This window comes from Capricornis sumatraensis, chromosome 7 (assembly GCF_032405125.1).
Source record: "Capricornis sumatraensis isolate serow.1 chromosome 7, serow.2, whole genome shotgun sequence".
Classification (NCBI taxonomy): domain Eukaryota; kingdom Metazoa; phylum Chordata; class Mammalia; order Artiodactyla; family Bovidae; genus Capricornis; species Capricornis sumatraensis.
Genome location: NC_091075.1, coordinates 24,044,754 through 24,188,932, shown reverse-complemented (window position 1 = coordinate 24,188,932; position 144,179 = coordinate 24,044,754). Strand labels below are relative to the sequence as shown.

Genomic DNA, 144,179 nt, shown 5'->3' with positions numbered 1-144,179 from the left:
AGACTAAGGCACAAAATCAAGCCATTCCCATGCTTAAACCCTTTACTCAAAGAAAACAAGCTTTTATTGCAATTTTCTTCAAATTCTCCATTTTCATTTGAGTTTTCAAATCATCTTATTTTTGCTGTGGTGCTGCTTTTCCCTGCTCTCTCTGGCTAATTCCTTATTTGAAGGCAGAACCCAAGCTAAGGTTCATGGTGAAGCCGTAGCTCCTCTGCAGAATGACAATATGCTGATTCATCTTGTGATCTAACTTTGATTTCCACTTGGTGAGATTAAGATTCCATGTAGTATTGAGCACATTAAAGCCAGCCACTACCTGTATGTAGAATTCATGAAAAAATACCACCCCCAAGACAGTCTTCAGCCCTTCGTCCTTTGCTGAGTAGCAGCAACTTCAAGTTGTAAGAAAACAAACAAACAAAACAACAACAAAAGGAAACGTTGGGCAGTAGGATCTATGTCCTTCCTACTTTCAAGCATTGATGAAAGATATGGGTATTTAGTTTTAAACAGCTTTCTATAATTAGACTCATTATATTTCATAAATACCTTTATTGTATCCATGAATATCTATGGTTAGTCTGGAAAAGCTGCTGACTAGAAATGAGATAGTATTTAAATCTTTATTCCAAATTCAGGTTTACCATGGGTACCTTGGCTGCCTGACTTTTATCTCTCCTAAAGGCTGTTGGTAAACTACAGCTTTCCTTCAATCTCTTTATTTACACTGCGTTAAAAATGACAAAATGCTCTTTTCCCTAGCAATTATCTTCTTATCTCAAAATTACAAATTTTACAGAATGAAATTATCTAAGGAAGCAATTGTAATGTGTATCAGCTCAGATCAGTATGAAAGCTTTAGCAACTTTACTAAAAGTTTTAATTTCTTAAATTAAAGTACAACTTTTATATTTCTGTGAAGAAATTAATTATTGCGATAAGTTGTTAAATGCAAAGAAATAGTTGTGTCTGCAGTTACTAAAATTTTAATTTTGAAATGTTAATCTCCATGTAGTGAAACTATTATTGATTGGATCTGCTTAAAAGGCTGTCATATAATTATTTTTGATAGAAATTGCTTTAGTATAACTTTAGTATAATACTAGTCAGAGAAAAATGCAATAAATTAGCCTACAAAGATTATAAAACCTTAATTCAGTTTGGGGGCATCCTCAGTTAGATGACTTTGTTTAATTAGTATCAGTTCATTGGAGATAGGAGCTCTGGAATTTAATGCTTTGAATTTTACATGCCAATAATTTTGTGGTTTTTGAAATATCTATTTTCTTTGAAGCTACTTACTCTTTTATTTTAGATGTTTTTCTGTAGGATAAATTAATAGATATGTTTATAACCTTTGAAAATTATTTTCTCCAATAAGTGGTTCCTCTGCACTAAAACTGAGACTGATATTATCATTTTTCCTATTTTAGACATAGATATCTATCAGAATTTTCAAAATTTAATGCCCAAATCTCTCAGAAAAGAAAACCAGTCATGGTTGTACATAAGTCAGTTATGATGCATTTAGCATAAGGATCATTTTAAGTCTGTTTAATCAGAAGCTCATACCTAGATGGTCCTGAGGTTGGTTCATGGGTGTATTTGTCTTTCTCAGTCAGACTTATTATCCCTAAACATAATATCTACTGGGCTTCCCATGTGGCCCTAGTGGTAAAGAACCCACCTGCCAATGCAGGAGACATAAGAGACACGGGTTCAGTCCCTGGGTTGGGAAGATCTCCTGGAGGAGGACATGGTAATTCACTCCAGTACTCCTGCCTGGAGAAGCCCTTTGACAGAGGAGCCTGGTGGGCTACATACAGTCCATGGGGTGGCAAAGAGTCGGACACAACTGAAATGACTTAGCACGCATGCATAATACCCTCTAGGTCCATCCACATTGTTACAAAAAGCTGAATTTCATTCTTTTTAAATGACTAATAATTCATTGTATGCATATACACCACATCTTCTTTATATACTTATCTGCTGATAGGCATTTAGGTTGCTTCCATGTCTTGGGTACTGTAAATAGTGCTGCTGTGAATATTTGGGCACATATATTTTTCTGAATACGTATTTTCTTTTTCTTTGGATATATTTCCAGCAGTGGAATTACTGGATCATATGTAGTTCTATTTTTAGTTTTTGAAGAGCCTTCATACTATTTTCTGTAACAGCTGTACCACTTTATATCTGCACCAACAGTGTAGGAGGGTTCCCTTCTCTCTACATTTGTTATTTGTGTTTTTCTTGATGATAGCCATTCTAATAGGTAATCACAATCTCACTGTGATTTTGATTTGCATTTCTCTGATAATCAGTGAAGCTGAGCATCTTTTCATGTGCCTGTTAGCCATCTGTAAGTCTTTTTCAAAAAATGTCTGTTCAGGTCTTCTGACCATTTTTAAAATAATTTGTTTTTTGATATTGAGGTGTATGAGTTTTTTACATATTTTGGAATATTAACTCCTTATCAGTCATATTATTTGTGAGATTTTCTCCCATTCTGTTTATTTTTTTTCATATTGTCCATGGTTTCCTTTGATATGCAAACTTTTAAGTTTAATTAAGTTTCACCTGTTTAGTTTTGCTTTCATTTCCTTTGTCTTAGGTTGTTGCTATTGTTCACTTGCTAAGTCATGTCCGACTCTTTTCGACCCCATGGACTGCAGCATGCCAGGCTTTCCTGTCCTCGGCTATCTCCTGGAGTTTGCTCAGATTCATGTCCATTGAGTCGTGATGCCATCCAACCATCTCATCCTCTGTTGCCCTCTTCTCCTTCTGTCTTCAATCTTTCCCAGCATCAGGGTCTTTTCCAATGAGTTAGCTCTTCGCATCAGGTGGCCAAAGTATTGGAGCTGCAGCTTCAGTCTCAGTTCTTCCAATGAATATTCAGGGTTGATTTCCTTTAGGACTGACTGGTTTGATCTTCTTACTGTCCAGTGGACTCTCAGGAATCTTTTCCAGCACCACAATGTGAAAGCATCAATTATTCGGCTCTCAGCCTTCTTTATTGTTCACCTCTAACATCTGTACGTGACTACTGGAAAAACCATAGCTTTGACTATATGGACCTTTGTCAGCAGTGATAGCTCTGCTTTTTAATACACTGTCTATGTTTGTCATAACTTTTCTTCCAAGGAGCAAGCATCTTTTAATTTCATAGCTGCAATCACCATCTGCAGTAATTTTGGAGCCCAAGGAAAAAAAAAATGTGTCACTGCTTCCACTTTCTCCCCTTCTATTTGCCATGAAGTAATGGGACCAAGATCTGTCTTAGGTGGTGGTGTTTTGGTCGCTAAGTTCTGTCCAACTCTTGCAACCCCATGGACTGTAACCTGCCAGACTCCTCTGTCCATGAGGTTTCCCAGGAAGGAATACTGGAGTTGGTTGCCATTTACTTCTCCAGGGGATTTTTCAAACCCAGGGATAAAACCTGGATCTCCTGCATTACAGTTGGATTCTTTACTGATTGAGCTACAAGGGAAGTCCCTCTGTCTTAGGAGACAGATGCAAACAAACAAACAAACAAACAAACAAACTATGTTGATTTATGTGTGTCCTGCCTGTGTTTTCCTCTATAGGTTTTGAGCAAAAGACTCAAGCCAGCACTTACAAGAATAATAGATCTATACAACCAATATGTTTTTAAAAGGGTACTCAGCTTCATTGTGTGGTAGTTTGAGCATTCTTTGGCATTGCCTTTCTTTGGGATTGGAATGAAAACTGACCTTTTCCAGTCCTGTGACCACTGCTGAGTTTTCCAAATTTGCTGGCATATTGAGTGCAGCCCTTTCACAGCATCATCTTTCAGGATTTGAAATAGTTCAACTGGAATTCCATCACCTCCACTAGCTTTGTTCATAGTGATGCTTTCTAAGGCCCACTTGACTTCACATTCCAGTATGTCTGCCTCTAGATGAGTGATCAAATTGCCAACATCTGCTGGATCATGGGAAAAGCAAGAGAGTTCCAGAAAACATCTATTTCTGCTTTATTGACTATGCTAAAGCCTTTGACTGTGTGGATCACAGTAAACTGTGGAAAATTGTGAAAGAGATGGGAATACCAGACCACCTGACCTGCCTCTTGAGAAACCTGTATGCAGGTCAGGAAGCAACAGTTAGAACTGGACATGGAACAACAGACTGGTTCCAAATAGGAAAAGGAGTACGTCAGGGCTGTATATTGTCACCCTTCTTGTTTAACTTATATGCAAAGTACATCATCAGAAACTCTGGGCTGGAAGAAACACAAGCTGGAATCAAGATTGCCGGGAGAAATATCAATAACCTCAGATATGCAGATGACACCACCCTTATGGCAGAAAGTGAAGAGGAACTAAAAAGCTTCTTGATGAAAGTGAAAGTGGAGAGTGAAAAAGTTGGCTTAAAGCTCAACATTCAGAAAACGAAGATCATGGCATCTAGTCCCATCACTTCATGGGAAATAGATGGGGAAACAGTGGAAACAGTGTCAGACTTTATTTTTCTGGGCTCCAAAATCACTGCAGATGGTGATTGCAGCCATGAAATTAAAAAAGACACTTACTCCTTGGAAGAAAAGTTATGGCCAATCTAGATAGCATATTCAAGACATATTCAGAGACATTACTTTGCCAGCTAAGGTCCGTCTAGTCAAGGCTATGGTTTTTCCTGTGGTCATGTATGGATGTGAGAGTTGGACTGTGAAGAAAGCTGAGTGCTGAAGAATTGATGCTTTTGAACTGTGGTGTTGGAGAAGACTCTTGAGAGTCCCTTGGACTACAAGGAGATCCAACCAGTCCATTCTGAAGGAGATCAGTCCTGGGTGTTCTTTGGAAGGAATGATGCTAAAGCTGAAACTCCAGTACTTTGGCCACCTCATGCGAAGAGTTGACTCATTGGAAAAGAGTCTGATGCTGGGAGGGATTGGGGGCAGGAGGAGAAGGGGACGACAGAGGATGAGATGGCTGGATGGCATCACTGACTTGATGGACGTGAGTCTGAGTGAACTCCGGGAGTTGGTGATGGACAGGGAGGCCTGGCGTGCTGCGATTCATGGGATCGCAAAGAGTCGGACACGACTGAGCGACTGAACTGAAGTGAACAGCTTCATTGGTCATCACTGAAACACAAATTAAAACAATAAAGGATAGGACAGCTAAAGTGAGAAACAGTCTCAAAGTGGTTGAAGACATGCAGTAAATGGAATATTTGCAGACTGCCCATGAGAGTATCAATTACTGCAACCACTTTTGACAGTACCTACTAAACTGAAGTTGCATATGCCCTAAAACTTATGACTAAGGCACCTAGAGACAAATATAAGAATGTTTCATAGCATCACTCTTTGTAATCTCCCAACACTGGAAATATCCAGTGTTCAAACATAGAACAAGGGAGTACTATACAGAATTAACAAATTTCAAATCCCATGCAGTCAAAGAAGGTCAGTAGTTGCTTTCAAATGTTACTTAAATCTTTAGTTCACTGTTGGGTTTTATTTTTGGTAGTGACCTATTGGATTTGACATAGCCCTGTAACCTAAAATAGAACTAAAATAGAACTTCCTATCATCAAATAGTACATTATATGTTATATGTTGGAGATGGTGTGAAGCAGAATAATTTGGGGGAAAATGCTCAACATCTCTTTCTAACAAATGTTCAGTGTTAGTATTATACATAAATCAGTAAAGAAAATCATGTTTCATGATAAAATTGATTTCTTCTTGTTAACAAATTTTGTTAAATACATATTCTGAACCATTGCTCAATACTGTGAAGTATATAGTATTCATAGTTCAAAAGAGTGAGGCAAGTTAAACTGTGTTTCAGCTTTTTAAAACTGCATATTTAAGTTGTTTCACTCTTGTGATCACAAGCATCTATATAAATTTTCAGTGTGGTGCTACAGCACTATAACTTTTGTATATTTCTATACAATTGTACTGAGGCTTAACCAGAGTTTGGGAGACAAGACTTAAAAATAAACAAGATTAGAGCTCAGTCTAATAATGTATAAAGGGCAAACTGTCTCTCTTACATGTTTATTTACAGCTTATTTTTCTATAATTTTAAGAACGGATTTTGACTAGATGCTCACAAGGAAGTTATATGAGTTCTATTCAATCCTCTTTAAAACTGTCTAACAGTTGAGAAATCTGAGTAAATTAGAATTTCATAATTCTAATTTTACTTCCTTCTGTGTGCTGTCTCAAAAGTTATTAGAGGCTGACTGCAGTTGACCTTGTCTGTTTAATAATGGTTTTTATTATTATGTAGGTACTGCATTTTAGAAATTGTTTAGAAACATGAAACTCGTGATATGAGTTTCACAGGAAACTCCTGTGAAACAGTTATTTTCCCCATTCTACAGAAGAAAATTAAGATTCAGAAAGATCACAAAGCCAGCGGGATTGGAACATTGGCCTGTATTAATCCAAACTTTATGCTTTAACAGCTGCATTCCTTTGCTTCATTTATTAATTCAAACTTTATGCTTTAACAGCTCCATTCCTTTACTTCATTCATTTGTTCTTTTAACCATTTTATATTAATTTTCCTTATATGTCAGACATGGCCCTGAATACTGAGATTCTCTTGGTACATAAGCCGGTCAAGGTACAGCTCCCAGTCTGATATGGGAGATAGTTATCAAGTAAATAAGGAAATAAATAAACAAGAAAGGTATCAGATCAAAAAGTGTATGAGGTGATAAGGTGGAGACTGAGAGATCAGGAAATATATCTAAGAATAAATATTTTAACTGAGATCTGATTTACAATAATTAATTAGCCATGACAAGATCAGAAGGAAGGTATTGCTTGGCAGAAAGAAGCCAATTTAAAAGCCCAAAGGCAAGAATTCTAGGGAGAGAAGAAGAATTTAGTTCTGTTGTTGAAACAGAGTGGATGATGTGAAGCCAGATGAATCAAGGAGGCAAGCAGAATCAAATCATGTAAGACTTTGTAAGTCGGGAGAAGAATTTATATTTTGTTTTACGTAGGATGGAAAACTACTAGAATTTTTAAACTGGCTATTGCGTGAATAATGAATTTTTCATAGGAAGGGTTAAGGCTAAGAGTCCTGATAGGGGATCACTGTGTTGATATAGGTGAGAGATGCTGTGCTGTTCTGTGCTTAGTTGCTCACAGTTGACAGATGAGAGCAACATCTTAGTTGTTCAGTCATGTCTGGCTCTTTATGACTCCATGGACTGTAGCCCACCAGGCTCCTCGGTCCACAGGGATTCTCCCAGTAAGAATACTGGAGTGGATTGCCACGCCCTCCTGCAGGGGATCTTCCTAGCCCAGGGACTGAACCCAGGTCTCCTTCACTGCAGGTGGATTCTTTACCATTTGAGCCACCAAGGAAGCCCTAGGTGAGAGATGATGCTAGCTAAATATGAGAGGCAATGCAGGTGGAAAGAAACAGATAGTTTTGGATTACATTTCTGAGGCAAAGTTGATAGGACTTGCAAACAGATTAAATGGAAGAGGGAAAGAAGATTGTAGAAGATAGCTTATTGACTTAAGCAACTTGTTGGTTGGATGGTAGCACTATATATTAAAATGCAGATCAGAAGGAATTCATTTTGGGGATGTTATGATCATGTCCTATTCATTCCATGGCTGAAGGAGAGCTCCTATGTTCCAAATCATAGAAGATGGTCAAATAACAACACCTGACACTAGACAGATGAGATCAACAACTTATTAGTCATGTACAACAACTTATTAGTCATGTATTCTCACAGCCCAGGGGAAGAGGATACCATGTGCCATGCCAGGTCTAACAGGTGTTGCACTCTGGGCCACAGTGAACCAGAAGGGGCCGTGGAAGTAGGTCATATAGTAACAAGAGGGTGACTTGCCTATGGTTCCTGCCCTCTGGTTCCTGCAGTAGGATATGATTAGCTTGCTTAAATGATTTCATAAGTTGGTAGGCAGGTGATTTTGTTAGCTTGAGGACCAGGTGGGGGCAGCTGGTTCAGCTGATAGGGAACTAGTAAGATGGGAAACATTTTCTATTGGGTAGGAGCATTTCTGGCAAGAGCAGGGAACTCACAGCTAGAACTTTGGGACCCTGTGAAGCCCAAAGATGTCATGGCATCACTTGAAATATTAGATCTTATAATACAGCAGGAAAATCAAGTTCTCTTTGGTCATATTATGTTTGAGATGCTTGTGTGAAGATTCTATTCAAGTAGAGCTGTCAAACTGGAAGCAATGATTTAGGAGATAGGAATATTTAAAATGATGAATCTGGATGGGAGAATATATTGATAGGGAAGAGAAAGGGGCCTAAGACTTAACTTTGGATACATTTTCAAAGGTATCAAAATGTACACTGAGAGAAGGAGTGTCAAGCAGACTAGGAAGTGTAGATGGTGAGATTGGAAGGAAACCAAATGGCTGAAGTTTCTTGATCCAAAAGAAGCATTCCAAGAAGGAAGGGATGATATATGACAAACGCTCCTGAGTTGTCTTGTAAGCTAAGTAGTCATTAGAATTAAAACACGATAACCACGAGAGTCTCTGTGGAGTTGTGGGAAATGGAGAGGATATTGGAGATTCTTTGTTGATCCTCATTTACAGTTCATCTCTCTTTCAGAGACTGATGTAAGAATTTGTGAGCTGGGTTTTATAGGGTAAGTACTTATCACCCAAGAAGTCACAAAGGCAGAGGTAGAGCAGCCAGCTCATGGTGCTGCCTTCGCCTCATGTCATACTCCCTCAGTATTTACCTCTGGAGCCTTGATAACCTTCTTTTAGCTTCACAAGCAAGACAAGTTCCTGCTTCAGAGCATTTGTATACACTTTTTTTCTCTGCCTGGAAAAAGAAACTCCCATTTTCTTAAGGATAATCTAAATCTGGATCAGCTTAGGTTTCTGTTTAAATGTCTCTTTTTCAGGAATCCTCCCCTTGCTTTCAAATGAGGTTATGTTTCTCCAATTGCATTCTCACTGTGAATTCTTCCTTCACAACTCTTCCATGGTGATCATTAAATGCATATCCATGTAATTATTTGAGTATTGTCCCCTTCACTTGACTATAAATTCTATGATGGCTCAGACTCTATTTTGTTCTTAATGGTATTTCATGTGCTCAACACAAGTGCTGGTATAATGAGAATGAACAATAAATATTTCGATTATTGTCTTCCCAGTCATAAGTGAAAATGGAAGAGCTTCATTCAAGAGGAAGAATAAGGACAGACCCCATTTTAAAATTTTTTTTATTTTTTATCTTATGTTTAGGATAGCTTTTTTAAAAATTGAAGTATAGTTAGTTTACAGTGATGTGTTCGTTTCAAGTATACAGCAAAGCAATTCAGATATACATATATATCTGTTCTTTTCAGATTCTCTTCTAGTTATTACAAGATATTGAATATAGTTCTGTGTGCCATAAGAAGGTCCTTCTTTTTTATCTTTTTTATAAGTGTGTATATGTTAATTCCAAACTCCTAATTTTAGGATAGCTTATTGGAATAATTTTATTGAAAATATTAGTATGTGGTGTGGAATTTCCATGCTGAACTTCATCCTTTAAAAATCTATTCAAAGTTTTAACTGTAATATTGAATTAAAAAATAATTCCAAGGAAGACTACCCTAGTTAATATAGTTCTTTACCAAGTTATTTTATCTATCTTTGTAGCTACTTTTATATTGCATATATCTGTTAAATATTAGTAAATGACAAATGTGGGAAAATTTTGTTGGTGTTGGAATAGTGCCTTGGAATTATTATTATTTTTTATTATCTCATGGACATAAGTATTAGTAATCTACTCAGGAGTAGTAGAAAAGGTTCTGAGGAAGGGCACTCTGACATGGATTCATTCCCTTTACTTCATAGGGTGGTCTTCACCTCATTCTGAACTTGATGTCATTACATTCTTGATCTCCGTATCTTTCTTCCCCCCTCCACCTGAAGTCCTTGATCTCTTTACTCATACCTGACTTTCATCTCTTCCTTCATTTCATCCCTAATCTTAAGAAATTAGTCTCAGACATGCAGTAAGTTCATCTGTTTTACATTAAAGTCTTCCTGAAGCAAAAATGAGTTTATTAATGTTGCTAGGTTAAAATAAAATGTTATGTATCCAGTAGCTCCAATAGCTTGTACAAATAGTGTAAAATAATTAAAAAATCTTTTTTGGAGCTTAGTGAGGCCTTGCAGGGCAGGCAGGCCCAGCCAGCGTGTGGCTACAGCTGGGGAGACTGAAGCTGGGGCATCGCGCACGCAGGCGCTACCCAGCTGGGCTGTGAGCTGGCTGCAACATTCGCAGCGAGGCCTCCAGAATGCCAGCTGGAGCTCTGCAGGGCAAAGCAGAGGCTGCGCCCTGGTCGCAGGCAGGGGTAGAAGGCCAGCAGGTCTGCTCTGCCAGGCACAGTGGATGCGGATGCGGCAGCGGCGATGGATGCCCTAGAGGCAGAGAGCTTCGCTCTGCCCTTCTCTTACGCCTCTGATGCAGAATTTGATGCTATGGTTGGATATTTAGAGGACATTATCATGGATGACGAGTTCCAGTTATTACAGAGGAATTTCATGGACAAGTACTACCAGGAGTTTGAAGACATAGAAGAAAATAAGCTAACCTACACGCCTTTTTAAAATAAATACATTTCTTTGGTAGAGAAGTATATAGAAGAACAGCTGTAGGAGCGGATTCCTGGATCTAACATGGCGGCTTTCACTACAACTTTACAGCGCCATAAGGATGAAGTGGCTGGTGACCTTTGCGATATGCTGCTCACATTTACGGATTTCCTGGCTTTTAAAGAAATGCTTCTGGACTACCGAGCAGAAAAAGAGGGCCGGGCCCTGGACTTGAACAGCAGTTTAGTGGTGACTTCACTGTGCAAATCATCTTCTGTGCCAGCCTCCCAGAACAGTCTGCAGCCCTAGGCCCCACCTCTAGGCGGTGGGCTCTTCCTGGAGGTCGGCAACTCAATAGAGTGGGAGAGGCTTTGGCTAATGATGTCAGAAGAATACATACTAACTCTGTTCTGCAGCTCATTAATGTTAAGTATTGATGGGTCAGAAGAAAATTACTTGACCTTCCTGGGACAAGACGTTCTTGTTTTTGGTAACCGTAGTACTCCTCCCTGAGTAGACCCCTCTCTCAGACTTCGGAGTCTGGCTCTTGCAGCAAACCCAAATCCAGCATTCCACCTGGGATTCCCGCCCCCAGCATTCATGTCGGGGTGTCTGTGTTGGGAAAATCCACCATCACCAACTCTCTTGGCCGAGCTGGCCTTACATATCCACTCAGGCTTTTCGTGTACTCTCAGCTCTTTATATGGATCACAGCCCTGCAGCCTCAGTGGGCGTTTTGACTGGGAGTAATTACCTAGGGGTTAACTCAAGTTAGCTGCCCATCTCAAGATTTCTGAAAATCCTACCATCACAGCTAGTAGGAATCAACTTACAGAGATTTCCTTTACCTAAAAGCTAATGTGAAAATGAATTCCTAGTCTTGCATGTGCAGTCTTTGTATCACTGTCTTCTACAGGTCCAGATGTTGTCCCATTGTTTCTATAACCCTCATTTACATGTTTTTGAAAAAATATTTTCGGAGGTGAATACTCAGGCTAACCTAGTGGATACAGTCTTGGAACTTCCATGATTACCCACTTCAAGATCAAAGTATTATATACTGTGTGTTTTTTAGCTGTTAGTGTTGTGAAAGCTAAACAGTCTTGGAACTTCCATGATTACCCACTTCAAGATCCAAGTATTATATGCTGTGTGCTTTTTAGCTGTTATCCATTTTACTGGGTGCCAGTGAATGTATGCTGGAAGTAGTCTAAAAGATATCCTTTTCTTAGACCATGTCCGTGTTTGTGCAGCTTTGCTTAATACCCTTTCTGTGTAAATCAGCTCCTTAGGTTTGGGGTAGGGGCTCTGTTCTTCCTTCTTGGCTGTCAAATTCCATGGTCTAGCTTAGCATGAATAGGAGATAGCAAACGGCTTTACTGGTCATCTGCTTAGATTCAGTACATTGTCTTATTACAGTGTTTGATAAAACGTTACTGGCCAGAAAACATGGGTGAAAGAAAAAATATAGTAGTTCAATTCCCAATGTATTTTTTTTTTTGTTTTTATTTTTCAAGTAAAAATTAGAATCTCTTAAAAAATTTCTTTTTAATTGCCTTTACTGACTTAGGAAACACACTGGACTCTGAGTTTGATCTGAAAGTTACAGAGGAGAAAGGCCTTGATCATTTGTAATCAGATTATTATCCGTTCTTATGATGTTGATGCATGGTTGGGAGAACCTAAGGAGAATGTGAAGAGGTCATTTTGTGTGAATCTAAATTGATGTTATAAAAGGTAACTGGCTCTGCCTAGTGGAAGTGATTTATTATTTGGCATAGTCAAGCCTCAAGATAATTTTAGGGTTGCCTAATGATGTACTGTTAGCTTTCTTTACTTTTAACTTTAAAAGTAATTTAAAAGTTAGTGGGGGAAAATGTAGATTATTTAGGCCTCCTTGGCCCTGTGCTTCACTTTTTCTTTTCCTTGGAGAAGAAATTTATCCTTGAGGATTCAGCTTAAGAATCACCTCTCCTGTGAAAAATTTTCAATATACATCTCCTTTTTTTCTTCCCAATTTTCCCACGCAGACAGAGGTGCTCTTTCAAGGCACCTTATAAATATATTCTTTAATCCTTTGCTATATTGTAGTGAAATTATTTGTTGAGAAATGAAACTGGGACATAGCATTTTAAGGATTCAACAAGAGAGATTCAAAAGAACAGATGTTATATCTGTCAACAGTGTCTTAGTCATAGTTAAAGAATTGTCCAAGGAAAAACATACAGAGAAAACTCATAAAAGAAAATGACTATAACTCTTGTTCTGATTCCATTCTCAATAAATTTCCTGAATAATTATTTTTCCATGTAGGAAGCTAATATGCTAGTTAGCTAGTATTCTGATATCTTCTCCAGTTGCTTGTGAGATTTGCTAATATTACTCAACTACTGAATTTGGAGTTAACTCTGGGATGCTGCAGGCTTAGACTAAGAACCAGGACTGACATTTATTTACTGGGTAACCAGACCTCATAAGATGTTTCAGCATCTAACTGGTCAGAATCTTCTCTGAAAATTCTATGTGTTTTGAAATGTTTGATGGTAGCAGTTCCTCTACTTCAAAACCACCAAATGCAATATATACTATCCATTCTTTAAAGATTACAATATCAGAATGTGTCAGGATTCTTTGCTTCCTAAGATTATTAGCAGAGTCAGAGACAGACATACATAACCTTTATTTCATTTTATGTAGCTGGATCTCACAAGTTACTAGCCAAAGGTATAGGTAGCTTCTGGAGTCAAATACTCTGGATTCAGAGCTTTATTTTCACCAAAAGCAAGCTGCATAATTTGGGCAAGATGCTTAAAATATTTGTGTTTTCATTTATTTACTAAATTAGTAAATAAATACAGGTATAATATTTTACCTTATAAAGCTGTATAAAAATTAATGAGCTATACATGATTTAAAAATATAGTATAAGTGCTTCAATTGGTAACAAAGAGGGTGAAGCTGATTGAAGATGAATTTTATTTGCTGAAATAAATATGTGAACTTTAAAAATATTTTACTAAATTGGGCATGATTTTCTCTTGCCTTCACATAAGTGTTTTTTGTTGAAAACAGACAAAATAAACTGAGCAATCTCCACATCTACATGGCAAGAAATCCTTATGTCCTTGGCATAATATTATGGATTATTGTGAATGTTCTGTGCCTCATAGTCTGTATATATGTTTCTGAGGATGAGCATAATGATACATTTAAAAATTACGGTTGTCTCAACCCTGTACTGAACAATGAAATTTTGTATGATCACTGAGGAGAATTAGTACCAAAGCAATTATACAATGTTTAAATAATGTTTAGCTGTTCTCACCTTTGTCCATACGTGGCTATCCTTAATAGTCTCCTCTTCTGTTACTATGTGAGGTAAGTAGACTACATTTTAAACTTGACCCTGAGCTTCATGGACTCTGATGGGAAAAAAAAGGAATGATTGATTCATGTCTGCTGGAGGTCCTTTGATTCCTGAGAGAAATTAGGAGGTGAAATCTAAGAGAAGTTAAGCCATCGGGAGGAGGCAGTCATCTCTTTGAACTTGAGATAGTTGGTGTGATAGGTTTTTCAGCTTGAGGAAAACAGCTAGCTAGCATGAGTACTGTAACTGTCATATCAGGGTCAAAAGAACTTTCAAAGCAGTTGCTTAATTTTGGTTTACTATGAATTTGGAGCTCCAAGTCTGAAAGAAGGTTTCCAATAATCCAAGAACAAAAAGGAAAACTGCCTAAAAAATTCCTTCCTATATTCATCCTTATAAAACCTAAAAACACAATTTTCTGAAGTATTTAAATCTTCTATATTAAAAGTTTTATTTTCAACACTTAGGTAGAATGTTAAAATATATGTTAATAACCTAAGAAGATACAGTACGTTTCAGTATGCTAACATAAGCAATTGAATTGCCAAGCAGAAAATAAGTATAATTATTTATTTTGTATGCTTATAATCTTAAGAGGTATTTTTACTTATCTTGTGTCTTAACGACCATAGTCAATAGTAAAGGGAGCTGATAACATCTCATTTTTACATTTGATTCTATACATGTATTTGTGAAGCATGTATTTTTAGATATGACAGTCATTAAAATCAGCTACTAAAATACTCCACTGCCAGGTAGACACAATACTTTTCCTCTAGAATTTTATCATTGCTAAAACCAGTGCCTGCTGTTTACTTCTATTTTTTCCCTTTTTTGAATTTAAGTTTGTAGTTAGTTATATTTGTTCTGTTCCTTTCCCACCACTGTACATTGGATGTGGGGTGGGACAGATGCTTGTCTTTTAGACTAGATTGCCGGGCCAGGAGTAACTCCAATCAGGTAGATGGAGAGGGCTGCACACAACCTGGATATCCTAATCTTTGTATTGGATGAAGTAACTGGGTGTCACTTTGTGATGTCTATAATGGGGTGTGTGGGGAGTCTATTTGAGCACAAATGGTGCTCATAGACATTTAGTGGTCAGATGGATCATCTGTGGCAGAGGCTAAATTTCCATGAAAGAGTTATGCTGTCCTCCCATAGTGCAAAGTTGTTGCTGGGGATTGGCTGCCTAGCCAAGGTCGATATTTCTTTGGCTTCTTGCATTTAGGTGGTGCCATGTAGATTAGGAATCAGACATACCTAAACTCATTTCCCTCATGCTTTGATTCAAGATAATGCACTCACTTTGGAAGCTGGGTTTTGAAAATACTGATGCTGCAGAGGGAAAGAGCTAAGTTCATTCACTCAGCTTGGAGGAGACCCACATCTTCCTTCTCAAAGACAGAAATTCTATCTTTGAACTTTGTGTGAAAAATAAACTGTTTAATATATTTAATGATTATTTTATAATATGCATTTTTTTGTTTCACGCACTTAATTGATCATTACTTGTACTAATGCCGATATGTGTTTGATATTTAGAAGTCAAATTCTTCAAATAATACAATATTTTGTGACTTTAAATTGGCTATGCTTGTGAGGACTATTTTTAGTTTTTGTTTCTCAAGGAATGCACATCTGATTTCTGAAACTATTGTTCATTTTTAATTTGAGGTGTTTAAGCTATCAACTTATCAATGCATCACAAGTCTGTGTTTTCCATAATATCACCTTGTTCTTTACATTTTAGAGGACTAACAGTCTTTCTAAAGTTTTTGAGTTTACAGACAGCTATCTCTTTGCCATTTCCACTATTGGTATTGCAAACCCAACCTTGGGATAATGTAAAAGTAGGATAAAAGCAGAGCACTGACTTGCCCAGTGGTGGTACAGGATGGCTGAGTTGAGGAGATGCAACATAAAAGGATAAGGTAAGATGAAATGGAATTCTTGTGTAGCAGCAGGGTCTTCGGTGAGTTGGGAGGTAAATTGCACAAGTTTTTTGAGCATATTAGCCTAGATGACTATTCTTGAGTAAACAAACTGTTATTCTGTACCTGTACTTGCAGGGCTTTGGAATGAAAAGGTAAAGAATATTGGCCAGGGATATATGTTCTTCTTTTCATACCTTTATTGTGTATGCAGAAAAAGTTTAATTTCAGTCAGATCCCTCATTCTTTAGTAATTAGACATATTTGTCAAGATTTGCATTTTAGCATTAATTCTTTGAATATATAAACTATTTTTAAGCATGCAACATTGTCTTTGAGATGCCTGTAATCCTTACCTTTGTGTGTGTTAGTCACTCAGTCATGTTTGACTCTTTGTGACCCCATGAACTGTAGCCTGCCAGGCTCCTCTGTCCATAGGATTCTCTAAGCAAGAATACTGAAGTGGGTTGCCATTCCCTTCTTCACGAGATCTTCCTGACCCAGGGATCAAACCCGCGTCTCCTACATTTCAGGCAGATTCTTTACCATCTGAGCCACCAAGGGAAGCCCTGTTTCTCTTACTTAAAACCCTCATACACCTCTTCACTGATCCAAGGTCCCCACTGGACTCCCCCTTGATCTGTTGCACTTGGTTCAAACTTGCCTAATTCAGGTTCTTGGTGGCTTCTTGAGTGCTAAGAATTTGTTGCTATCATCAGTGCATATTAATCAGTTCATTCATCCATGCATCTTGCAAACTCTCTCTACCCACTATACTTGCGTATTTAAGTATTAATGGCGCTCTGCCAAATGAAGAGTCTTGTACTTTGAAGCTCTGCCTAAATTTTAGGAACACAAAGCTGAGGCTTTACATGTTTAGTGCTTCTTTAGTCTATTGCATAAACATATGTTCAGTGGTTAAATTCATTTATCCTCTCAGGCTAACTAGGACTTCCCACCCAAATTGACTCAGGGTATTTGGAGGTTGGAGGAAGATGGATTCTAACAATTCTAACAATATCTATAACCTCTGGTATAGATAATGATTCTGATTTAGAATGTAGGACAAAATTCTGATGCCTTTTATTTTATTTTTTTCAAAATGTTTTGTTTTATTTTTTTAATATAAATTTATTTATTTTAATTGGAGGCTAATTACTTTACAATATTGTATTGGTTTTGCCATACATCAGCATGAATCCTCCACGGGTGTACACATGTTCCCCAAATTGGAGTTAGTTGCTTTACAATGTTATGCTAGTTTCTGCTGTAAAATGAAGTCATTCAGCTATTTGTATTCATATATCCCTTTCTTCTTGGACTTCGCTCCCACCCCTCCCACATCCATCTCACCCCTCTAGGTCATGAAAGGGCACTGAGCTGGGCTCCCTGTGCTATACAGCAGGTTCCCACTGGCTATCTATTTTGCACATGATAGTGTATACATGTCAATCCCAATCTCCCAATTCATCCCACTCTTCCTTCCCCCCGCTCCATGCATCCATACGTCTGTTCTCTATATCTATATCTCTATTCCTGCCCTGCAAATGGCTTCATCTATAGGATTTTTCTAGATTCCACATACATGGGTTAATATACAATAATTTGTTTTCCTCTTTCTGACTTACTTCACTCTGTATGATGCCTTTTTGATTCATACACTAGAATCCTTTTCTACATCCTTTCCAATACATTTTAGAATGGGCTGTGGGCATCTTGTTATAAACCAAAAAGAATGTTTCATTGCTAAAACAATGTAAAGTTAATTAAAAGAAGTCTTCATATCATCCTCCTGAAATCTCAGACCAGAAGTTCAAGTTCTTTAGGAGGAGATTGGGCCATTCATCACTGCTTGTTTGGCTTGTCAGAGTCACAGGAGTTCCTTTCTAATTTATACCATTTCTTTATGAATGTGACATTATATTTAGAGAATAATTATGTTAGTTTCCCCTAATCGTGATATCATCTGCCTATCAATAGCCAAATATTCTGACCTTTAAAAACCTGTAGCAATTGTTTTTCAAGTTTGCAAGGCATGGGAACCTTGAAAAAATGGAGAGATTTCCTGTGAATTCCATTTAAATAGTTTTACTCTTCTCCTCAGAATAATACTCTTAAGATTTTTATTACTTGTGCTGCTGCTGCTGCTAAGTTGCTTCAGTCATGTCCGATTCTGTGCGACCCCATAGACGGCAGCCCACCAGGCTCCCCCATCCCTGGGATTCTCCAGGCAAGAATACTGGAGTGGGTTGCCATTTCCTTCTCCAGTGCATGAAAGTGAAAAGTGAAAGTGAAGTTGCTCATTAGTGCTGAACTCTTAGCGACCCCATGGACTGCAGCCCACCAGGCTCCTCCGTCCATGGGACTTTCCAGGCAAGAGTACAGCATATGCTTATTAAGGAAAATATGATTAACACAGAACAAAGAAAAATTGTAAACTGTGTCTTCAGATGAGGGAATGTGGTATAGTTGGTATCTGATTGTTAAAGGGGTGTAACAAGGTTTTTACTGTTATCTTGGTGGCTGCATGGAAAGCTTGTGCTGGAGTTGTTGAAAGATGGTAGCGGTAGGTGTCAACTGTTTGCTGCTGCTAGAACGCCGCTGACCAGAATCTTTCCCCTTCTACATTCTGAGTTCCTTCTACTGACTCCCATTACAGACCCTAACAAATTCAGGCAATAAGAGAATGTATAATTTTACAAAATATTAGTCTTGGTTTCACAGTGAACAGTATACAGAAAAGGGGGCTTGGTGGTGAGTGAAAGGTCAGGGCAAGGCCAGGATGAAAGGTCAGGGTGAGGTCAGGATGAAGGGTCAGGGCGAGGTCAGGACAAAAGGTCAGGGAAAGGTCAGGCATGCTGAGGCATGCCCGGGCATGTCGGGACATGCCCCGGCAGAGGGCGCTGCAGACACACCCTGGAGACCGGCCGGCAACCAAGCCGACCAATCAGGAGCCGACGCGGAGCCCTTGAACACCAATCACCGCTGAGCCCACGTTTTCTTCCTTATATGGGAGCCCCGGCCCGGGGTATAAAACCCCTTCCCCACCCCTCACACCTCGCAGACTCCACAGACTCCCTTTATCCCGCTGACTCCCTTTGCTTCGCAGAGCCCCCCTCGCTCCCCAGCTTACCTGCCCCCGGGAGTTCTGCCCGAGAGCGACCTCCCAATAAAAGGCCCTGTTCAACGGTCCATAGGGGTGGTTCCTTCTTCCCAAGGCTTTTCTTACAGTGAGAGATAGCTGGAAAATGTCATCTGACATACTCTTACTAGAGAAATAATGGCTATATGAAGAAATGATGGCTTCAATCCCCACTATACTTTGTATCAAAGCTTTTATATTCACTCGTTAATTTAATAATTATTTAGTGAATCCATTCCTCGGTAGAGTTTATATTGATCTATTTGGGGGTAGGTAATAAATATAATGAACAAGTAAATTGCATGGTATTCTAGAAAATGATGAATGCAGGCTAATGTTAGCTCAGCTGGTAAAGAACCCACCTGCAATGTAGGAGACCCCGGTTCAATTCCTGGGTCGGGAAGATCCCCTGGAGAAGAAGGGATAGGCTACCCACTCGTGTATTCTTGGGCTTCCCTGGTGGCTCAGCTGGTAAAGAATCTCCCTGCAATGTGGGAGACCTGAGTTCGATCCCTGATTTGGGAAGATCCCCTGGAGAAGGGAATGGCTCCACACTCTAATATTCTTGCCTGGAGAAGTCCATGGACTATGGAATCTCATAGTCCATTCTCATAGTCAATAAGGTTGCAAAGAGTCAGACATGACTGAGCAACTTTTACTTCACTTCTGTGAAAAAATAAAGAGCAAGGTGGAGAATTGGGAGGAACTGGAGTAGGGGTGAGGATCTGTTGTTTTAAATGAGGTGATCAGGATTAACCTCACTGGACAAAGATTTATAGAAAACGATGGAGTTTGTCATGCAGTTATCTTGGTGGAAAACATACTGGACAAAGCAATATTCCGAGTAGAAAGCAGGAGCAGATTAACTGGAACATAGACTCAAAAGCCAGTTCCAGAGTCCTGAGGTTGTAGCTTGCTTGACACATTCCAGGAAAGCAGTTGATGTAGATGGCTCAATGGATCCCATGGAATATGGGAGAGAAAAGCAGAAAAACTAAGAAGGGTCATATCATGACGGGCCTTCTAGGCCATTGTGAGGATTTTGGCTTTTATTCTGAGTGGAATGGGAAGACATGATAGGATTTTAAGCAGAGATGTGAGATGATGTGATGCAGTTTTAAAAGAATCACTCAGGTTGCTTTCTTGAGAATAAACTTTAAGGAGGGCATGGGATGGAGATTGTTGTGATAATCCAGGCAGGAGGTAATGGCGACATGGATCGGGTTCGTAGTGGTTGATGTAGTGTGACTCTATAGAACATTGGATATCTTTTATCAGCTTTCCTGATGCTTTGGATATGTGGTGGCTGGTGAAGATATCTTGCTTTTTTCTCTCCTTCCCTCTTCATGATAAATTGTTGGGATAGGTAGCGATTGCTTGTATCTAAATGAGGTTGAGAGACTGAATCAAATAAGATGTCCTTGCAGCTGGTGGAAATGGAGAGTCAGTGTGGGTCATGGCTGCCCCCTGACCTGAAATTGTCCCAAAGCACTATTCCTTGGAGCAGTCAGTGATGCTGCCAAGGAAACTGGAAAAGAAAAACTTCTGCTTTTCCTCCCTCATCTCTTATTTTCTGAAGTTTAACATTTTTATTATTCAACCTAAAAGGGTTGTGCCATTTCTAAGAAGTGAGTTTAGTTCCATGTTTCTGAAGCTATTCCTTCTATTAATTGGCTATTTCTAACCTTTCACCTGTATAGCTTTCCATACTCAGGGCCCACAGCCAGATGGCTAATTTCTAGAACACTCAGGTAATCTCTGAGATTTTGTGCAGACTCTGGAAACAGCCCAGAGCTCAGAGATAGGAGGCTATAGGCTATTTATGCCCCTCAAGGATCTTTGGATGAGGGCAGAATGATACAGGCAACAAGGGTTTATTTAATCCCTCCATAAACAATGACACCAATGATGTTTTTGAACATTTATTTAATGTTTGACTGCCTTATTCATGCACTAGCTCATTCAACCCTCACATTAGCACTTTGAAGAAATTACTGTTTTCTTTTTTCACTGATGAATTAAGTGATGCTCAGGAGAAGGCAATGACAGCCCACTCCAGTACTCTTGCCTGGAAAATCCCATGGATGGAGGAGCCTGGTGGGCTGCAGTCCATCGGGTCGCCAAGAGTCGGACACGACTGAGCGACTTCACTTTCACTTTTCACTTTCATGCATTGGAGAAGGAAATGGTAACCCACTCTCATGTTCTTGCCTAGAGAATCCCAGGGACGGTGGAGCCTGGTGGGCTGCTATCTATGGGGTCGCAAAGAGTTGGACACGACTGAAGCGACTTAGCAGCAGCAGCAGCAGAACAGACAATGACTTGCCCCAGGTCCCCTAGCTAGCAGATGGTGGGGCTTAGGTATAAACTCGAGTCTCACTCGTTACAGCAGCTCTGATGCCATGGCTCTAAGATGCTCTGCTCCATACTCAGCTACATGCACTTGTTTTATTGGCGTTGAATTACTTTGCAATGTTGGGTTAGTTTCTGCTGTACATCATGAATCACCCGTATGTATACATATATCCCCTCCCTCTTGAGCTTCTCTCCCTGCACCCTCGCATCGTACCCGTGTAGGTCATCACAGAGCACCAAGCTGAGCTCCCTGTAGAACAGCTTCCCACCAGCTATTGTTTTGCACATGGTAGTGTATCTACGTCAGTGTTACTCTCTCAGGTCAGGCCACCTCTCTTTCCCCGCTGTGTCTACAAGTCCACTGTCTATGTCTGCGCCTCTATTCCTGCCCTCTAGCTATATGCACTTTTGAGTCTATGTTCCAGTTAATCTGCTCCTGCTTTCTCCTCAGAATATTATTCTACGGTTTAATATCTTTGCTCCCCATAGACGCTTTTTCTGAATGGAAGTAATTTAGGAAAACTAGACCTTTATGGGGTTTCCTAGCTGGCACTAATGGTACAGAACTTGCCTGCCAATGCAGGAAACACAGGAGACATGGGTTCAGTCCCTGGGTTGGGAAGATCCCCTGAAGGAGGAAATGGCAACCCACTCCAGTATTCTTGCCTAAAAAATTCCATGGACAAAGGAGCCTGGCTAGCTACAGTCCATAGGCTCACACAGAATCAGACACAAGTGAAGCAACTTAGCAGTAGCACTAGGCATTTTATGAGGAAAAATAAGGGAGGAAGCACAAAATAGTGTTGAGGGATGGTTAGGTATGTTTAGATAAGATAGAACTTTCCATAACATATGTTTTGCTAACCAGTAGGAAAATATTGACTGCTTTTATTTTTAATATTATTTTTAATGATTTTAAAGGAAAATAAAAATAAATTAAATCTGTTACATATACCACACATACAAAGGGTAATGAATGTATTAAATCTGTTAATGCTCAGTATAATTATCGCAACTTGAAAATACTTTATTCACTAGCTACAAACCTTATATACATTTATTTCTTATGTACACAGAATTTTTGCCAAGCTATTTACAACACACAGTTACTATTGGACATTATTCTTCATTCATGCTTGGCCTGAAGGAAAATCTCACAAACCTGGCCAATGTCATGCTTGAATTTTCTTAGCTTTTGGCACACTGTCAACAGTAAGTGGTATCTCAGATTGTTACTTTTAAAAGTGTGAGAAATCTCTATAATTCTCCTGCCTTTATATTTGATGGAATAATTTGCCAGACACTAATCAGAAGTTTTCTGATGGAATTCTGCATTGACAAAAATAAAATTCAGATTCTGAGCTAGCTAGCATTGATTTTTCACATTTATTTTTGCTTCTGAGGTTTGATACTAAGCTTCTTGGCATTCTTCTGTGTGCTTTGTAAGGATGGAGCTCACTTTGAAGTACCTAAGATATCTGTTTATGAGATTGGCCAGATCTGGAAAAGAATATGAATTTGGCTGCTGGGTCAGAAATGTCATCATCATGAATTTGGAAGACAGAATAATACAGCAGCATACTGAGCTTGCTAAAAAAAATGAAAGCTGTTAGGTTGTATTCTGTAGTAATAACATTTGCTTTATTTTTTTCCCATGCAGGTAATTTAAAAAACATTTTGTCCAGATGCAAAATAATGAAAATACAATGTTAGTTATTTTTGTCTTTAAGAAGAATGTTTTAATTGACTCTTTTTTTGAGAACTTTTAGAGCGCTCTCAAAATAGTTTGTATTTTTCTGCTGCTGATCTAGGTACAAAAAAATCTAGAATGTTTTGACCATCTGCTGGTATTTCCAGTCAGTGTTTGCCGACAAACAATGAAAAAGATTCACAGTGAACTTGAACATCAGAGAGTAGAGTGAACTTTGGAAGCCAATTCTTCCAAACCCTGACAAATATGAAAATGCTGGCACAGCTTTATTTAAAATGACACCTACTAAAGCTGGTTTCCATGTGTTATTCTACAGCTCTCAGTGTGAAGATTCAGACAAAAGGACTAAAATCTTCTCTCTTTCATTCTTTCATATTGTACTCATTTATTTTATTATTATTACTTTTCAAATTTTTGAACTTACAATATTCTGCTTTATAAGGTCTCAGTTCAAGGGTCATGGGCATTGAGTTAATGATATCAGTTTTCTGTAAAAAGTATTAAGGATACTGTCTGGACCTCAGGTACTTCCATCATGCCAGAAGGATGATCCTTGGCAAGCAAAGCAACAACAACAAGAAAACATACAAAACAGCTGATTGGAGCAATATTTTCCCTTAGATGTTCTATGAAATTATGTTGAGTTTCTATAATATGTGAAGGCAGGAGTTATGTTTTTCAGATGTATTAATGTGCGTTGGTAATGGCTGATTACACTGAATTAGAAGGCCAGATTTCACATTCTAATCTCCAGCTGAATATGGTCCCATGCATCTAAATCACTAATGCTGGTCTCACAATCATTTATAAGTTTAAGAAGAAGAAATGTTTGCTTTAAAATGTTAGGCTTTTTCTTGACATTTTCACGTTGTATGATAAGCATTTACATGTTTTGGAATGAACACTTAAACACAATATTCAATGACTAGGGACTAAATAATAATACATTTGTTTATCTAAAGCATGCATACAAGCTTCACAGACTTTATTAAGCTGTTTGTGGCAACTCTGTAATGGCCGCTTACTATTTCAGCATTCAATTTTGAATTTAATTCTTTGAAGTTTTTGCATACATTAAACCGATTGTATGTGTCTGCACACTTGCATGTTTATGTATATATGTGTATCTGTTTGTTTATTAGTGTAATTAAAATAAATTTGCTTAAACACTTATGATAGGGGTGTTTAAACATTTAACACTTTGTAACAGTTAGATACTTCTGATGCTGGATCCAAAACAGGGGAGGAAGATTGGAAAATTTAACATTGTGCCAGTAAACACCATGTATTCTCTTAAAATAATTGTTTTTTATCTTATTCTTAAGAAAAATGGTCCTATAGTTATGGAAGCATAACAATCCAGTAAAGTGTCACAGGTAATTGTAGTTGGATAGCTTTAAAAATCTAACTGAATATTTTGAAGGAGAAGTTTGCACTACACATCCACATTCTCAGAAGGTTACTGGTTTCTTGAGCCAGATTGATGATATCTCTAATTCAAGAAAAGATGGCTTTTGAGCACTGAGGTCTGGAAGATAAATTCCACACTTAATGGTATGCTTTGATTTGTTATAGCTCTCAAAAATATGTCAGTGTATTTTTTTCTTATAGTAAAACAGATTCTTCTTTAGGACCATTAGCTCATTTCTTTCTGGGGGAATTTCTGAATTATCTAAGAAGATAAAGGAAGATTCTTTCTGTAGAAATATGTATATTATACTCCTGTTTGCCCAGTATTAGTTCACGTGTATCCACATTTTGTCCAGCTTTTTATTCTAACAGTTGATTCCGTTTTCTACATCTTACTTGATTTACCTATATGTATACTAGTGCATTCCATGGAGGAGGGCATGGCAACCCACTCGAGTATTCTTGCCTGGAGAATCCCATGGACAGAGGGGCGTGGCAGGCTATAGTCCTTAGGATCACAAAGAGTCAGACATGACTGAAACAACTTAGCATGCACTCAAACAAGTACATATAAGTAGTACATAGATTTTTGTCCTAAGGCTTTGCATTTAGATGTTTTTTCTGATACCTTCTCCTAGTCCTTACTCTCTCTTTTTTTTTTTTTTCCGCAGTGGGGGAAGGGGAGAGAATAAAGGCACTATACAGTTGTTAATACTCACCTTAAACTTTTTCCTTGGGTTATGGAGGAAAAATACATTTTCCTTTGGAGCTAATAGATGCTCTTGCCTGCTATCATAACTATGAATTAGTATCTTTAATTCTTGCCTAAAAATTGGTAGTCAGGTTCAGAGACAAATGAGATTCTTCCCTTCTTCATTAGAAAGCGTCTTTACTATTATGTAATTTATTTTTTTTCTTAAACCTACACATATTTGTGAAAAATAAAATAAGGAGGATCATCAGGATTTGCTTTGTCATTTTAAAGTTCTATCTTTGACTATTTCTTACTTTGGCTCTTTAAAATATGTAATAGTCAAGAACTAAATGATTACGTTTTTCTTTTGAAGCCACTTTCCCAGAAAAATAAAGAGAATAATGTGTGCAGCTACCTAATAATTTGATCAGGTTTCTTTTTCAATTATATTTCATGGTGAATATCTTTAAATCTCAAAAAAAATTTATCCTACAGAGTTAATTCTCTTTAGCTAAAATTTTCATTAATTTTTACTCTTAAAGGTTAATTTCCCATCATTTTAGTCGTAAAATAAGTCATATAACTTTTTTTCTTTAATAGCTATAGATGAAAAAGTTTCATTTTATATAGATTTTATTTTTATTCACTCACATCATTATATTTTTATGGTTCTTTAATCTTTTGGGGAAATCATATGTCACTTTAGTGTCACAAATATATATTGTAATTTTTCAATGAGAAAAATGAAACTCTTTACAAATACTTTTCAGAAATATTTTTCTGTTACATACAATCATTAAATTTTTCAAAGAATAAATTTAAAGCCCATTTTGTTTTTGAGGGGGCAAATACCTTAATAGTGTCTTTGTTAAACTCAAATGCTACCTTTCTCAGTTGAAACACAGTTGCCTAAAAATTGCCCTTCTTTTTTACAGAGAGTATGTAAGACAGGGCTGACAATCAGGAGAGTGTGGACACTATGGTGACACCATGATGGCCTCACTCTACTCTTTCCGCTCAGGAAATGGAGTTAAGAATATTCATCCACAGAAGTATAGGGTGAGCTTATGAAACTTGAAGTGGTGGAGCCAGATTTGGAATTCTGACGGGAGCAGCCACTGAAGCTTGGGTCTCTTGGAGGCACTCTCTTCTTCCGACTGGATCTGGTGTTATCTGCATCACTAGGGTCAAACACCACCGTCATGGACTCCATCCTGCTCACAGTGTACAGGCTGCTTTGCCGAGTCGGGTGAAACCTGGTAGTCTTGAGCTCCAGCTCATCATAGCTAGAAACTTCAATGAAAGGACACCAGCGGAATGCTCTCTTGAAGCCTGCCCGAAATCTGAGGAGAAGCAGGCCACAAGAAGAAAAAGTCATATTTTCAAGTGGAAATTTCCTTCAGCTTCTACAGAAAGCTCTGCTTAATGCAATCAAGCCAACTCATTTTTTGAATTTAATTTTCTAGTCTAAATTTTAGCATTTATGCCACAGTATTGGTACTAGTTTTCTAAGTCCTTTTTGTTTGAATTGAATCTTAATTTCCCATTGATTAAAAGCAAGTTGTCAAAGAGTAAAAGTGCAGTATCAATAGTCAATATGCCAAAGAAGCAGAGTAGGTTTCTTCAATAATTTTATACATTTGCATAAGTGATTTAAGCTTTCTGGGTACAGCCCTGAAAAATGACATAGTTTGAAATAGATTCTTACGGTAATAATTACACATTTATAAATTAGACTCATTTAATATTAAAATTAATTGCTCAGCTGGATGTTTTTATCTAATTGCATAAGAAAGTGCAAAATCCTTGGCTTTGTAAGCCATTAAATGAAGTTGATTAAAAACATATGCTCTGCTTTTGGGGTTATTTGAATTGATATATGGTTTGTGCAATTAGTGAAAAAAAGTAAGAATTAAATAATATTTTTAAGAAACTTAAGGAATGGTGTGGTAGGGGTCTAACGGAAAATAGAGCTGAGAATTTAGGTTGAGTAGCTACTTACACTAAGTCCCATTTCTACTTGTCTACCATATTGGTTTATTAAGGAAATTATTCACCTTATAAAATTTAACACTACCCCCTCCATGTGCTAACCTTACAACTAAGGTGTTTTTAATCTGGAAACAAAAGTTTACTGTTTTTTCCCAGTCTTAAATTTAATTGTGAATATTTCTCCTTTTCTTTCCAACTTCACTTTAAAACTAGCTTTCCCTCTTCCAGAGGTTACACCCTGTCTTACTCACTGACTTCATCATACTGGAGGGAGGTTTGGGATTCTTCTCCTTAGTATTGCTTCTGTTACTCTTATGACACCTTCTATTTTGAAGTCTATTTACAAAACACCCTTCTTAATAGAGTCCACTCACATATGCCATCATCTCTCCATCTGTGCATTTTTACAAAGTGTCTTCATTTCTTTGAGGACTTGAGCACACCTTCACCTCACCTCCTTTAATGATAGGACATTTTTTTTTTCTTTGACAAGTAATTCTGAAGAATTTGGAGAGAGAATTTGGCCTATATAGAAATCAGCCGTTTAGAACCCCCAAGAGCATTGTTTTGAGGGGGTAATTGTTAAGGTGAGATAGTTCATTAAATAGGGAGGAGTTGGGTTTCCCTGGTGTTTCAGCTGGTAAATAATCTGCCAGCAATGCAGGAGACCTGAGTTCGATCCCTGGGTTGGAAAGATCCCATGGAAAAGGGAACAGCTACCCACTCCAGTATTCTGGCCTGGAGAATTCCATGGACTGTGTAGTCCATGGGTTCGCAGAGTCAGATATGACTGAGTGACTTCCACTTTCACTTTTTCACTAGAAAAATACCTAGCTCTGTGCTCCTCTCAGTGAATTTTTCAAGTTTCCATTCCTTTTGAAATTTAACTGTGTACCAAGAAGCTTAAACAATATTATATGCTTTCAGTGAAGCCAGAAGTGACAAGGAACTTGTGTTTGGTAATCTTAGTTTTACCTCTTATTCAGACAGCAGTAGATGATGGGGTTGTACATGGTTGAGCTCATTGCCAGCCAAAAGCTAGCCAGATAGACCTGCTGAATATATTTCCACCTGTTTAGTTGTTGATAGATTGCAGTGAGGATGAAATAAATATGATAAGGCAGCCAGCAGATGGCAAATGTCACCACAACAATAATCATCATTTTTACAACCTGGAAAGAAAGAAAGAGGTCATTTTTGGCAAATATGGAAGTCATTATATTAGTTCTAATAGCTTACTGCAAATCATATTTTGCTACCGATACAATTAAATATATGGCTTGCCTAAGAAATAGTCAATAAGCCAAAAAATGGCAAGGCAATATCGGGATAGTTACCTAAGTTTCAAGAAAGCATTCTTCTGTCACCTGGTGAATGGGTGGCACTCACTCAAATATAAATATACTTTAATTGGCTTGAAGAAAATAAGTGTTTATAAAAACAACAAAGAGCCTGGGAGCAGAAAGGAGAAAGAGCTAGGATTTGGCTGTGCTAGCCTGCACTATAAAAGAGTGAAGACATTCTATCTAGAGAAACTGACTGTTGAGTGACAGTGGGGGTATATCAGACTGTAGGGGCTGAGCAAGTTCCTCTGTATTTATTATTGCCTGAATATGACTATTCAGATTTCTTTACTTTAATGCTATGCTCACTGGGAAACCTTCAGAATGTTAATTTGGTTTCTTTTGTAGTCGGATATTGGGAAAAGTTTCTCTCAACAGTGATAAAGGATATTCATGTTAGTCTGAGAAAATATCACTAACTTTAAATTTGTAAGTAGGCAGTTGGCTTATACACCTGGTCTACATATCAACTTCTGTGATTTTGGCAAGCATGGATTATTTCCTCTCTTTCCACACTTTTGAACTGCAATATGTTTGAAAGCTCCTGTCAAAGTAGAATGCAATCTCTCCTCCACTAGTCTTTAAATGCCTACAAAGCATAGAGAATTCTTAATTATCTTAATATCCCCAGCATCTAGCACAGTGTCTAGTGTATTGCTAGAGATAGATAATTAGATATAAGATGAATGAATAAGGAATGAGAGTACAATTTGTAACAGGAAGTTGAGTGGGAGGATGTTTTGTATGTCTCTAAATAGGATAAAATAGGATAAAATTTGCTAGACTCAAAGTAATCAACACAGTGATTACTGTGATCACAGTGATCGATACAGTGATTAAAGTGCATAGAAAACCAAGTGGCTTGGCTTGGCTTTCAAAGTGAAAGGGAAAAAATTAGTAACAATATTCTAGAATAACCTCATTTAATATTCCTCATTTACTCAACCAATCTGTTGAGTAAATTTGTTCATACGTTTTTTGGGAATTTGGAAAAAGTTTAAAATAATGCATATAAACAAAATGATTTTGAGGTTTATGCATAGTCATATTAGAACACAAAACGGAGAAAGTCCTGATGTAAATGACCTATGTAGCATCTTGAAACTATGAAAAGACATTATTTAAGTACTGGGTTTATCGTTTGATTGCAAGTGGAGATTCAGATGAAAGTTGACAAGGTTAAAAATCATAAGAGACATGATTCTAGAAATAGACAAAGCATGAAATGGATCAGTGTGGAAGGCAAAGCTTTCCCAAGGGTCTAATCATGGTAACATCTAGGTTTCTAGTAATAGGTGATAAAAATTGGCCATTAGAGCTGAAAATCCAGATCAGTTCAGTTCAGTTCAGCTGCTCAGTCGTGTCCGACTCTTTACAACCCCACGAATCACAGCACACCAGGCCTCCCTGCCCATCACCAACTCCTGGAGTCCACCCAAACCCATGTCCATCGAGTTGGTGATGCCATCCAGCCATCTCATCCTCCCTTCGTCCCCTTCTCCTCCTGCCCTCAATCTTTCCCAACATCAGGGATTTTTCAAATGAGTCAGGTCTTTGCATCAGGTGGCCAAAGTATAGGAGTTCCAGCTTCAACATCAGTCCTTCCAATGAACACCCAGGACTGATCTTTAGGATGGACTGGTGGGATCTCCTTGAAGTCCAAGGGACTCTCAAGAGTCTTCTCCAACACCACAGTTCAAAAGCATCCATTCTTTGGCACACAGCTTTCTTTGTAGTCCAACTCTCACATACACACATGACCACTGGAAAAACCATAGCCTTTATTAGATGGACCTTTGTTGGCAAAGTAATGTCTCTGCTTTTGAATATGCTATCTAGGTTGGTCATAACTTTCCTTCCAAGGAGTAAGCATCTTTTAATTTCATGGCTGCAGTCACCATCTGCAGTGATTTTGGAGCCCCCCAAAATAAAGTCTGACACTGTTTCTACTGTTTTCCCCATCTATTTGCCATGAAATGATGGGACCAGATGCCATGATCTTCATTTTCTGAATGTTGAGGTTTAAGCCAACTTTTTCACTCTCCTCTTTCACTTTCATCAAGAGGCTTTTGAGTTCCTTTCCACTTTCTGCCATAAGGGTGGTGTCATCTGCATATCTGAAGTTATTGATATTTCTCCCAGCAATCTTGATTCCAGCTTTTGCTTCTTCCAGCCCAGCATTTCTCATGATGTACTCTGCATAGCAGTTAAATAAGCAGGGTGACAATATACAGCCCTGACATACTCTTTTTCATATTTGGAACCAGTCTGTTGTTCCATGTCCAGTTCTAACTGTTGCTTCCTGACCTGCATACAGGTTTCTCAAGAGGCAGGTCAGGTGGTCTGTATTCCCATCTCTTTCAGAATTTTCCACAGTTTATTGTGATCCACACAGTCAAAGGCTTTGGCATAGTCAATAAAGCAGAAGTAGATGTTTTTCTGGAACTCTCTTGGTTTTTCGATGATCCAGCGGATGTTGGCAATTTGATCTCTGGTTCCTTTGCCTTTTCTAAGACCAGCTTGAACATCTGGAATTTTGTGGTTCACGTATTGCTGAAGCCTGGCTTGGAGAATTTTAAGCATTACTTTACTAGCATGTGAATGAGTGCAATTGTGTGGTAGTTTGAGCATTCTTTGGCATTGGAATGAAAACTGACCTTTTCTAGTCCTGGGGCCACTGCTGTGTTTTCCAAATTCGCTGGCATATAGAGTGCAGCACTTTCACAGCATCATCTTTCAGGATTTGAAATAGCTCAACTGGAATTCCATCACCTCCACTAGCTTTGTTTGTAGTGATGGTTCCTAAGGCCCACTTGACTTCACATTCCAAGATGTCAGGCTCTAGGTGAGTGATCACACCATCGTGATTATCTGTGTCGTGAAGATCTTTTTTGCACTGTTCTTCTGTGTATTCTTGCCACCTCTTCCTAATATCTTCTGTTTCTGTTAGGTCCATACCATTTCCATCCTTTATCGAGCCCATCTTTGCATGAAATGTTCCCTTGGTATCTCTAATTTTCTTGAAGAGATCTTTGGTCTTTCCCATACTATTGCTTTCCTCTATTTCTTTGCATTGATTGCTGAGGAAGGCTTTCTTATCTCTCCGTGCTATTCTTTGGAACTCTGCATTCAAATGGGTATATCTTTCCTTTTCTCCTTTGCTTTTTGCTTCCCTTCTTTCACACCGATTTGTAAGGCCTCCTCAGACGGCCATTTTGCTTTTCCAGATCAGTAGCTCACAAAATGTCATCATTAGCTACATCATGTAAAATGTTTTGATTTTTTTCCATGTTTTTTCAATTGCATTTTTTCTGAATAACTGTGTTCAGAATTCTGCATTTTATCTCTCTCATTTTAATGTATATATTTGTAGAATACAACTTAAGGGGCATATTTAAATATAATTTACATTTATACAATGCTTCACACATCTAACAACTTACTGATTGGTTTTCAATTGGACTTTAGGAAGCTAAGGCAAAGACCAAAAGACTTTACCACAGTGATTCATGAAATCTAAGTTAGATTTTTTAAAACCCAGACTCTTACATCTGTTTTTTCTGTTTACAATTAATAACACTTACTGAATGTCTATTGGGTCTAAAAACTTATAATAGAGAAAGATAATAGGTAGAGAACGAATTCCTTATCCTGAAAAAGATTATGATATAATGAAAAATATTGAAATATAAATTAAAGTACATAGAAATCTGAATATAAACATGTAAATAAAGTAAAGAATAATATTTATGAGACCTTGAAAGTGAAAGTCACTCAGTCCTGTCGGATTCTTTGTGATCTCATGGACTATACAGTCCATGGAATTCTTCAGGCCAGAATATTGGAGTGGGTAGCTGCTGGAAGCCAGTGTGAGGATTCCCGCCCGTGACAAGGTCATGAAGAAGGAAGCTGACATACGCAAGGTGTGCTCAGACTTCAGGGGCCCCTCTGGAAATTCCTAAGCATGTACCCCAACAAAAATCTGCCGGCTTTTGTGCTCTGCTTTTCCACTCTTCTGACATTCTCTGGAAAAAGTTAATTCAGGGCTTTAATCTTCTGCATATGAAAGAGTGTTTCAATCCAAAAACCCCTCTGATGGCTTTCTAGCCTGCCTGCAGGACTCGTACAGCTGCGCATGTGATTGTTTGAGGCCTCCTGACCGCAGGAGGCACAGAAAGCTTAAAACATCCTAGGAATGTAGGGACTTCCGAAGAGTCAAAATCTTTAGAATAGGACTGATTAAAGGTTTCATTTGTTGAGCCAATACTTGCTGCCAAATTTTCATATCCTTTATTTTTAGATACAGTTGGTATATAGAAAAACAAGTAGTAGACCTGGTGTTAGCAACATTAGATCTTTGAGTTAAGTACCTTCTTTGTTATAACCCACTGCGCCTTTGTTCTAAAGAGATGTAACTTTAACGCTTTAAGGAGATGTAGATTAAAGAAAAATACTTCAGGGGAAACAAAATTAACATTCATTAAGGAAGAGAGCCAAAAAGTGTTAACAAGCCTCTTGGCCAGAAGATAATGTAAATCACCTGAGACCTTTTGTATACAAAATGATATACGGAAAGAATCTGGGTTGCGAACACTACATAATTTGTGTTACCCATTGATCTCCGTGTTTTATCAAAAGTATAAAAGGCCTTCTGAACAATAAAAGATGGGACCAGTTTCTTGGACTAGTCTCTCGGTCTGGTTTCTTGAGAATCTGGCTCCCCCCGTGTCTCTCTCTCTCTTCTTCTCTCCCTTTCCCTCCCTCTGCTCTTTAATTTCAGGCTGAATCTCCACCTGGGGCGCGGAGGCCCGCCAAGTCTACTTACTTGCCCTGGCTGTTAAGACCCACGTGAAAGGGAGCCTAAGGTGAGGCACCCTTAGATATTCAAGTGAGCGCCGGTGGCCCAACGTAGATGGTGCAAATTCCTTGTGTGGAATTTTATTGGTCTTCCGCGTAAACCAAGCTATTCAGCCCTCTTCCTCCACTTAATCTTCCTACTACACTAGTTTCTTAATCTAATCTTATATTAATAAATAAACAAGTCTTTCCACGCCAACACCGTCCACCCTTCAAATTCCCTGGATCCACCTGGGCTGGACCCCGGCAGGTAGCCTTTCTGTTCTCCAGGGGATATTCAATCCAGGGATTGAACCCAGGTCTCCCATATTGCAGGTGGATTCTTTATCAGCTGAGCCACAAGGGAAGCCCAAGAATACTGGAGTGGGTAGCCTATCCCTTCTCCAGCAGATCTTCCCAACTCAGGAATTGAACTGCGGTCTCCTGCATTGCAGGCAGATACTTTACTAACTGAGCTATCAGGAAAGCCCATTTACTCATTTATTATAAGCAGGAATGACTCAATGCATGTTACCTGTAAATCAGGGAAGATCAGGCTGATTGATATGGGTTTGGTTGATTTTTTTTCATTCTTGAGTATGTGAACATCATACTATTCTTCCAACATGGTACACAGAAGTTCCTGTCCAAGATTACTCTCCTTAGCTCCTCCCTCTCCCTAGCTTTCCCCCCTAGCTCCTCCCCCTCTCCCTAGCTCCTCCCCTCCCTCCTGCCCCTCCCCTCCCTCTTGCCCCAGTTATTCTCATTGACTAACAACCTCTTCTCCCACAAACTTTTGCACAATTATCACTTTTTCTATGACCAGCCTATTCAAAATTGCAATCTGTCCTTCCAGCACTCCCTAAACCCCTTAGCCTGTTCTTTATTTTCAGTTTATGTGTCCTGTGTATTTTTTACTTTGTGTCTCCCTATGCTAGAATACTAAAAAAAAAGCAAGAATTTTCTGCTTGTCTTATTTACTTACATATTTCAGTCATGTAGACTAGATTTCACATAAAATTGGTGTTCAGAGTTTTGAAAAAATAAGTTAATTAAAGTGAATTAAAAAAAGAAAGAAACTAAAAGACATGTAGTTGATTAGGTGATGCTCATGATTTTACTCCATCATGAATTACTCGTATCATTTGTCCTCCAACTTTAGATGAGCATATGTAATATACAATGAGTTATTTCCTTTTCCAGGCAAACAGATTCAAGTAATGTGTATGAGTGCACAAGTAATATTATCAATATATTATTTTGGATGCAGGAATGCATTGCATTTCATTCTGAATAAATGTTAAGAGCAAGAAAAAATATTTATGACAGTGTGAACACGGTTCAAGCTACTATGTTAAATACAGTATCAGCAAATATACATAAAATTGCTTTTATACAGACTAACCGCAAACTCCCTTTGCATGAAATTGTTTTTCAACAATAGCTGAAGAGCTGCAAAGGCTATCAGAATCTTTTAACATAACTGCCAACCATCAATGTAGAAGTCCCAAAAGAAGGAAAATTAAAGTGCATGTGTAGAAACAGTATCAGATAACTTATAATTCACATACACGTGGCCTTAAGGATTCTGTTGCAAGACATTTAGAAGCTTATTTGAAGATTCTTAGGAAAAATCTAAAAGAGCCTAAGAGAATGGATCTTTTACAGTGAAGCAACTGCTATAGTTTATTTATTGCTATATAATGTTTTAATCATTACTGTGGATCTCTGCTCATAAAATTTTGTGAAATGATTTCAGATATCAAACTCTTAGGCCCCCAGGTTTGATGTAAATGCAAAAGTAGTCTCTCGGGTGGACAGAATTATTTTGCTTTATGAAATACTGAAATCATGAAATTGTAATCATCTTCCTCATAAAAAGGCGAGGGAAAGAGCACTTTGACACAAACCTTGAGCAATGATAGATGTGTAACTGCTCAGTTCCCCCATGTCTCATGCTTGCTTGGATAATGGCACTAGCTCAGATAGGCTCTAAATGCTATTCAGGAAAGTTGGTAGACTTAGATGTTTTAGGCAAGATAAGAGACTGGGATGAAGATTATTCAAATCTCTCACCATGTCTTAACAAATTTTATTGTGACTTGATACAAAGATGGATTGGCGTTGGGTATTTCTTGAAGCTGAAAGACATATCCAGCTTCTGAGGCAATGGGATTTATTTTCCATGGTGACATGGACTCTTGTGGCCACCCTGCCCTTGGTACAGGCACTTACTAGCAGAATAAAAAGGGAGGTGGGACAAGAGAAGTAGCTCTTGTAACAACACTGCCCCTCTTTAATAGTTTAGAATCCACCTGACTCACATAGGCAGGATTGAATGCATATCAAAAGTTAGTGAGAATAAGCTTTGGGCACCTTTTATTCATATATCTAAGGGAAAAATATTCTTTGATTTTCATATCTTGTGCAGGTTAGACTGGAATGCCTATAGCTGTTCTTATCTATCATATTGAATTAATGCAGGGTAGATGATTTTGAGGTTTTTAGTTGTAAAAGAAAAATGGATCAGGCTGCTGCTGCTGCTGCTGCTGCTAAGTTGCTTCAGTCGTGTCCGACTCTGTGTGACCCCATAGACGGCAGCCCACCAGGCTCCCCTGTTGCTGGGATTCTCCAAGCAAGAACACTGGAATGGGTTGCCATTTCCTTTTCCAGTGCATGAAAGTGAAAAGTGAAAGTGAAGTCACTCAGTCGTGTCCGACTCTTAGCGACCCCATGGACTGCAGCCCACCAGGCTCCCCTGTCCCTGGGATTCTCCAGGCAAGAGTGCTGGAGTGGGGTGCCATTGCCTTCTCTTAGGAAATTAAATGAAATATTGCCAACCTTAAAAAAATCTGGGAATTATACTCTTCAAGGCAGAATTTATTCTTTGTAAATGTCTGGATTAGAAATGGTCAACTTGTAGTGAGAAGAAACATCCTGTTTTGATTAAAATCTCAGAGCATGTTTTAAAGAACCATCCCATGGGCCTACTACTTCTCTGTAACTTTTGTCTACACAAATGTTCTTAAATGACAAATATATCTCTTTAGGTCAAAATTACATGCCTGCTTTATTCTAGCTTCATATTAGCAAATTTTAATATTCTCAAGAATAATATATGGAAAAAATTAATGACAAACATCAAAATATAAAAAAGTGCATCTTAGATTATTTAGGTGGGCTTTTTTGTTGCTTCAGTTTCAAAGAACACATTTAAAAATGTCAATCCCAAGTGAGAAAATAAAACTAAGTAGCAACACTTGTGAAAAAAGTTGAGGGTAGTCCAGAAGATGAGTTGAATTTTCTCAATAATTTCAGAATTAAATGAGAATATTATGTTAGTGTCATCCAAGAAATTTGACACTGTTGCCAAATCCAGCTAATGTGACTATCCAGTTAACATTTCTTAGAGCAATGATTGTATGGAATTATGTTAAGGCCAAACAAAAAACCATACATGTATATGCATGGAAATGTGTAAAATGCTTCTCTGTGTGTGTGTATGTGTGTGTGTATGTGTGGTATTGTGTTTAGATTCCACTTCTTTACATTTCATTGGTTGCTTCACTTTTAATGTAATTTTAGTTTTCCCATGGAAACAGCCTTTTAAAGTATTATTAATTTCAGGTTTATGATGTTCTGAAGCCAAAACAAAAGGGATGTCACATAAAGGAAGGCAAGAAGACATCAAAAAAGAAAGTACATTAAGGCAAGAGGAATAAAGACTGATGTTATGGGATCATGGCTAGAGATAGAACTTATAAAGGCTTACTATGGACTGCATTATGTCCCCACCCCCACATTTTTAAAGTTTACTTACCCTTTAATTTATCAAATTTTTTCTAGATTTATTGAGATATAATTAGCTCATAACATTTTGCAAGTTAAAGTGTACAGAGTGATGATTTGATACATGTACATATTGTGAGATGACTATTAACACCTTCATCACCTCACGCAGTTACTTTTGTGTATGTGTGCTTGTTGAGAACATTTAATATCTACTCTGGTGTAACATCTGTGAGGCATCCCCAGTGGCTTGTGAACTGGCTTCCTGATGGGATCCATGATGGGTTAGTAGGATCTGAATGCCTTTGACATGTTCAGTTTGGAGCCCTGTCTACTGCTCTCCCAGCTCTCTCCATCCCCTAGTTGTGCAGACCTCCACAGTCCTCTGGATAGAGGGAGACAGAAATGGGCTCTTTGGCAGGGCTCTGCACATCTGAGGAAGCTGAGAACTCATCCGTCACATCCATTACCACCACCACCCTATCCCTCAGGGAGAAATCACAGCTGAGAAGACCCTTTTGGTACTGAGTTGCATCGCCATGGGAAGGACGTGATGTGTACAAAGTCAGTTTGTTCCTCTTACTCTTTCCAGGGCATCCAATCTCAGATTATTTTTTAAATTTTGTACTGCAATTTCTCTATTGGAATCCCGGACTTCCACAAAGGTTCTCTGATCCATGGGTGACCATCTAAGTCAGTTTTTTCAAGGGACCCCTGGTTCACAGCTAAGGGCCACTCCAGGGTTTATGGAGTGAACAGAGTTTGAGGTCTATATGTTTATTATCTGACTCCCAGTGGGCAAGACTTCCCAGGTATGGTGCTGGTGACAGAACCAAAGCCAGATGGGGATGTGGCCAAGTCCTCTGAGGTGTGGAGTTGTTTCTGGGTCTATAGCTGGGACCATGGTAGGTAAGCCATCCTCCAGGGTGCAGGTCTATCTTCTCAAAGTGATTCTCATTCTTGTACTGCATGGTGGTTTTAGTCTCCTACCTGGATCCCCCAGCTACCAGAAGGGCACTATTTTTTATGGATAGATTTCCAATTGTTGTTGTTGAAGGGGTATGATGAGGGACATCTTATCTGGCCATCTTGCGGATGTCACTCTCCCAAATTCATATGTTGAAGTCCTAACCTCAGTATCTCAGCGTGTGACAGTATATGGAGACAGGTCTTCTTTAAAGAGATAATTAAGTTAAAATAAGGTCATTAGGGCGGGACCTAAACCAATGTAACTGGTGTTCTAAAAGGAAAAGACAATTAGAATACAGACACACAGAAGGAAGACCGCGTGAAGACAGAGGGTTGCAGCCATCTGCAAACGTGGCTGAAAAACCACTCTTGATGACACTTGAACTTATACTTCTAGCCCCCTGAATTGTGAGAAAATATTTCTGTTGTTTAAATAGCAGTCTATGTTATTTTGTTATGGTAACCTGAGCAGATTAATACTATGTTTGAAATGCTGAGGACGGTTTAATATGTATGGCTTCATTCCAGCAAAGTAGGAGGCAAAAGACTATACATTTTCCTAGTGAAAACAGAGATTTCCAGAGAGATTCTGATTGCCTGAGAATTGCTTTCAGGAAAGTAAAGGACAGATCAGGATCTTTATTTCCATCAGTTGAGCCTCTCTTAGGTTATATATGGCCTTCCTCACAAGCGCTGTTTTCCATGATAATTCCTTTGCAACAGAAATGACAAGCACACAGAAAGCTTACTTGCTGGGCAAGGTGATAGGTTTTTCGTGGTTGTTACACAAATCAAAAATCCAATTGAATCTGTCACTTGAGCTTAGACTGAAGAGTGGTTCCTTTGTTTAAGGCAAAAGGCTTCTTTGTTATACACTTAGATATCCTCTCCTGAAGGAGCAGATCTGGCTTGTTAGTATTTAGAGGAAAATAATTAAGATAGAAAATAGCCTTAAAAATTCTATGGTTTATAGAACAATAGAAGTAAATCTATTTGCCAATATTTCAGCTATTCAATTAAACAAGATCAATTTCAACAGGGATTAACAAAAAACAAATTGTCACTTATTATGAATATTGGGGCCAAGTCATGTATTTGAGGCTTCTTTTATGGTAGAATAGGGAAGAATGTTGAAATATGGTTTAAAATGTGGTTTACTAAAAAAATAAAATAAAATGTGGTTTACTTTAAAGGCATACATCTAGCAAATAACACAAAAATGTAATGAAATTAAAAGTGTGTGTGTGCTCAGTCGTGTCCAACTCTTTGAGGCCCCATGGACTGTAGACTGCGATGCTTCTCTGTCCATAGAATTTCCCAAGAATACTGAAGTGGGTTGCCATTTTCTGCTCCAGTTAAGGTTTAGGATCTTTTGACATACAGAAGGGGAGAGACTCAAGAAAATTACCCTTCTACAGAAGAGGGTTTAAGAGAGGAAATAACTGAAATCAAATGCCAGGTCACCTCATCTTTCTGTGTTCTAGAAGTTGCAAAGAGAGATCTGTTTTCTTGAGAATGGGCCTGGCCAGAAAAAGGACTAGGCTGATATCATTTGCAAAATAACAGAGTTCATGTCTTGTTATGTGTTGACATAGCTTGTCCTTTAACATATATTATTAATATGTTGTTATTAATATATTGTGGTCCAAAATGTTGAGCCAGCCAGTGTCTTTTGCTGTTGACTTTTTATCTTGAAGGTATGCATACTTTGTTTTTTTGAAACGGCATAAATCTGGAATATTTGAGATTACTCTTTTCTGTATTTCTGTAGAAAATAAGATCAGTCACTGAATTTTTTCTCCACAGTGTATGACACACTAAAAAACATGATTTGTAAATGATGCTGTCCTTATTTGTAGTTACCTTGAAATAAATCTGCATGATTTGTACATGCTTACCCTTGGAAAGTCCCAATCTAGTATCTTTCCCTGTAAAAATTTCTACCTAAGCTTTGGGAGAGTAGCACCTCAAGCTCACTCTTGGAGTAGCTTCCCTCATATTTCTTCATGCAGGTAGGGTTAGATACTTCCTAATTAGACCTAGTGGGCTTCCCAGGTGGCACTAGTGGTAAAGAACCCATCTGCCAGTGCAGGAGGTGTAAGAGAGGCAGGTTCGATCCCTGGGTCAGGAAGATCCCTTGAGGAGGACATGGCAGCCCACTCCAATATTCTTATCTGGAGAATCCCATGGACAGAGGAGCCTGGTGGGCTATAGTCCATAGGGATGCAAAAAGCTGGACACGACTGAAGCGACTTAGCACACATACACACAGTTAATCCTAGCATGTTATAACACAGATACATATTATAGTCAAGCCTGTTTCTATTTCCTTCTCTCTGGATATGGGCACATGCATTATTAATCTTTGTGTCTCCAAAACTTAACATAGTTCTTGACATTCAATAAATACCTTTTGATTGAGGATATCTTAACTTTACGGTCCATGTTATGAAAATTTTGATTGCAAGAATTATCATTTATCTTTTTCTTACCAGTGTTTTGCCCTATCATGCACATAATAAGAATTCAAAAACAGTATTTAAGTAAACTTAAAAGCAAAAATTATTTCAAATGTTTTAAACCTAATTAAAATCATTATTATTGCTCTTGGTCTTTATATTTAGCCAGATATTTGGAAAGAAGGGGCTTCCCTGGTGGCTCAGAGGTTAAAGCGTCTGCCTCCAATGCGCAAGACCCGGGTTCGATCCCTGGGTAGGGAAGATCCCCTGGAGAAGGAAATGGTAACCCACTCCAGTATTCTTGCCTGGAGAATCCCATGGACGGAGAAGGCTGGTAGGCTACAGTCCATGGGGTCGCAAAGAGTCGGACACTACTGAGCGACTTCACCTCACCTCACCTCACCTTGGAAAGAACAGTTAAATGAACCATGTAAAGGTATAACCTTAAGAAAGAAGTTCAGTTATCTTTGTTTACTTAATAAATTATATTCTTAAATTACAATTGTTCTACAATAATGCCACTTTTCTAGAGAAACCAAAGCCCTATGCTCTACAGTGCTAAATTAAAAAGAAAATATATTTTCTGTTTTCACAACACTTACATTATAATAAGTTCAGTTCAGTCGCTCAGTCATGTCCAACTCTTTGCGACCCTGTGAATCGCAGCACGCCAGGCCTCCCTGTCCATCACCAACTCCCAGAGTTTACCCAAACTCATGTCCATCGAGTTGGTGATGCCATCCAGCCATCTCATCCTCCGTTGTCCCCTTCTCCTCCTGCCCCCAATCCCTCCCAGCATCAGGGTCTTTTCCAATGAGTCAACTCTTCACATGAGGTAGCCAAAGTATTGGAGTTTCAGCTTCAGCATCAGTCCATCCAATGAACACCCAGGACTGATCTCTTTTAGGATGGACTGGTTGGATCTCCTTGTAGTCCAAAGGACTCTCAAGAATCTTCTCCAACACCACACTTCAAAAGCATCAATTCTTTGGCACTCAGCTTTCTTCACAATCCAACTCTCACATCCATACATGACCATTGGAAAAACCATAGCCTTGACCAAATGGACCTTTGTTGGCAAAGTAATGTCTCTGCTTTTTAATATGCTATCTAGGTTGGTCATAACTTTCCTTCCAAGGAGCAAGCATCTTTTAACTTCATGGCTGCAATCACCATCTGAAGTGATTTTGGAGCCCCCCCCCCTCCCGAAATAAAGTCTGACACTGTTTCCACTGTTTCCCCATCTATTTGCCATGAAGTGATGGGACCAGATGCCATGATCTTCGGTTTCTGAACGTTGAGCTTTAAGCCAACTTTTTCACTCTCCTCTTTCACTTTCATCAAGAAGCTTTTTAGTTCCTCTTCACTTTTGGGATTGGAATGAAAACTGACCTTTTCCAGTCCTGTGGCCATAAGAGAGATATTCGTCTGCATTGCTCATTGCATTCTATTTCAATGGGGGCCAGAGAAACTATTTCCATACAGAGACTTACTTTTATAACATGTGTGATTGTGTCAGTGAAGATTTATTTATACCCTAGGGTAAATATAAGTCAAAAATACATATTCTAGAAGCTTGTACTTCTCTTAATAGAAGCAATGGTAAAAAAGAAAGAACTTGCTTTTTAATTTTTAAATTTTTGCAATGTTGTGTTTGTTTCTGATTGCAAATCAAAACTACAGTGAGGTATCAGCTCACAGCAGTCAGAATGGCCATCATCAAAAAATCTACAAACAATAGATGCTGGAGAGGATGTGGAGAAAAGGGAACCCTGCTGCACAGTTGGCGGGAATGTAAACTGCTACAGCCATTACAGAGAAGATTATGGAAATTCCTCAAAAAACTAGAACTTGCTTTTTATTGAAAGGAGTAACTCAGAAAATAATAACAATATGTAGGTACATTTATTTTTATAAGACTATTTAAGAAAGAGGATGATAGATAAATAAATGATAAATACAACTTCAAAAAGTAAAAGTAAGGGACAAACACTTGCTTCCTGAAGCAGAAGGGAAACTAAAACTTGTTGAGGCCCTTTTAAGTGCAAGGTACTCTGCTTGCACTGTATGCATTATATGCTCATTTTAATTAATGCTATTGGTATATATTAGCAGTGCCCAGCTAGCCATGTTTTAATTGTGAAATGTCTAGTAGGCACAAATTTATTTTCTAATAGAGAGTTGCAGAGGTTGATTCTGGAAGTAAAGGTAAATAGAACATTTTTCTGCACATTAAATTCTATTCAAGTGAGTGACTCCACATTGCTAAGCTAGACCTCTCGTCTAACCTGTTATTTTTTGCCTTGTGATGCTTAGATACTTCGCAAATCTGTTTGTGTTTTGATGTATTTCTTCACTTTTCCATGGTAACATCTTTCAACAACTGGAATTTTAAATTTAAAAATGATACATGTAATCTCCTTATTTTCATGCCATAATTAAGAGATCTTATCTTTTCTGTGTTAGTCCATGAAGTAAACTTAATCTAGGTACTCTGGTTCTTTGTCTTGTTTCTAGCAGGTTGATTTCTCAAGGTTTGTTTTTATTTCCTTTTTGTAAGTCCAGGCTCTATCACTCTTTGCCTGTAAAGATAAACTGAAAGTGTTCTTAAATCTGAGCATCATAGAAGGAGCATAGGCTTCTCTCTTGTTGGACAGCTATGTGTCCTCAGAAGACGCAGCAATCTGCCCCATGTGTCCCTGCTGCTGCTGCTGCTAAGTCGCTTCAGTCGTGTCTGACTCTGTGCGACCCCATAGATGGCAGCCCAGCGGCTCCCCCGTCCCTGGGATTCTCCAGACAAGAACCCTGGAGTGGGTTCCCCTTTCCTACTCCGCATGTGTCCCTAGTGGGTGCATTAGCCCTCTCACAGTCTCAGGAATAATGAGGTTGTTGTATAAAACCTTCTACTTTTCTCCCCTTGATTGCAGAACCCACTTGGCTTTACACACTCCTCTGAACTCTGCCCACTGTCTTATCACAGTTGCTGTTTCACTCAGGCGATTTAGTAAGTGGCAGATGAGAAGGTAGAATTCAGGCCACCATCTTCCCCAACAGATAATCTGTCTGAATATCTCAAAGACATCAAAGTTTTATGTATTAAAGATATCAAAGTTTTATGTATTAAAAAAGCTCCCTTCATTCTCCTCTCCCCCTCCACCCCACCTCCAAAGCTGTTCTTTCTGTGAACTTCCCTATCTTAGTAAATGGTCCCACCACCCATCTAGAGAGTTAGAAGTCATGCTTGTTTCTTTGCATCTGCTCATTTTCACTGCCCCTTTTAATACCTAGGCAAATCCTGTAGGCCATGTCACCAAAATATCTTAGCCTTTTTCTCTTAGCTCTATTACAAAAACCTCTGACAAAAATCATTAGCTTTCTCCTGGACAAATGCAATAACCACCAAATTGGATTTTACTGAAAGCATGAACTTTCGCTTCAATTTGAAGCAGACTTTGAAGTCTGCGTTGCACAGTGGTGTACAGCAGTGTCAAGAGCACTGGACTCAAATAGTTTGATTTAAATCTAGGCCCTGATTGTAAATAGCTATGTAAAATTGGGTAAATGACTTAAATCTTTCTGAACATCAATAATCTTGTTAGTAAAGAAGAGATAAGAACACTCATCGCACAGGGGATTGTGAGGATTAAGTGGAAATGAGACTGCCAGGCTCACAAAATACTCAGGGCATGCTGAGGTATTCATTTCTACTTCATTCCCAAGAACTGACTAGCTTATAAGCATATTTTAAAGTCAGTGGTACTATGGCCTAAAATGATTATGAATTTTGTAAAGGCAAAGGAGGGCTCTGGTGGTGGGCTGGGGGACAAGAGGTAAAGTGAAGATTGGGTACTGAAGAACTCAGGTTTTCTGTTAAATTTTGTGATAAAAGTTATACAGACAATAGGAGTTTTAAAAACAGCTCTTTTTAAGAATCATAATTCCTGCTCTCTGTGTTTATATGATTGTGACTAGAAGTAGAGATATACAGAGATGACATCAAATCCATGTTTTAAGCCCAGTCATTTTATAGTTAAACAATGGCTTTGTCACTTCAATACAGCATATTTCTATAATAGCGCAAGATAACTGATATTCCTTGAAAAGCTTTTCTATAAGAAAAATGATTAAAATTTTTACAAGAGGAGGAAAAATAAAACTAAATATTCTCTTCCTGATATATATTTTAGTTTTATACTAGATAATTAGAAAATTGAAATTTATTTAATGAAACATTAATTTAACAACAAAAACCATAAATATTTTTAAAAGTTAAAAATACTTAGACTCACCTGGCCATTTACTTATTATCTATAATATTTACAGCATAAAATTAATCCAAAGCATATAATCTCAGTATCTTTTTATTGGTATTTAAGATTTCAATTTGTTTGCAAAGTTTATCTGACAAAAATAAAAATTAATCTGTGTATATATTTATTCTTTTATATACATAATAATTTCAGGAAAAGAGAAATGTCCTATATTCTAACAATTCCAGAAATATATTTTGAAACATCAAATTTAAGTCCTCCGGATATGACAGGAAAATTGGGGAGAAGGAAATGGCAACCCACTCCAGTACTCTTGCCTAGAAAATCCCATGGATGGAGGAGCCTGGTGTCCATAGGGTTGCAAAGAGTTGGACACGACTGAGTGACTTCACTTTCCAGAAAATTAGCTTCTTAATCCTTGACTGCTCCTGCAAAGTGCAGGACAAAACTATGAGCAGTTAATTAGGTGAAAAACAGTTGAAACCTTTGAAGAGTGGAGATATTTTAGCAGCTACCCCTCATAAGGGAGATAGAATTTAGAGTTTGAGTCTCATCAGACTAGAGTCTCAGGAAACAACTTGGGTTTTCCTAGAAGTTCTGGGCCTTAGGACTAAATACTGTGCCAACGATTAAGAGATTAACCTTAACACCAAGGGCAAAAGTAAAATTGATTCATCCTTAAAAAGTACCAAACCTCTGCAGATTTGAATGATGAACTGGCAATTTAACTGCCTGCTAAGAGAAAGCACTGCATTTTTCAGATGAACAGCAGTCTGTGTATTATCATGTCTTATCATGTCTCATAGTATTCAGTATACCCCCTCAGATGGGCATACATGCAAAGGAATTAAAAATGTGATCACAATCAAGAAAAAACGAATCAGGTTTTGCAATTAATAGGTAAAGCCTTTAAATAACTATGATAAATATGTTAAGTGAAGTATTTACAGGAACAGATGGTTATAGTGAATTAAAAAGAGAATTTCAGGAGATAAGTGAAAATTGTAAAACTAAAAAATTCATGTGGAAATATTAGAACAATATCTGAAGTCATCTAATAAAGTCCTAGATGTTTCATTTCAATTCTGATTATGTAAATATTGGATAATACATACTAGATAATGCTTGATTCATTTTGTCAGTATCTCTTATCACTTTCCAAGATTGTACTCCCAGCAAAAGACATTTATTTTGTTTCCACTACTACTAGAAGAGAAAAATACTTTTTTAGGATCACTGAAGTGCTAAATTCACATTAATTGTTTCTCTTTCTGGCCAGTGTCTATTCTTGCTGCTGCTGCTGCTGCTAAGTCCCTTTAGTCATGTCTGACTCTGTGCGACACCATAGATGGCAGCCCACCAGGCTCCCCCATCCCTGGGACTCTCCAGGCAAGAACACTGGAGTGGGTTGCCATTTCCTTCTCCAATGCATGAAAGTGAAAAGTGAAAGTGAAGTCGTTCAGTCATGTCCGACTCTTAGTGACCCCATGGACTGCAGCCTACCAGGCTCGTCCATCCATGGGATTTTCCAGGCAAGAGTACTGGAGTGGGGTGCCATTGCCTTCTCTTCTAGCACGTCACAAAACTTGGTACATTAATTGTACCAATCAAAAATGATTGCTTCTTCTCAGGAAAGCTATGACAAATCTAGACAGCGTATAAAAAGTAAAGACATCACTTTGCCAACAAAGGTCTGTATAGTGAAGGCATTGGTATTTCCAGTGCCTGCAGTTGGATTGCTCCCATTTGGAGAAGTGCAGAGTGACTGCCCAGTTGGGTGGGAACAAAACTCAAGTGATCGCGGCTGCAGTAGAACCGTGCCTGCAGGTTCATCTCATGGCCTTGGACACTAAGGCAGAGTGCCAAAGAATTGATGCTTTTGAGCTATGGTACTGGAGAAGACTCTTGAGAGTCCCTTGGACTGCAAGTAGATCAAACCAGTCAATAGCTCCAATACTTTGACCACCTGATACAAAGAGCAGACTCACTGGAAAAGACCCAGATTCTGGGAGAGATTGAAGGCAGGAGGAGAAGGGGATGATGGTTGGATGGCATCACTGATTCAATGGACATGAACTTGGGCAAACTCTGGGAGATGGGGAAGGACAGGGAAGCCTGGTGTGCTGCAGCCCATGGGGTTGCAAAGATTTGGACACGACTTGGCAACTGAACAATAACAAAAATGAAAACCAGATTTGGAGAGTCAAAATGAAGCATGATCTTTTAATATTTTGAGTCATAGATATTAGAAGATCATGAATCATTTGAGTTGTGGTATAAGACAAGCAAACAAAGAAACTTAGAAAACTTTCATTCATTTTGAAATATTTCATCCTTCATAATAAGCGTGACTTTTCACATGCAATAATAATTCTTTTTAAAGTAATGATTCACTTGAGCCCTTAAGCTTTGTAAAATTTGTTGGAAGAGCTAGTTAAGCAAATTGATGTTTCCTATATAATGTAAATTGTATGCTAGAGTTTGCCATGTGATATAATAGGAGCACATGGACAAACACTGAATGCAGATTGGGGGTGGAAGTTTGAAAGAGGCTTTCTAAAGGAAGAAGTGCCTGTGATACAGTTTTAAAGACAAATAGGAAATAACCAGGTGAGAGAAGCAGGAAAGGAGTGGGAGAGAGGGGAGAAGAGTGCCCTAGTCACCGAAATAAAATATGCAAAGCTCAGGCCTGCCTATAGTACTCAAACAGTTTGACGGTGATTTAGTGCACAATATTATTATGAGATATGCTGATGGAGAAAGTGAGAGAGATAGATAGAAGTTAGATTAGGGAGGGCTAGAGAAGCTACTAAAGGACTTTTAAGGAGAGTATTAATAAATTTGGGGCTTCCTGGTAGCTCAGATAGTAAAGAATCTACCTGCAACGAAGGAGATCCTGGTTCGATCCCTGGGTCGAGAATATCCCCTGGAGAAGGGAACGGCAACCCACTCCAGTATTCTTGCTTGGAGAATCCAATGGACAGAGGAGCCTGGTATTCTACAGTCCATGGGGTTGCAAAGAGTCTGACACGACTGAGCGACTCACACATGCATATTAATAAATTCAGATTTCATAAAGATTACTTTGAAGACAGTGTAATATCAGTTTTATTTGAATCAGATCTAATGGATGCAGGAAGATCTTTAGTTGACAAGCATATTAATCTAGGCAAGAAGCTGTGGGTGTGTGCATAGTTGTGTCTGATACTTTGCAACCCTTTTAGACTGTAGCCCACCAGGCTCCTCTGCCTATGGAATTTTTCAGGCAAGAATATTGTAGTGGTTATCATTTCCTACTCCAAGGGATCTTCCTGATCTAGGGACTAAACCCATATCTCTTGTGTCTCTTCCATTGACAGGCAGATTCTTTACCACTAGCGCCACCTGGGAAGGCCACTTTACTAGGCAAGAAACTATGTAGGTCTAAACATAAGTGAAGCAGGAGCTTAGGCAAGAAAAAGATATATTTGAGTGCTTTTAGAGTTAATTTAAAGGATTAACTGGATTAATTAACTGGATTAATTAACTGGATTTCAGCTAAGGAAAGAGAGATGTTATAGGTCATTTCCAGTTTCTTTCGTCTTTGGCTACTCTACGGAGTATTACTCACAGTAATATTCCTCACGGTAATATTTTGTGAAATGTGAAGAGTTTCAAAGAATTGATGAAAATGATTATTTCATTTTGACAAGCTTATTTTGAAGTGTCTGTTATCCATAGCCCTGGTGTGAGAGATGGTTAATAGGACTTAAAGCTGGAGCTCAGAGCCTGAATCTTAGAAGTCTAGATATGAACAGAATCTTAATGTCAATTTGGAAGTATTTTTCCAAAGGTGTTAATGTCCTGGGAGTGGATGAATTTATCCAAATAAGACTGTATTTGAAAGCTATAAAAATGTGAAGAATTGGCTTCTGTGGTAAAGAACAGCATTTACATGGTAGAGGAAGGAAAGAAAGTGAGCAAAGGATACTAAAGAGGCGTGGCCTGAGGGGAGAAAGGAGGTAAATAACATGGGAGGAGAGACTTCTGAAGTGGAGAGGGATCAAAAGGTTTCTGTTGTGTCAGTCTGGTCAAGGACTGAATACATCCAGTGAAGTTAGCAACAAAGAAGGCAAAGCTAACTTTGGCAAGACTGGTTTCAGCAGAATGGTATGTTGTAAGTCACAAGGCATTAACCAGAGGAGTAAAAGGTTGGTAAACAGGAGAGAGCAAATGTGAGTAAAACAAGATGGAAGAGCTGTGCTTACATTTTGAAAGGGAAGTATAGTGACATGAAAGAGGTCATGGTTCAGAAGAGAAATGGTTTAATTGAGGGATGACTGCCCTTGAGAAGGAGGTGCTAAGGATCTGGAACACAGCTAATGCATGGATGAAGAACAGAAGACAGTGACGGAGGAAGAAGGCAGCCACTTGACGAGGCTGCGGGCAGTGAGCCTCGGCAGCAGTCCATGACCACTTGAACCCCCATCCCCACACTGAAGGGAATCCAGATATGAAACTGTGGAAGAGCTATGTTGTGAAGATGTGGAGCTTAGCTGCAAGGAGCGATCATACCCAGAAGAGACCAGTGTCAAGGTAACAGGGTAAGGGTATTCATTAGCTGTAAGGAATCACACTTCCGAAAATAAAATGAAGCACATAGTTTTAACCAACGAAGCACATAGTTTTAACCAAAATGAACTGTAAGGAAAAATGAACTGTAAGGGAATGTTGTGAATTCATTTGCTATATCTACCTGCTCTCAAACAAATACCTACAACTCTCAGGATAAAGGATTCAAACTGAATAGATTAATTCTGTTTCCTAATACTTACAGCTAATATAAATTCAGCTATCAATATAAGCTTTTCCCTACTCAATTAGTATAACCTGGTACTTTAGTTTGGATGAAAAAAAATGATTGTGTGTGAAGCCATCCATTTCAGAGAAGTGAGAATCTGATAAGTGCTGTTAAATCACCCAAAGACACAGACTCTGTGACTTTCCTCTAAAACTTTAAAATGCTATTAACAAATTCATGTGTGGAAAATAATTCCTTTTGGGTATGATTTTTTTTTGCTTTATTATCATAGAATGTAATAGAGCAGCCATTGCTATACCTTATATGTATTCAGAAATGAAATCATGTAGTAAAACTCCTAAACTATGCTTCTCATCTCAGGCTCTGAGACTTGCTGCTGCTGCTGCTAAGTCGCTTCAGTCATGTCCGACTCTGTGTGACCCCATAGACGGCAGCCCACCAGGCTCCCCCATCCCTGGGATTCTCCAGGCAAAAACACTGGAGTGGGTTGCCATTTCCTTCTCCAATGCATGAAAGTGAAAAGTGAAAGTGAAGTCGCTCAGTTGTGTCCAACTCAGCGACCCCGTGGACTGCAGCCCACCAGGCTTTGCTGTCCATGGAACTTTCCAGACGAGAGTACTGGATTGGGTTGCCATTGCCTTCTCCAATGAGACTTGAAGAAGGTATAGGGTGAACACCTTTCCCTTTGAATCATTTGTTCAAAACTGCCTTAATTCTCAGATATAGAAAACAGATAAAAAAGCAAAAGAAATGGAATTGTAAGGTATAGGGTCTCTCATTCATTGTATTATAGGTGATCCTTAAGCGAATGTAAGTTCTGTTTTATTTATTTATTAACTCAAAGCACCAGAGTTTGTGCTCATTGTACTGAATACTTCCTAGTGAAAATATGTGGTCTGGTAATGAGATGTTCCAGGAGATGCCTCATGAAATCTTATGTCTAAGAAGATAGACTGTGATGTTCCAGGTATTGTAATGATGGAGATCTGGTTTGTATTTTCAGTCAAGTAAAGGATCTTCTGCTGCTGCTGCTAAGTCGCTTCAGTCGTGTCCGACTCTGTGCGACCCCATAGACGGCAATCCACCAGGCTCCCCCGTCCCTGAGATTCTCCAGGCAAGAACACTGGAGTGGGTTGCCATTTCCTTCTCCAATTCATGAAAGTGAAAAGTGAAAGTGAAGTTGCTCAGTTGTGTCTGATTCTTAGTGACCCCATGGACTGTAGCCCACCAGGCTCCTCTGTCCATGGGATTTTCCAGGCAAGAGTGCTGGAGTGGGGTGCCATTGCCTTCTCTGAAAGGATCTTCTAGTTCTCCATAAAGCCTTGTCTAAAATAAAATACTCTCCCTTGTTCAAGCTGGATTAACTGTGGCATAGAAACTAATGGTCACCAATCATTAGTTTTCAATTTCCAATGATGCACTGTGTATGTAGGGAATTATTATCACTTGATTTTCTGCTTTTTAACCAGCATGGGTGGCATTTGAAGGATGTTTATGCTAATGAATACTGGGGTTCCTATTCCCTTTGGTATGCAACTATTATTGTGTCCATTGTTTTCAGTTCTTTTCGGATGCTGGTTTCCTTTACAAATTGAATATGTGAAACATATTCCTTTAAGGAATCAGTGAAAATCCTTGTTTTCATCTGAGCTTAGATGGCTGCGGCAAAAAGGCTTTAGAAATCCCTATTTCAGAGGCTTATATAATTTGTATAATTTATATTTCAGAGCATGTTGGAGGATGATGAAATAATGAGGGCAATACCTGAGAATCCAAAGTTAAGAAGGATCCATAATATATTATTTCACCAGTTCTAAATATTTCCAAATAGAAACAGATTAAAGAAAAGTTTGGGAGAAGTACAAAAGTACAAATTTGAAAATCTGTAAGTTTGGAAACATACTGAGTGAAGCATACAGAAGTACAGAGAATCATAGTCCTTTGGGGATCTACTGCTTAAGCAAAGTAGTAGAAGAAAGTCTCTATGAAATCTTTTCACAAGTGAAATGAAAATGAAAACAGTAGAAGAAAAACCTACGGAAAGATTTGGAGCAAGTAATTAGAATTACATCTATAAAGGGTTCACGTGCTACCTCGTATGACAGAAACAGTAACAACAACAGCGACGCCAGCATTAGTTTTCTATTTATAGTCCTCTCCTGACGTGAAGGAGAGTGAGAGTGGGTCTATGAAGATTATTTTGTCTGCCGAGAAGGGTAGTGGATATAAACGGGGATTGTAAGTTTGGAATCCTTTGAATCATAGGATCTGTACTACAGTTTGAATTGTAGGAACTGTGCTGGATTTGTTTGGAAAAATTATGGGTGAATGATCTTTCTGAGACAGAGAAATAGAAACAGATCAAGGAAGAAGGAAGTGTAAAGAGGGAGAAGGAAAGTGGGAAGGAGAAGAAGAGGGAAAGAGAGACATGTACATATTAATATAGTCACCCTCCCTGGTGGCTCAGACGTTAAAGCGTCTGCCTACAATGTGGGAGACCAGGGTTCGATCCCTGGGTCGGGAAGATCCCCTGGAGAAGGAAATGGCAACCCACTCCAGTATTCTTGCCTGGAGAATCCCATGGACAGAGGAGCTTGGTGGGCTACAGTCCACGGGTCACAAAGAGTCGGACACGACTGAGCGACTTCACTTTCAGTTTCAGGAGCAGACTAGAGATGAAATGCCAGAGGAGTTTTGTGTTCCGAGGGGCAAATTCTTTGGACTAACATACAAAATCCTCAGTAAAATTTACATCTCTCATTCAGGTTACTTGAAAATGAAAAAAAAAAGTGATAGACATGAAGTTAGTTAAAATTTGGGTCACATAAACAATGGTGAGTGAAAATAGGTTATTGGGAACTAGCTATCCTACAAAATCAAGGGTAAGAATCACATAGAGCACTATGTGGAGGTAGACAGGTGTGAGTCTAGGCTCTTCTAAAGACTGCACTGTCCCCTGATGCAAAAAATAAGTAAAGATGGAAAGGCAAAATAATTTCAAAAAGAACTGTCTCTTCTAAGGCAGGAATGAAGAAGGAGGGGTCAAGGAGAAAGGGGAAATAGAAGCACTCTCAAAAGTAAATTGCCCACTGGGAATGAGATAAAGGAGTAAAACGTTCAAGTCAAACAAACAGAAAAGCAGTTTCATCAGTTTTCTTTCTGCTCAAGGATACGCTGTTTGAATGAAGTGGAGATGGGTGATACACTGGTCTCTCGTTAAAGAGCGCTTGCACAGGCCAAGGATCATGTACCTTCATCACAGAGCAGAAGTCCTCCGTGGTGCCCAGAAGCCCTTGACTCTATCAACCCCTGTGTCCTTGCTGTCAACCAGAGGGACACTAAGAAAGAAATGTACTCACATATTCTTTACATTTTAGAAAGGAGTTTTATTTTCAGGAAAATTATTTATACCCGATGTTACCAGCTAAGGGGCTGGAGTAGAATGGGAGGCTTGTGGAAATATTTGCTAGGCTACTAAAACTGTTTTGGAGATACTCACCACTTAAGCGCGAGAGTATAACCCCTGCAATCCATCATTCTGTTAACTGAACCTCTCAATTATTTTCTCAACTAGGCAATTTATATTTGATGTTGATAAAGTTAGTCTTGCAGAATTCTGAAGTGTTTTTCTCCCCTCTAAGAAAGAGGCAATTTTTTTTTTCCCCAACGTAGTTTGATGTTAAGGGAATTCGGAATTTTACAATGACAGGTATATGCATGGTATAAATTCTTTTTACTAACTTAAGTTTTCAGTTTACTGGAATACTATATCAAAATTGTATACAATGGGGGAGATCCTATATATTTTATTTGTGGCAGGCCTAAGAAATGTTTTCATTTAATGAAATATAGAAAACTTTCAAGAACAGTTTAATTTATTCAGCAGTAGATGAGTAAACCTCATTTTTAGTTCTGAGGGTATTAATATAATCCTGAAGACATGCATTTTGTCCTGAAGAGTCAGACCAAAATCTCTCCTCTGTGTGCTGGGTCTAGGGGTAGAGCATCAGGTTGGAACTCAGGGGAGTTAGTTCTCCTCCTAATAATTTTTGACCTTTAGCAAATCACATTACATGCCTACATTTTCTCATGTATAAAATGAGAAAGTAGCTGATTCACAAAACTTCATTCTTTCATTATTTATTAATTCACTATCCATCCATCCATCCAGAAAGCATTATGTTAGGCGCCAAGGAGATAATGGTGAGTATAGCACATCTTTTGATTAGTAGTCTACACCAGATCTGAGAATTTACCTGTGATAAAATGTCCCACATTTCTTAGGGGTATTACTAAGCATCATTTTAATTTAATCTTATTTTAAAGTACCTTATTCTTTCCTCCTCTATTTTTTTTGTATACTGTAACAGTACTTGAACTTACTTGAAAATGAGGTTTAATTATAAACTGAAAAAGTGTTGATGGTTATTAGGTGATATATTATTGTTGACGTGGTGAAATTTCAATCATTCACACATAATCTAGTTAAGACTGTTTAAATTTACTTTAAGAACTACTCAAGCAAGGTAAAATAGGAGAATATGATTAACACTTGGCAATGGGCATTAGTTTTAGGAGCAGGGAAAAGACAGCATATTCAAGGAGATTTAGCTTTATCAGATTAGAAGTGGAAAACATTGAAATGCATTTTGTCAGGAAGAGACTCAGAAGACCTTCACATTGCTGGGTTTCAAGGAAGAATTTTCAGATGGATGTTTTTAAGGTCCTGGCGGGCATCCTACATCTGGCAATGTACAGATGGAAGCAGTGGGCAAAGAGAGATGGGTGACTGGCGTAAGATATGTGACCTAAGTCAAGAATCCTGTCAACCGAAAACCTGCACTAAAAGCTGGATGAAAGGATATGAATAATAGCCAGGACATGGAAGCAACCTAGATGTCCATCAGCAGACCAATGGATAAGAAAGCTGCGGTACATATACACAATGGAGTATTACTCAGCCATTAAAAAGAATATATTTGAATCAGTTCTAATGAGGTGGATGAAACTGGAGCCGATTATACAGAGTGAAGTAAGCCAGAAAGAAAAACACCAATACAGTATACTAACACATATATATGGAGTTTAGAAAGATGGTAACCATAACCCTGTATGTGAGACAGCAAAAGAGACACAGATGTATAGAACAGTTTTTTGGACTCTGTGGGAGAGGGCGAGGATGGGATGATTTGGGAGAAAGGCATTGAAACATGTATAATATCATATGTGAAATGAATCACCAGTCCAGGTTTGATGCATGATACAGGATGCTCGGCGCTAGTGCACTGGGATGACCCAGAGGGATGGTATGGGGAGGGAGGTGGGAGGGGGATTCAGGATGGGGAACACGTTTGCACCCGTGGCAGATTCATGTTGATGTATGGCAAAACCAATACAACATTGTAAAGTAATTAACCTCCAATTAAAATAAATACATTTATATTTAAAAAAAGAAAGGACATGAACAAAGAAACCCATACATTAAAGTACAAAGACCAATCTATTCCCATATAAGAGAAAGGCAGAAGAGAGTTTTAGCCTTGAGTACAAATCGAACAACTGGGCTTCCCAGGTGGTGCTAGTGGTAAAGACTCTGCCTCTTTCCACCTTGCTAGATTTTCCTCAAGTAAATGTATCTTCTTCATCCAAAACTGCTATATTTTCTCACAGGCTTCATACTTCTTGTCAAAAATGCCCTAATTTTCTCAGTGATTGAGTCTTTAAATAGAATTTGTCAATTTCCTCTCCCTCGGTCTTCTGATCAAACATGATTATTTTAAAAGTTTTTTTTTTTTTTTTCCACATAGTTTTTCAGTTGCTAAGTTGTGTCCTACTCTTTGACACCCCATGGACTGCAGCATGCCAGGCTTCCCCATCCTTCATTATTTCCCGGAATTTGCTCAAATTCATGACCACTGAGTTGGTGATGCTATCCAACCATGTCATCCTCTGCCACCTCCTTCCCCTTTTGCTTTCAGTCTTTCCCAGCATCAGGGTCTTCCAGTGAGTGGGTTCTTCACATCAGGTGCCCAAAGTACTGGAGATTCAGCTTCAGCATCAGTCCTTCCAATGAATATTCAGGGTTTTCCAGACTGATCCCTTCTATTTTGCCATGACTTTTTCTAGGTTCAACATTTCTGCTTATCTTTCTTTAAAATAAAATATTTTCCATCTATTCCAGAATATTATCATGAGGTAAAATTTAAAAAATGTGTATAGATTGCATTCTATAAAAATAGAATTGGCAAAAAAAGGAAAAAAATTGGAAAGAATTTTCTTCACAGATTCTGAGCTAGTTTTGGACTCCATGATTGCTCTCTTGTTTTTGGCATCTAGGGCACATATATTTATTATGTGCATTTTACATGCATTCCTATATACATATTTATAAAAGTAATGGATAGAGAACTATTATATGTAAACAACATGACATTGCACTATAAATAGATGCTCTATGTATTAATATTTCCTGTGATTTTCCTTCCTGTTTCTGTCCCACTAGTGTGCCTATGAAACACCTACCTAAGCATAGGTCAAAGCATGTATTTTTTTCTTTCCTCAAACCAGATAGGGCTAGAGGTAGGAGAAGAAGGATGTGGAGGGGTGGCTGAGACCAGAGAGGAAAAGTGTAAGAACTGAAGTCCAACAAAGTAGAAGGAGAGCAAATTTTATTTTTGAGTGGGGAGTGCTTCATGCTGAACTGACCTTAAGTGTTGATCTTCCCATTTCAATCTGCACAGTATCCTTGCAAACAACAGTATAATATGAGTGACTGGTTACTTCAGTCAGTTCAGTTTGGTCGCTCAGTCATGTCTGACTCTTTGCAACCCCATGAACCGCAGCACGCCAGGCCTCCCTGTCCATCACCAACTCCTGGAGTCTACCCAAACCCATGTCCATTGAGTCGGTGATGCCATCCGACCATCTGATCCTCTGTTGTTCCCTTCTCTGCCTGCCATCAATCTTTCCCAGCATCAGGGTCTTTTCCACTGAGTCAGCTCTTCGCATCAGGTGGCCAAAGTATTGGAGTTTCAGCTTCAACATCAGCCCTTCCAATGAACACTCAGGACTGGTCTCCTTTAGGATGGACTGATTGGATATCCTTGCAGTCCAAGGGACTCTCAAGAGTCTTCTCCATCACCACAGTTCAAAAGCATCAATTCTTCTACGCTCACCTTTCTTTATAGTCCAACTCTCACATCCATACATGACCACTGGAAAAACCATAGCCTTGACTAGATGGACCTTTGTTGGCAAAGTAATGTCTCTGCTTTTTAATATGCTATCTAGGTTGGTCATAACTTTCCTTCCAAGGAGTAAGTGTCTTTTAATTTCATGGCTGCAATCACCATCTGCAGTGATTTTGGAGGCCAGAAAAATAAAAGTCAGCCACTGTTTCCACTGTTTCCCCATCTATTTGCCATGAAGTGCTGGGACTGGATGCCATGACCTTAGTTTTCTGAATGTTGAGCTTTAAGCCAACTTTTTCACTCTCCTCTTTTACTTTCATCAAGAGGCTTTTTCGTTCTTCTTCACTTTCTGCCATAACATTGGTGTCATCTGCATATCTGAAGTTATTGATATTTCTCCCGGCAATCTTGATTCCAGCTTGTGCTTCATCCAGCCCAGTGTTTCTCATGATGTACTCTGCATAGAAGTTAAATAAGCAGGGTGACAATATACAGCCTTGACATACTCTTTTTCCTATTTGGAACCAGTCTGTTGTTCCATGTCCAGTTCTAACTGTTGCTTCCTGACCTGCATACAGGTTTCTCAAACTTATGTGGGGTCAAAGGTTTGAAGGGAAAATTTTGCCTCCAACTAAAATCAACTACACAGAACCCATTAGAAAATTTTCTATAAGCTTTTCTCACTAATGTTTATGACCTGAAATATATCCTCTTTTATAGGATTTTACAAAGTTTAAATAAAATCACTTGTGCATAATGCCTAGTCCACATTATATGTTAAATAAATTTTTGATGATCTCAATCATGGGTATGTATAGCTGGAAGAGAACTTGAAAGTGATCTGCTTCAATCTTCTTGTTTTACAAATATGACAATGAGCCCAGAGAAAAGTGATAACTCAAACAAAGTAAGTCTGAAATAAAATACCATGTCTGGAACTCAACTGTCCAGAGTCCCAGTTCTTCCACAGTGGTATCTCTTATATCTCTTTTGTTTTGTATCAATATCTATCACTCTCTTTCCTGCTATGTCTCTCTCTCTCTCTCTCTCAGGCACATACAAGACATTGTGCTCATTTGGCTTTACAAACCTGAATTTTCTCCAGATATGAGAAACAATTACATCTATATATATCTATTTATATTTGGCAGTGGCGATGTAATTATTGTGGAATGCTTTTAGTTGCAGCAAACCCATTAATATCATTATGTGTTAGCGTGTTATATTAACTGAGGGGAATTTGTTAAGGGAGGTTGTGTATTGTTTTTATTCAGCATATGTTAGAGGAGCTTTAAAGTGTTTAAAAAACTCATTTGAACTAAAAACAAAAAAAGTACTCATTTAAGCTGATTTATAATTTTTCACAATCAAAACCAGGTTTTAGTGTATATTTTTGCAGGTAAAATAGATGCCTCCTCACTTTGGTAATTGCATGAAGTTCCAGTGTACAGATAAACTGTTTTTTTAAAATGTAATTTTTGTTGATTGCTGGTACTGGAAATAAGTGTTAAGTTGACTGGTGGTACTGGAAGATAATTTTTTCTTAAAAACAACATTATGTATTTTAGTCAGTTTAACCTACAAAAGCTTTTAAAGTCAGAATGTATCAATAAATAATATAATAATGTATTCAATTGTACTCCTGGTAATTAAACAACTAGAAAGATAAGAAAATAATTACTTTACCTTATTTATCACCACCACACAGCAAAGCACAGAAATGATCATTAAAATACAGAAATTATGATCGTGTTCTCTAGAATGAGACTTTCTGGGTTTATATCCTGACTCTGTCATTCACTAGACTAGGCAGTTACCCCAGCTAATGACTGTTTCTTCATCTGCCAACTGAAAATAACAATAATGCTTCCCTTATGTGGTTGTCAGAATTCAATTGGCTAAACTATTTAAAGCACCTAAATCAAGTGTCTGGGACATAACAAGCACAGTAAATGCTTGTTGCTTATGTAGAGCTATCACAAGCATTGTACTTTATATTAGTGATAATAATTAGGTTTATTTTTGTCTCATAAATAGATGAAGATACATGCAGATTGGAAGTACATGTTTATGACATTAAGTACCAGACACATTAATATATACATTATCTTTAGTAGCCCTCATCAAAAAACTTTCTTTTTTTTTAAATTAATTGTACCTGTATTTATTTATTTATTTATTTTTATCATGTCATTTTTTTTTTAAATTTTAATTTTTACTTTATTTTGCTTTACAATACTGTATTGGTTTTGCCGTACATTGACATGAATCCACCACGGGTGTACATGCGTTCCCAAACATGAACCCCCCTCCCACCTCCCTCCCCATAACATCTCTTTTGTTCAAGAAAAGGAACAATACTTTCATATGCTGTGAATGAGAAGATGGACAGGAGACTGGCTCAAGGTAGCTGCCAACTCTTTGCAGTTCAGTGTAATAGAAAGAATGCATTCCACAGGACTGAAAGGGCTTACTTATACTATTACCAGCTGTATGAATTTGGGTCCCATTCACCTTTCCCAGACCTTCAGTTTCCTGATTTGTTAAAAATGGAAGAAAGTAATTTCTAGTATGCCTACCTCCTACGATCCACTGGATCATAGAAAAAGCAAGAGAGTTCCAAAAAAACATCTACTTCTGCTTTATTGATTATGCCAAAGCCTTTGACTGTGTGGATCACAACAAACTGTGGAAAATTCTTCAAGATATGGGAATACCAGACCACCTTCCCTGCCTCTTGAGAAATCTTTATGCAGGTCAAGAAGCAATGGTTAGAACTGGACATGGAACAACAGACTGATTCCAAATTGGGAAAGGAGTATGTCAGGGCTGTATATTGTCACCCTGTTTATTTAACTTCTACGCAGAGTACATCCTGCGAAATGCCGGGCTGGATGAAGCACAAGCTGGAATCAAGATTGCTGGGAGAAATATCAATAACCTCAGATATGCAGATGACACCACCCTTATGGCAGAAAGTAAAAAGGAACTAAAAAGCCTCTTGATAAAAGTGAAAGAGGAGAGTGAAAAAGCTGGCTTAAAACTCAACATTCAGAAAACGAAGATCATGGCATTTGGTCCCATTCATGGAAAATAGATGAGGAAACAATGGAAACAGTGACAGATTTTATTTTCTTGGGCTCCAAAATTACTGTAGATGGTGATTGCAGCCATGAAATTAAAAGATTCTTGCTCCTTGGAGGAAAAGCCATGACCAATCTGGACAGCATATTAAAAAGCAGAGACATTTGCTGACATAGGTCCGTCTAGTCAAAGCTATGGTTTTTCCAGTAGTCATGTATGGATGTGAGAGTTGGACCATTAAGAAAGCTGAGCACCGAAGAATTGATGCTTTTGATGTGTGGTGCTGGAGAAGACCCTTGGGAGTCCCTTGGACTGCAAGGAGATCCAACCAGTCTATCCTAAAGGAAATCAGTCCTGAATATTCATTGGAAGGACTGATGCTAAAGCTGAAGCTCCACTAACTTTGGCCACCTGATGTGAAGAAATGGCTCATTGGAAAAGACCCTGATGCTGGGAAATATTGAAGAAGGCGGGAAGAGAAAGGGGTGACAGAGGATGAGATGGTTGAATGGCATCACTGACTTAATGGACATAAGTTTGAGCAAGCTCCAGGAGTTGGTGATGGACAGGGAAGCCTGGTGTGCTGCAGTCCATGGAGTCACAAATAGTCAGACATGACTGAGTGACTGAACTTATTTACTTACTTAGGCCTACCTCTTGGGACTACTGTGAGATTAGTACAGTCTATGTATGAGAATGCACTTCATGTAATATAAGTAATACTCAGACATAAAGTATCATTCTGAAATCTATTCCTTTGAGATAGCTCTCTGAAAGAACTCAACTCTAAAAATTTTGTTTAGGATTCAAGTCCAATTTCTGCCACTTATAATTTTGTGAATTCGGGGCTCAATTTCATTTTTCTGTAAAACAAGAAAAATTCACATAGATAATGCGAGAATTAAATAATATTTATGTGAAAGTTATTTATAAACTGTGACTCATGTTAAAATGTAGGTCAATATTATGCTTAAATAGATAAATGACCAGTTTTATACCTCTTTACTTTTCCACCACATGATGCTTTCTTATCTTCATAACAAAGTGCTTTATATATTCAAAGTAAAGTGCCTATATAATAAAGTGCACATATATACAAAGTGCCTTAAGTAACAGGTACCATTTACTGAGAACAGTTCTATGTGCCAGGAAATTTTTGAAGTGTCACTGGTATTATTTTCAAAGTATGCATATTGTGAAGCAGGACAAATGTTATGGTTGAGTGGGGGTGGTTAATCCTCATTTTCCTGACAGCTTCACGTTAGTTTAACTTTTAGACATATTAGGTTATATATAGCTTAGACATGGAATTTATTTCCACTCACTGTTCATAGAATTTAATCTACAGGACTCAAAACTGAATACAGTTCCTGAAGACCTTAAGAAAAAGAGAAATGGCAGCAATGTTTCCTAGTAGTTGCAAAGATCTTTTCAGTATTCTGACTAAAATTTCTTAAACTTTTTTTTAATTCTTATTCACGTGTCTGGGGAGCTCAATCAGTAACTGCTGTTTTGTTTTTATTAATAGTACATTGACTCAGAGTTGTTTATAGAGTTGTTTTTTCCAAGCAGTCATGATGAATTTGCTCTCTTGTAACCAACACTCTCTTATTTCTCAAGTCCAATCTGTAGTATCAAAGATGTAATCTCTAGGAGACAACATACGATTAAATGGCCCATCCAGGGTAAAATTCATATCTTTTACCTAAACAGTCATACTGATATAAGAAAAGAGCATAATTACTAGAAATAAGAGTATTCCAAACTATACTAAGTAAGTGAAGTGAAGTCGCTCAGTTGTGTCTGACTCTTTGCGACCCCGTGGACTGTAGCCTACCAGGCTTCTCCGTCCATGAGATTTTCCAGGCAAGAATACTGGAGTGGGTTACCATTAGACAATATAGTTGGTGATGGACAAGGAGGCCTGGTGTGCTGCGATTCATGGGGTCGCAAAGAGTTGGACACAACTGAGCAACTGAACTAACTAAATTTTAAATAAAAAAAATTAAGAGAAGAGCTATTTTTATTTTGAAACTTTAAATTTTGTGGCAAAATGAGTGTTACTTTCATAATACTAATAATGGTCATATTAGTAAGTGACTGTGAAAGAAATCTAAGGACAAGGTGATTTATTATGAGAAGCCCTTGTCATAGATGTCATTTTATATTATTTCAGCCAAGATCACAACCTGAGAAATAGAAATATGGAGTAGAACTTTCATATGTCTTAATTTTTGAAATATTCTAAAAGAATCAGTCTCTCAGTTTGAATTGATATTTATACTTTGAAATTGCAGAGTAATGCAGTAAAAATGAAATATGTATGCCATATTCTCATCTGCTATAGAGGGGCAAATGCAAAAATATTCCTTCTTTCTTTTGTTCCTTCTGGGATTCAACTCAAAAATAAAAAGAAACACTCAGAATAAATTTTTATCTTTTCCTAGAAAAATATTACGTCAATATTAAGGAAAAGGAGCTATTATCTATAATTACTGAACTTATTTTAAGTTGTGTAGAATTGAATAGGGGAAAAGTGTTTTAAAAATGCTTAAACTAGTAGGAAAGAAATAAAAGACAAGAAAGTAAGCAGGAAGTACAAAGACAAGTGATTCTGAAATATAGTACGTAGAATATGGGACTTCCCTGGTGGCTCAGTGGTAAAGAATTCTCCTGCCAATGCAGGAGATGCAGGAGCCATGGGTTTGATCCCTGGGTCAGAAAGATCCCTTGGAGAAGAAAATGGCAGACAACTCCAGTATTCTTGTCTGGGAAATCCCATGGACAGAGGAGCCTGGTGGGCTACAGTCCCTGGGGTTGAAAAGAGTCAGACAGGACTTAGCAACTGAACAACAACAGCAATGTAGACTATCACATCAGTTATTTAATGTGATTATGCCTAAAACATAGCTGTTTAGAAAATACGCCCCCTGCAAAGAGTATCTTGCAGCATGATCAAGATGTTAGAAAGTGAGGATCAAAAGGAGAAGGAGAGAAGGAGAAACTGTTCACTTAAGATGATTATGTTACTGAAGTTCTGCTAGCTCTACGATTCTTTTATTTTTTTTTTTAATGTGGTAAAGACATAGTTTGGTTGTTTGTGCACTTTATTTTTAAATTTTATTGAAGTATAGTTGATTTACAAGTTTTGTTAATTTCTGTTGTACAACAAAGTGATTCAGTCATATATATATACATTCTTTTCCATTAGGTTTTATCACAGGCTATTGAATATAGTTCCCTGTGCTATACAGTAGGATCTTGTTGTTTATCCATTCTAAATGGAGTTGTTTGCATCTACTAACCCCAAACTTCCAGGCAATCCTCTCTCCCTCCCGCACTTTTCCTTGGGAACCACAATCTGTTCTCTACGTCTGTGAGTCCATTTCTGTTTTGTGTGTGGTTGCGTGCATTCTAAGTCACTTCAGTCATGTCCGACTCTATGCAGCCCTGTGGACTGTAGCCCACCAGGCTCCTCTGTCCATAAGATTCTCCAGGCAGGAATACTGGAGTGGGTTGCCATGCCCTCCTTAGATAAGTTCATTCATATTTTGGATTCTACCCATAAACGATGTCCTATGGTATTTGAATTCTTTCTCTGACTTACTTCACTTAGTATCATCATTTCTAGGTCCATCCATATTACTGCAGATGGCATTGTTACTTTCTCTTTGTGACTTAGTAGTATTCCATTATACATATGTACCACATTCTCTTTATCCATTTGTCTGTAAATGGAAAATTAAGTTCTCTCCGTGTCTTGGCTATTGTAAATAGCATTGGAGGGAACACTAGGGTACATGTTTTTTTTTTGAATTATAGTTTTCTCTGATATATATGCTCAGCAGTGGGATTGTGTACTTCATTTTTTAGTTTTCTTTTCCCCAAAGAGAAATAAAATGAAATTATATATACTATAGGCTGAAATAACTAAATTGATGTGAAAAAATATTTGCTTTCAAATACTCAACCTAACAATCAAATGCTAACCAAACATAAAGTCTTGTCTGTCAACAGAGAAAAAACCTATTAATGTTAAAATAGAATCTACTTTCTATACTAGGTTTTAAAAACCTGATTGATTGTTGTTCAGTGAGTGTCGGTAAGTAATAGTCCCACATAAATAAATGAATCATAAATGGAATAATAATAATTGACATAATCGGTGTGTCTCACTTATCCTTGGAAAAACCTCTGTGATTTGCACTAGGTAGTCATCAGTTGGTGAGAGAAAGATCGAATAGAGATTCTAAGATTCCTTTTAACTATGCAAATTTACTATAAAAAAATCTCACTCACTGAGTCACATAGTAGTAGTCAGAAAAGGAAACAATGAAAAATAATCCTATTAAAATGTCACTATGATAATTCTTATAGGTTTTCTTGCTTAATGTGAATTGTTCAGAAATAATTTTTATCATGTCACCCAGTAAGCTGTACAACAGCATTAATGTAACTTCATCTGTTAATCAGATGGCTGTGTAGAAGCCAGATAAAGGATAGGGGTGGAATGTGGGGAGGTGTAGGGAAGAGAAGAAGAATGAGATACATAAATGGATATTATAGATTTATAGCACAGACTAAGAGAGATGCCTTTCCTGGGATAAATAGAACTTCTGAAAGATTATATAGTACATCAGAGGCATTTTGTTTAATAAAAGACTAAGATAACTAGAGCTGCAGAAATACAACCAACTGTGACTCCTACAGTGAAATTTCAGAAGTTTCTAGTGGTATAATTAAGAATATTCTGCAAAAGGTAATAGTTTTTCTGTAAGGAAATGACTACTCTTATCATAAACTGCTATTGTACATGACTAGTGGCTTATAGAAGATAAAAAAAGCAAAATTTAAAAAAAAGAAAGAAGGGGGAAAAATAAAAGTAGGAGTAAAGCATCAAATTATATATTAAAATGCCATAACTAGATTTTTTTTCCCTTCTCTGATGCACCACAATTTATGCAAATGCTGGAAAGTTATACGGAACAGTACCTTTCTTTTAGCCTTTAGCTGCTCATGATACTTGTCACAGGTGTCCCCTGGGATCTCTCCTCCCCAGAGGGTGATTCCAACGATGGTGTATGTGATGCCCATGACAAGCAATGGGAAGCAGTACACCAGGATAATAACAATAATATGGTAACTGCAAGAAAGAAGAAAAGTACATGCTGAAGAGCATGCTGGAGTGAAATAATGAGACTTTGAATTCATCCCATTTTAAGTCATAATTGAAAATGCCAATGACTAGCCCACATTTTCTCTTCTAAGTCCTCATTTCACAATTTCACCAAAACACCTAGCTACTGTCACCTGTACTGTGTGCTGTGCTCAGTCGCTTCAGTTGTGTCCAACTCTTTGCAACCCCGTGGATTGTAGCCCACCAGGCTTCTCTGTCCATGTGATTCTCCAGGCAAGAATACTGGAGTGGGTTGTCATGCCCTCCTCCAGGGATCTTCCCGACCCAGGGGTTGAACTCATGGCTTCTGCATGTCCCACATTGGAGGTGGATTCTTTACCACTGAGCCACCAAGGGAAGTCCCAGCTATTGTCATCTACAATCATCGACATACTACCAGTTTAAATTTGTCAGTTTTTACTTCACATATGAAAACTATAGCATTCATACAGAGCTCGTTGAAACTGCACATTTCCCCTTGCCTAGAGGCTTCAAAATGAGTATTTTCCTTTGCTTGGTAATCACTAGGCTAACCTAATTAAACAGATAATCAGAGGAAAAGAGATGGCACAGAGTAAACTGATCAACTGATACATTTTCTTCTGTGTAAATCTATTACATACATCTTGCAACATCAGTCATATTTGAAATAAATCATTCTTCCTCTAAAGGAAAAAAATGTAGCTAGATGTTCTGAGTCATATTAGAGTTTTATCAAAGTCTTGGCACATTTTGATTATATCATTAAATTTGGTAAATAACATATGGAGGTATTAGTCATGTCAAAGTCATTATACTATAAATTATCAAACTAAATTTTGGGATTTCATAGCTTTAAATAAAAATTATAAAAATATTACTATGGTGGACTAAGACAGGAGCCAATAATATAATAGCCAAATTAGAATTTGTATAAACTTTTGAGTGACTTCCACTGTCTTAGGAAGGCTTTAAAAAAATTTTGGTATACTAATCTCAATATCTGTGTTTTTTGGTAAAGCTGTCTTTCTGATAGCTTATTAAGTGTTAAAGTCAGTGGTGAATTGATTCAGTCAACAAATAATTTAATTTTATTAATATGAATAATTTTGTTTTGCTATCATACAAATAAGATATGTTAGCATTACATAATGGAAAGAATGCAGTCCTCAGTTTAATAACTGCTGCCTGCTTTTCCTTTAATAAACACTCCTCAATCTTTTTCTTTAAAAATCTGGACTCTGAGTAGAGCAGAGTTTGATAAAATATCTGCTTTAAGATGATCATTGTATTTGCATTATTTGTTAGTTTTTAAAGGAAAAAAACAGATCACTAAATAAGAATTTTATTTGAAATAAAATTTAAATGGTTAGAATAAAAAACAAAATGGAAACAGTTGTTTTGCTAATTTGCTTTTTTTAAGGTGTGTCCAAAATATGAAATACCAAAGTCTAACATGTAGCATTCCTATCTCCTTTCTGACCTAAGTGTTTAATGCTAAAACAAAGAAAGGAACACAACCAGGAACATACCAAGACTCGCTTTCCTTTCAGCCAGGCTTCTTACAAGAGCAATCCACACCTTGGGTTTCAGTTCCACCCTTCTCACTCATTCCTTAATACAGAACAACCTACTTTTCCTTTGCGCTTTCATCTGCAGTTATCTTATCATCTTCTCTGGAAACTCTCCAGAGCTACCCTATATTTTCATCACATTTTTCCAATTAGAAATCACTGTAACTTATACAAACCAACTGATCATATCATACTGTACTATATACAGATAGTATAGTATTTTTATGTGTCTTTTTTCCGAAGTAATGTTTGAGCCCTTAAAGGAACTGTCTATGCCTTATCTGCTTAACTGTTGCTCCCAACCTATAGTTCCTTAAGTGCTCAATGCATTTAGTTGAAGATTATAATAGATAATTAACTTACGTGAAATGTTGCTTGGGGCCTTCTGGCCATTGCACGTAGCAAAGAGTACGGCCCGGCATGACTTTGGTTTTGGAATAAAGACACTGAGGGAATGCAAGTAGAAATGCTAGAATCCAAATGCCTCCAATGACAATCTTGGTTGCGGTGGCAGACAGTCTGGGCTTCAAGGGGTCAATGATGGCCATATACCTGTATAAAAACAAACAAAATCATTTTGTTGGGTCTCTTGTTAGCAGAGTTTAAAGTGAGTTTCAGAGGACTTTCAAGGGCCATGGTTATCTCTTTTCTAGTAAATAAATAAATAAAAATTTCGCTTGCATAGAGACAGCATAGAGTAATTATGGGATAGTCTTATCAATCAGGCAGATCAAGGTTCAAATCCTATCCTGTCACTTATTTAACTTTTTGAACTTCAACTTTATTTTTTTTTTAAATAGAAATAAGAACACCCCCTCTTAGTGGTGAAGTCAAGATCAACAGAAATAATACAAGTGAAAGGTATCAATTATTTGGTGCTGTGCCTAGCACATTATCAGAACTCTGCCGAACGGAATCAGAAATGTATGCATTAAGTGCTTAAAAAATATGAGTTCTGTACCCTAAGACCTCCATTTTTCTTGTGTATGTTTAACTTTATAAAAAGAAAATTCTAGAGAACTAATATAGATAATGTCCACATGATTGACAAAGATGAGGAATCCCTAGGAAAGATATTGTCAACATATCCATTGAAAAGCATCCAGAGACATGGTTCAGGATTTAGATAAGGACGAATAAACCAAGTTTGACTAAGGTTATGTTGTTACCTCCAAAACAGTTCATACTATATCATACAAATCTACATAGTGTCTACGTAACTATATATAACATAATTGCTATAGGAACTTATATTTAAGGCTCTAAGAAACATCAGTTCAGTTCAGTTCAGTTCATTCACTCAGTTGTGTCCGACTCTTCGCGACCCCATGAATCGCAGCACGCCAGGCCTCCCTGTCCATCACCAACTCCCGGACTTCACTCAGACTCACATCCATCGAGTCCGTGATGCCATCCAGCCATCTCATCCTCTGTCGTCCCCTTCTCCTCCTGCCCCCAATCCCTCCCAGCATCAGAGTTTTTCCAATGAGTCAACTCTTCGCATGAGGTGGCCAAAGTACTGGAGTTTCAGCTTTAGCATCATTGCTTCCAAAGAAATCCCAGGGCTGATCTCCTTCAGAATGGACTGGTTGGATCTCCTTGGAATCCAAGGGACTCAAGATTCTTCTCCAACACCACAGTTCAAAAACAGTTCAAAAGCATCAATTCTTCGGCGCTCAGCCTTCTTCACAGTCCAACTCTCACATCCATACATGACTACTGGAAAAACCACAGCCTTGACTAGATGGACCTTAAGCACATATTATTTTTAGAGTGCAACGTTTTGGGAAATTAGAAACTGTTTGAATATGGTAACAAAAGTCAAGCTTTATTCACTTGGTAAAATAGTAACACTATGTCTGGGAGAATCAAATTCTAGTTTTAAATTGGATAATATGGCTCATTGCCAACTTATGGCCAATAGTCACAGTAGAAAATAATGTATGCTAAATTAATTGTATCTTGGCATTTCTCTCAATAAAGCATATTATTTAATCATACTACTTTTACTGTTTACCATTTTGTGTTTTTCAAAGGTAACAGTTTTATCAAAGAATGAATATTACTTAAACCAAAAACATTTACTTTTATGAATAAGTATTTCAACATGAGTAATTCATTAATTTGCTTATTGCTATTTGCTTTTGCAACTATTAGGTAGAACTAGATCTTCAGTGATATATTGGTACTTATACACTATTGATAATATTAGCTTTAGTTGTAATTTACTTAAAGAAAATATTCTTAATTTATTATATATGACAGCTAATGTGTCTGACTCTTTAGGACCCTATGGACTGTAGCCTGCCAGGCTCCTCACTCCATGGGATTCTCCAGGCAGGAATACTGGAGTGGGTTGCCATTTCCTTCTCCAATGACAGCTACTAGGCAAAAGTGAATGTTAGATATGACAAAAGTAACAGTAAAACAGTACCTTGGTTTAAGCAAATACACTGCCTAAAAAAGAAAATAAAATGCATACGTTTGAATTTGAAAACTGTTTAAAATTCACCTCTCATGCTTATGTTGGTAAAAATTAATTAATCAAATAATACTATCTCTATTTTACAGAAAAGAAGACTTGAGGCTTAAAGTTTAAGTACATTGTTTAAAAATGTCCAAGATGGTAAGAATTCAAATTCTAAGCCAGTTCTGCCAATCCTTGAAGTCTATATAGGTACAGATTATAGCTTGGAATATAACTATTCATATGAGGAATTATGGAAGAGAAAGAGAAATATATAAGGTATCTGTCTTCCAAAGAATCAGAAGTCACATTTTGTCTGTAAATTCACACATTTATGTGTAACATTAGAGACAAATGTCAAATATATAAAGGCAATAATTTTGGTTGGTTATTTTTGTTCCCCCTGCTGTGGACTGTAGCTCACCATGCCATTTCTCTCATTATACTGAAGTTTTGCATTATGGTGTTTACAGAGTCAGACACACAACTTATCAATAAATGTTTTACTGAACTGAATATCCCTCAATCCTATCATAATCTTTGCTTTTTTTGCTTGTACTGGAAATTTATGAATCCAGTTTGAATGTTTAGACAGTTGCTATTTTGAGACTAAAATAAGAAGTTGAGTGACATGAGTAGGTTTAAAGTCCTGTACAGCCACTTCAGCATGGACAATTCAAAATAAACTGCAAAGTTTTCAGTGATCTTTTTTAAAACAATCTATTAGTTTAGTGTTAGAGGAATTATTTCCTACAGGTAGAATACTGTTTCACTTAAACTGTATGGAAGCAAGCAATCAATTTATGTTCTCACCAACATTTAAGTGAAAGTAGAAATTTTGAAACTTCAAGCTGACATTTTTGTCATTTTTGGTTTGATCTATTATTCATTCATTCAACCAAATATTTATTGGACGCCTGCTGTAACATTCCAGACACTGTAGTAATACAACAGTGAGAAAAAATGACCTTTGCAGAACTCACAGTTGAGTGAAGTAGGTAGATACTAATCAAATAATCTCATTAATAAGTTTAAAATTACAAATATATTAAGTGTTACAAAGGCAATGTTTATGGCTGTTTTAGTGCATTTAGCAGAAAAAACATTTAGATGATCAATCAGTTCTCCCTAAGAAAAGAGTTCTGGGTTGAAACCTGAAAAGGTGACTAGGCAAGGTAGCAGAAGGGTGAAGGTTGTAAAAAAGATTTCTGAGAGAACAAACAACACATGGAAAATTCCTGTGCAAATGGTGGGGTTTTCAGTTCAGTTCAGTTCAATTGCTCAGTCATGTCCTACTCTTTGTGACCCTATGGACCACAGCACGCCAGGCCTCCCTGTCCATCACCAACTCCTGGAGTTTACCCAAACTCATGTACATTGAGCTGGTGATGGAATCCAACCATCTTATCCTCTGTCATCCCCTTCTCCTCCTGCCCCCAATACCTCCCAGCATCAGGGTCTTTTCCAATGAGTTAGCTCTTCTGATCAGGTGGCCAAAGTATTGGAGTTTCAGCTTCAACATCAGTCCTTCCAATGAACACTCAGGACTGATGTCCTTTAGGATGGACTGGTTGGATCTCCTTGAAGTCTAAGGGACTCTCAAGAGTCTTCTCCAACACCACAGTTCAAAAGCATCAATTCTTCAGTGCTCAGCTTTCTTTCTTTTCTTTTTCAACTCTCACATTCATACATGACTACTGGAAAAATCATAGCCTTGACTAGATGGACCTTTGTTGGCAAAGTAATGTCTCTGCTTTTTAATATGCTGTCTAGGTTGGTCATAACTTTCCTTCCAAGGAGTAAGCATCTTGTAATTTCATGGCTGCAGTCACCATCTGCAGTGATATTATCGGTCGAATTATGTCCCCCTAATGAAAGTGGAGAGTGAAAAAGTTGGCTTAAAGCTCAATGTTCAGAAAATGAAGATCATGGCATCCGGTCCCATCACTTCATGGGAAATAGATGGGGAAACAGTGGAAACAGTGTCAGACTTTATATTTTTGGGCTCCAAAATCACTGCAGATGGTGACTGCAGCCATGAAATTAAAAGACGCTTACTCCTTGGAAGAAAAGTTATGACCAACCTAGATAGTATATTCAAAAGCAGAGACATTACTTTGCCAACTAAGGTCCGTCTAGTCAAGTCTATGGTTTTTCCTGTGGTCACGTATGGATGGATGTGAGAGTTGGACTGTGAAGAAGGCTGAGTGCTGAAGAACTGATGCTTTTGAACTGTGGTGTTGGAGAAGACTCTTGAGAGTCCCTTGGACTGCAAGGAGATCCAACCAATCCATTCTGAAGGAGATCAGCCCTGGGATTTCTTTGGAAGGAATGATGCTAAAGCTGAAACTCCAGTACTTTGGCCACCTCATGTGAAGAGTTGACTCACTGGAAAAGACTTTGATGCTGGGAGGGATTGGGGGCAGGAGGAGAAGGGGACGACAGAGGATGAGATGGCTGGATGGCATCACGGACATGATGGATGTGAGTCTGAGTGAACTCCGGGAGTTGGTGATGGACAGGGAGGCCTGGCGTGCTGTGACTCATGGGGTCGCAAAGAGTCGGACACGACTGAGTGACTGAACTGAACTGATCTGAATAAAAGATACATTCAAGTCCTAATACCCAGTATCATAGGAGGTGACCTTGTGAGGAAATAGTTTTATATAGGTAATCAAATTAAAATAAGGTCATCAGGATGGGCCCTAATTCAATATAAGGCATAAAGGAGAATTCTGGAAACAGAAACACAGAAAGAATGCCACATGAAGATCGAGGATTGAGTGATGTGTCTACAAGCCAAGGAATGCCAAAGACCCCAGCAATCCACCAGAAGCTAGGAAGGGCAGGCAGAATTTCCTCATAGGCTTCAGAGGAGCATGACCCTTGCCAACCCATTGATTTAAGACTTCTAGCTTCCAGAAATGTGAGAAATAAATTTCTGTTAAGTCACCCAGTTTGTTCTGGTTTGTTACAATTTGATAGGTAAGGGTGGGAGAACCATGTGCACTTGAGGACCTGAAGGCTAAAGTAACTGAAATGCTGAAAGTGAAGGGGGAAAGTGATTTGAGATGAAGTTGCAGTGTAGGTCATGGAATTTTGTCCTCTTGAAAGTAATTGAAGTGATTCAATCAGGAAGGGAGAGTAATCAGATTTTAGCCTGGAGAATGAATTGAAAGAGGGAAAGAATGGAAGCGGGGAAGTAAGTTACCTCATTACTGATTTTGTTTGGGTGAGAGATGATTGCTGCTTGGGACAGAGTATCACCACTGGAGACTAAATTACATTAATGACTGAGGAAGACAAAGAAATGTTGAAATATGGCAGAAAGGGAGAGCCAGTTGGCCAAAGAAATAGGTGGAAGTGCCAGGTACTGCTGAAGAAATTGGTGATTGAAATTGGTGATTAGAAATTCACTGTGGCATCGATATTTCCTATTCTGCAACTCTCTCTAGGAATAATAATTCGTTCAACAGTAACATGAAGAAAATGGATCCTTAGGGTCTGCAAATAAAGACCCTTTGGACATTGAAGAAAAATGATCAAATCCAGGATATAATTTTACTCAAATGATTGTCAGTACTTTATGATTCCTTTAAATAAATATATATCTTTGATATGATCACATTCGACTTTTCTAGGTGTTTGTTTGAGCTCACTACCATTCTTCCCTCACCAAACAGATTCTCAGATATATTAGAGCCTCCTTAGTATGACTTGTTTTCCCAAAAATAGCTATGATTGGATTCTTCACTCTTCTGCTTAGCCTATCACCTAAGAAAGTTTTAAAGTCACTTTTTAAAAAAGATATTTTTCTGATGTGGATAATTTTTAAAGTATTTATTGAATTTGTTACAATATTGCTTCTGTTTTATGCTTTGGGTTTTTTTGGCTGCAAGGCATGTGGGAACTTAGCTTCCTGACCAGGGATTGAACCCTCTGTGTTGGAAGGCAAAGTCTGAATCATTGGACCACTAGGGAAGTCCCTATATCCATCAGAAGCTCACATTTAATGCCATCTTTTATTAGTTTTCCTTTTCACTGCAATACTAGATCACTTTCCTTTATCATTTACTTCTTTTTCTGATATGATTCAAGGGGTCTTTTTCATCAGAAAGATGTCTTTTGCAAAACAGAATTCTTTGACATAACTGCTTACTCTCAGTAAGCAAGCTTTTCCATTTTGTAATTGTTCTTGGTATATGGTATAATTCTTCCTTTCATTAGCCTTTTTAATAAGCTCTGTTTCTGGATCTTTATATTAAAATTTTGGGTATAAAGACACTGCAGCCTTCAAATGTTTGCTTGCTTATATTAAATATTATTTACCTGAAATAATACAGATTTTACTATTTTCCACTTTGCTTCTGGCCAGCATAGACACTGTTTTAGTATGTAAATTCAGGACCCTCTAATCTGAAGTGAAGAGATGAAGCCTTAGGAAGAAGTACTTGGTAAGAAGTATGTGTACAGCTGGAGACTTAGCCAATTTGTAGCAAAACTGAAAGGCAAGAGTGGTACATATATCTCAGAAGTTATCTTCTTCCTGCCATGCCCTCCAGGGGTCTACATTATGTAAAGCCAAGAAAAGGCCAGAGAACAAGAATCGCTATTGATATAGTGAGTCTATAGAAGTAGTCAGCCTGGTAGGCAGGGTCAGAAAAAAGAGTGGAATAGACAGTGAGTAGATCTGAATTGACAAATGGAAATTATCCAGCTCAGATATAATTTCAGGTTTTTTCACATGCTGGTTTCCTTGCTGAAGTGATTTTCTCTTGCTCATACATTATTCTAAAGTTCTATGGCTGGAAAACTTCCATCCATCCTTTAATTTCCACTCAGATTACAGAACGACACTGTAGATTCTCTTCCTCTCTCTATCCAGAGTTTGTTTTTATGTCTTCAGTGCTGCAACAGAATTATGCTCATACTTTGATTTTAGCTCATTGGAGATGTGATTTATTCTTCACTGTTCTCTAGCACCTAAAAAATTTTCCATAATAGTCAGCTTGACTGTTGAATAGTGACTGCAAATAGCTGTTGAATATTTGGACAGATAGATAAGTGAATGCTGCTACTACTGCTAAGTCACTTCAGTTGTGTCCGACTCTGTGCGACTCCATAGATGGCAGCCCACCAGGCTCCCCCATTCCTGGGATTCTCCAAGCAAGAACACTGGAGTGGGTTGCCATTTCCTTCTCCAATGCATGAAAGTGAAAAGTGAAAATTGAAAGTGAAGTTGCTCAGTCGTGTCCGACTCTTAGCGACCCCATGAACTGAAGCTACCAGGCTCCTCCGTCCATGGGATTCCCCAGGCAAGAGTACTGGAGTGGGATCTGAGATAAGTGAATAATTGTTTATAAATGAAAATTTCAAAGTGTACACATGCAAGACAGGAAAAAAGACACAGCTGTGTATAACGGACTTTTGGACTCAGAGAGAGAGGGAGAGGGCTGGATGATTTGGGAGAATGGCATTCTATAATGTATACTATCATGTAAGAATTGAATCGCCAGTCTATGTCTGACGCAGGATACAGCATGCTTGGGGCTGGTGCATGGGGATCACCCACAGAGATGTTATGGGGAGGGAGGTGGGAGGGGGTTTCATGTTTGGGAACACATGTAAGAATTAAAGATTTTAAAATTTAATAAAAAAAAATAAAAAAAAAAACAAAGTGTACACAATTTTAAAAAGGAAGAAAGAAGAAAACAAGGGAGGAGAAGACAAACTAAAAATGATTCAGGAATATTAACAAATGGTTGAGACTGAGCTAATCTGTTGTGGCAGTTTGGATGTACTGGACACATCATTCGAGCAGCTAACACTGGTGAGTCCAGGGTTTTCTATTATAAAATGAAAGGGGACTACCACAGGTGTTAGGCTGAATTTGCCACAGGAAATGACAGGAAGGAGGCTGCAGAGAACAGCCTAGTGGCTTATAAAGCTGCTAGTGATATTGGAGAAGGTGATGGCACCCCACTCCAGTATTCTTGCCTGGAAAATCCCACGGATGGGAAGGCTGCAGTCCATGGGGTCGCTGAGGGTTGGACACGACTGAGCAACTTCACTTTCACTTTCATGCATTGGAGAAGGAAATGGCAACCCACTCCAGTACTCTTGTCTGGAGAATCCCAGGGACAGGGGAGCCTGCTGGGCTGCCATCTATGGGGTCACACAGAGTCAGACATGACTGAGGTGACTTAGCAGCAGCGGCGATACTGCAATGACAGAATGTCCATCAAAACATCCCATTTGCTTAGGTCTTGCTCTCAATTTTTCTGTATTCTACTATGAAATTCTTAATTCCCCTGACTGTGCCTGCAGGTTGGCAAAAGCAGCTTTTGATGATGCAACGGCAGAACTGGACATGCTGAGTGAAGAAAGCTACAAAAACTCTACACTTATCATGCAGTTATTACGTGATAATCTGACACTGGACTTCAGAATAAGGAAGCACTGCAGGATGTGGAAGATGAAAATCTGGGAGACATAAAAGTCAACAAGAGAAACTATCTCTGACCACCCTAGACCTTCCCATCCCACCCCTCTTGGAAATTCCCTCATTGTCACTGAGAAACACCAAATCTGACTTTTACATTTGGTCTCAGAATTTAGGTTCCCGTCCTGTTGGTTTTCTTTTTTTTTTTTACACAGTTTTCAAAAGTTCTTAAAGGCAAGAGTGAATTTCTGTGGATTTTTCTAGTCCCAGCTTTTAGGTTAAGAACACTAACAGGACTGCATAGAGGCTTTTTCAGCATTACTGTATTGTCTCCTGCCAGATGTGGCAAGATCACCATTAGAATGGAAATTACATTCATTCAAAAGCCATTAGAATTTTACGTGATGCAAGCATCTAAGAGAAAGGTTAATCACACTATAGAGGTGTATGTGGTATCATTTCCCCTTTTTCTAATTGTTTAATTGAATTTTATACCAGTGTTTAAAATTAATTGGATGTCAACTTGAGGTGGTAAAAGGTTGTTTGGGGAGTTAATTGTAATGGTTTTGCTGTAAGTATTTCAACCTCTGCTGAAATGTTGCTGAAAAGCACAGTGCTGGTAACAGTTCAACAATCCACGGCTGTTCATTCTTGCCTACTTTTACTCTCCCTCTGATGCAGGTTAGCGTTGAAGGAAAAGCCTGGATGCATGTTCAATTCTTGGTTTCTTTTCTTTCCCTCTCCCCCTGGGCCCCGCCCCTCCCCTCCTTGCTCCCCCGACATCTGTCTTTTGTTCAATATGTGTAACTTGAAGCTAATTTGTACTGCTGGATATCTGACTGGAGTCACAGATACAGAATCTGTATCACACTGAAACACAACATGGATTAACATTAAACAAATAAAACAAACCTAAATTAAAAAGGAATAGCTTTCTGTTCAGTCATTAAGTCGCTTAGGTTTCTTTACTTTGCTAAATGGGAATAATAAACATAATGTAGAGTATAATTATGTGGTAAAAATGACATTAAATTACATAGTGTATACAAGGAGACTTAGATAATATCAGGCACAGTAGACCCTCAAATCACTCTAAAACTATGTTGAATACAATTAAATTAACACTTGAAACTTAAAAACCAAGCTGCTGTGGTAAGCTTGAGATAAAACCAAGCAAAGATAACTCATCTAATGTAGTTCTTAGCTAGTTGTGAATAGAGTGGAAAGAAAAGTAAGTTCATGCCAAAATTCTGACCTAAGGATTAAAAAAATTTCTTTTGATATTATCCTAGCTCCTCACAGAAACTATTTAATCAAGGTAGTGTATTATAGGTCATTTCTCTTTCAAATCTCTCCTTTAGACAGTTTCCTGTATGGAGAGTAGTAAGGTCTTTGCACCCTCAATCAGGGCAGCTAGTGCTCAATGGTTCAATGATTAAATAGAAATGTTCAGTGTTATACTTGGAGACTCTGTAAGTTCTTTGGGTGCAATGGGAATTAATTTCCCTCAATTTTGTTTAATATGGATCTATACCATCTTAAACTCCTTTTTGAAGTGGGCTGTGGCAATTCCACTCTGTTATCTTTAACATTAGAGAGACGGTGTTGTCAGTCAAGCATAAGGACTTCTACATCTTCAGGTAATTTAAACTGTGATGATGTAAATGCTTACTTCACTGTGCAAATAGAAGAAAAGAGGTATAGATAACCATCACAAAGAGTTGGACACAACTGAGTGACTAAACTGAACTGAAACTAGAAGAATAATATAGTCTCGGATATCATGCTCATGCTCAGTCTCTACAGTCATGTCCGACTCCTTGCAACCCTGTGGACTATAGCCCACCAGGCTCTTCTGTCCAAGGGAGTGGCTTCCCTTGCCCTCCTCCAGGGGATCTTCCTTACCCAGAAGTCGAACCCAAGTCTCCTGTGTTGACTGCATTGCAGGCAGATTCTTTACCTCTGAGCCACTGGAGAAGCCCATTCTTGGATATATACTTAGATTATAAATATATTCATAACATCTGGGATAATACTGCACATATTTGGCACCCATAACATATTTATTGGGGCTTCCCTGGTGGCTCAGTGGTCAAGCACTCACCTGCCAAAGCAGAATATGTAGATTCGATCCCTGGATTGGGAAATCCCTGGAGCAGGAAATGGAAACCCACTCCAGAATTCTTGCCTGGGAAATCCCATGGACAGAATAAGCCTAGTGGGCCACAGTCCATTGGGTCACAAGAGTCCAACACAACTTAGCAATTAAACAACATATTTATTATATGACTAAATTAATGAATAAATGGAGGTAATTAAAAAAATTGTTTTTATATCATTGAAAAATTTGTACTCAATAAGGTATCATGAATATATAATTAAAAAGAAAAATCAGCTATGAAAATAATTGCAAACAATAGCAACAATAACAGCTATAAAGAAAGAAAGAAAAGACACCCAGATTCAACAGCAATACTGTATTTATTACTGACAGGAGTAATACTGGAAGAAATAATACTGCTTTTCTTAGCAGATGAAATGATCTTCCATATTTCCATTGCCTACCCCAACTGAAAATCCTAAGGAATCCGCAAAACTCAAAACCTATTAAAATTGATAAATAAATTCAGCATGGTCACAGGATACAGGTTCAATCAACTATATTTCTATATACTAGCTATGTCTTGCCCGCACTAGTAGTAGACATGGGCAAGACATAACTAGTATATAGAAATACAATTACATCTATTACTGTGGGCAAGAATCCCTTAGAAGAAATGGAGTAGCCCTCATAGTCAACAAAAGAGTCCTTGGGTGCAATCTCAAAAATGACAGAATGATCTGTGTTCATTTCCAAGGCAAGCCCTTCAGTATCACAGTAATCTAAGTTTGTGTGCCAACCACTAATCCTGAAGAAACTGAAGTTGAACAGTTCTATGATGACCTACAAACCTCCTAGAACTAACACCAAACAAAGATGTCCTTTGCATCATAGGGGACTTGAATGCAAAAGTAGGAAGTCAAGAGATACCTGGAGTAACAAGCAAGTTTGGCCTTGGAGTACAAAATGAAGTGGGGCAAAGACTAATAGAGTTTTGCAAGAGAATGCACTGGTCATAGCAAACACCCTCTTCCAACAACACCAAAGATGACTCTACACATGGATATCACTAGATGGTCAACACCAAAATCAGACTGATTATATTCTTTGCAGCCAAAGATGGAGAAGCTCTATACAGTCAGCAAAAACAAGACCAGGAGCTGACGGGCTCAGATCATGAACTTCTTATTGTCAAATGCAGACTTAAATGGAAGAAAGTAGTGAAAGCCACAGGCCCATTCAGGTATGACTTAAATCAAATTCATTACAACTATATAGTAGAAGTGAGAAATAGATGCAAGGGATTAGATCTGATAGACCAGGTGCCTGAAGAACTTAGGAGAGAGGCTCATGACATCGTACGGGAGGCAGTGATCAAGACCATCCCAAGAAAAAGAAATGCAAAAAGGCAAAATAGTTGTCTGAGGAGCCTCACAAATAGCTGAAAAAAGAAGACAAGCTAAAAAGAGGCAAAGGAGAAAAAGGAAAGACATACCCATCTGAATGCAGAGTTCCAAAGAATAGCAAGGAGAGATAAGAAAGCTTTTCTCAGTGATCAATGCAAAGAAAGAGAGGAAAATGACAGAATGGGAACGACTAGAGATCTCATCAAGAAAATTAAGGATACTAAGGGAATATTTCAGGCAAAGATGGGCACAATAAAGGACAGAAATGGTATGGACCTAACAGAAGAAGAAGATATAAAGAAAAGGAGGCAAGAAAACACAGAAGAAATATACCAAAAAAAACCCAAAAATCTCAAAGACCCAGATAACCATGATGGTGTGATCACTCACCTAGAACCAGAATCCTGGAGTCTGAAGTCAAGTGGGCCTTAGGAAGCATCACTATAAGCAAAGTTAGTGGAGGTGATGGAATTCCAGTGGAGCTATTTCAAATCCTAAAAGATGATGCTGTGAAAGTGTTGCACTCAATATGCCAGCAAATTTGGAAAACTCAGCAGTGGCCACAGGACTGGAAAAGGTCAGTTTTCATTCCAATCCCAAAGAAAGGCAATGCCAAAGAATGCTCAAACTACTGCACAATTTCACGCATCTCACACACTTAGCAAAAGTGAAGTCACTCAGTCGTGTCTGACTCTTTGCGACCCCATGGATTGCAGCCTACCAGGCTCCTCTCTCCATGGGATTCTCCAGGCAAGAGTACTGGAGTGGGTTGCTATTTCCTTCTCCAGGGGATCTTCCTGACGCAGGGACTGAACCCGTGTCTCCCGCATTGCAGGCAGACATTAACCTCTGAGCCACCAGGGAAGCCCCAAATTCTCCAAGCCAGGCTTCAACAGTACATGAGCCAAGAACTTTCAGATGTTCAAGCTGGATTTAGAAAAGGCAGCAAAACCAGAGATCAAATTGCCAACATCTGCTGGATCATGGAAAAAGCAAGAGAGTTCCAGAAAAACATCTATTTATGCTTTATTGACTATGCCAAAGCCTTTGACTATGTGGATCACAACAAACTGGAAAGTTCTTCAAGAGATGGGAATACCAAACCACCTTCCTTGTCTCCTGAGAAATCTGTATGCAGGTCAAGAAGCAATAGTTAGAACTGGACATGGAACAATGGCCTGGTTCAAAATTGGAAAAGGAATATGTCAGGGCTGTATATTTTCACCCTGCTTATTTAACTTCTATGCAGAGTACATCTTGCAAAATCCCAGGCTGGATGAAGCACAGGCTGGAATCAAGATTTCCGGGAGAAATATCAATAACCTCAGATATGCAGATGACACCACTCTTATGGCAGAAACTGAAGAGGAACTAAAGAGCCTTTTGATGAAAGTGAAAGAGGAGAGTGAAAAAGCTGGCTTAAAACGCAATATGCAAAAAATGAAGATCATGGCATCTGGTCCTATCTCTTCATGGTATAAGATGGGGAAACAGTGGAAACAGTGACAGACTTTATCTTCTTGGGCTCCAAAATCACTTCAGATGGTGACTGCAGCCATGAAATTAAAAGATGCTTGCTCCTTAGAAGGAAAGTTATGACCAACTTAGATAGCATATTAAAAAGCAGAGACATTGCTTCGCCAACATAGGTCTGTCTAGTGAAAGCCATGATTTTTCTAGTAGTCATGAATGGATGTTAGAGTTGGACTATAAAGAAGCTGGATGCCAAAGAATTGATGCTTTTAAACTGTGGTGTTGGAGAAGACTCTTGAGAGTCCATTGGACTGCAAGGAGTTCTAACCAGTCCATCCTAAAGGAAATCAGTCCTGAATATTCATTGGAAGGACTGATGCTGAAGCTGAAGCTCCAATACTTTGGCCACCTGATGCAAAGAACTGACTCATTTGAAGAGATCCTGATGCTGGGAAAGATTGAAGGCAGGAGAAGGGGATGACATAGGATGAGATGGTTGGATGGCATCACTGACTCGATTGACATGTGTTTGAGCAAGCTCCAGGAGTTGGTGACAGACAGGGAAGGCTGGTGTGGTACAGCCCATTGGGTGGCAAAGAGTCAGACATGACTGAGCAACTGAACTAACCTGATACTAGTTATGAACAATCTGAAAATGAACTTCAAAAAATTGTATTCAATAGCACAAAAAAGTAACATTTAGTGAAATTTAATAAATATAGGAAGAAATGTAAAAAAAATTGATACTTGTACATTGAAAAATATAAATCATTGTTGAAAGAAATTAAAGAAGACCTCAATAAGCAGAAGTCTGTGTCCATGGACTGGAAGACTCAATATTGTTGAACTGACAATGCTTTCCAAATTCATCGAAAGGCTTAAGACAATCCTTATAAAAATTCTTACTCTAATTCTAGAATTGTAAAAACTTACCCTAAAACTAATTTGGAAGTACAGTTCTTTTAGAATAGTCAAAAAATTTTGAAAAATAAAAAGTTGAAGAATCTATACTTTCTGTACTTCAAAACTTACTACAGGGCTACAGTAATCAAGATAGCATAGTATTGGCATAAAATAGTCATGTAGATCAATAAATCAAAAATATCAAGTGTCTAGAAATAAACACATTTGTGTTCAATTGACTTTTGGCACATATACATCCAAGGCAATTTAATGAGGTAAATAGTATTTTTTTCAATAAATAGTGCAAGGAGACTAGCTATCAAGAAAATGTACTAGGCATGCCGAAAGACACACAGAAAAATTGAAGAGATCAAGCAATCTTCAGAACGAGTCATAGAAGGGATGTTGGAATTATCATACTGGGAATTTAAAACAACTGGATTAATGTTCTAAGGGCTCTAATAATAAAGTAGATAGCATGTAAGAATTGCTGGGCAATGCAAGTGGAGAGACAGAACTCCTAAGAAAGAAAGAAACAAAATTGGTAGGCTGAGCATGGCTGAAGAAAGAATCTCTGTGCTAACTTACATATAAGGTTCTGAAAACCTTAATAGACACCTCATCAAAGAAGATATACAGATGGCAAATAAGCATAAAAAATATGCTCCACAGCATACACCATCAGGTAATACAAATTAGATACCAGTACACATCAGTTAGAATGGTGAAAACCCACACCACCCGATGCTGGAAAGGATGTGAAGCAAGAGAAACTCTCATACATTGCTAGCGGGAACGCAAAATGGTGCAGCCATCTTGGAAGATAGTTTGGCTGCTTCTTAAAAAAACAAACATACTCTTAGCATAAAATCCAACAATTGTACTCCCTGATATTTACCAAATGGAGTTGAAGACTTATGCCCCCCAACTCCTCCCCCCACAGCAGTCCCTCCCCCACAAAAAAAACCCCTGCACATGGATGTTTATCACAGTTTCATTCATAATTGCCAAAAACTTGGAAGCACTGAAGATGTCCTTCATTAGATGAATGAATAAATAAACTATGGTGAATCAGATAATGAAATATTGTTCATGCTAAAAAGAATTTGATATCAAGCCATGAAAAAGCATTAACAACATTAAATCCATAATTGATAAGTGAAAGATGCAATCTGAAAGAGGCTATACACTGGTTCCAAATATATGATTACAGAAAAGATGAAACTATGGACACAATAAGAAGATCAGTATTTGCTACGGATTCAGGGGAATAGGGTTGAATAGGCAAAACACAGAGAATTTTCAGGGCCGTGAAAATACTCTGGAGGAGACCATAATGGTAGATACATGTCATTATACATTTGCCTAAATGCATTGAATGTATAATACCAAAAGTGAAGCCTAATGTAAATGACAGGCTTGGGTGATTATGATGAGTCAGTATAGGTTCATCAGTGCTAACAAATGTACCAGTCCAGTGGGAGATACTGATAACAGGGAGGCTGTGCATAAGGGGGATGGGCAGAGGATATATAGGGAATCTCTGTACCTTCTCCTCAATTTTGCTGTTAACCAAAACTTTCTCTAAAATAAACTCTTTAGGAAAAAAAAAGTCCTGAATTTGAATATTGTTTACCTTATTCTTCCGTATAACATATACAGAGCCAACATATTTTTTTATACCTTTGTGAGTTTGAATTGACTTCAACATTTTATTCTTGAACTTGGAAAGTGTTGAAATATCTCTGAGAGGTGTTTGGTTTTGTTTTTTAATATGACGACTTTTGCCAGTGTCTCTTCCTCTCAGACATCTTCCTCATTTGTCAGTATCATTTTCCTCATTTATGTTGATAAATTCACCTTTACCAATTTCCCCTGGCTGCATACTTTGAGTCTCTTGTTAAGTGACTGTCAACATTCACATATGCAGCTGCTCTTCATTATCTTCACCTATATCGAACTTGAATTTCACTTTTGGTGTTAATACTTTCTATTTCTTCATGACTCCCTCTTCTTTGTTGGCAAGTCTTTCTTTTGATTAGCCATTTTTCTAAGAGGTCATTTGAGTTTATCACTGAAAGACAATGCGGCAGTGCAGCTGTGTGCTTTGCTGTGTGCGCATGCACCAACTAACAGACAAGCAGTGACCAGCCAGTAACAGATTTTGAAAAGTAGGAATATGACTGACCACTGATTATGAAGTGCGAATGTTATTTGTGGAACAATTCATGGACTGAAGAGCTAACGGCTTTACTTTATGCAGGTACAGTTAATATGACATGGTAACAAAAACTTGAGCTTGCTCTTGAAGGGCACGGTATTATTATATATATATATATATATATACACACATGTAACTATTATGTATGTTATATTACTATATTACAAATAAATGTATAAATAGATAACTAAATAATCTTGGTTAATTGAAATTTGTGCAAAGCAAGGAGTTCACATATAGAATTGTGGATGCATAGAATCTGTTGCATATGTGTGTGTTCTTTGGCATATGTGTTCTATTTTTGAGCTGCTAAAACTTTAAAATGGTATCCTTTTATATGTTTCTAAGGAGACCCATTTCATTCATTTTCATTAAAGATAGTCTCTGCAATGGTTTTCTGACTAGTCAGTGGGGATTTTTGTCGGTAATCTCTTACATAGAAAAACTTTGTAAGCTATTATTTTAAAAATATTATTATACAGTTTTGTTTCAGAAATATCAGAGCCCTCAACATGAAATTTAGATTATGTTAATGTTTGTTGAAGAGATATTGACAATATTTATATTTTTGGAGTAAAACATTTTAAGTTAATGAAACAAGAAGGACGTTTAAGAATTTTGAATTTATTTTATGCCATGTAGTTAACTTAATGGAGAAAATAGCCTTCATATATCCATTTAGTTTGAAGGTTTAAAACTATGGTACTGTGACATATGGTACTGTGACATCTTTTAAATTCAGTTAAGTTTATTCATCTAAGAATTCTGAATTGTGATTAAGAGTACTTATGCAGCATAAACATTCCATTTGTATTTTAATTTCTTCAGAATTGTTCCCTTTGCTCATTTGAAAATCTAATCTTTTTCTTTATAGATAATTCAGTTTAATATGATCGTTACGTATTAAGCTGTATAGTTATTTTAAGTGTTTCATTTTTTTAAAAAAGTAACTACTCATAGCAAATTTACTAGCAGAAATTTTCTATACTTTTGTAAAATAACTTTAAAAATGTTTCTAGATATATTCCCAGTAGTGGGATTGCTGGGCCATGTGATAGTTCTATTTTTATTTTTTTGAGGAACCTCCATACTGTTCTTCACAGTGACAGTATCAACTTACATTCCCACCAACAGTGCAAGAAGGTTTCATTTTCTCCACCCCCTCTCCAGCATTTATTGTTTGTAGATTTTTTGATGATGGCCAGGATGGGGTTGGGGTGGAAGGAAGAACAAGAAGTAGCCAATGTATGTATACATATAGCTAATTCACTATGTTGTACAACATTATAAAGCAACTATACCCCAATTTTAAAAAATATCAGTGTTTCCCAAATAAAGGTGACCACCATGTGAAAAAAAATGCTTCGACATTTCTGTGTTTTTCTGCTCTAACACTATAAAAGTGCTTTCCCCTGCTATGTGTTCTCATAGTTACCATAGACTCTATTATTTTTTACTCCATAGAGATGAGCTGATTATATAGTATTTTAGAAGGAGATACAGATACATGTGGCAAAGAAAAATTTAAGGCAATTAAAACAACAGAGTGCTCAAGGTCCAGAGTAGTGCAGGTAATGAGCACTGTGGTTGTCTGGAGGAAGAGTGTTTCACACAGAGTGTAAGATCCTGAGGCGGAAACATGTTTAGTATATTGATGTAAGAGAGGAGTCTAGAGATGAGCTGTGACATGGTGAGTAGTAGGAGATAAGATCAGAGAGTAACAAAGGACCGCTTATCATTAAATCTTATAGACCACTGTAAGAACTTTGATTTCTACCCTGAGAGAACCGAGGAGCCATTGGAGGATTTGCAGAGGGGATAAATGATCTGACTCATTACAGGATCACTTTGATAGTTGCATTGAGAAAGGGAAACAAGGGCAGGGATAGAGAAAACTGTTCAGTTCAGTTCAGTCGCTCAGTTGTGTCCAACTCTTTGCAACCTCGTGGACTGCAGCAGGCCAGGCTTCCCTGTTCATCACCAATTCCCAGAGCTTGCTCAAACTCATGTCCATCAAGTCAGCGATGCCCTCCGACCATCTCATCCTCTGAGAAAACTCTTAGGTGAGAAACAAGATTGACTTGGAGGAGGGAGGCAACAGTAGACATCTTAAGGAGTGATTAGATTCCATATATATTTTGAAAGTAAAAGTGACTAGATTTGCTAATTGATTAGACACAGAGTATGAAAGCAGAGATGAGCTGAGAATACTTCCAAGAGTTCTGACCTCAAGATTGTAGGGCGAGTAAGCTTTGGAGGAATGGAGGGAACTCAGTCTGAAGCATGTGAATTCTGAGATGATTATTAAACATTCAAATGATGAAGTCCAATAGATTGTTGGATTTAGGACTATGGAATACAGCCAAGGGGTTCAAGTGGAGATATTAATTACAGTTTCATTAGAATAGGGGACATGTCCATCTTGTTTATCCCAGTGTGCCCACTTTCTATACAGTGTTAATACTTACAGGTACTTAAAAAATACTTTCTGAGTGAGTGACTACAAGTATAGTGATTTGTGTGCTGGAAAGCTGAGCACCGAAGAATTGATGCTTTTGAATTGTTTTTGAACTGTGGTGTTGGAGAAGACTCCTGAGAGTCCCTTGGACTGCAAGGAGATCCAACCAGTCCATTCTAAAGATCAGCCCTGGGTGTTCTTTGGAAGGAATGATGCTAAAGCTGAAACTCTAGTACTTTGGCCACCTCATGTGAAGAGTTGACTCATTGGAAAAGACTCTGATGCTGGGAGGGATTGGGGGCAGGAGGAAAAGGGGACGACAGAGGACGAGATGGCTGGATAGCATCACTGACTTGATGGACGTGAGTTTGGGTGAACTCTGGGAGTTGGTGATGGACAGGGAGGCGTGGCGTGCTGCGATTCATGGGGTTGCAAAGAGTCGGACACAACTGAGCGACTGAAATGAACTGAACTGAACTGAACTGAACTGAAATGTTTAACCATAGTCTCTCTAAAGAAAAAATAAACAGAACAAAGCAAAATTCATGATTTCTAGCATTTGCAGATTTCTGTGGTGCAAATATTCCTACTATGATTTCAGGCTACCGAAGTAACATCGCTGACGGCGGAGTTGAGAAGAAATATGCACAGCTGATTCCCTCTAACAAGTAATAAAACAGCTCCAGAACAAAACTGAGCCGTTTGTTGCTTAGTGATACAATCAGATACATATTTTCCTTACTTATAGATATGGAAAATATAAATAATCTTTGACACTTGGGCAGATTTGAAGGTAAAGAAATTCATAGATGATAATACATACGAGCTCAAAATCGAGGACTTGAACAAATATTTAAAACCCTTTGTCATATACCAGACTGAATAATAGAAATACGGAGCTAATTTATCCCTTTATCTTTAGGCTGTCTTCTAAATTACTCCACACAGATGGGATATCTTTACATAATTCCTGAGAAAATAATTTCAATTTATAAATTAATCGATTGTAATATTAACAGTACTCTCTTGCAAGAGTGTCTTCATGATTTCTAAGTTATCCTAGAAAGTACGTTAAAAATGTTGCCATAAAACATTTATCAATAAAACATCTATACAAAGTTTAATCAAGTCATTATCTTCTTGAGTCCAAACTCTTTGGCTTGACTTTTTCAGTTATTATTTGGTTTTTAAACATTGTTTATTTATTTAATATTTAAAAATATTTATAGTGGTCAAATATATCAAACATAAAATTTACTAGGTAACTATATCTAGGTGTACAGTTCAATGATACATTCACATTGTTGTGCAACCATCAGCAACATACATCTCCAGGACTTTCATTAACACTGTATTTTGTTTCATTAAAAGGAGCAGATTTTGTTGTAGATAATTAGAAAAGGAAAAGTATAAAAGATAATAAAATTACCCAAAGTCTCACCATTGAGAGCAAATCAAATCTACATCTACCTTATTGTACACATAGTATTATATCAGACTGTTAAATCCATTGTCTAACAATTCCTCAGATCCTGTTAAGTCTAAAATGGCTTTCAGATTCTGACTGTATGATGAAGTGGTGGGGCTGCAAATCCCAGTCGTATGTTTTGCAGCATTTATTAATGTACCAGTGAGCAAGCCTTAATTAGAATGGTTTATTCTCAGAGCAATGAAGCATAGGGAAGTAGGACAATCCCTCATCCTGAATGTATGGTTTAGAGCTGAGCCCCGGGGAGAGAGAGTTGCAAGTAGATGAAGGAACACTGGTCATTAAGAAATCGTTAATGGAGCAAAGCTTAGGGACAAGATAATTTCTCTGAATTCTACATGGGACACAAATAGACATCATAAAAATATCAGGCAGAAGGCAGTTTGTAACTTAAGACTTTTGCAGGTTTGGCTGCAATATGCCCAAAACAGCCACTGGGAAAGGGCATGGCTTATTCCAGACACACTATTATGCTCTGTACCAAAGTGTTGACATTGCTTTTTCTTTTCTCTCTCTCTCTCTCTGGCCAGGGCGGAGTAGGGAGAATTAAAATGTTAAAGAAGACTACTGATAAACTGTTATCAGACCTTTCTAGGGATTCTTTGAAATAACTGGAGACTAGTTGTCTTTGAAATAACTAGCAAGAAATGGTTTATAAGTAAAAGTTATGGACTAAAAAGTGTTGGGTGTGTTAATGTTAGCACATTTATATGTATGTGCCTAGAGACTTGATTGGGATTCCCTGGTGGCTCAGACAGTAAAGCATCTGCCTACAACGTGGGAGACCCGGATTCGATCCCTGGGTCAGGAAGATCCCCTGGAGAAGGAAATGGCTACCTACTCCAGTACTCTTGCCTAGAAAATCCCATGGATGGAGGAGCCTGGTAGGGTGCCGTCCATGGGGTCGCAAAGAGTCGGACATGACTGAGCGACTTCACTTCACTTCAGAGACTTGATAAAATTGATGTTATATTCAAATGTAATTTCTAATTTGCTAGGTAAAATTTGATTTTTAAATGCCTCAACATTTATTTGTTCATTTCTTTTTGTTGGGGGTTTTAGCTGTTTTTAGTTCTTTGAATTTTGATTTGAAAAATATTTTTGAACCTGTTGGAAAATTGCACCCCTGCAATCTGACAATACAATCATATAAAATAATGACATTTTAAGCTATAAAAATTGGCAGTTACATATGGTTCAATCTAAAAGAATGTGTAAAAATGTCATATTTACTGCAAGATAGCAATATCTGTGAATTTTAATGGAAAAAGGTTGTATCTCATCACTTTAATTTTTATTTGATTACTTTTATGATTATTTTATTCAGTAGTCTGGATTGTGTGCTTACCATGTGCCAGCTAGTATGATAGACATAAGGATACAATAAGGGCTAAGCACAGAATAAATATATTTTAATAACCCTGTAATGGTAAATTTAAAATGATACAATAATGTGATGCTATTTTAGTAAGTTTAGTAATTCAAAATATGTCTTTATTTATGCATATGTATAATGTACTATGCAAGAGTTGTGTATATATACATATACATATATATATAATACATACATGTGAGATAAATATATCACAAAAGATGAGAGTTAAAATGTGAACATCAAAATCATAGATTGGCTATATTCGGGGTGTAGGACAATTATGGATAAATTTAACTTTCTAATATATATGTTTAATTTTTTCACTATGCCTGTATACTCGTTATAATTAATCAGGGGGAAATATATTTAAATAAAAGATTGGTATAGAGGATGGATCAGGATCAGAGACTGGGGACTGGAATGAGAATGATTTACAGAGCTTTTGCCATATGTTACAACTTTGAATTATTTGATTCTTAAGCTATATCCAAAATTCAAGTAAAAAGATACTTTTGGAGGAAATGCATTTTATCCTTTCTGGCAGTTTTTTCAATTCAACAAATCAGACCATCTGGAAATTGTGATCAGATAGAGTTTTTACAGCTTCATTCACTGAGTTTGCTCTGGGATATGCCTGGGCTTCCCAGGTGGCTCAGTGGTACAGAATGGTAAAGAATCCACCTGCCAGTGCAGGAGATGCAGGAAATATGGGTTCAGTCCCTGGGTTGGGGAGATAACCTGAAGGAGGAAAGGGCAGCCCACTCCAACATTCTTGCCTGGAGAGTCCTGTGGACAGAGGACCCTGGAGGGCTAAAATCCATAGGATCGCAGAGTCGGACACGACTGAACTACTGAGCACGACACCAGGTAGAGAAGAATGAAGAGATTGGTCAGGCACTAGAATTAAAGACTGATAAAGGCATTTTTAAAAATTTACTGAAGTATTTATAGCCATAATATTTAAAGCAATGGCACCCCACTCCAATACTCTTGCCTGGAAAATCCCATGGATGGAGGAGCCTGGTGGGCTGCAGTCCATGGGGTCGCTGAGAGTTGGACACGACTCAGTGACTTCACCTTCACTTTTCACTTTCATGCATTGGAGAAGGAAATGGCAACCCACTCCAGTGTTCTTGCCTGGAGAATCCCAGGGACGGCGGAGCCTGGTGGGCTGCTGTCTCTGGGGTCGCACAGAATCGGACACGACTGAAGTGACTTAGCAGCAGCAGCAGCAGCAGCATATTTAAAGCAATGGTAAAATTTACTGCAGTACATTTAGATAATTTGTTATCAGATTGAGGCCTCATGATTTATGATTATATATTTTTATCTGTCCCTAATAAGTTTCAAAAGAAATCAAGGTTCTATGACAGTTTGCATGACAGTTAGCTCTATGAAAAGCAAATTTTAAAAAGTATAGTATACAAGGTAAATTTTTAATTTATTTGGATAAAAAGAAATTATTTCAGTTAGTTTAAATATTTATTTTAATAATTATTTATGTCAGGTGTCCCTGGGTTTGAAGAATATAAAGAATTTTTTGCTGTGTTTGTTAAGGCTTTTGGACTACTAAATAAAATACATTAAATTACTTCCTTAAGGTTTCCAGATGAAAAAACAGTGACTGTCACTTAAAAAATCTTTAAATATTTTAATTAATACTGGACTCTATGCTTTGAAATTGTCCTTTCAGTTCAGTTCAGTCACTCAGTCGTGTCCTACTCTTTGTGATCCCATGAATCACAGCACGCCAGGCCTCCCTGCCCATCACCAACTCCCAGAGTTCACCCAAACTCACGTCCATCGAGTCGGTGATGCCATCCAGCCATTTCGTCCTCTGTCGTCCCCTTTTCCTCCTGCCCCCAATCCCTCCCAGCATCAGAGTCTTTCCAGTGAGTCAACTCTTCACATGAGGTGGCCAAAGTACTGGAGTTTCAGCTTTAGCATCATTCCTTCCAAAGAACACCCAGGGCTGATCTTCCTAGAATGGACTGGTTGGATCTCCTTGCAGTCCAAGGGACTCTCAGGAGTCTTCTCCAACACCACAGTTCAAAAGCATCAATTTTTCGGCGCTCAGCTTTCTTCACAGTCCAACTCTCACATCCATACATGACCACAGGAAAAACCATAGCCTTGACTAGACGGACCTTAGTTGTCCTTTACTGTATATTAATAAGGGCTTCCCTCATAGCTCAGTTGGTAAAGAATCTGCCTGCAAAGCAGGAGACCCGGATTCAATCCCTGGGTCAGGAAGATCCCCTGGAGAAGGAAGTGGTAACCCACTCCAGTATTCCTGCCTGGAGAATCCCATGGACAGAGGAGCCTAGCAAGCTACAGTCCATGGGGTCACAAGAATCGGACACGACTTAGGGACTAAACCACATATACTGATACACTTTCCTAGAGTTTCTAACTTAACTTAAAAATGTGCTTAGAAAATGGAAGAAAATATTTTCTAATATCCCTATTTATCAAGTGGTATATACCATATACTTTAAGATAATATTTCTATTATATTAACTGTTCTATTAATAATTTTCTAACATCTCAGTTAAAATTCTAGCATTCTCAATTAGAACTTAGGTAAATATATGTGAGATATTTTATATAGACATGTAAAATATATAGCATAGACAAGTGCTAAATTTTAATATTAACCTATAGTTTTCACAACTAGTTAGGAGTTGTAAGAAAGTGTAGAAGTTAAGAACAGTAGGGTCCTGGAGTGGACTGCAGTGGTTTGAAGCGCTACTGCATGATCCTGTGAGAGCCGAACATCTTTCAGATAAAAGTTGTGTTCAAATGTTACGTTTCAAAATGGCAAATTTCGGAAGTATAGTGGAGACGAACGGTGACTCTTCGTTGGCACTAATTCCACTGTGTGCGTGTGTGCGTGTGTGTGTGTGTGTGTAAGGATGGTGAAGTAGCCTTATAGGCAAGAAGGAACTGTGTAGAACTTAAAGATGATGTTTTGGTCTATAGAACATATGTAAGATTTGCAAGAATTTCTAACAAAGCAAGTGGATAGGATGTTTCAGGATAAGATCACATTCAAATCTTTAGTAGAATTATTAATTACATTAAAAATGTAAAGTTAGAAGTCAAGCAATTCTTCCAGTGCAGAATGAGTGCAAAACACTTAAAGGAAAACACAGAGTTTTTATTCAAAATGTGTGACTGTTGGTTTGAGGTTTTCCATGTGTAAAATACAAATGTTCACTAGGGAGGATCTGCAATCCTTTTCCGGTCTAAGATTTCTGAGGTCAGAGGAGGTTGTAAGCATTTTGCTACAGCTGAAGCAAAGCCATAAGTGCCTGGGTCAAAGCTGAAGTAGTTTTAAACCTCAGAAGATCTTTTTGATTTTAGGCAGACGGACACAAGGGCTCTAGTTGTGAAGCATCCATCTGCCAGTGCAGGAGACACAGAGATGCAAGGTCGGGAATCCCTTGGAGGAGGAAAGGGAAGCCCACTCCTGTATTCCTGCCTGGAAAATCCCATGGACAGAGAAGCTTTCAGGCTACAGTCCATGGGGTCACAAAGAGTCGGACATGACTGAGCACACACATGGAGGGGGATACAGTGAGTTCAATACATTTTTTATTTAGGCTGGGAAGACACAATTCAGTTTATGTTAAATGGGAATAGAGGGGCTTCCCAGGTAGCACTAGTGGTAAAGAACCCATCTGTCAATGCAGGAGACATAAGAGACATGGGTTCAATCCCCGGGTTGGGAAGATTCCCTGGAGGAGAGCATGGCAACCCACTCCAGTTTTCTTGCCTGGAGAATCCCATGAACAGAGGAGCCTGGTGGGCTACAGTCCAACATGACTGAAGCAAATTAGCACAAGACAGCACATGGGAAATTATACTCAATATCCTGTAATAACCTATAATGGAATATAATCTAAGAAAAAAATGGGAATAGAAAACACTCACAATTCAATAAGCCAAGTGTTACTATCACAGTCTAAATGATGTAATCCTTTACCAATTAAGATATAATTAGGGCTTATGTAATTTTATGGTTATTTCAATAAAGTTTTAATTTTATTGGGAACTAAAATTTCTTCAAGCATATTGGACTGAATATGCCTCAGATTTTATTGCAAATTGTATGATCCTAAATTTTGAGTAGTTTTGGTAATTGAATAATGTTTTCTAGTAAGGAAATAGTAAAGTATAAGTAGTAAAACATTCATTGATTTCAAACCAGTGAATGTGATGAAATAGCATTACATTATCAATTAGAATAACTCCAATGTTATTTCAGATTTTATATAAGTATTGGCAGAAAGTAACTGGGAAAATGACCTTTTTTTCCACGCACATATTTGAAACACTAAATGTTTTTCCCCTCACAGCCTTCACACACTAAATTTTCATCAAATTTCATAATGTATCATTAACATTTTAAGGACATTGTGAGAATCTTATAATCTGATACGCTAATACATATCTCCTCCAGATTATAGCAAAGAATAAATCAAACCATAACAAAACTAAAGACAGATGCTCAAACCAAAGAAACATTCCTTTCTCGATCAGTGGAGCAAGATTAGAGGTGGTTTCACTTGTTTTCTAACTTGGAACTGACTTTGTTTCTTCTTCGTACTCACCTTTGTGCCTACAAAAATGAAGGAGTGAGATACTTGAAAACTAGACATAGAGGGGAAAAGAAGACTGGCAGTTTCAGAGGCTTTAAAAAATGCTGTTTTGTGCTTACATATCCTAGTCAGTGGTAACTAACCACTGCTCCTTCGATTTAAACCCATGGGCTTGGCATTTGAAAACTGTTTCTAAAGCTTTATGCCTTCAATACCTTCAATTTCAAAACAATAAACACAGAGGATGGACTGATGGAAAAAAGTCATTTTTTTCTTATTTTTTTCATCATGGTGACTTAATGTAGTAAGAATTAATATTAAGCTCCATTTTATTTTCAAACATGTTTGTTAATATAGAAAAAAGTATTCTTTCCTTTTTATGGGTGAAAACATTGATACTTGAAATTAAAGTCACTTCACCTCCCCCACCCCCATCATTCCCATGCAAACTGCCAATCACAAAATGGAGACTAAAAGCTACTAGTGTGGTTCATTTTTAGCATAATATTGAATTAAAGTATAACCATCAGTAACAGGGCTTCCCTGATAGCTCAGTTGGTAAAGAATCTGCTTGCAACGCAGGAGACTCTGGTTCAGTTCCTGGATGGGGAAGATCCGCTGGAGAGGGGATAGGCTACCCACTCCAGTATTCTTGGGCTTCCTTTGTGGTTCAGCTGGTAAAGAATCTGCCTGCAATGTGGGAGACCTGGATTCAATCCCTGGGTTGGGAAGATCCCCTGCAGAAGGGAAAGGCTACCCACTCCAGTGTTCTGGCCTGAAGAATTCCATAGACTGTATAGTCCATGGGGTCTCTAAGAGTCCAACCTGATTAAGTGACTTTCACTTTCACTAGTAACAGGTAGATATTTACCATTGTCTTAACACAGTCTGCATTGTCCATAATATTCAATATGAGGAAGCAAACACACACTGAAATTTCATAAACTGGATTATGAGAACAAATGTTGGATGTCTCTCCAGCTTCTTATAATTGCTTAAGAATCTCAGGATTCCCAAAGTAGATGGGGGAAGATTCTAAAAGATGATCTTTAAACAGTTATCAAGTGGCATGCCTCATTTCCTAACCACTTAGTCTTTGGGCTTTTTCTTGCCTATCATCTGAATCAGTCAGATACCATCTTCCAGGCACAGGGTTTGCCTAGCTCATGATCTCCACAGATTACTGGAAGTGAAAGCCAACCTGAAGAACTGGAGAAACTGCTGGCTGATAGCAATCATTTGGAGGGAGCTTATTGCCTCTGTTGGATCCTCCATAACTGGGAGACCAAACCGGTGCTGGCCTTGGGGCAAGGATCAGGTACAGGATGGCTGGCACTAAGAATCAGCAAACCAGAGAGAGGAGGCGGGTAGCATTCATTTTTCTGACAGAATAGTGACTGACAGAGAGGAGGAAGCCCCCAAAGTACAAGTTAAAGGTCACATAATTTTTGTGGCAATTGTTTGAAGCCATTTGAGAAAATGTACTAGTGTTAAGTGTTTTTAGTTGAGTTTGTCCTACTTGGAAAGACAGGTTTTCCCATCTCTTTCATTCACCTTCTTCATTCCCTCTAGATGACCTCAATGGGGATTAGGGGTTTAGGGTAGGAGTGGGGAGGCCATAGAAACAGAACAAGTTCAGCCATTGATGGACCCATTTGTAAATGGGTTCGGCATCATCAGTGTTAGTCACTCAATCGTGTCCGACTCTGTGACCCCAAGGACTGTAGCCCTCCAGGCTCCTCTGTCCATGGAATTTTCCAGGCAAGAATATTGAAATGGGTTCCTATTTCCTTCTCCTGGGGATCTTCCCAACCCAGGAATCGAACCTGGGTCTCCTGCATTGCAGGCAGATGGTTTATTTTCTGAGCCACCAAGGTTAGTGTCCTCCTTTGAGAACTTTCACCTAGTCCCTTTCCTTTCATCAGATCCATTTTGTCACCATTTCCTTTTAACCTTATCCCACTGCCCAGCTTCTCTGTCTGCCTCCTCCTCCCTTCCTCCCAGTGTTCTCCTCACCTGTCCACCGAAATGGCTGTCATAGAGTAGATGCTGGCGAACACCGCTGTGATAGGAAAGAAGTTCTGGAAGCGACAGTAGTTGGCGCCGAAGTACCACTCGCTGTGCAGCGCATAGATGAAGTTGACCAAGGTGTTGAAGGCGGCCATGGAGGCGTCGGAGAAAGCCAAGTTCACGAGGAAGTAGTTGGTGACGGTCCTCATGCGCTTGTGGGCCAGGATGATCCAGATGACGATGAGATTCCCGAAGACGGCCACGGCCACCACCACGCCGTAGGCGAGGGACCAGAGCGCGATGCGCCAGGACGGCTGCACAAACTGGTTGGTGATGTTAGACCGGGACTGCGAAGGCGCGGGGGAGGCCGCCGCCAGACCCAGCGGCGAGAAGGAAGCGGAAAGATTGCCGGCTTGGACGAGCAGTTGCAGCCACTCAGTCTCAGCCTCTCGCGCGGCTGCCCCAGTCTCGAGCGCCGCACTCGGGTTCCCGGTGTCCGCGCCGGCCATTCCTCTGTCCGTCCAGTTCGCGGCTAAGGGGAGCGAGGCCATAGCGATGCGTGTGCAACCCGAGTCCCCTCGCTCACCCACCGTCAGCCCGGCCCGTCTCCCGCGAAGTTCTTCTCTGCCTCCCTGTCGCTTCGCTGCTGAGCGGACCTCAGCCCCGCCCCGAATCGAGATGGAGAAGGTACCACAGCCCTTGCTGGCTGAGGGATGCTTTGACCCTGCAGGTGATGGGAGAAAGGAGGCGCTTTCCTCAAAAGCGACTTTGAGCATCTATCGGGCAGGAAGGATGAGACAGTCTGAAAAAAGTGATGTTAGGGACTGGCGCCAGCGGAGACCCTCCGGGAATCACTCCTGTTGGAGTTCCCCGGGCACCAGCTGAAGCGCTGAGGCTCAGGAGCCGCTGCGAGCTTTATAGTCTCTAGCAGGGCTCTGCTTCGGTGACGTTGTGGGGGCCGCGGAGCTGACTACCCCTTCTTGGAAGACGACTGCGCTCCTTTCCTCCACCCCGCCCTCTGGGTTTCATTCATCCGCTACTCGCTGGAGCTTGGCGGGTTGACAGGCTCAAGGAAGGGCTGCACCTTCTTATATGTAATTAAAATCTTGACAAGATTGTTCTTCGTCTTTTAACTTCAAGATATTTTGCTGAGGTCCCTGCTTTCAGCTGTGTTGTGGACTTTTATTTTCTAAACCAATTAAATCATTCACCCCTAAGGCATAGGCAAGGTCCCAGAAGATTTTCTGGCAAGATCGCCTGTGGGTGCAGTTAGCTGAGGACTGTGAGAACCCCTCGCTTTGTTCCACTGGCTTTTGGAATTTCACTCGAATTTCTGCTTGTGTGTTTCTGTTCTCCCTTCTCAGATCCCGTTGCTTTTCTTGCTTCCCAAATCCACCCATTCCCTCTCTTCCTGTCATCTCAGTCACCAGAAATTTGTCCCCTCCTCTCTCCTAACCCCCAGGCAGAGAGAGACTTTGGCCCAGAGGATTCTTCTCAGGTTGGAATGCCATAACATACTGAGGGTAAATCAGAAATATCGAGATGTAGGTCTTCTTGAAACACAAGGACAAGACTTAAATTTCTCTGGGATGAATGTATCCTATGAACAATCTACATAAGTACACAGGGCTACAGGGTTTTGAACATTTGGAGCCTTGGCTCTTAGGGCCTGATCATGTGGATACACTGCTGAGAATGAGACAAATGAGCTTTGGCTGACAGCAGGTGAGCTGGAGTGTTCTGTGGAGTGTGAGCTGGAGTCTGTGCTTAGGTGGATCTCACCAGCCATTTATCAGGATGTTCCAGAGCCAAGACTCTCTTTTATATTAGTCTCTTGTGGAAGGGATTTAGGGTTACACGTATTTTAGCAATCTCCCCAAAACACTTGAAATCTTTCCCCCTCTATTTGAGCTTTTTTCCCCCCCAACTTGAACTCTTTGTGCCTTGATTTCTTCACTTGAAAGTGAAGATTTTTTTTTTAATCTAAATTTCAGGGTAAACAGGGGGATGACAACAGCCTTTCAACAATACCAAGCAGGAGAGAGACCTCAATAAATGTTAGTGCCCTTCTCTCTTGTTACAATGTGCATTACAGCCAAACAATTTCAGATAAGATGTATTGGAGAGCAAGTTTGATTTGCTTCAAGAGAACATAGCTTGTGATTTGTGAACACTATTCTTTAGTGTAAGTACCTATTCCTTAAAAACCCTAATTATTGCATATATGGACTTAGGGTGATGAATAATATTCTCTTACAGTTTTTATGACAAAAAGTTAGGCTACAGAAATAAATTTGAGGCACCCTAATAATAATTCTATGGACACAACACTGCTTCAAAATAAATGCATGCTAAAAATGATAATTATTAAAGGTTATTATTTTATATTTCTTCTCAGAAAGACCAGAAAAACATTTGATAAATAATAAGGTAACAGATTCCACATTTCCTGCTAATTAATTCTAAATTGTTTTCTTTTGAAAGGCAAATTACTTCTTTCTGTCAATTTACCATCTTGAAATTACTTGTTAAAATGAAAGTCTTCCTTCCCTAATGAAATTAAGGAAGAATTTTTTTTAAAGTTCTTTCATATGACACACACCATTTATCAAGATTATGAAATGGACCATGTTGTGGTTTGGTAATTATAACTTTAAATATTTGATCAAAATATGCATAAAAGTTACTTATTTGTGTAAAACTGTATTCAGTTTACACTACTGTTTTACTTATCTGTAAGTGTTAGTTGCTTTAGTCGTGTCCAACTCTTTGCACCCCCATGGACTGTAGCCTGCCAGGCTTCTCTGTCCATGGGCTTTCCCAGGCAAGAATACTGGATTGGGTTACCATTTCCTTCTCCAGTTACTTATCCATACAGATCATCATAAGTCTGTAATTTTGTCCTCATTGTACTTACACAATAGTAGAAGTGATATGACAGAAAATGATTGGCAATGGAATTAGGAGAAGATACAATAAAAGGCATTTAAAAAGTTGTTTTCTTTCAGAAGAAGAGAGGGATCCAGGTCATAGCTTTCCTTTTAGATCTGCCTTATATGGAAAGACTTTCCGTGTGTCCCAGTAGAGTAGTTATTGTTCATGCATTGCTTCAATCATTCCTTCAACGTGTATTGAGTGTACTTCTTTTCAGTTCAGTTCAGTCGCTCAGTTGTGTCCGACTCTTTGTGACCCCATGAATTGCAACATGCCAGGCTTCCCTGTCCATTAGCAACTCTCAGAATCCACTCAAACTCATGTTCATCGAGTCGGTGATGCCATCCAGCCATCTCATCCTCTGTCGTCCCCTTCTCCTCCTGCCCCCAATCCCTCCCAGCATCAGGGTCTTTTGCAATGAGTCAACTCTTGGCATGAGGTGGCCAAAGTACTGGAGTTTCAGCTTTAGCATCAGTCCTTCCAAAGGACAACCAGGACCGATCTCCTTTAGAATGGACTGGTTGGACCTCCTTGAGTCTTCTCCAACACCACAGTTCAAAAGCATCAATTCTTCGGCACTCAGCTTTCTTCACAGTCCAACTCTCACATCCATACATGACCACTGGAAAAACCATAGCCTTGACTAGATGGACCTTTATTGGCAAAGTAATGTCTCTGCTTTTCAATATGCTATCTAGGTCAGTCATAACTTTTCTTCCAAGGAGTAAGCGTCTTTTAATTTCATGGCTGCAGTCACCAACTACAATGATTTTGGAGCTCCCCAAAATAAAGTCTGACACTGTTTCCACTGTTTCCCCATTTGTTCCCATGAAGTGATGGGACCAGATGCCATGATCTTTGGTTTCTGAACGTTGAGCTTTAAGCCAACTGTTTCACTCTCCTCTTTCACTTTCATCAGGAGGCTTTTTAGTTCCTTTTCACTTTCTGCCATAAGGGTGGTGTCATCTGCATATCTGAAGTTATTGATATTTCTCCCGGCAATCTTGATTCCGGCTTGTGCTTCTTCCAGCCCAGTGTTTCTCATGATGTACTCTACATATAAGTTAAATAAGCAGGGTGGACAATATACAGCCTTTTCTTACTCCTTTCCCAATTTGGAACCAGTCTGTTGCTCCATGTCCAGTTCTAACTGATGCTTCCTGACCTGAATACAAGTTTCTCAAGAGGCAGGTCAGGTGGTCTGATATTCCCATCTCTTTCAGAATTTTCCACAGTTTCTTGTGATCCATATAGTCAAAGGCTTTGGCATAGTCAATAAAGCAGAAATAGATATTTTTCTGGAACTCTCTTGGTTTTTCCATGATCCAGAGGATGCTGGCAATTTGATCTCTGGTTCCTCTGGCTTTTCTAAAACTAGCTTGAACATCTGGAAGTTCACGGTTCACGTATTGCTGAAGCCTGTCTTGGAGAATTTTGAGCATTAATTTATTAGCGTGTGAGATGAGTGCAGTTGTATGGTAGTTTGAGAATTCTTTGGCATTGCTTTTCTTTGGGATTGGAATGAAAACTGACCTGTTCCAGTCCTGTGGCCACTGCTGAGTTTTCCAAATTTGCTGACATATTGAGTGCAGTACTTTCACAGCATCATCTTTCAGGATTTGAAATAGCTCAACTGGAATTCCGTCACCTCCCCTAGCTTTGTTTGTAGTGATGCTTTCCAAGGCCCACTTGACTTCACATTCCAGGATGTCTGGCTCTAGGTGAGTGATCACACCATCGTGATTATCTTGGTCATGAAGATTTTTTTGTACAGTTCTTCTGTGTATTCTTGCCACCTCTTCTTAATATCTTCTGCTTCTGTTAGGTCCATACCATTTCTGTCCTTTATCGAGCCCACCTTTGCATGAAATGTTCCCTTGGTATCTCTAATTTTCTTGAAGAGATCTCTAGTCTTTCCCATTCTGTTGTTTTCCTCTATTTCTTTGCATCGATTGCTGAGGAAGACTTTCTTATCTCTTCTTTCCATCTTTGGAACTCTGCATTCAGATGCTTATATCTTTCCTTTTCTCCTTTGCTTTTCGCTTCTCTTCTTTTCACAGCCATTTTGCTTGTTTGCATTTCTTTTCCATGGGGATGGTCTTGATCCCTGTCTCCTGTACAATGTCACGAACCTCCATCCATAGTTCATCAGGCATCAGATCTAGACCCTTAAATCTATTTCTCACTTCCACTGTATAATCATAAGGGATTTGATTTAGGTCATACCTGAATGGTCTAGTGATTTTCCCTACTTTCTTCAATTTAAGTCTGAATTTGGCAATAAGGAGTTCATAATCTGAGCCACAGTCAGCTCGTGGTCTTGTTTTTGCTGACTGTATAGAGCTTCTCCATTTTTGGCTGCAAAGAATATAATCAATCTGGTTTCCATGTTGATCATCTGGTGATGTCCATACGTAGAGTCTTTTCTTGTGTTGTTGGAAAAGGGTGTTTGCTATGACCAGTGTGTTCTCTTGGCTTCTTTCTAGAAGCTATACCAAATACTAGGGATATAGCAGTGAAACAACTAGATACGAACCCTGTCTTCACAGAACCTGCAGTCTAATAGTATTTTTGACTTTTAGGTGAGACTCATGAGTAATAGAATGGAAAGGCACAGAGACCAATGGAACTATGTCACCAAGGAGGTGGATGTTGTGCCCACTGGATTCTTTTAACTTTGCCTAAAACTTTTCTTTGTGAGGATAAATTGAAATGCTAAAATAAAGATAGATTTAGCGGAAGCTTATGCCTTGAAAAATAGGAAGGCTTAGGGGATAATGGTTAAGGAGGTTTTCCAACTAAGAGAATTTGTTGAGTAATCTGGCTATCATAGCTCCAGAATCTGAATCCTGCCCTTATCTGAGCCCACTCTGCTGATTTCCTAATTCTTCCTCATCCTCTTTCCCTTACCTGAAGAACTCCAAAAGTCTTAGCCTTGAACTACCAAGGAAAGTGGCAAAGAGGCCAAGATACACCTTCTAACACACTAGAAGGTGACTTAGAGAGGTATCCAATTCTCCCACACCTAGAACCTGGAAGTATATTTGAGTATGTGCCTAGGGAAATATATGAGGATCCTGGGAAGTAAGCCAAGCATGGTACTGTAGGAGACATTAATAGGTTTTAGATTTAATGTGTAAATCTTGGTTTGACTGAATAAATGTAATACAAATTATGATCATTTATGTGACTACTTATAGTTTGTTCCTAATAACCAAGAAATGTTTGCCTATTCTACTGTGTATAATAGATTACATTTTTCCAAATTGTATTTACTCTCCATATTTTTATTTATAATACTTACTGGTGATGTACCCCATTAATTTGCTAACAATTTATATTAATAGAATGGATCCTGGTCATGTATTATTTTTTTCCTCTCTTACAACTCAAGGAAACAATATGGCGTATTTCATGCTTATATTTTTATTTTTAACAGGCCTCCCCAAAATAAACATTTCAGGATAGAATTTCAGGTACTGTTGCTGGCTAGTGAAGGAGTTATTTTCAGAAAGGAAAGGTTGTCAAATTTCCAGATTTCTGTCTCTGACAATAATCTTTTTGACAGTTCTCCAGCACTTTTAGTTTCAATATGTTCATTATTCCCCATTATATTGAGATATTCTTTTTCATCAGTATCATTTCCTGATAAGCCTACTCTTTGACACTCGTTTTATTGGTTTCCCTTTATTATTTCATTGCACCTGCTTTGCAATTACACTGGGTCATTTCCACCTTCTGAGTTTTGGGCTCCTAAAATCAGACGTCTCAGTATTGCTGGCAACCCACCAATTAATCAATAGTAGATCATCTCCAGTTAATTGTGCAGACAGCTACTCAGCAATATTTGCTGTCTACCAGACACCTTGCCATGTGGGTCTCTGATCGGTTCCCAGCCATTCTTCAATTCTCTTTCTTCTCCATCTTCCTCTTTGGGTTTAACAAATTATGTTGTTTCCAAAGTATGTGACAGAAGAATTTCACATTTCTGTGCATTCCATCCATCTTTAAGGAATTTATTATCTCTGTGAAAGTGGTTTATCTTCTTTCATCTGTGCTATGTGCTCTTTCAACAATTCCTATCCTCTCTCTCTCTTAAACACTTACTGTTCTTGAAGATTGAGGCATATTTAAGAATCTATATTAAATAGCCCTTTTCCTGATTACATTCCATTTTGGTTACCACTGTTCTCTCTATCCTTTTGTTTCTAGATGAAATTTTTAAACAAATATCTAAATTTAATATTTCCACTTCATCACTCACCATATCTATAGGTATGAAAATACTTAATACTGTTGTGTCAGTTCAGTTCAGATCAGTTTCTCAGTCATGTCCAACTCTTCGTGAACTGCATGTTAAACAAGTTTCCACTTTCCATCCTTAACTTTCTTGATCTCTCTGCAGCATTAGCGTTTGACATTTGCATTAGCTTCTTAGGGCTGTCGTAACACATCACCACAACCAGAATGGCCTACAACAGCACTTATTTTCTCACAGTTTGAGAGGTTAGAAATCTGAAATCAGGACGTGAACAAGGTCATTTTTTTCTTCCGGAAGCTCTGAGGGAGAATATGTTCCATGTCTCTCTCCTAGTATCTGTTGGTTGTTGTCAACCTTCAATGTTTCTGGGTTTGTAGATGTATTACTCCAATCTCCGCCTGTCATCACATGATAAACTTGTATGTCTTTACATCACATCCCTATATGTTGTTCTGTGTCCAAATCATCCTTTTCTTATAAAGACATTAGTCATTGGCCTAAGGGCAACCTCAAGCCATCATACCTCATCTTAATTTGCTTACATCTGCAAAGACCCTATTTCCAAACAATGTCTTCACCTGTATAAATATATTCATTTTAACCCAACATGCCCTAAAGTTTTACCTATTCCAATGTCAAGTCCAAAATCTTATTAAATATTAACTCAAAAAGCTCCAAATTTTATCATTATCAGAAATGCATAAGATTCTATGTATAGTCTGTCATGCAGCAAAATTCCTCTCCATTTATGGATCTTTGAAACTAGAAAGCAAGTGATCTGTTTTTAAGATACAGTGGTGGGGGTTTCCATAGTGGCTCAGTGGTAAAGAGTCTGCCTGCCAGTGAAATGGGTTTGGTCTCTGGTCTGGGAAGAATCCACAAGCTACGAATCAGCTGTCACTGTGCCACAACTACTGAGTCTGTGCTGTAGAGCCCAAGATCGCAACTGCTGAGCCCACACGCCACAGCTGCTGAAGCCCGTGTGCCCAGAGCCTGTGCTCTGCAACCAGGGAGAAGCCACTGCAGTGAGAGAAGCCTGGGCACCGCAACTACAGACTGGTCCCTGGTTCAGCTCAGCTCAGTTCAGCTCAGTTCAGTTCAGTCGCTCAGTCGTGTCCGACTCTTTGCTACCCCATGAATCGCAGCACGCCAGGACTCCCTGTCCGTCACCAACTCCCTGAGTTCATTCAGACTCATGTCCATCGAGTCCGTGATGCCATCCAGCCATCTTATCCTCGGTCGTCCCCTTCTCCTCCTGCCCTCAATCCCTCCCAGCATCAGAGTCTTTTCCAATGAGTCAACTCTTCACATGAGGTGGCAAAAGTACTGGAGTTTCAGCTTTAGCATTATTCCTTCCAAAGAAATCCCAGGGCTGATCTCCTTCTGAATGGACTGGCTGGATCTCCTTGCAGTCCAAGGGACTCTCAAGAGTCTTCTCCAACACCACAGTTCAAAAGCATCAATTCTTCGGCACTCAGCTTTCTTCACAGTCCAACTCTCACATCCATACATGACCACAGGAAAAACCACAGCCTTGACCAGATGGACCTTTGTTGCCAAAATAATGTCTCTGCTTTTGAATATGCTGTCTAGGTTGGTCATAACTTTTCTTCCAAGGAGTAAGTGTCTTTTAATTTCATGGCTTCAGTCACCATTTGCAGTGATTTTTGAGCCCCCAAAAATAAAGTCCCTGGTTACCACGCTAAAAAAAGACTTGTGCAGCAGTGAAGACCGTTACAGCCCCAAATACATAATTATTTAAAAAACACAATGGTGGGGCAGGCATGAAATAGACATTCCCCTCCGAAAAGGGAGATAATGGAAGGAATTAAGGAATCACAGTTTTAAAGAAAATTCACAATCAAGCAAGCAAAATCCATTAGATGTAAGGCATGAAAATTACTTTCTGTTGCTTGATGCTCTGTCCTCTGGGTCTGCAGATTCCTTCGGTCCTTGCTTCTGGGTCAACCAAGGCCCTATTTGTTCCTGCTTGGGCTCTTAGTGGTAGTCCTGCCATTTTAGCTCAAGGTTTTCGCATCCTGCGGGCTCAAGGAGAGGGTAGCCCTATGCTCTAGAAGTGAGGAGGTGCCATTTTGCTGACCACTCAACCAGCAGGATGCTTGAGTGATGTTTCTTTCCTTTTCTGTAAAGACAACACACATTTACAGTCTTGTATCTCTACTAGTTTATTTCTTGTTTCCTACCAACAGAATTTCAAAAGTCCAAATGCCCTTCTTCATTTCATCCTGTCTCTCTCTGCTTCAGTCCAAGATGGCAGTGTTTCTGCTAAGATGACTGTTTGGATCCATCACCTGCCTAATCTTCCCAGAAGTTTGTTCAGCCACATTCTTGGTGTTTTCTCCAAAGCACAGTATTCTCATTTTTTACCATATGGACGGGCTGAGAATTTTATAAAATTCTCAAGTTTTCTAGCTCCTTGTTGCTTAGCAGGGCTTTCTCCAAGTTAACACTTGCATTTTATTACAAGTAGCAAGTAGAAACCAAGCCTGAACTTCCATGCTTTTCTTAGAAATCTCCTCAGATAAATATCCAAGTTTGTCGATTACAAGTTCTACGCTCCACTCAAAAGCAAATTTCCATTCAGCCAAGTTTATAACAAACATAACAAACTGGAAACTTTCCTCCAATTTCCAGTAACTTATTCCTTATTTTCTTCTGAGATCTCATCAGAATCACCTTGTACAATCATATTTCTTTTCTTTCTTTCTTTTCTTTTCTTTTTTTTTTTTTTTTTACCATTTTTGAAGTCTTTACTGAATTTGTTACAATATTGCTTCTATTTTTGTGTTTATGTTTTTTTGGCCAAGAGGCATGTGGGATCTTAGCTTCCAGACCAGGGATTGAAATGCCCCCTATACTTGAAGGTGAAGTGGTAACTATTGGACTGTCAAGGAAGTCTCTTCAACCATATTTCTAACAGTCTCTTCAAAGCAATCTAGGTTTTTACTACCATATACCTCAAAATTTCCTGAAGAAGAGAATGGCAACCAACTCCAGTATTCTTGCCTAGAGAATTCCATGGACAGAGGAGCCCGGTGGGCTATAGCTCATAAAGTCACAGACACGACTGAATGACTAACATACACACACACACACACATCCCTCAAAATTCTTCCACACACACATCCCTCAAAATTCTTCCAGCCTTTATCTATCACCCAATTTCAAAGCCAATTTCACATTTTAAAACATTTTTTACAGCTGCACCCCACTTTCTCACAAAGTAACCTAAAGCATTATCATTAATTTCTTCATTCTTAACTTCCTCTCCTATGAGGCTGTGGAACAACTATCTGCTGCTTTCTCCTTCCTCCCTACATCCAAACAATATGTAAAGGCTTCACTTCCTCTGACATTTATTTTTGGTGTTTTCAAGGATTACTGTCCTGATCCTTTGCTTGTGTTTCTCTGTTTACTCTCCCTGAGATATCTACCTTATGCAAATACAAGTCTTTGCTGCCATTAGTCATGGTGTCTACCAAACCTACTTTCCCACGCTTGTATACTCAGCTACCTACTGGACATGTCCCTTCAGATGGTCTACAATCACTTCAGACTCTTCAGTACCCAAACTGAACTCATCTTTAAGGTCTTAATCCCATTCTTTCCATTTTTCCCATGTTGATGAGGAAATAAATCTGGCTGAATTTAATTTTTCAAAGTACAAACTGGGAAATTATTCTAGATTTCTTTGCATTTCTCTTTCTCCCCTTATTCCACAAATTCAATCACTTAGTGACTCCAGTATAATGGATTCAGCATTCTTAGGAGTTCTTACATCCATGGAATAATAGAGATTGAAAGACTGAAAGTATCCACTGGTGGATTCCTATTTTCAATCTTATTATTTCTTCTGTGGATTCTGTTACAGACTCGTAATGGATAACTCTAGTGAATGGATCACTGCTGATTTTAGTTAATACTCTTCCTGTCAACTATTTTTTACAATGGTTTAGAGAGATCTTTCTAAACATAAATTAGATCAATCATTTCCCTGCTAAAGTCTTTCAGTGGAAAGCAACAAGACTCTTTATTATTGGGGTCCTGTTTGCTTCTTCAATTCACCTTTTACTTCTCCCTTGCACGGCTCCTATCTTTAACTATCTAAAGAGAGAAAGAAAGAGAAGTTGCTCAGTCGTGTCCGACTCTTTGCCACGACTGAACGACTTCTCTTTCTTTCTCTCTTTAGATAGTTAAAGAGAAGAGCCGTGCAAGGGAGAAGTGAAAGGTGAAGCTGAAGAAGCAAACAGGAACCCAATAATATCTTATTCTTTTACACATCATGTTTCCCCAGTCCCAGCCTCTCCCCCAGAATATTTCTTCCCTTTCTGTACTTTATCACCTATTCTTTAGATTTCATTTAGATTATTTTGAAGAGGCTTCCTGTGATGGAGGCAGTCCACCACATTACCCTTGTTTATGTCATTAGCTTGCCTTTTTTCACAGGATCCTGTAATTACTGATTTACCTGGATGTCTTCCCAACTAAACTATGAAACATTCAAGAGCCAAGCATGCACTCTGTTCAGCAGGTAGCTTAGAACCTATAACAAGTGTATGTTAATGGAATAACAATGCTGAACAGGCCAGTTCTTTATATATATAATATGAAAGTAACAACCCTAAATTGGACATTGAATTATTTAAGAGCACATTTGACTTCTAAAAATGTGACCTTTCAGAAATAAAGTTTTATTTTATTGGGTTTGTTATTTATAGGTGAAATTTATTTTGCATTGAAAATGGTAATTTTAGAAGTTAATTTGTGTAGTAAATGATGTTAGGAAGAAATAATTGTTTTATTCAGGAAGATACACTATGACATTTTACATAAGAAATGATACACTGGCCTTTTCCCCTTATCCTAGAGACCTTGAGGTTAATACTGTCTGCCATTATTACTATATTTATAGAAGATCATATTAGATTTTATTTTTATAATAAGTTCATAATTGTCTCAAGATATATATTCATGTGTGCTTAATCAAATAGCATAGTTTTATTAATTCATTCAGTTTATATGCACACACACAGGGTATTCAAATACCACATTCATTCCTTGTAACAAAATATCATATTCACAAAATTTTAGTTTTTGTCACCTTTTCATATAAAATATATTGAAAATGAGAATTTTCTTCTGAGTAAGTTCATTAGAAACATTGAAATATTTGATTATATATCAAATACTGAAATATCCTCTAATAGCATATTAATAAAAATAAATAATATGTGACCAAAATTACTGATTCAATTTATCACTGTTATTGGTAACATCATCAATTCTTTTGTATATTTACCCTGTTAAATATCAGGCAAAGAAACGCAATACAGACATGTATAGTTTACATTTCAAGCAATAAATTTGAGAAAACTTTGGCTTTGCATATTAAGTCAACTGAGAAAGTTTTGTAAAATCTCAATAAAGAAAAAGTATATAGTTCCACTATACTGGTTGGGAATGTAAGAAATTAAGTTTGGAAGTCCAGTTGGTTTCCCAGAATCTACAAATGAATCACTTGTGGAAAAGAGATAGTAATAGTTTATGATACATGAATCAGAGAACTATGTTAATTTTAATAATTAACTTTCCTTGAAAATGTACTATTTTCATAACAGAGAAACTCAATCTTTCTTATTTTGTTTATTTTTGTCATTTTGTATTATGATTCAGTTCTATGTTCATATTATGTGGAGTGAATTTCCACATAATATGAACATAATGAATGAATCATGCATAGAGTTACTTCTTTTTCTGCTGCTTTTATATAAAAAACAATGACCCATATAGCTTAGGTAAAAAGAATAGTGAGATCTTTGCCACATGAGAAAATACTCTGGAAGCATAACTCTCATTTTTGGAGTATCTATGGTTTAAAGACTGGGGCCATGGAGGGGAGCATATGGATATGAGCCATAGTGAGACTCAGAAGTGACTGATATCCTCATTATCAATGTTTTTAACCATCCACATGCACAACATAATCACAGATTACATGAGGATTAGCTCTTACAGTTTGAAGAGAAAGTCATATTATTGAAGTCACCCTTGAGAATCCTCTATATCACTTATATAGTATAATATGTACACACACCATATTTCCTAAGGGTTAATATAGATGGTCTTCAGGCTGGAATATATTGTTGCTTCTTCAGTTTAGCACATGATAAAGTATTAGATTGTGTTTAGAGTCCTGCTACTGCTGCTGCTAAGTTGCTTCAGTTGTGTCCGACTCTGTGCGACCCCATAGATGGCAGCCCACCAGGCTCCCCCATCCCTGGGATTCTCTAGGCAAGAATACTGGAGTGGGTTTCCATTTCCTTCTCCAGTGCATGAAAGTGAAAAGTCAAAGTGAAGTCGGCTCAGTCGTGTGCGACTCTTAGCGACCCCATGGACTGCAGCCTACCAGGCTCCTCCATCCATGGGATTTTCCAGGCAAGAGTACTGGAGTGGGGGTGCCATTGCCTTCTCCACATTTAGTGTCCAGATGGTATAAAATGCACATTTAAACACTAGAATCACACTTATTTGTACAAAACCTTTATACAGAGAGTTGAGAATGACTGAATAGAAGATTCATGTCTCCCGGCCCTCTTCTCCCTGGGATTATGCTAAATGAAAGAAATGAGAAATGTATTATATGAATAATGCAAATTATTTCTCTCTTTCCTTTCTTTTCTCCCTACCTCTCATTCCCATTTTTATATTCTTTATTTTCCAAGTGTATCTATTGGAGTCTTAGAAAATTAAATGCATATACAATGTAATTCCATAGAGTTATATAGTGATGATAATTTTGCCACCTGCATTTTTACTCTCAAGTAATTTGGAGATGATTTCCCAAAGAAATAAAGAACATTTTCATACAAATGAGTTACAAAATAATTGTAGTAACATTAGAATTTGTTTATTTTTGTGTAAGGGGAGAAAGTGTTCTATCAAGTAAGTATAAGGTGATAAGTTAGACAACTGTTGATTATCTGCAGATACTGGGATTTCCCGTATTGATTCAAGAGATACAGGTGACATAATAAGAAAAAAAAATAATCTTTCAAAACCGTTAAAGTACATATTTTTCTAAATTTAAGAACTGCTGAATTTGAGGAGGAGTAGTTAGTTGAACTTCCCTGATAGCTCAGTTAGTAAAGAATCCACCCGCAATGCAGGAGACCCTGGTTCAATTCCTGGGTCAGGAAGATCCCCTGGAGAAAAGATAGGTTACCCACTCCAGTTTTCTTGGGCTTCCCTTGAGCTCAGCTGGTAAAGAATCCACTTGCAATGTGGGAGACCTGGGTTGGGAAGATCCCCTGGAGAAGGGAAAGGCTACCCACTCTAGTATTCTGGCCTGGAGAATTCCATAGACTGTATAGTCCACGGGGTTGCAAAGAGTGAGACGTGACTGAGCGACTTTCACTTTCAGTGGAATAACTCAGCTTCTTTTTAATCCTCAAAATGAGAGCTCCTTGGAGAGCTCCTACCTGGTAATTGAATCAGAGTTAATCAGTACAATTATAGGATTTCGTGATTGGTATATAATTTCTGTGCCACGCATTCATTTACTATCATTTAAAGGGAGAATCGCAAATTATTAGGTACAGGAGGGGCTGATATCTTTATTCACATATGGTTGGCATAATTTTTCATTTGAAATATGATCAACGCATAAGCTCCACAAAATGGAAGTATATTAAAGAGAAAATAGGTCAAATTTACTCATAGTAGTGCATGAAATTTTCTGGATACACATTTATTCTGAAATGTTCTTAGTGGTCTAAGAAGATTTCTAAGAACATAATCTATAAACAAATCAACATTTGACATGATTTAATCTAAACATGGTTTAGATTAAAAATTCATATATAACATTTTCTCAGGTATAAATTATATATATTTTTTAAAAAAATTATTTACTTTTGGCTGTGCTAGGTCTTCGTTGCTACGTGGACTTTCTCTAGTTCCGGAAGAGTGGGGGCTACTTTCTAGCTGTGGTGTGTGGGCTCCTCGTTGCAGTGGCTTCTATTGTGGAGTACAGGATCTAGGGCTCCTGGGCGTCAGTAGTCGATGTACATGGGTTCAGAGATTTTGGTTCCCAGGCTCTAGAGCACAGGCTCAACAGTTGTGGCATACAGGCTTAGCTGTTCTGCATACGGTGCATCTTCCCAGACGAGGGGTTGAGCCTGTGTCTCCTGCGTTGGCAGGCAGATTCTTCACCTGTGCAGCACCTGGAAAGCCCCACCTAACTGGTATGGGAATATAAATTAAATGCAAATTAATTGTAAATAATTTAAAAACATGTTCCCCTTTATTTTCTTTTTCATTCTGTTAGCTTTTAAGAAATATCGGTGCATATTTATTTATTTTTCTTTGGTCTCACCTTATTTTCCACCTTTTGTGTGATGTAAAACTAGATTAGCCTCTTCCAGTGACTTCCCAATTAAACTGAGGCCAGAGAGTAGGTGATTAAGACTATAGATTTTCCTGTTGAAACATCTGGAATTCAATCCTGGTCCTGCTAGTTCAGTCTCAAATTACTTTTCTCACTTTTCCCACTCATAGAGATGTTAATAACAATTATGGCATTCTTAAAAGTTACATATGAAAAAACAAAATTACATTTAAAAAAACAAAGTTGCATTTTAGAAAACAATGGCAGGAGGAAATACTAGTGACACCTTTTCATTTCAGTTTGGAGGTTTGATCCCTGGGTGGGAAATGGCAACCTACTCCAGTATTCTCGCCCGGAAAATTCCATGGACAGAGGAGCCTGGCAGGCTAAGGTCCATGGAGTCGCAAAGAGTCAGACAAGACTGAGAGACTGAGCACGTAGACACACATAGGCACATGCCGATTAGATACTTTAAATGGAAATAAGTTCTCATCAGTTTCCCATGAAAACAAAATACCTATGAGGATATTTTATTTGATAGTTTCATTATTAATCTGAAAAATCAAATTTCTGATATAATCAAGTTACTTAACAGAAAAAGATCAGGGATTTCTAGGAAACAGGCCAAATATCTAATGGTGGTAGAATCTAGGAATTATAAAGTTCTGTGGTCAGTGGCATAAAATATTTTTTTCTCTCTCTTTCTTCTTAACAGGAATACCAATCTTAATTTTATAGGTAGATTTTAAGAAAAACACACTTCCTAATCTGTGAAATAAATTGATTTTAATTTGATACTTAAATATAGGAAAATTACATTAATTTTGAAACAACTCTCGTGGTCTCATTATTTTTATGCTTTCTATGGCAAAGCAAAATTCTCAGAATGTTTGAATCTCTAGATTCAAAATTCTCATAGGGTTTGAAAAATGTGCTAAGTTTATATGAAATAAGCCAGTATGAAAATCTGAAAATGCTGAGAAAATTAACATTTAAAAATCTCTAGGAATAGCAATATTCATAAAACGATGAAATGGGAGGCATTATTCCACCTAAATGAATATGAATGGTTCTAACTCTAGAATCTCTATTGTTGGTCTCCAAGGGAGGTGCATATATACTACATGCAGTGCTAGAGATGATTCATTAGAAAATAAGAAGACCTATTTGAACTTTTATTATTTTATAATTAATCTTGTCCTTCAAAGGTTTTATGTTGTTAGTACATTTTAAAATTTACATATTAGTAAGTAGAACAATGATATAAATTGTACATTGACCACTGTGTGTGTGGTGGAGATCTCTTATAAAAGATCTTTATGCTGTCCTTCCCTTCCCTATCCAATTTCTCCCACTGGCACCTCATTCTCCAGCCAGAGAGAAGGTGCCTTGCTTTCTGCCCCTGACAGATATCTCCATTCATTTAATGTAGCAGTGCTGTGAGGATGCTGGGGTAACAGAAGACTACCCTCTTGTTTGTGCCATCTTCCTGAGTCTCAGTGGTAGTGTGAAAATTCAGTTCAGTCTCTCAGTTGTGTGACCTTATGGACTGCAGCAGGCCAGGACTCCTTGTCAATCACCAACTCCTGGAGTTTACTCAAACTCATGTCCATTGAGTTGGTGATGCCATCCAACCATCTCATCCTTTGTTGTCCCCTTCTCCTTCCACCTTCAATCTTTCCCAGCATCAGGGTCTTTTCAAATGAGTGCATTCTTCCCATCAGGTGGCCAAAGTATTGGAGTTTCAGCTTCAGCATCAGTCTTTCCAATGAATATTCAGGACTGATTTCCTTTAGGATGGACTGGTTTGATCTCCTTGCTGTCCAAGGGACTCTCAAGTTTTCTCCAACATCACAGTTCAAAAGCATCAGTTCTTCTGCACTCAGCTTTCTTTCTTTCTTTTCCTTCTCAACTCTCACATCCGTATATGACCAAAGGAAAAACCATAGCTTTGACTAGACAGACCTTTGTTAGCAAAGTAATGTCTCTGCTTTTTAATAGGCTGTCTAGGTTGGTCATAACTTTTCTTCCAAGGAGCAAGGATCACTGTTTCAACTCTTTCTCCATCTATTTGCCATGAAGTGATGGGACCAGATGCCATGATCTTAGTTTTTTGAATACTGAGTTTTAAGCCAACTTTTTCACTCTCTTCTTTTACTTTCATCAAGAGGCTCTTTAGTTCTTCTTCACTTTCTGCCATAAGTGTGGTGTCATCTGCGTATCTGAGGTTATTGATATTTCATTCCAGCTCATGCTTCATCCAGCCCAGCGTTTCTCATGATGTGCTCTGTATACAAGTTAAATAAGCAGGGTGACAATATACAGCCTTGACATACTCCTTTTCCTATTTGGAACCAGCCTTTTGTTCCATGTCCAGTTCTAACTGTTGCTTCCTGACTGGCATACAGATTTCTCAAGAGGCCAGTCAGGTAGTCTGGTATTCCTATCTCTTTAAAAATTTTCCATAGTTTGTTGTGATCCACACAGTCAAAGGCTTTGGCATAGTCAATAACGCAGAAGTAGATGTTTTTCTGGAACTCTCTTGCTTTTTCAGTGATCCAACGGATGTTGGCAATTTGATCTCTGGTTCCTCTGGCTTTTCTAAATGCAGTTTGAACATCTGGAAGTTCTCGGTTCACATACTGTTGAAGCCTGGCTTGGAGAATTTTGAGCATTACTTTACTAGCATGTGAGATGAGTGCGATTGTGCAGTAGTTTGAGCATTCTTTGGCATTGCCTTTCTTTGGGATTGGAATGAAAATGGACCTTTCCAGTCCTGTGGCCACTGCTGTGTTTTCCAAATTTGCTGGCATATTGAGTGCAGCACTTTTCACAGCATCATCTCTTAGGACTTGAAATAGCTCAACTGAAATTCCTTCACCTCCACTAGCTTTGTTCCTGTAGTGATGCTTCCTAAGGCCCACTTGACTTCAGACTCCAGGATGTCTGGCTCTAGGTGAGTGATCACACCATCATGATTTTCTCAGTCATGAAGATTTTGTTTTTTTAAATAATTCTATGTATTCTTGTCACCTCTTCTTAATATCTTCTGCTTTTGTTAGGTCCATACTATTTCTGCCCTTTATTGTGCCCATCTTTGCATGAAATGTTCCCTTGGTATCTCTTGTTTTCTTGAAGAGATCTCTAGTCTTTCCCATTCTATTGTTTTCCTCTATTTTTTTGTATTGATTACTGAGGAAGTCTTTCTTATCTCTCAGCTATTCTTTGGAATTCTGTGTTCAGATGAGTATATCTTTCCTTTTCTCCTTTGTCTCTTTTTAGCTTCTCTCTTTTTCTCAGCTATTTGCAAGGCCTCCTCAGAAAACCATTTTGCCTTTTTACACTTCTTTTTCTTGGGAATGGTTAATCCCTGCCTCCTGTACAATGTTGTGAACCTCTGTTCATAGTTCTTCAGGCACTCTGTCTATCAGATCTAATCCCTTGAATCTATTTCTCACTTCCACTGTATAATCATAAGTGATTTGATTTCAGTCATATCTGAATGGTCTAGTGATTCCCTACTTTCTTCAATTTATTAAAATTTGGATTATATAATAGCTTCTTTTTTTTTTTACCTATAGGAGATTATTCTCATAATTGCTATTCTGCCTGGCAGAAGTTTAATCCAACCTGACGTTTTCCATTCTATTCAAGTGTTAATCCTTTATCCGGATAGTTTAAATTGTTTTTTCTGGGAATATTAGACTAATAGACTTATTGAGATTTTTCCTTGTTTATTATTATGTTAAGATAGTGGTTTTTCCAATGGCTCAGTAGGTAAAGAATCCGCTTGCAACACAGTAAATATGGCTTTCCTCCCTGGGCTGGGAAGGGCCAATGGAGGAGGCCATAGTGATCCACTGTGGTATTCTTGCCTTGAGAATACCATGGGCAGAGGAGCCTGGCAAGCTATAGTCCATGGGGTCACAAAGAGTCAGACCTGACTGAAGTGACTGAGCACGTGTTAGGACAGATCAAGTGTAGTGAGAGGGAAAAGTGAGTAAACCATTCTTAAAATGGGAAAATTGTGAACTTAGCCTTTGCTATTATTACCACTTTATTGTTTGGTTGCTACAGTTTGTTATTTGACAATAAAAAATATCCACTGAGCTATAAATAAGGCTGTGTCTTTGAAACATTAGAAAGTGAACTTATAAAAAGATGCAGGTATTAATAGAAGTGTCTCTTCAGACAGGCATTTATAACTCTTCAGACAATTGTTCTCCCTGGGCTTAAAAGAAACTGACTGGTTATCTCCATAAATAATTTCCTTGGATGGCTGAAGAAATAAAATCAAGGGAGAGAAAAATTAACTCAAAAATATTCAGAAGTCTCTTTTTTAGAGGGACTGTTGTAATCACTTAATCCAAATCTCTTAGACAAGAAGCAGTTGAGTCACCAGGAGCTGACAAGTCATTTGCGTAGGTATAGAAAAAATGACTCAGTGGTAGTGCAGAATATATATTAGTATTGCTGGACACTGATGCTCAGTGTACTCTTATACCTAGTTAGCCATTGTTGAAATCAAGATTGTGGGGAGAAATATCAATAACCTCAGATATGCAGATGACACCACCCTTATGGCAGAAAGTGAAGAGGAACTAAAGAGCCTCTTGATGAAAGTGAAAGAGGAGAGTGAAAAAATTGGCTTAAAACTCAACATTCAAAAAATGAAGATGATGGCATCCAGTCTCATCACTTCATGGCAAATAGATGGGGATACAATGGAAACAGTGACAGATTTTATTTTCTTAGGCTCCAAAATCACTGCAGATGGTGACTGCAACCATGAAATTAAAAGATGCTTACTCCTTGGAAGAAAAACTATGACCAACCTAGACAGCCTATTAAAAAGCAGAGACATCACTTTGCTAACAAAGGTCTGTCTAGTCAAAGCTACGGTTTTTCCAGTAGTCATGTACAGATGTGAGAGTTGAGAAGGAAAAGAGAGAAAGCTGAGCGCAGAAGAATTAATGCTTTTGAACTGTGGTGTTGGAGAAGACTCTTGAGAGTTCATTGGACTGCAAGGAGATCAAACCAGTCCATCCTAAAGGAAATCAGTCTTGAATATTCATTGGAAGGACTGATGCTGAAGCTGAAACTCCAAAACTTGGCCACCTAATGTGAAGAACTGATTCACTGGAAAAGACCCTGATGCTGGGAAAGATTGAAGGCGGGAGGAGAAGGGGATGACAGAGGATGAGATGGTTGGATGGCGTCACTGACTCTATCGACATGAGTTTGAGCAAGGTCTGGGAGTTGGTGATGGACAGGGAAGCCTGGGGTGCTGCAGTCCAGGGGGTCGCAAAGAGTCATGCAGGACTGAGCGACTGAACTGAACTGAACTAGTTCTTCGGGTTTAATTAGAACTTCTGTTGAATAATGCAGTTATTATGAGACCTACAGTACCTATTGCAGCCTGTGTTGTAGCAGATCATGATCCCAACAGAGTGGGAAGTGCATGGAGTCTTTACATGCAGCAGGGGAAAGCACTGTGGATGCCAACCAACCAAATCAATGAAGGTGCGAGCTAAGTCACTTCAGTCATGTCTGACTCTTTGCAAGCCCATGGACTATAGCCTGCCAGGCTTCTCTGTCTGTGGGATTCTTCAGGCGAGAATACTGGAGTCGTTCGCCATTTCCTTCTTCAGGGGATCTTCCCCACCAGGGATTGAACCAGCATCTCTTACATCCCCTGTATTGGTAGGTATGTTCCTTACCACTTGTGCCACCTGGGAACACATGACTGTTATTCTTTTGGTCTCTCATTAAATTTTCCTGAGGAAGTATTTAGCATTCTGGCTAAATGGAAATTTCTCAATAATCAGTTACTTGAAGATGCTAAGAATGCAACGCAGTTTACAGATGTCTCAAGAGAGGAGAAAGTGAAACTGAAAGTTGCTCAGTTGTGACCGACTCTTTGAGATCCCATGGACTATACAGTCCATGACATTCTCCAAGCCAGAATACTGGAGTGGGTAACCTTTCCCTTCTCCAGGGGATCTTCCCAACCCAGGGGTTAAACCTAGGTCTCCTGCTTTACAGGCAGATTCTTTACCAGCTGAGCCACAAAAGAGGAGGGTTAACCCTTAATCTGGAAAGCATCTATACTGTGACTGGCCAATAAAAGATATTAATAGAATAGATATTTAACATTTATAGGACCATAGTCAATGAATCAGCAATATATTTATTAAAAATGAGCCTTCGATAAAAAGACTCTCAGTAGTGTTATTATAGAAAATATTATGGATGTTGAAGGGGAAAACTTGCTTATTCATGCATCTCTGATCATTTGTCCATCATCTAGGAGGCTATGGAAAAGCTGGCAGGCTGTCAAACAAGGTTGATAGATGTTGCAATCTCTTTCTCCCCTCTCTCTTCTATTCTCATCCCTCTTCAGTGTTGCTCCAATTTCTTTGTTTGATAAGTAGTTGAGTAATTTTGATCTTTAATTGTATTTTAATATCCATTGAAGTATGTGTGTGCACGTGCTCAGTTGCTCAGTCATATCTGACTCTTTGTGATCCCATAAAGTGTGGCCCAACAGCCTCCTCTGTCGCAAGAATATTGGAGCAGGTTGTCATTTCCTCCTCCAGGGGATCTTCCTGACCCATGGATTGAACCTTCATCTCTTGTGTTTCCCTGCTTGTCAGGTGGATTCTTTACCACTGTGCCACCTGAGAAGCCCAAATGAGATTTTGAGCAGTGGAACTAATTGATAATTAAACTAATTCTCATTTTAATACACATTATTTGTCTTTTGGGGGGAATATTTTTTATCTCATTTTATATATATTGTAAAATTTATTTTTTTCATTTTTTCTTTGGTTTCTCCATCTTCAAGAAGTTTCATGGATTGCATCCCACTTTCATAGTAGTTTGTAGATACTATTAATTTTTTAGGTACCAATATGGGTTTCCTCAGTGGCTCAGTAGGGAAGAATGTGCCTGCCAATGCAGTAGACATGAGTTTGATCCCTGGGTCAGGAAGATCTCCTAAAGAAGGAAATGGCAACCCACTCCAATATTCTTGCCTAGGAAATCCCATGGCCAGAGGAGCCTAGTAGACTACAGTCCTTGGGATTGCAAAAGTGTTGGACATGACTGAGCAGCTAAACAACAAATTATAAATAGAGAATTCCAATATAAATTTTATATTTTTGTTTTGGTAGGTAAGCATTTGACTTCCATTTGTAAACTTGTGTGATTACTTTTTTATTCCTAAAGTTCAGATTTTTTAAAATTCAGAAATGACATGACCACCTGTGAATTTTTGTCAGTCTTCCAGCTTTGTTTCTCTTCATCTTGAGGACATTTTTTTTTCCTATTCATAGCTTAATTTTTATTTCTATGCATCTATGCCTTCATTTAAAACAATTAGCTACTATTATTTATACTTCATGTGCATTAATATATCCTCAAATCTCCTCATCTTTCTTTTCATTACACATTCCAGTTTTGCTCTGTGATTTAGATATTTCTTCAGCTTGGTATTTCAATCCATTAACTTATGTTACAACTATTTCTGTCTCCTCATTCCATTAATCTATTGACTCTTTCAGCTGATAAATCATGTTTTTGTTTGTTTGTTTTTTGTTTTAGAGTTGAAAAGATTTCTTTCATGCCACAGCACATTTTTCTTAATTTGCATCATCATCATCATTTTTCAGTTCCCGTTTCTCTTGAGTTCAGGAGCCTCTTCCCTCAACTCTGTCTTGCTGGATATCCTTCTGTTTAACTCATCTTTCTCTCCTTAGGCAACTCGATCTTTCTGAGGTACTAAAAGAAAGCCTGTTTCCTTCTTCTTCTCCATCTTAGGACGCAGAAACAACAAAGTAACTCCTTCAGACTTTTAATTGTCTTCCTGGGGCCAGAGAGACTGGGCATAGTCAAGCTGCCAATAATATTCTATTCCCAATGGCACCTGCAGGTCTCTTAGAATAAATTTATTTCCAGATAGTGAATTGTGGCTTTGCAATATAGTATCTCTTTTAAAGTGGTCTCCAAACATATCCCCTTCCATAGGTCAGAATACCTGTTCTCAGAGATTCCAGAATACCTGAATGAAACACTCCAAAGTCCTCAGAAATCATTTGGTTTAAAAGAGAAAGATAGAATGGAGAGAAACCAAGGAGGAAGGAAGACTTCCTTTTCCAGTAGTTTTGTTCTCAGAATCCTTTTACATCTATCTTAGTAGATCTGTTATAACTGAAATGCAAAACATAAATTCAAGAATATGTTAGTAACCTTCCTGAAGGTCAGTTCAGTCAGTCAGTTCAGTCACTCAGTCGTGTCCGACTCTTTGCAACCCCATGAATCGCAGCACACCAGGCCTCCCTGTCCATCACCAACTCCCGGAGTTCACTCAGACTCACGTCCATCGAGTCAGTGATGCCATCCAGCCATCTCATCCTGGGTTGTCCCCTTCTCCTCCTGCCCCCAATCCCTCCCAGCATCAAAGTCTTTTCCAATGAGTCAACTCTTTGCATGAGGTGGCCAAAGTACTGGAGTTTCAGCTTTAGCATCATTCCTTCCAAAGAAATCCCAGGGTTGATCTCCTTCAGAATGGACTGGTTGGATCTCCTTGCAGTCCAGGGGACTCTCAAGAGTCTTCTCCAACACCACAGTTCAAAAGCATCAATTTTTCGGTGCTCAGCCTTCTTCACAGTCCAACTCTCACATCCATACATGACCACAGGAAAAACCATAGCCTTGACTAGACGGACCTTAGTCGGCAAAGTAATGTCTCTGCTTTTGAATATACTATCTAGGTTGGTCATAACTTTTCTTCCAAGGAGTAAGTGTCTTTTAATTTCATGGCTGCAGTCACCATCTGCAGTGATTTTGGAGCCCCCCAAAATAAAGTCTGACACTGTTTCCACTGTTTCCCCATCTATTTCCCATGAAGTGATGGGACCAGATGCCATGATCTTTGTAGAGAATGAATTTTATAACATTAAAAAAATTTCTTCAGCAAAGGAATGTAGGAGGTAAATACATATCTAATTGATTACAGAGGCCAGTATTTCAAAAGAGTACACATGAACATCATTTTGTGTTTTATAATATTAAGAAGTTGTTTGTTAAACCTCTGTTACATATGCTATCTGAATGTGAAGCAAATTTCTTTCTCATAAAATATAAATCCCTCTAACTTTTGCTTTTCTATGAAAGGTTAATAATTTAAAGGAAACTCATATGTATAGACAACTATTTATATGTAGGATTTTTGTATTCTGATTTTTATTTCAAGCACAACAAAAACATGAAAATATTATATTTAAGATATATTTTGTATATTTAAATTCATGCCACAATGTGAACAGTAGTCCTCAGTATTTTTTTGAAAAATGAATTGAGTATGTAAAACTCTTTTGCTCATGTACGTTATTATTTATTTATTTATTGGATGTGCATTGTGGCTTGCAGAATCTTAGTTTCCCAACCAGGGATCGAACCCGCATCCCTTGCAGTGGAAGCATGGGGTCTCAACCACTGGATTGCCAAGGAATTCATTGAATAATTTAAAAAAATCATTTTAAAGTATTTCTTTATGGATTTTTTTGACCCATGAAATTGGAACTAATAGTATTTTGAACAAAATATTTCTGCTAATTCACTAAAATTGCCCTATCTACTGCAGGGAGTCACATAGTGAAGAAAAGAATGTCTCCTATTGTAGTTGGTGCCCACCCAAGAGTTTGAATGTAGCTTGCTTATAGTGGTAAGGTATTTTCTCATTAGTGTTCAGAAGCATACCACTGAAAAGCAATATGTCAAGAACTACACTGCAAAAAGCAAGATAGCAAGAAGACAGAAACTGTGATAATGTTGTGTGAACTTTATTTCTACAAATACTCAGGGTTTTCAGTATAAATTTATGTGGAAGCATAACCTAATGAAACATAAAAATAGCTCTACAGATTATACTTATGTTTAATCAACTAAGATCTGCTTTTGGATAGCGTAGGTGGTTACAATGGCTATTAGAGGATGTGGAGGAAGATAAAGATTTTCTCTGTGTGTGTGAATTTCTAAGGTTGAAGAAGTAGGAGAGAAAATAATTTGAGTTGACTATATTCTTAATTATATTAATTTGTATTATTCTTAATTGCTCTAAACTGTTTCATAGCTATGTTTTTTACCACCATAGGGATGCCATAGAGAATTTCTCTGAAGCCTCAGAGGGAAAAAAATAAGAGAAAGTGGTTGAGGTACTGTTTTCTCTCTTCAATAAAATTAGATTTTTTATCTCAAGATTTTATTTAAAGGAAAAAAAATCCACCATTAAAAAGCTTAAAAACACTGCTCAGGAGGGCCTGGTAGTCTCAAATGAGAGAGGTCATGGTGACCAATTCCAGTAAGAGACTGTTCAGATTGAGTTAAGTATATAAAACCTACTGGTCATAAGTATACATATTAGAAAGCTAAATTATTAATTTGCATTTTGAAGAGTTAAATGAACTCAAATTAAATCAAATTTATTTTTCCTGGAAAGTGACTCCACAATAAAACCAATTAACTCTTTCTTGCAGGAGGATGTTTGAAAGTGTTATTTAGAAGTGTTTCATAGGATTATTACAAGATTGGTTATTAGTTTTTCCACTAAAAAGTAAGTCATTTATTTCCAAATTATGTAGACTAAAAATAAAAGTACAGAGAATGCCACATCCACTAAAGAGTAGCACAAATATAAAATGTAGCTCTCAGATATGGAAAGGCAGAGGGCGTTCAACAAGTGAAAATGATTTCATTAACTGCAAAGCCGTTAAGTATCTTGAATTGGAGAGTTTCTTAGTCTAAAGCAAAACTTTAGTAGATATCAGTGGCAGAACAAGGAAACAAACAACAGTACTTAAAGGCTTTATTTTGAGCAAGACCATAAGCAGATAGACACTTAATTCTATCCTATCTAATGTAGTGGCCACTAGTCACACGTAGCTAGTGAGCCCTGGAAATGTGGTCTATCTAAGTGGAGGTGTGTATGAAGTATAAAATATACACCAGACTGACTTCAAATGCTTACTATGAGAGAATAAAGTAAAATATCTCATTAATAGCTGTATATTGATTACATACAGAAGCAATAAGGACGTATTGGTAAAGGATTATTACTTGTGTCTTTGCAAGGTTAGAAAAAGAATACAGAAGAACATATTGATGATTATTTTATATGACATATAAGAAACTACGTGTAACTCAAATGCTAGAATTTGGTTCAGTCACTCTCAATAAATATTGTGTTTTTTTTAATCCTCTCTGTAAAATGAGTCTTTTGGATATTGAGTTGGGTGAAACTTACCAGGTTATTAGAATCAGAATTTTCAGGCCTACAATGAAGTAAATGATGTCAGCAATTTACTGCCAGATTTTGGTCAAATGAGACCATTTTGAAACGGTTTACAAGGGGTCAAAGTTTTAATACTAACACCAGAGCAATATATAGCACTTTTGTGTTTCTCATTAAATAAATTAAATTGAACAAATTTTATTGAATATGATTAGGCATATCGCATATGTCCTTAGAGTAAGCGAAATTAAGTAACATCCCAATAAATGCACAATTAATTCATTTTTGCAATAAATATATTTTTGGAGAATCTATAGTATTTGTGGCATTGCTTTAGGAAATATAATGTTAAAAGGCCAAATGTATTGCAGAGCACAAGAGGTCACGATAGGAATCAGAGGAGTGGAAAGTCACATTTCTATTACTTAAAAGATACTTTGTGTCATTCATGAAGTACTTACTTCATGTGTGTCGGGTATTACTATGTGTTAGGTATTAAAGTTTTATATTTATTAGTTATTATCATTACAGCAGTTTTATGAATTAGGTACTTTTATTATCATCATTTCATAGATGAGAAAATTCAGGCTAAAAGATTAAGTAACAATTCATAGCTATTTAGATGGATGAGGAAGAATTCAAACTCAGCAGCTTGGCTAAAGCAGCCAAATGTTTAACTCTCTGTATATTAGGAGAAAGAAATTTATGAGGGAGGGGACAGCATGAGCGAGTAGGAAAACGAAAAAGTGCATGTGTATCTCGAGAATATGAACTCGGATTCCTTGGTTGCAACAAAATCAACTCTTGCTAGCTTAAGCAATGATGTTTTGTTTTGCTCTTTGGAATGATATTGGTTTGTTCACAACATTAATAGAAATGCCTGAGAAAGAAGGTCAGAAATGAACAATATCAGAGCTGCTCTAGGTATTCCAGATTTTGCTGCAATTATTAATATACTCTTGATTTTTCCCTTGCATAACTCCAATAACTTTGAAACAATATCAATAAAGATTTGAAGTATTTGTCTCTAACTGTGAACCTTTAGTGAGATAAACTATAAGGACGAAAATAACTGCAAAGAAAGTTTGAATTTTATATAGTAGATTTGGTTGTAGTAGTGGTGTTAGTATATTAATGTGTAATTATGCACATGTGGAACTATACTTTAAAATAACTGTCAGATGTAGAAAAACAAGTGTTAAATATATTTGGACTGAGGGTTCTCATAATTTAAGAAGGGTGGTACAAATATTGAATGCTAGAGAGTTAGGGAAGACTCAGAATGTTGGATTTGCATTGGTGGTATCTATGTAAACTCATGACTTAAATTCTTAGCTTTGTTCACTGAGGGAGCCTAGAAACCATTATATCCCACTATCAATACATACAACTAGAGGTTAGATCTTCGCTTCTAAATACTGTTCTCCACTGAAAGAAACCAAGCGTTGTTAGAGGCTTAACAGCTTTCAGAACTGGGACAGGGAAAGTACAAGAGAAAATTGATCTGTTGTATTCTGGTGAAAACAAGGAAGTATTTAAAGGTTGATAGAATCAGTACAAAATGACAGAGAGCCAGCTTAAGGGAGCATCCATTGGTCAGACTGGGTCAAATCAGCATCAGAAAATAATAATGATAGTATAATAATACATAGCATATTGAATTCAAGGAAATCATGTGTCCTGTGTAATACTAAAAAAATGATGGAAGACATGAGACTTTACAGAAAAATGACACTAACCCACATATCAGAATCATACAATTAGGAAAAAATCATCATTTTGTAATCACAGTGTAATATTTAATTCAGGCAGCTATTATCGCTTAATGCCCAAATGCTCACAAAAAGGAAAATTTACACAATGTTTAATGCTTTTATTAACACGTACATATTATTTTAGTATTTCTTATCATTTTCAATTTACTGTATCATAAAATTAATTCCTTGGGAGCTACATGAATTGAGGGAGGTATATTCAATGACTATTCTGTAGATTTTGGAGACTTGATAAACCATGACAATAACTATATTCAACAAAAGCAAAAAAAAAAAAAACCCACAGAGAATGATTACTGCCAGATTGCCTAATGAAGTATGATAATGATATTATCTTCTACTGCACTTATTTCTTTCAAAAGGAAGAAGCCTCAGACAGAGCTGTAATTCATAAGACAGAAAAAAAATAGAGATCTTAATAGAACAAATGTTCACATAAGTAATGTAATCATTAGTCAACTAGCTTGGGGTCCCTTTTGCACCATATGAACTCAGTAGATTTTTGAATATGTGAGCTAGTAACCAAGCTATCTGAGCATTAAGTTTTTAAAAAATTGAAAGTTATAATTTATTCTTTAAATAATTACTGTTCTAATGAAAGAAATTTTGATGTACATTACATTTGATAGATCAAAAATAAAAATTTTTATGCAAGCATTTTTGTCATATTTATTAATGTGAATATTTAGTTTAAGGAGACTGTAGTGAGTGAGGAAGGGCATGATGGGCTGTTGTAAATCTGGATGAAAGTGATGGCCCCTGAACTCAGGAAATATAAGTAGATAGAGAATGTTGGAGACAGTGTGTAGGGAACAGATTAAAAAATTACTGAGAAGACAGAGATAAACACACAAGCAACTTTTCCACAGTAGTTTAGATGTGCAATGTCTGATATAATATTCCTCTGTCTACACAGAGTCGGACACGACTGAAGCGACTTAGCAGCAGCAGCATATTTTTATATTCTTATTTATTTGTTGGGTCATGCTCAGTATTCTTGCCTAAAGAATTCCATGGACAGAAGAGCCTAGTGGGCTACAATCCATCGGGTCACAAAGAGTCAGGCATGACTGAAGCTGCTGAGCACATTCTGACTTAATATAGGATTAAGAGATGAGAAAATGTCAAAAGAAAAAAAAAAGAACAATCTGTTCTAGATTGAATCTTAGGTTTGGGCACATTTTCTCTTTCAACGACTTGTTGCTATCTACACAGCTGTTCCATTTGTCTCTCATGGATTTCTGTGGCTTCTCTTTCACTTTTCCTGTTATAGTGTACAATTAGCTCAAAAGACATGGAAGATAGATAGCAAGATCCAGAGGATTCCATTCTCTTAATGCCAATATTGCTGTCAGTTTAGATGGAATCTAAGTTGAAAAGACTACTGATATACTTTTTGTAGGTCAGAAACTTGTTCTCCAACCAAATTAATATTAGTTTATGTAATTTTAATTTTATGTAAATTATTTAGCTTATGTAATTTTAAGTAATGCCATGTGCTTGATAGCAGGTGTCTTAGCCTTAAATATAGATAGCCTGAATAGTGTATGGATATACTGCCATTCATTCATGCAGAGAAGTAGGAGTACTCAACTAGTAATGGGATCAATGGGCTGAATTATTCAATCAAAGATGGAGTTTTAGCACTTAAGTTCATCTACATCTATTTATAATCACAGGAAATATAAGGAATGTACATTTTAATAAACATTTGGTCTCTAACATTGATGATAAAATGTAAACACTGGTTATTCTTAGGACATTTTTTAGGAAAAAATCTCTTTAAAACTCAATAATAATTTACCTCCATTTGTTCCCCTAAGAATATAGTCAATTCATGATTGTAATCATATTTTTAGAAAATTGGGGGATAGTTGCTTTACAATGTTGTGTTAGTTGTTGCTAACTAGTACTACATGGATCTTTCTAGCCTTCTCTTTGCTTGTCTATAATTTTCCATTCCATCTGTAATAAACCTAGACTTCACCATCAGACATTAATTTACTTAACTATTCAGTTTCATTATGGGCTTCCCTGGTAGCTCAGACGGTAAAGCGTCTGCCTACAATGCAGAGACCCAGGTTCGCTCCCTGGGTCGGGAAGATCCCCTGGAGAAGGAAATGGCAAGCCACTCCAGTACTCTTGCTTGGAAAATCCCATGGACTGAGGAGCTTGATAGGCTATAGTCCATGGGGTCGCAAAGAGTTGGACATGACTATATAATTTCATTATACTTATATAGAAATTTCAGAATTGTTAACTTGCTGTGATAAAATAATTTTACCATTTAGAGTACGGGTGTTTATGTGTTCTTTTTTTTAACCTTTAAACATACAATTTCCAGTTATTTCCAAAGGTGCTTAGCTCAGAACTTTCTCTCCCACCCTCACAAATGAGGTTATTTAATATATTTTTGAAACAGATTCTTTTGTCACAGATACATTCCACTGTGGGATTCTCCCAACCTTGTAAACAATTTTTAAATTTACATATATCAAGATTTATTCTATACTTATAAATTATCATGGGTTTAGACAAATGCAAAGAGTCATGTTTATCAGAGCTTAACCACTCTAAAAACATCTTTCTTCCTCAAAACTCTGACAATCATTTCAACCACTGATTTGTTTGTCAGATTTGTAGTTTGCCTTTTCCAGAATGTCATAAAAGTGAAATACTGTGGCACTTTCAGACTGACTTTTTTATAAAGACTTTTTGATATGGACCATTTTTAAAGTCTTTACTGAATTTGAATTCACTTCTGTTTTATGTTTTGGTTTTTTGGCCCTATGGCATATAGGATCTTAGCTCCCTGACCAAGGAATGAACCTATACCCCCTGGAAAGCAAAGTGTCAACCGCTGGACCACCAGGAAAGTCCCTAGACTGACTTCTTTCACTTAGCAACATATGTTTAAATTCACCCATGTTTTTGTAGGGCATGATAGCTTATTCCTTTTTATCACTGAATATTATCCCATCATGTGGATATCTCACAGTTTGTTTATCCGCTTTCCAGTATTTGGTGATTATGAATTAAGCTGCCATAAACCTTTATGTGCTGGCTTTCATGTAGATATGAGTTTTCAAATCAGTTGTGTAAGTTTCTGGGTGTGTCATTGCTAGATCACAGTAAGAGTATATTTAGCTTTGTAAGAAATTCCCAAACTGTCTCTCAAATTGGCTGTACCATTTCACATTCCCGCCAGCAAGGAATCAAAGTTTTTGTTGCTCTGTATCCTTGCCAGCAATTCTATTGTTATCTGTTTGTATTGTATCTATTCTAACATTTGTGTAATGCTTTACTTTTGGAGAAAAGATCTGGACCCTTGAGTAGCTAAGTCACGTGGCTTCATGCCCATGTGACTGATTTCCAGTAAGAACTCAAGACATCAAGGCTTGAGTGAGATTCTCTTGTTGGCAACACTCCTCGTGCGTTTTCACATATTTCTGGGAGAATTAAGGGCAGCCCTGCGTGAATCATGGGGGAGGACACCTGGAAGCGAGTGCCTGTTTTCTCCGGAACTTCGCCCCGTGTTATCTTTGCATTTGCTAACTTTTATCGCTAGTCTTTCACTGTAATAAACCTTAATTGTCAGTATAACAGTTCTTTCTGAGTGTGAGTCCTTCTACGGAATCACTGAGCCTGAGTGAGGTTATGAGGACTCCATTACAAGTCCTTAACATTAATCATAAATATTTTGATTTCTTTTCTGGTAACACCAACATGTGTGTAATATCTGACTCTAGTTCACTTGATTGTGTTGTCCTTTCTGACTGCGTGCTTTTGCCTTTTTGCATACCTAATGACTTCTGTTGAGAGCTGTGTCTCTTGTATTGAGTGTGTGTGTGTGTGTTTGTCACTCAGTCATGTCCGACTCTTTGCTACCCCATGGACAGCGGCCTGCCAGGCTCCTCTGTCCATGGGATGTTCCAGGCAAGAATATTGGGGTGGATTGCCATTTCCTCCTCCAGGGGATCTTCCCAACCCAGAGATCAAATCTGGGTCTCCCGCATTGCAGGCAGATTCTTTACCATCTGAACCACCAGGGAATCCCTGATGTATCGAATATTAGGACATGAAATGAATAGGCTTCTAGTGGGAGGATTTATGTTCATCTGTCTTGCAGTTGAGCTGTGTTTAGTGTTTGTTGTAGCTATATGTACCACAGCTTCAAAATCCTCTAATGTCCTTATTTTGGTCTTTTCTCCTGGCCTAGAGGCTTCTCTGTGTATAACTTTTTTCAGTTCTTTTAAAAAAAATTATTTATTTTTTAATTGAAGGATAATTGCTTTACAGAACTTTGTTGCTTTCTATCAAACCTTAATTGTTCCTCAGAGGAAGTCAGCTTTGCAGCTCTTTTAGTTGTTGCTATTATTACATGGGAGCCCTTTTGCTAGCATGGTAAGGTATGGGAGAGGGAAACTTTCTATAATCTTTTGATTAAAACTCAGTCTTTTCATGAGACTTTGCCTAGGGCTGTGGCCTTCGCAAGTGTTCTTGATCCTCCTTCAGCTTACATTAAAAAAAAAACAAAAAACTTTGTCCCCTATTTCTTCCCTGACTAAATAATTCCTAATTTATATCCTTAAGGCCCTGTTTCCTGTTGATTTTAGGTATTTCCCATAGGTGAGATAGGAAGATGGGAAAAGCTAGAAAGAAAGTGAAAAGTGAAAGTGAAAGTTGCATCTGATTCTTTGTGACCCCATGGACTATACAGTCCATGGAATTCTCCAGGCCAGAATACTGGAGTGGGTAGCCTTTCCCTTCTCCAGAGATATTTCCAACCCAGGGATCAAACCCAAGTCTCCTGCATTGCAGGTGGATTCTTTACCAGCTGAGCCACAAGGGAAGCCCAAGAATACTGGAGTGGGTAGCCTATCCCTTCTCCAGAGGATCTTGCTGACCTAGGAATTGAGCCAGGATCTCCTGCATTGCAGGTGGATTCTTTACCAGCTGAGCTATCAGGGAAAAGCTGGAGCAGGCAGGAATTCCCTTCATCCTGCTGAAACAGGATTTCAGAATTGTGCTTCAGAGTTCTTACCCCAGGAGAGACAGCTTCTGTCTGGAGAAGGATTTGGGAGTGTTTTCTGGAGAAGGGAATGGCAATTCATTCCAGTATTCTTGCCTGGAGAGTCCCATGGACAGAGGAGCCTGGCAGGCCACAGTCCATGGGGTCACAAAGAGCTGGACATGACTGAGTGACTAACACTACTACACCTCATGGTGGATATTCTTCTTCTCACCCTGACAGAGCCTCAGGGAGATCTTTCCTGGAAGTTCACAATGAATACCAGGTGTTCATTCTTGGGGGCTTCCCTGGTGGCTCAGAGGTAAAGAATCAGCCTGCCAATGCAGGAGATGTGGGTTCGATCCCTGGGTCAGGAAAATCCCCTGGAGAAGGAAATGACAACCCACTCCAGTTTTCTTGCCTGGAGAATTCCATGGACAGAGGAGCCTGGAGGGCTACAGTCCATGAGGTTGCAAAGAGTAGAGCACTACTGAGCAACTAAACAGCAACATTCATTCTTGGAGGGGAAGCCCACACATGTGTGAGTTCCTTTGAGACTGTAGCCCTACTCTCATGATACTCCATCCTCAGTCGCCAACAATTATTACCATATGTTTCTTCAACTTTAGAGCTCTGTATGCTTCTGTGCCAGGTAAGCAAATCTTGGTTGCTGTACCTTTCTGGATACACAGCTCTCTCCACATTTGGGAGACCTCTACCTTTGCCCTATGACCTCAGTTCTCTGATAGGTCCAAATCTTGTTGTCAATGTTTAGTTTATCCAACTATTCCTCTCTGTAAGGACAGGAGTGAAGGCTTCCAAGAACTTTGCTTGTCACAAATGAAACTTTAAGTCTATCAGTGAACTTTTAGAACATCTATTTTCTATATTTCTGCCATGCTTTTGTGTACCATCAAAGTAATGATTCTTGCTATGTACTATTTTTTTTAAATGCTTATATCACAACACTGAAGTACTTTATAGTGTGTTTGTTAACATTGCCATGTTTTACAATGATTAAGTGAAATTAGAATAGACTATATTTTATATAGGATTATTAAATGTCTTCTAAAAGGGTACTGATGAACCTATTTTCAGGACAGCAATGGAGGTGCTCAGTCATGTCCGACTCTTTGTGACCCCATGGACTGTAGCCCACCACGCTCCTCTGTCCACAGGGTTTTCCAGGCAAGAGTATTGAAGTGGGTTGTAGCTGATAAAGAATCCACCTGCAGTGCAGGAGACCCCAGTTTGATTCCTGGATTGGGAAGATCCCCTGGAGAAGGGAAAGGCTACCCACTCCAGTATTCATGGGCTTTCCTGGTGGCTTAGATGGTAAAGAATCCATCAGCTATGCAGGAGACCTGGATTCAATCCCTGGGTTGGGAAGATCCCCTGGAGGAGGACATGGCAACCCACTCCAGTATTCTTGCCTAGATAATCCTCATAGACAGAGGTGCCTGGTGGGCTGCAGTCCATGGGGTCACAAAGAGTTGAACATGACTGAGCGACTCAGCACACACAGCAATGGAGATGTAGAGATAGAGAACAGGCTTGTGGACACAGTGGGGGAAGGAAAGGGAGGGATAAATTGAGAGAGTAACTTTGAAACATATATACTACCATGTATAAAGTAGATAGCCAATGGAAATTTGCTGTATGACACAGGGAGCTCAAACCTGGGTGCTCTGTGACAACCTAGAGGGATGGGCTGAGGTGGGAGGTGGGAGGGAGGTTCCAGAGGGAGGGGACATATAGATACCTATGGCTGATTCATGCTGATGTATGGAAGAAACCAATACAATAGTGTAAGCAATTTTCCTCTAAAAAAGTGTCTTCTCGAAAGTTTATGTTGAATCGTGTAAACTTGAAATAGAAATAGAAAAGGTGCTGTGTGATTAATAATTTGTTTTACTTATCATGGAAGTAAAGGAATGGACAGGGTTGTTTAGTGAGAAATACAGTTATAGTTTGCAAATGCACGTAGTCCAGAGGAACCAAATAAGGTTCTTTTATTTGAATCACGTTTTGGCAATACCATGCCAGATGGGAGAGTGCAAGATGTAATTGCACAAAGTAGCAAGAAGGTTAAGAGGAAAACAGGACTTACCAGATAAACAAAAATTGTAATGGTCAAGGGAAAATGATATCAAATCTTGGTGGATAAAGCTAGCCTGCTGAGGATCTATTGTTTCAAAAATAGCCTGTTGGCTGAGTCATCTTATCTGTGGCTCAGTGTGCTTTGTAATCCTTAGATGTGTTTCATAAGCAGACATAACTGTTCAATACAGAAACATCATTCTATTATGTAAGGAATTTTGATTTTTAAAAATTTGATATAATTTCAGTCTTTTCATTTTTATATTTGAAACTTTATTACTAATCTACTAATTAATAATACACTTAGCTAATATATTCAGAATTTTTAAGACAATGGTTTTCTGTTATAAAAATTGATTTTTTATATTTATATTCTCTGTTATAAATTGATTTTTTGAGAGTTAATTCATCTTTTCTAGATTTTCAGAGAAAGAATGCTATTTCTGGCAACTGACGTTCAGAAAATATCTTTTCTAGAGTGGGTTTTGAATCAGGGTGACTGGCAAGATTTTTTTTCTCTTATTTTCCAAGTTAAAGATACTCAGAAAGTATTGTCCAAAAGGTATTTAACGTGAAATGAAACAATCCATTCATTGATGTTCTTTCAGTGAGGAGTCTTCGTTTTTTATCTTTATTTCTTTAACCTTGGATTTTGGTGAACCTGGGAATTTTGTTCCTTCCCATAATTAAACAAAATTTTGTATTAGCTATATTAAGAAAATTGTTATTAAATTAATAGCTATGTTTTAGTCTGTTTTGGGCTTCCCAGGTGGCTCAGACAGTAAAGAATCCGCCAGCAATGCAGGAGACCTGGGTTCAGTCCCTGGGTTGGGAAGATCCCCTGGAGGAGGACATGGCAAGCTCACTCCAATGTTCTTGCCTGGAGAATCCCCATGGGCAGAGGAGCCTGGGGAGCTACAGTTCATGGGGTTGCAAAGAGTCGAACATGACTCAGGGACTAAGCACAGGACAGCACTCAGTCTTAAATGTTCTTACCCTCATATTGGTCATTGTCAGTAATACCAAAGTTTCCTTCCTCTTTTAAATACTAACTCTAATAAAAAAAAAAAATTGGCAGAGTGTAATTTGTTCTAAAGGGAAAATGGAGACCAGCTGGGCATTGACTTTTTTTTTTTTTTTTTGAAGTTGATAGGAATTGTTAAAGGATACCATATCTTTCAAGGCCCAGTTCAGAGCTAGTCTCCTCTATAAGGTTAATTTTTCCTAGAGTAGCTTTCACTGATACCTAAGATTCATTCAGACTCATTGTTCAATTGCTAAGTCGTGCTCTATTCTTTGTGACCCCATGGACTGCAGCATGCCAGGCTTCCCTGTCCTTCACAATCTTCCGGAGTTGACTCAAACTCGTGTCCATTGAGTTGGTAATGCCATCCAACCATCTCATCCTCTGTCATCCCCTTCTTCTTCTCTCAATCTTTCCCGGCATCAGGGTCTTTTCGAATGAGTTGACTCTTCACGTCAGGCGGCCAAAGCATTGCAGCTTCAGCTACAGCATCAGTCTTCCAATTAATATTCAAGGATCTAGTCAATCCTTTACAACTGACTGGTTTGATTTCCTTGCAGTCCAAGAGACTCTCAAGAGTCTTCTTCAGCATCACAGTGTGAAAACATCAATTCTTTGCTGCTCAGCCTTCTTTATGGTCCAACTCCCACATCTGTACGTGACTACTGGAAAAACCATAGCTTTGAATATATGAACCTTTGTTGGCAAAGTGATGTCTCTGCTTTTTGATGTGCTGTCTAGGTTTGTCATAGCTTTCCTTCCAAGGAGCAAATGTCTTTTAATTTCATGGCTGCAGTCACTGTCTGCAGTGATTCTGGAGCCCAAGAAAATAAAATCTGTCACTGTTTCCATTTATTCCTTATTTATTTGCCGTGAAGTGATGGGACCAGATGCCATGATTTTAGTTTTCCTAATGTTGAGTTATAAGCCAGGTTTTTCACTCTGCTTTTTCACCTTCATCAAGAGGCTCTTTAGTTCCTCTTCACTTTCTACCATAAGGGTGGTGGTCATCTGCATATCTGAGGTTATTGGTTTTGATTCTGGCTTGTGCTTCATCCATCCCAGCATTTTGCATCATATACTCTGCATATAAGTTAAATAAGCAGGGTGACAATATACAGCCTTGACCTACTCCTTTCCAAATTTGGAACCAATCCATTGTTCCATGTCCAGTTCTAACTGTTGCTTTTTTGTCCTGCATACAGGTTTCTCAAGAGGCAAGTAAAGTGGTCTGATAGTCTCATCTCTTTAAGAATCCAAAATTTGACAATAAATTTGTTCACTTTTTAATGTGATCCATATTATTCATGTATTATACTGCTATATCTTTGTGACATGATATTTTGCAAAGATGTTTGAACTGATATTTCCTATCCTATACATTCTTGACAATTTGATCTTGACATCCTTCTCTTTCTCTCCCCTTGAATTCTGAGTGGGCTTGTGAGTCAATTATAACCAGTAGAATGCAATAGAAGTAATATTGCGTGGCCACAAAGTCTATTTCAGGAGAGATGATTAACTTGTCACCAGGGCATTTGCTTTTGGCTCCCTGAAATGTTATTTAAGAAGTCTGATTACTCTGAAGCAGCCATGTTATGAGGAAATTAAAGCCTCATGAAAGGTGATGTGGAAGTCTCAGTTGAGGTCCCCCCAGACATCCAGAATCAATTGCATGATGTATGAGTAAATAAACTTTTAGTTGATTCCAGTCTCAGGCTGTTGAGTCAATGTCCATCATCTAGCCTTCCCAGCAGAAGTGAGCCATAATTGCTTTCTTCATTCACAGAATCCATGAGAAAAAAAAATAGTTTTAAGCAACTAAAATTTGAGGTATTTTGCTATGCAGCAATAGTAATTTGAACAATCTTAAATTATATGGTAAGCTTAGAGGGAAAGAGAGATGTATTACAGTGATTTTATTGCTGTGTAGTCTTCTGTAGCAAGTGAGGGGGGATAATTTGCTCTACCTATCTTATTAGTCCTTCAACCAACTAGATGAGTAACTACAGATGGTCAGATTTGAAGTCTCTGACTGAGGCGTGATTGTACATTGTGGAGCTGCTGATCTAGAAAGTCATGCACAAAAGTATGGAACTCTCTTTCTACCTTTTGTGATAAAGAACCCAGGCTGCTCTTGCATAGGATAACACCCAGCCATCTTACTTTTTACTCTCTTCAAAGTTACTCAAAAGATTCTGCTAAATTTCAAAGATGTGGGCCAAAGCCTAGAAGAGAGAGAAGTTCCTTAAAACCCTTACTTAAGCCAATACTCTAGCTCATCTCTACATTATTTCTAAGATTAGAGTTTGATGATCAGATTCAAGTGGATTAGATTGTGCTTTATTTTCTTCTGTCATTCATTGTCCTGTGCTTTCAGCTCTTCTGAAGCCTTCCCTCTATTGAGGCAAAGGATGTGAGTGCCAAAATTTAAGTGGCCTCTGTGGATCTATTAGTCAATACTACTTACTAATTCTAGTTTGCATAAGTAGGCAGAGATGACCTATTAACTTCTAATTGGAGAACTCAAAATGCTGGTTAATTAGTTGACCATCAGGAACCAAAGTATATTACTTGGAAAACAATTGGTAATACTAAGAAGAATGACAAAAATAATAACATCTGTAATTTATTGAGAAGTTTATATGTGCTGATCCCTTTGCACGTGTTCCCTCTTTCAATGGTTCTATCAGACTTGTAAAGTAGATACTAGATAATATTTTAGAGGGCATATTTCTATTTTGGACATGAGAAGGCTGAGGAGCAACTGTTTATTCTAGGTCAACAGCTGGTGAGCAATGGCTCCAGAATAAACTCAGGTATCTTACTGGAAGAAATTACTTCCTCAGTCTACATTTTGCTGAAACTGAAAGTAGATTGCTTGGGAGATTGTATTTTTGTTGTTATTCAAAGACCTTTCATATATTCAAGTACATTCATGGTTACTAGAGTCTTATCTTACTGGAAGACTAAATTTAGAGTAAGACAGTACTTTCAGTTCTGAAGTACTTTTACTATTAAAATTTCAGATTTAAAAATTTTTAGTATAAAGCATATGAACATTTTTATTGCATAAAAGAGCCTACCCAGACTAAACAACTAAACATAAAACCAGTTTGTTTAAGTTTAAGTCCAAGTTTTTGATCCTTAAGTTTATTATATCTTGTGACCTATGACTTCACTGGTTTAGTACCTTTGATTGACCTAGAAAAAGGAATTTTGTTTACCTAACCTCAGCGTGAAGATAATATTTATTCATATAAAATACATTTTAACTATAGAGTTCAGTGAATTTAGATACAACATAGAATGAAATGAGTCATTAATACTTGGAGGCAAGAGATATTGATAACTATATCAAATACATAGTCACCCACCACAATAATGAGGTAAGCCCTGATAAAATATCTTATAGATTAAGCAGAGATGCCAAAGACAAAGATATCACAAGATTAAATCTTGTGGTTCTTTTTTCAAGTGTAAATACTGCTTCATGCCTCAATATATTGACCACTGCCAATGCAGGAGATGTGGGTTTATAAAGGCTGCTTTTGTCATTTATTGCACAAACTAATTTAAAATTTTAATATCATGTAAGAGACTTTGAGTGACTTTAGAGTTTTTTTTCTCTACTACATGGAAATATATATGGTTTTTTTTGTATTTTTTGACTATGTTTATTCCTAGTAGACTTATTACTGCAGAACATGGTTTTGAGAAAAATTTGAGAAATGACTGTTGTATACACAATTTAAAAATGAACTGTTATTAGTGAAATGCTTTAATTATAGTGAAAGTGAAGTCGCTCAGTCGTGTCCGACTCTTTGCGACCCGTGGACTGTAGCCCACCAAGCTCCTCTGTCCATGGGATTCTCCAGGCAAGAATACTGGAGTGGGTTGCCATTTCCTTCTCCAGGGGATCTTCCCGACCCAGGGATCGAACCCAGGTCTCCCACATTGCAGGCAAATGCTTTAACCTCTGCACCACCAGGGAAGCCCTTAAATACAAGAATACAGTCTCAGAAAACCTCCTATAGAGACTCAGAACTTCAGATCTAAGTACTAACATCAAAGATTTCAAGGGAGGAAAGGAAGCCAGGTTGAAAGAAGAAGAGGGAGGAGGCGGGAGAGTGGGGGCGACAGGAGGGGTCCTTACAAACGTCTCCTGCCACCTACAGATACCCAGGCATTATGAGACTTTTCCCTGGGCCTCCAGAGAAGGGAGGACTGGAACTCGGCCCTACCAGAAATCAGACCAGACCAGAACCAGAATTTGAGTTCTCTGCCAAGAGGAGGTGATCAGTCTCCAATCCTCAGCTCAGGCTGAGGGCCCTTTGACCAGATTCCTGTGTCCAGAATCGGGGGACTAGAAAAACAGGGAAGGATAGGAAGGGTTAAGGAGAGGAAAGAGAGAGGGAAGGGGAGAGAGGTCAATAAAGTCTCTTGTTCCTTACCGGTCAGGGCACTCTGGCCAGTTGTCCACATCAGGAAGAGACCAGGGACAAAAGGGTCCAAGTTGCAGCCGCTGGGTCTGGTCCATCGGCAGGCAAGCTGGCCCCTGAGTACCCCGAGTGGTCAGGATGTCAGTCTCAGTGAAGAAGAGTCCCACCACAGGCGCCATTTGTTGCAGGAAGGCAGACCCCTTCCAGGGCCCGAAACTAGGGCTCTTTTCTAACACTCGGAAATGAATTGTCCGAGGAGACACATGTGCTGACAAACCAAGAGATTTTATTGGGAAAGGGCACCCGGGTGGAGAGTAATAGGGTAAGGAAACCATTAATTCAAGGATTTAATAAACAGCTAAAGCAATAAAAATTTGAAGTTACGTATAAAAGTGTTCAATGGCAAACTTTCAAAATAGTGATACTGATACCACATTTTCATAATAAAAACAAGCATGCACAATTATATATTTTTGATAGTGATAAATTGGCTTACATTTACTACATTTTAAAGGCTCTACATATGTAAGAGATTTTTTAAAATCTGTAAATTGAAAGTTATTGTTAATTTAAATACCCATCAGAGATGTAATAAATGAAGATAACTGATTATCAACAGTTGTGAAGTTTCAGCAAGAATACTTGCCTAAATAGCCAATTTTAAATTGGCTTCTCTGCTCCTGTTTTCTTTAGAACTCATAATAGGGCTACTATTTGGACTTTAAATTCAATGTAAGGGGTGAGACAGAAATAACTGCACCCCTTAGTGCATGTGAAAATTGTCTTACTTCTAAAGTGTGAAGCTTTATTCTACCTCTATTTGTGAAGTTAGGACAGATGAAGTTCTTCCCCAGTCTTTTCCACTCCAATGCAGCTTTACTGTATTTCCTAAATTCTCTCTTAATTATCATTTTCTCTGCACTTATGTTATTCTTGTACCTTTTCCTCCTCTCTGTTTATTAACTCCACTTGTTCTCATTGTGTACATCTTTATGGTTAAAAATAATTCATTATAATAAAACAATTCAAGTATTACTTTATATACACTACTATAAAACGAGAAAAGAAATTGCTCTTTACTGAATGTAGAGTAATACCATAAACACAAAACACTATTATTAATCACTAGAGATAGCTAGTGGGGAAAAAAAAGGTCAGGGAAGTGAAAGGATTTTGAATTGTAAACTGAATTTCATCCTCTAGTGTAATATAATGTTGGTCTATTGATATTAGTGAGCAAGCAAAATAATAATTTAGTATAATGATCATAATAAATCATAATTTAGAGAACTTAAAACTTTAATGAACTCCAGTTAATGCTTTGTTTCGTGCTTCTAAATTAGGAATTCTTTTCCTTATCTCCAATTAATATGAAGTTATTGGCATAGTTACTCTTTTTTTTTTTACAGATGTTGAATACAATTTAAATAGCTACAATGTTCTGACACTGGTAGTTCTACAGATATTTTCCATCTGTCTTTCTGCTTGTTGACATAGACAGCAAGTTTTAATTGTTCCCAGGATAGCCAGAATTTTCTAATGATAGTGATGAGGAAATCAGTTTTGTTCAATGGTATTAGTCTAGTGTGAGTCTCATAATGTATTCATTTATTGAAACATTGTGTCCATTCAGCTAGTATTGATTAAATGTCTCCTGTGTGGTAGAAATACAGTGCATAGCTTAGCAATGTCTACCCTCTTGAAATAAGAACTGTGAGCTTCCTGCAGGCAGTCACAGTTGGGAGGATTATCACAGGAGTGCATGTAAGGTTGAGTGAGGGAATAGTCTATGGCTTCTTGTTTTTATTGTTCAGTCTCCAAGCCGTGGCCAACTCTTCTCCATCCCATGGGCTGCAGCACACCAGGCTTCCCTATCCTTCACCATCTCCTGGAGTTTGCTCAAACTCATGTCCATCAAGTCGGTGATGCCATCCAATCATCTCATCCTTTGTCCTCCACCTTCTCCTCCTGCGTTTAATCTTTCTCAGCATCAGGGTCTTTTCCAATGAGTCAGAGCTTCACATCAGGTGGTCAACAATATTCACTATTGCATTCATGTGTATTGCATATATACATCACATGTATCACATATAATTGCAGTTGCTCTGGTGACATATGTAGTAGTGTATATATATGTATATATTATCTTATTATTGCTACAAAAATTCTAAAAGTATATAACAGTGTATACATTATATATGTAATATATAATCCAACTTTGGTTGCATTTCAAATTTATCTGTGTCACCTCAAGTCAGGCCTACTGAATCAACATTTCCCGGATTAAGCTCAGGGATGTATATTTTTGTGAAGATCCACCAATGATTCAGATCTATAAAGAGGAATGAATTCATCCAGTGTGGTGCCAAAGGGCACTTTAGAATGACATAGCTCTGGGTTTTGCACTGGACTGGGCCTCTGCACTTTGCCAAGTAAAAGCTTCTCTAGCCTTAGTGCCCTTAATTATAAAGTCAGTATGATACCTTTATAATCATAATCTAGTGAGGTTAAAATTTGTGCATTGCTTTAACTAATATAATTCTTACTATGTGTAGAGCACTATTCTATATACTTTGGATACAGTATCTTAAAACAGGCAAACAAAAAGGGATAAATCTCTGCCCCAGTGGGAGAAAAAAACTAAAAATTAAAAAAAATTAAAGTCAAGTTATAAGATACTCAGTACAGAAAAGGAATGCAGGGTAAGGTGATAAAGGTTTCTCTTTCTGAGAAGATCATGTTTAGCAAAAACCAAAGGAAGAAGGTTAGCAAACCATGGAAATATTTGGAGCAAAGCATTCTAGGTTGAAGAAATTGACACAGGCCCTGAGACAGAGACATGTTTAAAGCATCTCAAGGTGGCCTGTCAGGTTGAAGTGGAGTAAGATGTTAAAACTGAAGTGGTAAATTGATTTTGAAGAAAGAGTAAAATACCAGATAAAAAAGACTGTATAGGTCTTCTCTTACTTTTATTTTAAGGTAAGTTTAACTTATTGGAGAAATTTCAGCATTAAGTGATATGATCTGAGCTTAATGTGACTTGCATTTTATCAAAATTACAGTTTGCACAGTGAAATAAAGGAGACCATATCTGGGATGGTGGCCTAGGCAAGGATTGTTGGTGACTGGAACTTGGTAGACAAGGTAGAGATCCTGACAGTTCATCAGATTTCAGATGTATTTTAAAAAGTAGTGTCACAAAGCTAGGACAAATAATTTCACAATTTGTATGGAAATACAAAAAACCTCAAATAGCCAAAGCAATCTTGAGAAAGAAGAATGGAACTGGACGAATCAACCTGCCTGACTTCAGGCTCTACTACAAAGCCACAGTCATCAAGACAGTATGGTACTGGCACAAAGACAGAAATATAGATCAATGGAACAAAATAGAAAGCCCAGAGATAAATCCACACACTTATGGACACCTTATCTTTGACAAAGGAGGCAAGAATATGCAATGGAGTAAAGACAATCTCTTTAACAAGTGGTGCTGGGAAAAGTGGTCAACCACTTGTAAAAGAATGAAACTAGAACACTTTCTAACACCATTCACAAAAATAAAGTCAAAATGGATTAAAGATCTAAATGTAAGACCAGAAACTATAAAAATCCTAGAGGAGAATATAGGCAAAACACTCTCCGACATACATCACAGCAGGATCCTCTATGACCCACCTCCCAGAATACTGTAAATAAAAGCAAAAATAAACAAATGGAACCTAATTAAGCTTAAAAGCTTCTGCACAACAAAGGAAACTATAAGCAAGGTGAAAAGACAGCCTTCAGAATGGGAGAAAATAAGAGCAAATGAAGCAACTGACAAACAACTCATCTCAAAAATATACAAGCAACTCAATTCCAGAAAAATAAATGACCCAATCAAAAAATGAGCCAAAGAACTAAACAGACATTTCTCCAAAGAAGACATACAGATGGCTAACAAACACATGAAAAGATGCTCAACATCACTCATTATCAGAGAAATGCAAATCAATACCACAATGAGGTACCATTTCACACCAGTCAGAATGGCTGCGATCCAAAAGTCTACAAGCAATAAATGCTGGAGAGGGTGTGGAGAAAAGGGAACCCTCTTACCCTGTTGGTGGGAGTGCAAACTAGTACAGCCACTATGGAGAACAGTGTGGAGATTCCTTAAAAAACTGGAAATAGAACTGCCTTATGACCCAGCAATCCCATTGCTGGGCATACACACCGAGGAAACCAGAATTGAAAGAGACACGTGTACCCCAATGTTCATCGCAGCACTGTTTATAATAGTCAGGACATGGAGGCAACCTAGATGTCAATCAGCAGACAAATGGATAAGAAAGCTGTGGTACAGATACACAATGGAGTATTACTCAGCCATTAAAAAGAATACATTTGACTCAGTTCTAATGAGGTGGATGAAACTGGAGCCTATTATACAGAGTGAAGTAAGCCAGAAAGAAAAACACCAATACAGTATACTAACACATATATATGGAATTTAGAAAGATGGTAATGATAACCCTGTATGTGAGACAGCAAAAGAGACACAGATGTATAGAACAGTCTTTTGGAGTCTGTGGGAGAGGGCGAGGGTGGGATGATTTGGGAGAATGGCATTGAAACATGTATAATATCATATGTGAAACGAATCACCAGTCCAGGTTCGATGCATGATACAAGATGCTCAGGGTTGGTGCACTGGGATGACCCAGAGGGATGGTACAGGAAGGGAGGAGGGAGGGGGGTTCAGGATGGGGAACACATGTATACCTGTGGTGGATTCATGTTGATGTATGGCAAAACCAATACAGTATTGTAAAGTAATTAACCTCCAATTAAAATAAATAAATTTGTATTAAAAAAATAAAAAGTAGTGTCAGCAAGACAAAATAGATGTGAAAGTTCATTGTAATATTCTGACATAGTTTCTTGTATTATTTCCTTTCCACTGTTCTTGTAACATTTATATATACTTCACAAAAAAAAATCATAGCTTCCTCTACCAACCCTAATCTCAGTTTAAGAAATTAAAAATGTATTCAGTATTGAACAGGCTGTTCATTATTTAACAGACTGTTCGTACCTCAAGTTAAATTAAATAACAGAGCTTTAATAAAACATTTTAAGATTTAGAACATATAAAATCATTATGACAGAAACATCAATGTATTTGACAATAAATATACTACGCACTCTTTGTCATTATATAAGTTAAACAGCAATTTTCAAGCACTAGACCATGAAATCTTAGTAATTCTGTTTGTTTTCTTTATTCACTATGATGAAATCATCACTCCTACTAAGTTGTTAGTACAGAAAGAAAACTTTAAGCCTATTAACTTTATGATGGAGGAGAAGAGGGAAACAAAGCCAGCATCAGTAGTTTTAGTGAAAGCAAAACAAATTATAATACATTATATACATATAGCTGTCATGTTTTGTTGCAAAGAGGTTCCCAGAAACTTTGTTCTTTGTTCTCATATAATTTTCCTCTGAAGATTTATTTTGGTTGTTTTATTTCTAAAATTTGTTAACATTACAAAGTATAATAATGTTTTCTTGTATGTCCATATATATATAAGTATACATATATATGTATACACATAAGTTTGTGTGCATTGCCTTGTTTCAATCTCTTCTTAATTTATTTAGCTAAAATTGATTAATCATCTTGCAACTATTTAATACTTATTTTCAGCCATTATAGATTATATTAAGATGAACATAGTTATACATAAATCTTAATTTTTTTCTGTTTTACCTTAGTTTTAATTTATTTTTCACAGAATTGTGAGTCAAAATTTTGAGCATCTTTAAGGGGATGACAGAGGATGAGATAGTTGGATGGCATCACCAACTCAATGAACATGAGTTTGAGTAAGCTCCAGGGAAACCCGGAGTGCTGCAGTCCATGGGGTCTCAAAGAGTCGGACACGACTGAGTGACTGAACTGACCTGAAGGATCCTGATATATATTATTAAATAGCTGTCCAAAAAACTGACATGAATCATGAATTTACGTATCTACCAGCCATGTGTGAAAGTGTTTGCCTTACTTCATTTTCCATTACAGAAGTCATTAAATGTAAGTCATTATTCTGTCTCCGGGACCTTGTGAGACTACTAGCTGCTTACATAAAGTATAAAGTATTTTATCAGATCTAGCACAATACGCCATGGACATGGGGGGAGGGAGTACAAATTTATGTAGGCTGAATATTGACAATCTTATTCTCCTATACTTAATAAATTTGGAGTCAGTGTCAATGTGATTGGATTAATCAAATTCATAATGCTTCTAACTTATAACAAGTTAAGTTAGTGTTAGTGTTTTCTGAGTCTGTTCAGTCACCAAGTCTTGTCTGACTTTTGAAACTCCATGGACTGTAGCCTGTTAGGCTCCTCAGTTCATGAGATTTCCCAGGCAAGAATACTGAAGTGGGTTGCCATTTCCTACACCAGGGGACCTTCTGGACCTAGGAATTGAACCCACATCTCCTGGGTCTCCTGCATTGGCAGGTGGATTCATTACCACTGAGCCACCTCAGAAGATATTTAATGTTTAGGATGATTCACTTAAGAATTAATATTTAGGAGAGATCAAGATGGTGAGTAGGATGACACTGGGCTTACCTCCCTTCACTAAGATATCAAAACTACAACTAAATACAGGGTAACCCTCAATAAAATTGATTGGGAGACTAGCAGAATAGAGTTTCTATAACCAAGGCTATAAAGAAAGGGCCACATGGACTCTGTTAGGAAGGAAGAAGTGATCTAATTGGGACTTGCATCCTGAGTGGGGGTCACAGAAGATGCGATATCAAAAGCTAGAGGATCTCCCTTACGGAGCAAGGGATTTGAGCCTCATGTTAGGCATCCCACGCCTGGGGCCTGACACTAGGGAGATGGGCTCTCTTAGTTGGTTTGAAAACCAGTCAGGCTTACTGGAGAGTTGTAAGAAACCAAGACTCTGTTCTTGAAGAGTGCACACGTAGACTTACTTTCTCCCTTACCCAGAGCAGAGGCAGCCTATTGAAAACTGCCTGGGACTCTGGCCAGCTTGCAAGGACTACCTCAGTGTTCCCCCCACCCCAACCTGCACTGGGCTCTGGCTTGAGCCCCTCTTGCTTGGTGCTAATCCCCACTACGATGGAGTCTGCCATTGCGAATGAGAATGTGCATACTTGGAAGGAATGGTGCCAGCTTGGGCACCAGCCTTACCTCTGACCAGGGCCATTGCCAGCTCACATGTCCCTGCACACACTCTAGAGGAGTGAGGCTAGATCCAATGTGGAGACTGCCATCACC

At 38.1% G+C, this 144,179-nt stretch overlaps 1 protein-coding gene and 2 pseudogenes across 1 annotated transcript; 2 read left to right on the top strand and 1 right to left on the bottom strand.

The window, feature by feature from the left end:
* The first annotated feature begins 10,416 nt into the window (after window positions 1-10,416).
* Window positions 10,417-10,908, top strand: LOC138082355 (ADP-ribosylation factor-like protein 2-binding protein pseudogene; annotated as a pseudogene).
* A 15,334-nt stretch (window positions 10,909-26,242) lies between these two features.
* TACR3 (tachykinin receptor 3) lies at window positions 26,243-96,175 on the bottom strand. Its single transcript, XM_068975316.1, has 5 exons — window positions 95,631-96,175; window positions 67,039-67,227; window positions 64,939-65,089; window positions 28,180-28,376; window positions 26,243-26,555 (listed from the first exon to the last, which is right to left on the bottom strand). The coding sequence occupies exons 1-5, from the start codon at window positions 96,173-96,175 to the stop codon at window positions 26,243-26,245; spliced, it is 1,395 nt and encodes a 464-aa protein (XP_068831417.1).
* Window positions 72,463-75,638, top strand: LOC138082205 (14-3-3 protein epsilon pseudogene; annotated as a pseudogene).
* Window positions 96,176-144,179: the final 48,004 nt, after the last annotated feature.

What these genes read in the sequence shown, in the direction of transcription:
- TACR3 (XM_068975316.1), bottom strand. Translation starts at nt 96,175, where the DNA reads ATGGCCTCGCTCCCCTTAGCCGCGAACTGGACGGACAGAGGAATGGCC. An exon ending in GGCCCCAAGCAACATTTCAC is followed by an intron (nt 65,090 to 67,038) that starts GTAAGTTAATTA and finishes TCTTTCTTGCAG; the next exon opens with TTACCATATTATTGTTATTA. An exon ending in TACTGCTGTCTGAATAAGAG is followed by an intron (nt 26,556 to 28,179) that starts GTAAAACTAAGA and finishes GCTTCTCCTCAG; the next exon opens with ATTTCGGGCAGGCTTCAAGA.